The 134,654-nt window shown below is 34.5% G+C and overlaps 21 protein-coding genes across 37 annotated transcripts; 12 read left to right on the plus strand and 9 right to left on the minus strand.

Moving 5' to 3' along the window:
- Positions 1–306: 306 nt before the first annotated feature.
- Positions 307–2,685, plus strand: LOC103484398 (BTB/POZ and TAZ domain-containing protein 1-like). Its single transcript, XM_008441491.3, has 5 exons — positions 307–618; positions 806–939; positions 1,056–1,359; positions 1,450–1,766; positions 2,244–2,685. Exons 1-5 carry the CDS (start codon positions 466–468, stop codon positions 2,434–2,436), a joined length of 1,101 nt encoding a protein of 366 aa, XP_008439713.1. The 5' UTR covers positions 307–465; the 3' UTR covers positions 2,437–2,685.
- A 5,766-nt stretch (positions 2,686–8,451) lies between these two features.
- On the plus strand, positions 8,452–11,852 carry LOC103484320 (protein REVEILLE 2-like). 2 transcript variants are annotated; one of them, XM_051080448.1, is made up of 8 exons: positions 8,513–8,670; positions 8,861–8,934; positions 9,237–9,395; positions 9,519–9,650; positions 9,740–9,851; positions 9,936–9,997; positions 10,187–10,615; positions 10,723–11,852. In XM_051080448.1, exons 4-8 carry the CDS (start codon positions 9,603–9,605, stop codon positions 11,422–11,424), a joined length of 1,353 nt encoding a protein of 450 aa, XP_050936405.1. In that variant the 5' UTR covers positions 8,513–8,670; positions 8,861–8,934; positions 9,237–9,395; positions 9,519–9,602; the 3' UTR covers positions 11,425–11,852. The 2 variants fall into 2 exon arrangements, with proteins under 2 accessions (XP_008439595.1, XP_050936405.1); XM_008441373.3 differs by lacking the exon at positions 9,237–9,395 and having other exon boundaries at positions 8,452–8,670.
- A 672-nt stretch (positions 11,853–12,524) lies between these two features.
- Positions 12,525–15,411, minus strand: LOC103484245 (organelle RRM domain-containing protein 6, chloroplastic-like). 3 transcript variants are annotated; one of them, XM_008441255.3, is made up of 4 exons: positions 14,972–15,411; positions 14,800–14,868; positions 14,595–14,701; positions 12,525–12,782 (listed from the first exon to the last, which is right to left on the minus strand). In XM_008441255.3, exons 1-4 carry the CDS (start codon positions 15,240–15,242, stop codon positions 12,699–12,701), a joined length of 531 nt encoding a protein of 176 aa, XP_008439477.2. In that variant the 5' UTR covers positions 15,243–15,411; the 3' UTR covers positions 12,525–12,698. The 3 variants fall into 3 exon arrangements, with proteins under 3 accessions (XP_008439477.2, XP_016901816.2, XP_050936406.1); XM_017046327.2 differs by having other exon boundaries at positions 12,525–13,102; positions 14,972–15,368; XM_051080449.1 differs by having other exon boundaries at positions 14,979–15,344.
- A 476-nt stretch (positions 15,412–15,887) lies between these two features.
- Positions 15,888–20,204, plus strand: LOC103484141 (uncharacterized). 4 transcript variants are annotated; one of them, XR_007816132.1, is made up of 9 exons: positions 15,888–16,153; positions 16,243–16,341; positions 16,447–16,801; positions 17,181–17,315; positions 17,707–17,789; positions 18,757–18,862; positions 18,968–19,099; positions 19,298–19,377; positions 19,786–20,204. XR_007816132.1 is itself a non-coding variant. In XM_008441131.3 (7 exons), exons 1-7 carry the CDS (start codon positions 15,996–15,998, stop codon positions 19,043–19,045), a joined length of 1,014 nt encoding a protein of 337 aa, XP_008439353.1. In that variant the 5' UTR covers positions 15,889–15,995; the 3' UTR covers positions 19,046–19,401. The 4 variants fall into 4 exon arrangements, 1 of the variants encoding a protein (XP_008439353.1); XR_007816131.1 differs by having other exon boundaries at positions 19,790–20,204; XR_536687.3 differs by lacking the exon at positions 19,786–20,204 and having other exon boundaries at positions 19,298–19,401.
- Positions 19,460–22,920, minus strand: LOC103484068 (NAC domain-containing protein 54). Its single transcript, XM_008441020.3, has 3 exons — positions 22,582–22,920; positions 22,205–22,482; positions 19,460–20,083 (listed from the first exon to the last, which is right to left on the minus strand). Exons 1-3 carry the CDS (start codon positions 22,736–22,738, stop codon positions 19,772–19,774), a joined length of 747 nt encoding a protein of 248 aa, XP_008439242.1. The 5' UTR covers positions 22,739–22,920; the 3' UTR covers positions 19,460–19,771.
- Positions 22,921–23,576: 656 nt separating this feature from the next.
- LOC103483978 (putative pectate lyase 2) lies at positions 23,577–24,732 on the minus strand. Its single transcript, XM_008440898.3, has 3 exons — positions 24,113–24,732; positions 23,886–24,015; positions 23,577–23,801 (listed from the first exon to the last, which is right to left on the minus strand). Exons 1-3 carry the CDS (start codon positions 24,715–24,717, stop codon positions 23,577–23,579), a joined length of 960 nt encoding a protein of 319 aa, XP_008439120.2. The 5' UTR covers positions 24,718–24,732.
- A 5,516-nt stretch (positions 24,733–30,248) lies between these two features.
- On the plus strand, positions 30,249–37,681 carry LOC103483851 (protein argonaute 1). 2 transcript variants are annotated; one of them, XM_008440788.3, is made up of 22 exons: positions 30,249–30,523; positions 31,374–32,041; positions 32,128–32,336; positions 32,423–32,572; positions 32,654–32,787; positions 32,924–33,033; positions 33,203–33,309; positions 33,415–33,553; positions 33,669–33,785; positions 33,939–34,046; positions 34,140–34,211; positions 34,661–34,783; positions 34,896–35,061; positions 35,137–35,396; positions 35,482–35,624; positions 35,740–35,802; positions 35,896–35,959; positions 36,072–36,207; positions 36,572–36,645; positions 36,739–36,833; positions 37,026–37,057; positions 37,186–37,681. In XM_008440788.3, exons 2-22 carry the CDS (start codon positions 31,379–31,381, stop codon positions 37,398–37,400), a joined length of 3,180 nt encoding a protein of 1,059 aa, XP_008439010.1. In that variant the 5' UTR covers positions 30,249–30,523; positions 31,374–31,378; the 3' UTR covers positions 37,401–37,681. The 2 variants fall into 2 exon arrangements, with proteins under 2 accessions (XP_008439010.1, XP_008438929.1); XM_008440707.3 differs by having other exon boundaries at positions 30,250–30,523; positions 31,356–32,041.
- Positions 37,682–37,817: 136 nt separating this feature from the next.
- Positions 37,818–43,682, plus strand: LOC103483781 (sucrose synthase 6). Its single transcript, XM_008440590.3, has 15 exons — positions 37,818–39,474; positions 39,558–39,690; positions 39,763–39,917; positions 40,059–40,251; positions 40,362–40,480; positions 40,594–40,810; positions 40,900–40,995; positions 41,094–41,267; positions 41,358–41,474; positions 41,615–41,781; positions 41,876–42,100; positions 42,197–42,763; positions 42,839–42,977; positions 43,061–43,188; positions 43,382–43,682. Exons 1-15 carry the CDS (start codon positions 39,368–39,370, stop codon positions 43,539–43,541), a joined length of 2,697 nt encoding a protein of 898 aa, XP_008438812.2. The 5' UTR covers positions 37,818–39,367; the 3' UTR covers positions 43,542–43,682.
- Positions 43,683–45,858: 2,176 nt separating this feature from the next.
- On the plus strand, positions 45,859–49,654 carry LOC103483692 (uncharacterized protein At4g15970-like). Its single transcript, XM_008440467.3, has 4 exons — positions 45,859–46,413; positions 48,264–48,608; positions 48,689–49,176; positions 49,295–49,654. Exons 1-4 carry the CDS (start codon positions 46,165–46,167, stop codon positions 49,347–49,349), a joined length of 1,137 nt encoding a protein of 378 aa, XP_008438689.2. The 5' UTR covers positions 45,859–46,164; the 3' UTR covers positions 49,350–49,654.
- A 1,875-nt stretch (positions 49,655–51,529) lies between these two features.
- Positions 51,530–54,735, plus strand: LOC103483601 (uncharacterized). The gene is made up of 2 exons (XM_008440346.3): positions 51,530–52,106; positions 54,255–54,735. The coding sequence occupies exon 1, from the start codon at positions 51,746–51,748 to the stop codon at positions 52,100–52,102; it is 357 nt and encodes a 118-aa protein (XP_008438568.1). The 5' UTR covers positions 51,530–51,745; the 3' UTR covers positions 52,103–52,106; positions 54,255–54,735.
- Positions 54,736–55,499: 764 nt separating this feature from the next.
- Positions 55,500–58,227, plus strand: LOC103483414 (nascent polypeptide-associated complex subunit beta-like). 3 transcript variants are annotated; one of them, XM_051080451.1, is made up of 7 exons: positions 55,834–56,022; positions 56,100–56,148; positions 56,497–56,564; positions 57,113–57,261; positions 57,361–57,417; positions 57,810–57,848; positions 57,936–58,227. In XM_051080451.1, the coding sequence occupies exons 3-7, from the start codon at positions 56,497–56,499 to the stop codon at positions 58,100–58,102; spliced, it is 480 nt and encodes a 159-aa protein (XP_050936408.1). In that variant the 5' UTR covers positions 55,834–56,022; positions 56,100–56,148; the 3' UTR covers positions 58,103–58,227. The 3 variants fall into 3 exon arrangements, with proteins under 3 accessions (XP_008438373.2, XP_008438287.2, XP_050936408.1); XM_008440151.3 differs by lacking the exons at positions 55,834–56,022; positions 56,100–56,148 and adding an exon at positions 55,500–55,794; XM_008440065.3 differs by lacking the exon at positions 56,100–56,148 and having other exon boundaries at positions 55,802–55,919.
- A 198-nt stretch (positions 58,228–58,425) lies between these two features.
- On the minus strand, positions 58,426–59,634 carry LOC103483331 (xyloglucan endotransglucosylase/hydrolase protein 9-like). The gene is made up of 4 exons (XM_008439950.3): positions 59,484–59,634; positions 59,300–59,400; positions 59,027–59,220; positions 58,426–58,912 (listed from the first exon to the last, which is right to left on the minus strand). Exons 1-4 carry the CDS (start codon positions 59,629–59,631, stop codon positions 58,516–58,518), a joined length of 840 nt encoding a protein of 279 aa, XP_008438172.2. The 5' UTR covers positions 59,632–59,634; the 3' UTR covers positions 58,426–58,515.
- Positions 59,635–60,483: 849 nt separating this feature from the next.
- Positions 60,484–67,696, plus strand: LOC103482942 (uncharacterized). 5 transcript variants are annotated; one of them, XR_007816135.1, is made up of 8 exons: positions 60,484–61,062; positions 61,175–61,224; positions 61,474–61,561; positions 62,241–62,357; positions 62,995–63,114; positions 65,978–66,049; positions 66,328–66,399; positions 66,874–67,696. XR_007816135.1 is itself a non-coding variant. In XM_008439387.3 (5 exons), the coding sequence occupies exons 1-5, from the start codon at positions 60,595–60,597 to the stop codon at positions 63,043–63,045; spliced, it is 774 nt and encodes a 257-aa protein (XP_008437609.2). In that variant the 5' UTR covers positions 60,484–60,594; the 3' UTR covers positions 63,046–63,342. The 5 variants fall into 5 exon arrangements, 1 of the variants encoding a protein (XP_008437609.2); XR_007816133.1 differs by lacking the exon at positions 65,978–66,049; XR_007816134.1 differs by lacking the exons at positions 65,978–66,049; positions 66,328–66,399.
- Positions 66,405–70,680, minus strand: LOC103483150 (kinase-interacting family protein). Of its 2 annotated transcripts, none has more exons than XM_008439660.3 (3): positions 70,410–70,680; positions 68,825–69,063; positions 66,405–67,559 (listed from the first exon to the last, which is right to left on the minus strand). In XM_008439660.3, the coding sequence occupies exons 2-3, from the start codon at positions 68,958–68,960 to the stop codon at positions 66,619–66,621; spliced, it is 1,077 nt and encodes a 358-aa protein (XP_008437882.2). In that variant the 5' UTR covers positions 68,961–69,063; positions 70,410–70,680; the 3' UTR covers positions 66,405–66,618. The 2 variants fall into 2 exon arrangements, with proteins under 2 accessions (XP_008437882.2, XP_008438051.2); XM_008439829.3 differs by having other exon boundaries at positions 70,414–70,667.
- A 1,148-nt stretch (positions 70,681–71,828) lies between these two features.
- On the minus strand, positions 71,829–77,391 carry LOC103482861 (dehydrogenase/reductase SDR family member FEY-like). The gene is made up of 9 exons (XM_008439263.3): positions 76,847–77,391; positions 76,581–76,701; positions 75,670–75,787; positions 74,961–75,097; positions 74,259–74,360; positions 73,475–73,567; positions 72,807–72,879; positions 72,235–72,502; positions 71,829–72,145 (listed from the first exon to the last, which is right to left on the minus strand). Exons 1-8 carry the CDS (start codon positions 77,110–77,112, stop codon positions 72,237–72,239), a joined length of 1,176 nt encoding a protein of 391 aa, XP_008437485.1. The 5' UTR covers positions 77,113–77,391; the 3' UTR covers positions 71,829–72,145; positions 72,235–72,236.
- Positions 77,392–79,189: 1,798 nt separating this feature from the next.
- Positions 79,190–80,858, plus strand: LOC103482778 (uncharacterized). Its single transcript, XM_008439144.3, has 2 exons — positions 79,190–79,523; positions 80,113–80,858. The coding sequence occupies exons 1-2, from the start codon at positions 79,190–79,192 to the stop codon at positions 80,646–80,648; spliced, it is 870 nt and encodes a 289-aa protein (XP_008437366.1). The 3' UTR covers positions 80,649–80,858.
- Positions 80,859–81,754: 896 nt separating this feature from the next.
- Positions 81,755–83,576, plus strand: LOC103482701 (uclacyanin 1-like). The gene is made up of 3 exons (XM_008439017.2): positions 81,755–81,945; positions 82,103–82,297; positions 82,789–83,576. The coding sequence occupies exons 2-3, from the start codon at positions 82,117–82,119 to the stop codon at positions 83,259–83,261; spliced, it is 654 nt and encodes a 217-aa protein (XP_008437239.1). The 5' UTR covers positions 81,755–81,945; positions 82,103–82,116; the 3' UTR covers positions 83,262–83,576.
- Positions 83,577–84,749: 1,173 nt separating this feature from the next.
- On the minus strand, positions 84,750–85,427 carry LOC103503737 (uncharacterized). The gene has a single exon (XM_017043353.2). It carries the CDS (start codon positions 85,425–85,427, stop codon positions 84,750–84,752), a length of 678 nt encoding a protein of 225 aa, XP_016898842.2.
- An 8,309-nt stretch (positions 85,428–93,736) lies between these two features.
- LOC103502934 (16.9 kDa class I heat shock protein 1) lies at positions 93,737–94,874 on the minus strand. Its single transcript, XM_008467355.3, has 3 exons — positions 94,728–94,874; positions 94,334–94,465; positions 93,737–94,250 (listed from the first exon to the last, which is right to left on the minus strand). The coding sequence occupies exons 2-3, from the start codon at positions 94,434–94,436 to the stop codon at positions 93,847–93,849; spliced, it is 507 nt and encodes a 168-aa protein (XP_008465577.1). The 5' UTR covers positions 94,437–94,465; positions 94,728–94,874; the 3' UTR covers positions 93,737–93,846.
- Positions 94,875–94,963: 89 nt separating this feature from the next.
- Positions 94,964–100,509, minus strand: LOC103504538 (bifunctional D-cysteine desulfhydrase/1-aminocyclopropane-1-carboxylate deaminase, mitochondrial). Its single transcript, XM_008468919.3, has 10 exons — positions 100,004–100,509; positions 99,823–99,888; positions 98,412–98,606; positions 98,168–98,278; positions 97,205–97,296; positions 96,437–96,529; positions 96,189–96,246; positions 95,987–96,100; positions 95,637–95,734; positions 94,964–95,439 (listed from the first exon to the last, which is right to left on the minus strand). The coding sequence occupies exons 1-10, from the start codon at positions 100,340–100,342 to the stop codon at positions 95,235–95,237; spliced, it is 1,371 nt and encodes a 456-aa protein (XP_008467141.2). The 5' UTR covers positions 100,343–100,509; the 3' UTR covers positions 94,964–95,234.
- A 3,093-nt stretch (positions 100,510–103,602) lies between these two features.
- Positions 103,603–130,488, plus strand: LOC103504623 (probable cyclic nucleotide-gated ion channel 20, chloroplastic). 3 transcript variants are annotated; one of them, XM_008438816.3, is made up of 13 exons: positions 103,603–103,936; positions 105,255–105,765; positions 111,228–111,428; positions 111,759–111,857; positions 115,011–115,148; positions 115,408–115,656; positions 122,992–123,252; positions 125,557–125,702; positions 127,630–127,707; positions 128,162–128,291; positions 128,799–129,051; positions 129,201–129,363; positions 129,980–130,488. In XM_008438816.3, exons 2-13 carry the CDS (start codon positions 105,265–105,267, stop codon positions 130,083–130,085), a joined length of 2,325 nt encoding a protein of 774 aa, XP_008437038.1. In that variant the 5' UTR covers positions 103,603–103,936; positions 105,255–105,264; the 3' UTR covers positions 130,086–130,488. The 3 variants fall into 3 exon arrangements, with proteins under 3 accessions (XP_008437038.1, XP_050936409.1, XP_008436960.1); XM_008438738.3 differs by having other exon boundaries at positions 103,604–103,936; positions 105,249–105,765; XM_051080452.1 differs by lacking the exons at positions 111,228–111,428; positions 111,759–111,857 and having other exon boundaries at positions 105,249–105,765.
- The last annotated feature ends 4,166 nt before the right edge of the window (positions 130,489–134,654 follow it).

Raw genomic sequence — 134,654 nt, forward strand, 5'->3', positions numbered from 1 at the left:
AAAATAGAAGAAAAAAGAAAAGATGTGAAATTTTGGAATAATTGAGAGGTGGGAAAGGAAGGCGTAGATTGAAATTGAATTATTCTCCTAAATATTGGGGTCCAAATAATTTAGTAAATTGGGAATAAAATGGTGTATTGAACATATGTTGTAATTTGTAATCATGTCCAAACCCGGACCATTCTCCGAGTCCGATTGGGACCCCACCGGTTTTCCCTTACGTGCCTTTTTGTAGCGCGTGTTTTTTCACCTCATCTCCTATCTCATCTCTCTCCTTGCTTCTTCGTCTTCGTGTGGCACTCCTCCACTTCCTTAATTTCTCTTTCCCTCCCCCGCCTATATATATATATATATAATAAATTCAATGCTGCCAACCAAGAGCCACCTCTCTTTGATCTCTTTTTCCCACTTCTCTTCCTCACACCACCAACACTCAATTATTTTTCTCCATCTCCATCTTCCCTCATGGAAGCTCTTCATCTTCCTTCCGAAATCCACCCCCATTTCCTAGCCTCCGCAGTCAAGGATCGCAAACCAGATTTCCAGGAGCTGCCGGAGCCTGACATTCATATCGTTACCTCCGCTGGACTTCGTATACCTGCGCATTCCACCATACTGGTACTCCCATCCCCCTTCTTTTTCTCTTTTTCTTTCCTTAAATCTCGTCTTAATTGAAATTTCAACAAATCTCGCCTTTAGAATGTTGGTTAATTGCCATTAGATCTAACGGATTGAGGTTATTGCCTGTGATTTGCTTGATTTTGCATTGAATTGGGGGATCTGATTTTGTTGATTTCAATTACAGGCCTCGGTTTCATCGGTGCTGGAAAACATGATCGAGCAACCGCGAAAGCACAGGAGCTCCGAGAAAGTGATTCAAATTCTCGGCGTTCCGTGTGAGGCAGTCGTTTCGTTCGTTCAATTCCTCTACACATCTAGGTCAGTATGCAATTGGCAATTGGCAATTCGTAATTAGAATTAGTCAGTTTTTAGTTTTGGTAGGCAGTCAATCTTGGTAGGCGGCGTCAGTCTAAATTTGTCGGCGTTGCATTTAGGTGCCCTGAAGAATATCTAAAGAAATATGGAATTCATCTTTTAGCGCTATCACACGTTTACCTCGTTCCACATTTGAAGCAGCGATGCACAAAGCACTTGGCTCGAAACTTGTCCATCCATAGCGTTATCGATATACTCCAACTCGCAAGAATGTGCGATGCACCGGATCTCTCACTCAGCTGTATGAAAATGGTGTCCACCCACTTCAAGGCCGTTGAGAAAACGGAGGGCTGGAAGTTCCTGCAAAAACACGACTCTTGGCTTGAGCTTCAAATTCTGCAGTTCATGGATGAATCCGAATTGGTATTCTTTTAGCTATTCATTCCACTAGTTCTTTCCTTGTTCACATCAAGACAATACATTCAATTATTCATTGTTTGTATTTATGTGCAGAGGAAAAAGAGATGCAGAAGGCAGAGGAAAGAGCAGAGGGTTTATCTTCAACTAAGCGACGCAATGGAGTGTTTAGAGCACATCTGTAAAGAAGGGTGCACAAACGTTGGGCCGCTGGACGTGGAACCCACAAAGAAGCAGCCATGTTCTAAATACTCTACGTGTCGTGGAGTTCAACTTCTGATTAAGCACTTTGCAACGTGTGAGAATAGAGTCCACGGAGGAGCTTGCTGGCGGTGCAAACGAATGTGGCAGCTTCTTCGCTTGCATGCCTCCATCTGCCACCAATCCGATGCTTGCAAAGTCCCTCTTTGCAGGTTCATTCTCAATACCCCTCTTTTCTCATGCCATCCATCGCATAGCTAAATTCGTCCCGTTTTACATACATGAAAAAAGAAAAATCACCCGTCTTTTAACAAACTTTTGATTTGATTTGATTTGACTTTGACTTTGACTGTTTCATTGTTAAGCGTTGATTCTCATAACTAGACATGCGTAAAAGCAATCGATCAAAACAAGAAAAGAAAAAAAAAAAGAAAAAAGCATTCCAATATCCTATTAAATATTGTTGGGGATGGGCTTCTAGGAAAGTCGACGGCTGGTTTTTCAAAGAAAGGAAAAGGGAAAAGGTCTTAGGCGGGGATGCCTTTTCCAAAAGCCGAACTAATCAAAATTCCCTTTTTACTTGAGCGTGTTTGAGTCAATGATGGATTATTGTTCCGGTTGTTGGGGAGACCCAATGATGATTTTGCAAGTTTTCGTTTTTTTAATTGTTATTGGGTTTGGTTTGGCAGACAATTCAAACAAAAAATGAAGCAAGAGAATATTGAAAAAGAGGATGCGAAGTGGAAGCTGCTGGTGAAAAAGGTGTTGTCTGCTAAAACAATTTCTTCAGTTTGTCTTCCCAAAAGGAAGAGAGCAGTAAGGGACGCCATGAGCGCCGATTGCATCAAAAGCTTCCGATTACAATCCGATAGCTGTCATTAACAACTTAGAAGTTAGAAAGTAATGTTGTTTTGTTTTCTTAAAAGAAAAAAAGGAGACTAGACTAGGACGAGGAAGAATATGTTGTTTCATTTTATTTGTTTTTTTTTTTCTTTTTTAATGAGGAGCTTTGAGGTTTCCTTTCCGTTCAACTGTTTGTAATTTGTATAGGAACAGGGAGGAATATGTGCTTTTTTGTGGTTGTATGAAAATATAGATAGATAATAAAGAAAGTTTGTTTTGTTTGCTGCATTTCCAATTTTCCAAAATTGAACTAAAAGTGACTTACAATCCAAAAAAAAGCTTTCAATCTGTGCTCCTTTTATTCATGTAGTTGGCGTAGAAGTAATTTCAGAATATGGCAAAAGTATGTGTATGCAACCGTTTAAATAGCACAGCTGCTCTAAATTCTTCTAATTTTCAAATACATACACAATATGATGAATGATATAGTAATGTTATTAGTTATGCCTTCCAGTTTTGAAAGTAATAAATTCAAGAGTGAAAATGAAATCTAATGTTTTAGGAGAATTTTGAAGAAAATTAATTTTGTAAATTGATTTCAGTAAGTTCTATCTTTGATACTTAACCATTTGACATTTTCGCAGTTAAAATCTTGAGAATGATCAAAGCTTCAAAATCTTCAGAAGCTTTAATTACTTCATAACTTCAACTCTTTGTCTTCAGTTCTTCCTTCCGATCTTCTTCAAAGAGAAGGGGTAGAATCTATACTTGTTCCGTTTTCATGGGCTTTATATGATCTTAGAATAAAATTAAGCTTTGGCCCAATCCTTTGTCCAATCGATAGCCAAATGTATGGATCATGATCCAAGATTAATCATCGTTAAATTTCGTAAGCCCGTTGTTGTGATCATGTGGCTAGGAAGGAGGCATTTTATTTATTTATTTATTTTTTCTGTCTCCAAAATTTTAATTAAATTGGCTTTTTGTTTGTTAGTTATGAGGTGTAAAATTTGGTTGGCCAAACGTTATTCTATAATATATCACAAGTAATGGATGTATTGAAACCAAAGGAACATGGTGGTGAAGGACTTGGGCCAATGGGCTTAAGACATAGAGGGATCCAAAGAATACCCGGACTTGGGTCTATGCTCGACAATAACAATTGGAGATCAAACTTTCCTCCGAATAAACATCATTCCCACGTCAATGAATTTGCCAGGTTGGATGACTATACAATTTGATCTGCCAGTAAGATCAGATACTTCACTTTTGTTCTTTTTTCTTTAAATCATCAAAAATCACATGCTCAAGAAAATAGTTAGAAAGGGAGTTGTAGAATTAGGAAGAAAAGGGAACGATGTGGGAGTTGGAGAGGTATAGAGAGGCATGAACAAATTAAATGCAATGCATTGCAATGGTATGGCATTTTGTATAATAATTAAAAAAGACAAGAGAGAATGAAATGAAAAAATGATGAATATGATATGAAGGGTTGAGTAAGAAGTGGGGAAGTGTATGTTTTTGTAGAGTCTGGAATGTTAAGATATATAAAGTAATTTGGAAGAAGCGAGAAGGAAAACATATAGATCTGGAAAGGATCAAAATCATGGCTCTCGAATTTTCTTACATTAAAAAAGAGAGAGAGAGAGAGAAACAAAAGGAGACAGAAGAAGAAGAAGAAGAAGAAGCAGATCAAAGGCATGAGGATGAGGCTGAGGTTGAGCTGAGGCCATTATATGTATTTGTTTATTAAAAGAGAAAAGAAATGGCACGTGATTGGTGGTCTCATGGCACGGGGTTCCGGCGGATGTTACCAAAAGGGGAAGGTCCCATTTACAAAATTCATCACTTTTTTATTCATTTAGACTGAAAATAGAGAGAGAGAGAGAGAGAGAGAGAGAGAGAGAGAGGAATATCTTAGACAAATATCCGCCTCTCGTTTTGATACAAATCAAAGCATTTATTGGTTTAATTTGGACTTTTCCCATTCCTTTTTCTTAGTTGGACTTTCTTCAGCCTTTCACTAACACTAAGAGCTGTTTTTTTTTCTTTTTTACATTTTCTTCTTTATTTCAAAATAAATAAATTGGCCTTTTTTCATGCTTCAACTTTGAGTTTAAGTTACATCAATTTCCACCTCCTCCCCCCCCCCCCCCTCTCTCTCTTAAATTTGTGGCCTCAAATCTTTGTCTCTCTCTCCTCTTTTAGGTTTCGTTTTGCTTAATATTTTCTTTGAAGCCTAAACTACCTATAAATTATAAACACTTTGCGTAACCACGTACAATCATTTTTCCACAAACTCTTTTAAACCTTTTTTATGTTATCTTTTTCTTTTCAATGTGGAACCAAATTAATATTTTATGATCTTTTTATGTAAAATTTTGTAGCAGATTTTGAAAAACAGTATTAGATATTAAAGATTTAAATTGATATTTTAGTTGATAATAATGAAGAGAGGGATTTGAAGAATGAATTAGGGTTGCGGAGTGTGTAATGAGGATAGGGTTTAGACGGCGACTTGTGGATTAAAATTGATGATTTTTAAGAGGAAAAGAAAAAAGAAAGGAAAAGCGCAAAGTGGGTCTTGTGATGACAGCTCATCAATATTTTGTCCACGTCTTTTTCACAGACCAAACATTTGGAGAAGGACAGCTGTCTATCTCTCGGCCACATATTAATTATTCTCTCTTAAAACAATTTTAAAAAAGAAATTAGTCGGTGTTTTTTTAGTGAGCCATCAAAATGTTATCTCTTTTCAAATTTTGTCGGAGCCTTCGTTTTTAATACAGTCTCTCAATCATTATTTAATTAAAAATCCTTTCTTTTCTATTTCCAGATTTTCAAAAAGTTTCCGTCCAGATATTTCCCTTTTTTTTCTTTTTCTTTTTTTTGATTTTACAATTTCATATTTTACTTTTACTTTTTTTTTTCTACCCCAAATTATTTAACGCCAATTTGTAAATAAATAAAAGAATTAAATGTTAATTTTCTAAACATTTTGTAAGACGACGACTTTCAAACTTTGGTCCAACCATGCCATCTATTGGTTAATCAAAATTGGTAAATTTGACAATTTATAGCATTAAACAGAAATTAATAACATATCTTCTTTGTAGGTTTGTAATTAATTTAATCTTTAGATGCAGAGATGTCTATATACTATATATGTTTCTCATATATACCATATGTCAACTAGTAAACAAGTAGAACTAATTAAACAAGTATGCTGTTAAATAATGGCAATCATAAATACATCGAAAATATATTGAAAACAAATCCACTGAATATTTTGAAAACAAATACTACAAAATTATTACAATGTAATTTTATAATTTATTGAACGTTTTCTTCTTCTATACTTTATAATTAAGGAGAAAAATAAGTGTATTTCTTAGTTGGTGAGTTATAGCTTGTGTTGACAATTGGTAATAAGAATCAAATTGTAAGTATTCTTCGTTATTTCACTTTGTAACTCTTGTTTGTTTGTGTAAATAAATTTTTTGTTAGCAATTTGCAAGACTTGGTTGATTTTCTTGATAACTTGCATTGTAGCTCATGCAATAATAAAGTGGCATAAGTAATTCCTTTTGATCTAGTGGTAGTTGTAAAGTGCGGAGAATCAAACATGACTTTTGATTAAAATAGGTAAGTTAGTATAATATAATTAATTAGTACTATTTCATCGGTTGCAATAACATTTGATGAATTATAAAAAAAAGGACCTAATCCCTATAAATAAAAGAGTGTATTGAAAAATAGAAAAAGAAAAAGAGAAATGATAGAAGATAGTTGGCGGTTGAGTGTTGACCATTGGTGGTTTGTGCCTTAATCATTTTCCACATTTTAATTGAATAAAACGAAATTTTCTTTAGATAAATTTAGTTTAGTTAATGTCAATCCATAAAAAACACACATGTTAATTCATAAACCACGAATCACATTACATTCAAATCGCTTCACTAATAGAAAGTTCATCTTTTTTTAAAAAAAAATTCCTAATTATTCGAAGCTTAAAGTGAACTTAAAATAATTTGAAATCGTAGATTCTTTTTCTTTTATTAAAAAGAGTTGGATAACTAAAAGTTAAAATTTGAAAGCAGTTAGTTTGATATTGGTGAGCATATTAGAAAATGGAAGTGTACTATTTAAAATCATTTAGGAGAAGGACTATATATGTAACATGTATAGTGTCAAATAGTGATTTCCACTGAATATAAAATAAAATCTAATGATTTTTTAGAAGAAAAGAGAGATGTTGAATGGAGAAAGATATTGATGGAAGTGTTTTGTTGAGTTGTTGTAAAATCATAGGCTTCAATTTCATACATAAAGACAAAGATTGGGCACACACACATTAATCCAACTTTAATCTGTCCCATATATGTCTCTGCCTCCACAAGGACATCCCATTTCATTCATATTATTATTTCCAAATCTTTCTTTAATAATTTTAGAGAAAATTGTTTTTTCTTTTTTGAAACCATAGTAAACATTGTATTACAAATATGGTTTGCTTTATTAAGAGAAAATTATTGGTTTAAAAAAATAACAGTAATCTTTTCATTGGATTAAAAGTTTTTGTTTTTTTTTTTTTTTTTGATATAATTTGCAAAAATGATACTTTTTGGCAAAGTTTTAAATTTCACAAATGATTGGTTTTCCCCTCTTATTAATGTACTCAACTTTAAGGAATTTTTTTGCTTTAAATATAAACCAAAAATTGCATATTTTTTTCTCGACGTCGTTGATGAAATTACAATATTTTTCCTTTTTTTTGCTTGTTAAGGAAAAATAAATATTCCATGAGTGAAAAGGACTTCTTTGGGGTCCAGGGAGCCAACGGATAATTAAGAGAATACATCTTTATATATATATATATATATATATATATATATATATATATATAATGAATTATTTTTCTAATTTGTAATTTTGGTTAAATAATTTATGGTCAGATTTTGTCTTTTATCTTAAGTTTAATATTTCAACCTTACGGTATTAAACATATAAGATGGTTTCTTTTCTGTTTTGTTTTGTAAAATTTTATTTTATAAGTACTACTTCATCTTTGTTATTTTCTATACCTGTGTTTGAAAATCAAAACCAAATTTCAAGATTAACCTTTCAAATGTTTGTTTAAACAAGACCTAGTTTTTTTTTTCAAAATTAGCCCAATATTTGTTAAGTGTGATAGTGGGATGTTGAGATGGCTAAACCAACTAAGTTAAATGATAAAACTTATAGTTTGATCGATTTTTTTAAAAAGAAAAAGAAAAAGAAAAAGAGAGAAAATAAATGAAAATATCCAAAAGTAGAGTTAATGGATAATAACTAAAAGAAGAAAAGGAAAGGAAGAAAAATACAGAGATAGTGTTAGTTAAGTTGGGAGAAATAAATAGAAAAAAAAAGGGGTAAATAAAATTGGTGGAGGAAAATAAAAATAAAAAATAATTAAAGGGAAAAAGAAAAAAGGGAAGAAAGAAAGAAGAAGAAAGGGAAGGGAAATAAGGAGAGAAGAAGGTGACGAAAAGATAGGCAGTGTTTGGACGAAGAAATAGGAACACATTGAAAATGGAAAAAAAGTGAAAAAGGAAAAATGGGATTGGTCGTCCAAATAGTAATACTCTCATCCTCACCTCATCTCTCCCCCTTTTCCCTGTCAACACCACCCCCCCCTAAAATTAAAAATATCTAATTTTCACTTAATTTTATAGAACTATTAATTTATATTAATGTTTATATATCTTACTTACTTTGGGATTTTGTGATTATATCCGCCCACCCTTCTATTCGTCTTCCACAAATATATATGTGTATATATATTTTCTCAAATATCTATCTATCTATCTATCTGTAATTTTTTAAAATATGAAATTGGAAAAATAAATAAAGAAAAGGGTAATGGAAAAAGAAAAGGGTGGCGAGAGAGTGACGCGTGTAGGTGGCAAAGTGGAAGCTCAGCCACAAGATTGAGAAGGCCTTCTGGAGGTTTCCATGTGGAATTAATAAAACCCCCAAAATATATGCGTCTGACGTGTCACCCTCTCCTCTTTCTTCCTTCTTCTTCTCTTTTCTTTTTATTATGCCTTCTTTCTCTATTCCCATCTCCTCTACTGCTCTCTCCATTCTTCTTCTTCTTCTTCTTCTTCTTCTTCTTCTTCGCCTTTCCTTCCCTCTTTTACTTACTACTCCCTTTCTCAATCTCACCTTCCATTCTTCTTCTTCTTCTTCTTCTCCGCACAATCCATCCATTATTCCCAATCCACTTACCAGGTTTGTTCTTTCTACTCTTTAACTCTTTTTTCTTTTTTAATTCCTCCCTCTTCTCTGGGTTTCTTACTTCAATCTTCCCTTTCTTTTCATGTTTCCATCATGTCTTTCCTCTTTACCGACCTTCAATTTTGATAACTAATTCAGGAAGTGGTAATTATGTCCTAAAACATCATTTTTGTTTTAATTTCAGGCCCTTTTGGTGGACTTTGACTCCGAGATTGAACTTCCTCCCCGATTTTGTTGCAAGCGCTGATGGGTGTCCAGGTAAAAATCCTACACACTGCTTCTTCCCCAAGCTCCTTGTGGTTTTCCATGGACTTTTTCTCTGGCAGACTTGATTGATTTGTAGGACTAGGAGCGTCCATCTGTTTAGATTTTGAGTACCTAATTCATTTATGTTCTTTACTACCCAAATCTCACTTGATGATTTTTTTTCTTCTAATCTCTTTGCCACTTTACTGACCTAACTCCTGTTGCCCTGTCCTTTACTAAAGTAATTGACTACAAAGTGGAGCCAAAATCTTGTCCTTTTACTCATTTGGTTCTGATTTTTTTTATTGCTCCAGTCGTATTGGGTGCCACCAATAGATCCTCATGTAATTTATAAGATTCCTTCTTTGTTGGTGGATTCGACTCATAAAGTTAACCTTTTCCCCTTCTTCTGCACTTTGTGCTGCTGAGTACCCCTGCAGACGGCGCTTTTATTTTACTGCTAAGCATATTGGGTAATGCAATGCACTGTTGCAAGGGTTGAAATGGGTTGCTATTAGGCTGTTAGTTGGAATTCTAGAGTTATTAGGTCCGATTTCTTGTGCGCTCTAAAGTTTTTACTTCGATATGGAATGTAGGAAAAAAATGAAGGCACGCTGTCAAACGGCTCAATTGCAGCTAATAATTGCCTTTCCAATGATGGAGCACAATTAGATCCACTGATGCGAGTTAGCTCCCTATCCTCCTATGGCAATGAAAATGCATTGAAGGTGACAAAATTTAATTCTATTCACTTCTCCTTTTTCTTTTCTGAAAGGGTTATGCTTTGAATTGAAATGGAATTCTTATGCATGAACAGGTTAGGAAGCCCTACACTATTTCAAAACAAAGGGAAAAATGGACAGAGGAAGAGCATCAAAGATTTCTCGAAGCTCTGAAACTCTACGGTCGTGGCTGGCGTCAGATCAAAGGTAAGGCAGTTTGAAATCAATTGTATGAATCTGGTATTTGCAATACCCAAACCGTCATTTAGTGCTACCTTGATCTTCCTGCAGAACATGTAGGCACCAAAACTGCTGTTCAGATCCGAAGCCATGCTCAGAAATTCTTCTCTAAGGTCAAAAATGCCTTTTGTTTTAGTACCCAAAAATATATTTATATAATCATTACCAAACAAGATATGAAGACAATGATAGTGGATGTTTTTACCATAATAGATTGCCACCAAACCTATTACGTAATTTTCTTACATACGTTTTGAACGACCATTCTTGCCTGAAATTTTATGTTGTCTTTTGTGTTTCAGGTGGTGCGAGAGTCGAGTGGAAGCAATGAGAGCTCCATTAACCCAATTGAGATTCCTCCACCTCGACCAAAAAGGAAGCCACTGCATCCTTACCCTCGTAAAGCAGTCGATTCTCTTAAGGCAATATCAGTTGCAAGAGAATCAGAGAGGTCTCCATCCCCAAACCTATCACTTGCTGAAAAAGAGACCCACTCTCCTACCTCTGTACTGACTGCATTTAGTTCGGATGATCAAATTTCTGCGGTTTCGGAGCAACATAATAGATGCCCATCGCCAATTTCACAAGCTGTTGACATGCAGCCAACTAGATTATCTCCTGTTAGGAAGGGGGAGCTGTACCTTCCATCAAAATCAAATGTTGGGGAAGAAAAAGGAATGTTGTCGCTCGAATCAACCTCAGGGCAGTTTCCAGAAGACTTTTTAACTCTGGTAATTTGAAATGCTTTTTTAATCTTGCACTTTATTTCCTCTATGTACTTGACTGAATGTCTAGGACCTGACTTTTTTATCTGTTTATCTCGTGCCTAATCATTCAGAAATTCAAGCCAGGATCAGCAAGTAAGAAAGTGGATAACAAGTTACATTCTCCTGTTAAAAGCATAAAGCTTTTTGGAAGGACAGTAATGGTAACTAATGACAAACAACCATCCCTTCTTGATTTTGAAGTCACTGAAACCTTGACATTTGAAGGTGACAGTAAGAGGGAGTGTAAAGTGTCTGCTGAGAATTCTGTTGAGATGCTACCGTCAAAACATATGGATGTAAGTTTAGCTCTTGGAATGGATAACAACGGTGATTTGAATATGCCGCCTGGTGGAGCACCTACACTAACCTTAGGGAATCAGGACAAAAGTGTACCTTATGTTAAGGCCTTTCCTAATGCACCTCAAACTTGTTGGTCTTTGTATCAAAATGTGCCATATTTTTATCTTGCTCCTTCTGATCAAACTTCAACTGGAACATCTACTGACCATATTATGGAAGAAAGGATCCAAAATGACAATTCCCAGGAGAGTTCTTTTGCGGATTCATGTTCTGGCTCCCCCAGAAAGGATAAAAATGAAACCCAGAGCCCAGAAGTAGAATGTCAAGAGCCTTGTTTGGTAGGAAGAGGTAATGCAAATGAGAGTAAGAAGGGGTTCGTGCCTTACAAGAGATGCTTGGCTCAGAGAGATACAAGCTCTGCGCTGATCGTTTCGGAAGAGAGAGAGAGCCGGAGAGCTCGAGTTTGCTCATAACCCAACTTCTGCAAAATCGTAGTGGAATTGGTCGGCAAGGTCCATAAGAAGCAAATAACCACGATGCTCTGACATGGGTTTCTGAGTTCTCTCTCTTTTTCTTTGAGATGAAAAAATGGAGGCCTGATTTGTAGCATATCACATCTAAAGTAAACAAACAGAAGGATCGAGGTTTGATTTAACATTGGGGGGGGGGGGGGGGTATTTGAGTGACAATTATTCATTCTGTAAAGCAGAAGGATGTTGCTCCATGACTTTTAACATATTTGCAAATGTTATTTTTGGAGGTTTTTCTTTCTAATTCTTATCTTCATAATGGAAAAGTTAAATTTCTAGGCGAATAGAGCTTGTAAGAGAGATACAATTAATCTTAACCTATCTTTGAACAAACTAGTTCAATTTGAAGACCAAAATGTTTAACTATCAAATACTTAATCTTCCTGAAGGTGAAGAATGACGAGCAAAACTGCGACAAGTGAATCCTCCTTTCCAGCATTTAATCAGTGGCCATCTTGAACACTCGTCTCAATATTAGTTTGTTAACATCTGTTCTCTCATCTAGAGTAATATAACTCAAAATACAGATCCGAAGTGATGGGAAAATTCCCCCTTTATTCTCCAACACCTTGACCACAACATTTGTCATTAGAAAGTCAATATCATTAATTATCAGTTTTAATGTGCAGTACACTGATGGTTCATGAACAACCAAGTACAAAATCTGAGGAAACTTATTTGTTTAAATAGACTTCAAAATTCTATAGGTGCCTGTGATTCCGAGGGAATCGTTGACTTTAATTATATCTTTGTCCCTAAAGACAGAATTCAGCACGGACGGAACAGGAAGGGGCCCTTCTTGTTTGTTCGAACTATGTCCCACACTCTCCCTCACGGGTACATGTCCGGTATCAATCAACACGCCTAAAAGTCCTCTTACTATTTCTAAAGAACTGCGCTTCTCATGATTTAAGCATTCACATATACGTGTTACAACCTGTGAACCTTGACCATAAACTTTGCCTCAGAAGTTCATGTTTGGTTAGGTTATCCAATTTACCAATTCCTCGATATTAATATCATTTAATTTCAAGACAGAACACTGCTCTTAAATACACTTTGACTATATTATAACCATACAATCAGACCAAGCTTTCGAAAACCAATAACAATGCAGAGCGCAACCATTAGTTATATATATCCCTAAAATATGTTACAGCTCTCATAAAAATGAATCTGAACTTTAGAGTACAATGATGCCTATATACTAGCATGCATTAGCTAGAGTTTTCTTTAAGGCCTTGGCGTAGCTCCGATCTGGATTTTGCAATTTCCACAAAAATCACCCTGCCATCCAGAAACTAAACCAAAGTTTCCCCTATTAGTTCATGATGCTGCTGTACTTGAAAATTACATGCACTAAAAAAGATAAGACAACAAGATCACAAGATCATCATAGATTCCCTTTTCATTTTATTTATTAGAAATAAATAAAAATAAAAATCTCCTATAATTGGTTGATATAAGATCAGATCCTCCCAGCTATAAGCTTGATTTCAAAAGTACCCTTTTTCTCTTTTGGTAGCATCGAATTTTATCCATGGAATCTGAGAAGAGAATATCATATCAATTCATGCTTCCCGATGAGAAGAGGTGGGGAGGGTATATCCATCGAATAAACCTGGGAATAAGTTCTTTGACCGTTAACTTCGACAAACGTAGTTGTCACTATAAGTTGGAGGAAACCTCGAGGCCGAAAAGTGCCTTTATATTTAACAGTGGTACTATGCACTCTGATACACAAATTTTTAGCTATAAACGCGAATATATTGAGTATAGTGTGATTTGCGTTTGAAATTTTAATTACAAATAAATCCTTTCATATAACAAGTTCATTGAACAGGGATCGTTCTAGGACAAGTCAAGCCATAAATTAGGGTTTAACCATCTCTAATTAATTCTCTTCCAAGTCCATATTAAATTGTAATGAATTTTATTATAATCAGTTACGTGGAGCATGCCGAATATTCAAGAAACATTTGATATTTTGGTTGCAGTATTTGATAGGCCCCCTAGGTCTCCCCCCGTAGTTTACTTATAATACGAAGGGCAAAGGCGAGAATGACCACCAATGGTATTGAGTTGGAATCACTTTCAGAAAGATGAAAATTTACCCAAAAACATATTTCAAAATTTTCTTAGTATGTAGTCAAATGATAAAAATCGTTGAGAAATTTTAAAAACACTAATGTTATGCTTCAAACACTTTTGTTCTTGGCCGTAGTTGGAACTAGTTAGATCCGATGGTAAGTGATCGCAAATATGAAAGCTTTAAGGAGGAAAGGATGAGGGAGGGAATTAGTAACTGTCTGCTGGTGAGTTTCACTTGGCTCAGGAGACAGGGGAGAAGGCAATGCCTATTCAATATTTAGATCATTTACAAAGCTCAAGTGAGTTCCATCCAAGGTTTTGTATGTAGTAAAATAGAAATTGCGAGGGCAGCTTTAGTTAATCGGCTTTGTTCCTCCTAACAATGTTAATCTAACCATGACAAGTAGTCTATCTGCTGATATACACGTGCACCGATGCAATAAAACAAAGTTATGAATACCTCATGCTTATATCAACACTCAGCTATTAACCGTCTGTTGAAGTTCATTTTTTCCGTTTGAAGGTATAACAGTTATAATGTCCCGCAGCTCGGAAAGGAAGAAATGATTAAGAATAACTGGATCTGGATGGACGCTATTTTATGTCCTCTAAATACGACTTTAAATCTATCGCATCCAGCTTTTCCTTTCTAGATATCTATGCCCTAGCTAAAATTACAGAGAAATTCAAGGTTTATGGTCCCTTTGTGTAAAGCCTAAACTGTCTTCAGCTAAAGGAATTAAACCTCGCAAGTTCTGGAGTAGATTATAGTTATTTAGAGTCCTAATAGATGGATTTATCGTCTTCACCCAGAGATGCTGAGTAAATCAGATATAATTCAAGACGGCTAGTCGTATGCATTACAAAATCATAGTGAGTGAGAAATGGGCATTTTAAGTGGATTTTGGCGATTGAGAGGATAATGCATAACACAGAAGAAAGCAATATGCATCATGAAAACTATACTCATCTGGAAGAAATTAGACAGAGCATCAATTGCAAAGATAGAGCACGTAAATTACCTTGCCGTGCATTCCTTCGATAGCTTTTTGAGACTCCTCTTCTGAAGCATAACGGAGGAAGGCAAATCCTCTTGGTCTATTGGCTACTCTATCCATCACCAGATTGACTGAATTTAACAACAAATGATAATAGTTAGGGCCAGATATCGACAATTGAGTCAAAATTGAACGTTCAGAATGCACAAGAAAACTACTAGTCAACGACCTTCTACAAGTTGGCCAAAGCTTTTGAAAGCATTTCGCAAGCTCTCTTCAGTGGTCCGGAATGAAAGTCCTGCACAGATGAAGTTGGAATGATTCAAGCAATCCAAATTGTCTCCACATACACAGTTAGCCAAATTATGCCTAAATAGACAACTGAGAGAAAGAAAATCAACCACTGACGTAGAGTCTGGTTGAAGGCGAGTATCTTCTGGGAGAAGGTGAAGAAGAGACACATGCCACTGAAAAGAGCGGTGACTCTGAAATTGATTGAGTCTTCCTCGCAGAGAAGAAGGGGAGTGGCGTAGAACTGTAAGCCAATTTGGATTGAAAGCTTTGAAATCGCATATGCGTCTCGGTTGAACGGATATTGTTGTGATGAGTAGTCTGAAGCTGAAAGAAGGGTTTTGGAGCAGCTGTGACCGTGAAAGACAAGCCGGCGGTCATTTTCGTCTTCTCCGGCGTTTCACCCGAAAGCCGCTATAACAGTTTGATTTCGAGGAATTCGCAATCCGTAATAATCATAGGGGAGTCTACCTCTTTTTTCTCAGAGTCCATATCTCCACAACGGCACCGTATCACAGTAACAAATTATAAGTTTTTTCCTTTTTTTTTTTTTTTTTTTTTTTTTTTTTTTTAATTTTCACTCATAATTATGGCTAATTTTTGTACAAATCTTTGGTACTTAGCCTTCTCATTGTGAAATTTGAAATCATTTTATCTCAAATATATCCAAGAGAAAAAAAACACTAACATATAGTAAAGTATATGTTCTCACTAGAAAAGTCTAAAGTGTGAATCCTCATTCCACACATAGTTGGAAAAAATTGAAACTGATGTTTTTTAAAGGAAAAATTAAGACTAATATAAAAATTTATAGAAAGCAGGTGATCTAAATTTGGATGTTGTGGATTAAAATAGGAATCCTAAGATAGAAGGACAAATTATTTCGTTACTATAATATTCATAATAATAAAATATAATATAAGACAAAAAGAAAAGAAAAAAAAACAAGTAGTGAGTTGACATAAAATTAGTAGATAGAATGTGCAACTTTTTTTAATATATATATATATATATATTTGAAGCTCAACTTTTGTTAAAATATTTAAAAGATTTAGGGGAGGAGTTTAAGATTATCTTTAGATTTAGATTTTGGTTTGATGAAGTGAAAGTTGTGGGTTTAACTTCCCTTCCGTCATGAATTCGGTAACCAAGAAATCTACGGCGGTGCTTTATCACTATCCATGTCCCGACGGCGCTTTCGCCGCTCTGGCAGCTCATCTCTACTTCTCCACCGCTTCTAAACATCAATCATCTCCTCTATTTTTCCCCAATACTGTATACAATCCCCTCAGGTCAGCATTTTTTAATCACTTCATTTACATTTACCTTCCACCATCTTTCTTAAAACTCTAAACTTCAGCTTTGATTTCTTTTCTTTCAGACCCGACCAGCTTCCCCTCCATCAAATTGCCGACGTTTACCTTTTGGACTTTGTGGGTCCTTCTGGATTTGTTCAGGACATCTCTTCTAAAGTTAACAGGTCTTTTGTGGTTTATATTATCAATGGAATTTTAAATTTTACTATGGTTGCTTGGAAATTGTGTCTGATATCTCTTTTTTTCTTCACTTCTTTTTATATGGTTAGAGTGATTATACTGGACCACCACAAGACGGCTCTTGAAAAGCTCACTCATGATTGTTCAATTGGTCAAAACGTGATTAAAGTTATTGATATTCAGAGAAGTGGAGCTACTATTGCTTTTGACTATTTCAAGCAAAAGCTTCTACAAGATGCTGTCACCAACTTTAATGTCGATGTTGGTTCTTCTTCCCATCACAAAGTGCTGAATGAATTTGAACGCATGAGGAAACTTTATGAATATATTGAGGATGGGGATCTTTGGAAGTGGAGTCTTCCAAATAGTAAAGCTCTAAGCAGCGGTTTGAAAGATTTGAATATTGAATTTGATGCTCTCTTGAATCCTAATTTATTTAATCAGGTGATTTCTCCAGTGTCATTGGGAGTTGTGTGAGATTGTTCTTGCTTGCTGATTTCCAAACTTGTTTGTCTCCTCATCAAGTATCTTCTTTGTGCTTGGTTGTTCCATGAAAATATTCATTTACTTAAACAATGCACCATGATGTTGAATAATCTTAATGGCTTCAAGGTAACATGGATGGTTTTACAGTTTATTTGATCGCTTATACGTAGCAAGATTGATTAGAAAGACACCAAGTTGCAAGAATGCATAGCTTTTCAAACTCTTGAGCAAATTAAATTACATCCTTCTCGTTTCTCTTGTAGAATGTCACCGTTCTCTTGGATGACTACAATATATCAATAGCACTGAAGATGATTAAGGATATGTGTTTTTGCAGTTACTATCTCTGGATATGGAGACTATGATTAGTCAAGGAATAGTGAGTTTATCTCACAAACAAAAATTAATAGACGATGTTCTGAATCAATCATATAGCATTATACTCGGTGGTGGAGTTTTTGGACGTTGTCTGGTATGTCCACTAGTCTCATTTTTGTTCTCTTTTATCCATCTTTCTAACTGAACCAAATTTTGAAACTAGATGTTACTCATCGTGTTGTATAGTTGTTATGTTGGCTTGGTTTTTTTTTTTTTTTTCAAATAGCTGTTATTAATTCAAGTAACTAAATGCTTTTAAGGTCTTTGGTCAGGACTCATGAGCTTCATTTTTACCAAATTTTTCTTTTCAAAATGGTCATATCTTCTTAATCAAATGAATAATCATTGATTTACAGTCCACGCTAGTTTTTGCCCATTAAATTACTTAATAGAATGGAGCTAAAAATTGGAAAATAATGAAGATTGAGAAATAGTCCAAAACAAAGAATCTTTTATATTCTCTAATTTTGCTTGTCCCCCAATAGGCTGTTGATGCAGATTCTATTTCAGAACTAAGAAGTGAATTAGGGCACCAATTGGCTACTAAGAGTCAAAACTTAAACTTAAGGTATGATTATTATTCTACTTATATACCTTTGGGATATTTGGGGTGAAAAGAACAAGAGAGTTTTTAGAGGTTTGGTCTGAGGTTTCATGTTTCTTTTTTGGCTTTGCTTTTGAAGTTTTTTTTCTTTTAATTATTTCCTTGGTAACATCTTACTGAGTTGGAAGCATTGCTTGTAGAAGACTTGTTGTTTGTTTTTGGCGGGCTTGTTTTTTTGTTTGCCTCTTGTATTTTTTCATTCTTTTTCAATGAAAGTTGTCTATTTCATAAAAAATCTTATCAAGAAAAAAAAAAAAAAGAGAGAGAGAAAGCTGCTTCTTATTTCTATATTTTTAAATAATTTTTTTTAATCTCATAGTCCTATGGACGTTTCCTATTTTGAGACAGATATAGTATGAATAGTTCTTTGGCCAAGAAAGTCGGTAGCTCTTCTTCTCTACTTTCTTTCCTTGTATTTTGTCTAGTATGATGGTATCTGCGCTGATCCCTTGAACTTTTTGCAACGTATTTTCTCCTTTTCTTCTTTTATTAGCTAGCTCCTGCTGTGTTCTTGTTAATTTTGTTGTAAAAAGGTTTCCTATCACGCTCTAAAGTTCTTGTTCATTGGGCTGACCTTCTATGTGTACCTTATTGATTGTTTGTATGAAAGCTTAGGTACCCCCCATTCCCAATAGGGTTGTTTTGCCTTAGTGGTTGTCCAGTAATTTGCAATCGTAACTTATAGAAGTTATACAACCTATTTGTAATCATAACTAAGACTGTCTGAAATGGCTTTTCAAGTACATAAAGATATACCTTTTATCACTTAAAAATACTTTCTTAAACACTTAAAACAGTCATTTTGAACAGGCTCTAGCTTCATTTAAATGATAGAGATGTTTAAAAAATTAACCCATCAATCCATCTTTCTCTCTGTCTTGAATTCTTGACAATTTGTCTGGTTTATTTTCATTCCCTTGTATTCTTGTAGAGGCATTGGGGCTGTTGTATACCGAGTCCCTGAACTTGGGAATGACCAGATGTTGAAAATAAGTCTTAGAAGTGTGAACGAAGAAGACACAACTCCCATCTCACAGGTTCAATGTTTCCTCTTATCTTTTGAAATCGAACATTAAGCCATTAATGAGCTGATAATCGCAATGGCTTTTTGAGATCTCAACCTCTTTGCTTCCATTTCTCAGGAATTTGGAGGTGGTGGCCATAGAAATGCAAGCTCCTTCATGTTAAGCTCTACAGAATTCCAGAAATGGAAGATTTGAATACACAGAAATAAGCAAAAGGGTGATTTCACGTGCGCTAATCTTTCATTGAAGGTAATGTTATATCCTTGGGACATATCAGCATTATGGAAGGTGAAATGAATAAGTTGTTATACTCTAAATTATGGAACGTGTGCTAAAGCTTGGAATAAATCTCAAGGATTTCATGTGGGTAGGATGTGAAATAGTGTTAATGGCTGAACTTATATGTGAAACGAACAAGTTGTCATGAACTAAATTCTATTTACACAGATTGATCTCGGCAGTGTTCGAGATGGGTGGTGGAGGATCTTGTGAAACTGGATAATGGCTTCTTGTCAACTTATCAATAAGTAAGTGTGTTTATTGCTTGTGGATATCATGGATAGCTTTAGAAAGTATATATATGATGTTTTTATTGAAGTAAGCCAGAGATGAGATAATTCACCAAGAAAAGGTGAAACCAAAATATATTCCATAGAGGTCTTGTTTCTACTTGATTAAATTTGACCCTACAGAAGTCACCAACCACACCCACAATCCAAAATACATAATCTACAGATGGAAATTGACAAATATCACCACCTTCTCCTCTGCTCTTTCTTCCCAATCCCATCAACTTGTATGTATATATGTATATATATGTAGAGAGAGAGAGAGATACACGTCATTCGTATAAATTATTATAATAAAGAAAAAATATAGGAACCATTAAATCTATAAAATTATTAGGAACCAATATGAGTTTCAATTGGTGAAAGTCAGGTGAGAGAGGTCGTCGAGGCCGATGGCTGATGAATTGGAAGCACACCATGCATCTTCTGTAATGAATTGCATCCATGAATCATCCTTTTCTTCTTCTTCCACACAAGAAGATGAAGCTGCCATCAGAATATCAGGTGATAGAGTTTCGTAATCATTGACTAAAGTTTGTGATGTTGAGTTTGAGTTCTCCATAAATGACAAGCTGCTGCTGCTGCTTTGCCCACCTACTAATAGCTCTTCCACTTCTGAACATATTCCATTTTTCTTGAATACTCTACACAAGGCGTAAGAATCCTGCAACCCAATAAACAAAACAAAAAAAAAACACTTGCAATTTTCATCTCCCTTCTGATTTGTCAGCTTTCTTTTCTTCTGCTTTATATTTTAAATTTCAGCTTTTGATTTTCTTTTTTCATTCACCAACTGTAAAGACTCAATCTGAACATAGTTCAATTGATAAATTTGATATCAAGAGAAGAGATGAGTGAAAAGAGAGGAATACAAGGAGAAATTGATGGCGAAAACTTTAGAAAGAGTAACAAAAACAAAACTCGTGGACAAAGAAAGATCCATTGGGTGATTTTAGTGATGGAATAAAGTGAAAAGTGAGAGACATCTTCTTACAACTAACAAAAAAAAGCAAATGATGGGGGACATTCTTCTTTTGCCTTTCTCTCTCTAGCTTCATTTTGGTAGATAATATATATTTTTTAAAATAACATGAGAGAATACAACTTTCATAATGGAATAGATCATCTAAAATGCTGGAAAGATGGAATATATTAAAATCAAATATAACAGGTGGTGTGTGTGTGTTTGTGTTTTAAACCATAGGGGATAGCACTTTTGTCTCATTTGCTATAAGAAAACAAAAGCCAAACTCAACTTTCTTTATGACTTGAAAGATCCTGGTACAAGTAAAGAATATGTATGCCACTCATTTCTTTTTATCATGCTTCCCTCTAAATGGACTTTCTTTTTTCTTTTCTTTTTTTTCAACTCTTCTTTCTACTCTCAAATTCTACTCAACATTATTACATTACAAATTGCATAAAAGAGAAAAGAATAACTGTCAGTAACTACCTTTCCATTTCTTTTAATTCCAGAGCAACTATAATCTATTTTATTTAGAACAATACAGAAAAGAAAATTCGTTATTGTTTTATTATTATTATTGGTGGACTGTTTGATTAGCAACTAGTTCTAGTTAAACAATATAGTTTTTAAAAAGAAAAATTCTTGTAAACAATGTATTTGGTAGATATTTGTGTTCATTTTGCTGTATTCAGAAACAACTCTTTTTAAGCATTATCATCTATATTATTTATTAGATTTTAAGTATAATAATAATAATGTTAAATTAAAAGTTGATTGCATTGAACTTTTATAATTGTGTTGTGTCTGTTTATCAGCTATTGTGTTTAATAATTTTTTTATTATTTTTTATTTTTTTGAAAATCTAACTAATGATCGTTCACTTCATGTTTAATTTTTTTAAAATTTATTTTCTGCTTCAGAAAAAACAAAACAAAACAAGAAAGCTACGTCTTTAAATAAAGACTATATTTGTATTTAAAATTTTTAATTGAAATAAAAATATACTTCATTTTTCAAAACCCAAATGGGGTTAACAAAAGGAATTTAAATTTTCAAGAGGTAAGTTATTTCTTAACCTAAATAGATGTCTTAACAAAATGTGAGATTTAAGTTTAGAGGGTTAATTAGTGAAACATGCATAAAACTATGAATTTATAGAGAGAACAAATAATTTCAAAAGTTTAGACAGAGTGTAGACACAATCCTAAAAGTTCAAAAGTCTTAGATATCAAAATGATTATTTAGCCTAAATGTAAAAAAAAAAAAAAAAAAAAAAAAAAAAAAAAAAAAAAAAAAAAAAAAAAAACATTTAAAAAAATGTTTGAACAATGTAGCCAAAAATATTAGAGAGAGGAGCATGCGTGCATGGGTCAGTAAAACGACAAACAGTAGGTTTAAAGTTTAAATGAGATCAGTGCGTTTTAAAGTTTAAAATGGTGGATGAGAGGGTGAAGAGAACATATAACACAACTTTGGTTGAAGTCCTTTGATTCAAACACCGTAGAGTAGAGTTTTGGGTTTGGCTTTAGGAACTTAGAAGAATACGATGTAACCCAAACTTTATGGAGCTTTCTTATATCCCCCAACAATGCAAAAGATACAAATTGACGACCCAAAAAAAAGAAAAAAAAAACTTTGTCAAAGTTCTCTCCTCTTCCCTTCTGATGGCAGCTCATGTTCTTTTAAATCCCAATCATAAAAATTATAAAGAAGAGAATATGATCGCAAAGAAATAAAAATCAAAAGAAAAAGAAAAAAATACAAAGAATGTGGAATGATTGTGGATGGGAAAAAGAAATTAAAGGAAAAAAAGAATACCTGAATCCCAGAGCTGTCTTCACAATCCTTGTCATCGAGGCGATATTCATGCATGACCCAGTCGGTCCTAATCCCTTGAGGGGCTCGACCTCTGTAGTAAACAAGCGTCTTCTTCATCCCAATGGCTCGGTTTTGTGAACTCACTCTCCTGTCTTTTCCGGTGGATTTCCAGTACCCTGCTCTTGTGGCTCTGTTTGTTCTGAACCCATTTGGATATTTTCTGTCTCTTGGCCCAAAGAAATACCATTCTGGATCTCTACTTGGAAGAAACGACTTTTCTACAAATATAATTTCATTTCCCCAAATATCTATCAGGAATTAATTAAAATGTGTAACTAAAATGGGAAATTCATTGATTGATTGATTAACTAATTAACCTGATAATTCCCAGGGCTCGCATTTGTAGAGATCCACTTCAGGAATGATATCAAGCTCGATTTCCTGACCACTGATCTTCCTCTTGAGATAGTAATTGACGAGCTCTTCGTCGGTGGGATGGAACCTGAACCCTGGAGGCAACCCTACTGGTGCCATTTCTTGATCTTCTTTAATTTCCAATTCTTTTCCCACTTCCACATTTTCCCCGATATATATACAAAAAACTCCATCCCCTCCTTCTAATTCCTCTTCTTTAGGGATCCTTTTCTTTTTTCTTTTCTTTTCCTTTCTTTTTCTCTTTTCCAGATTCTTGGACAAACGTTTCTTACAAGCCCTTTACTTCTTAACTTCACACACCTCACTCACACACACACACACACACTCACATACACACACACATACACACTCTCTCTCTCTCTCTCTCTCTCTTTTTCTCTTTCTTTCTTCTTACAACTAATACGTATTCTCCAAGTTCTTCTCCCAGGACGCTACTAATTAAATATTTCTTGTTTATTTTCTTTCCTTTTAATTCACCATATTTAGAAATGTCGGTACTTAATTAATTCCTTCTTTGATATTCCTTTCGATCCTTAAATAAAGGCTCTTTCTTTAAGTGTGTTCATCAATTTTTCCCTTTCTCCTTCTTAATTAAGTGTGCCTTTGAATATCACTAATCATTTCTTGGTTACATTACATCTCTCATCTCTCTGTTATATCCATTATCATACACACATTATATATAATATATATTCATATCAATTAATAAATTTGGTATACATCAGAGATCGGGTGGATATTGTCCCATGCATCCTTAGTCTTTTGTTAACTTAACTGGGAAATGAAACTGCGTTGCTTTGTTATTATTATATACTAATAACAAAAAGTAGTGATAATCAAAATATTCTCTTTATTTCTAGTGGATATATCAAAATATTCGATGAGACCCATTTATTTAAAAATCAACAACTATAAGGTTATGAGTAGAGACATATAATCAGCATTTTGAATTTGATGTGCAGCGCAATGCCCCGGAGGAGCTTGTCAATGCTCTGATCCACTTAGCATCTGCCACTGGAAACCGCTGTTGGGGGTTGTAATTTGGCTTTACTCTTCCTCTCCCCACTCCAATTTCTGTAAACAATGCTCCGTTTTCAAATACGTCTCTCACTGAGTGAAACTTCCATTTTGCCTCCTCTACATTCCCAGTGCTCCATATGACCTGCCATTAACGAAAGAATAAAATCAAATACTATATATTAAATTTATTTATAAAATATAATTCAAACTCTATTATTGTCTTTACCTGTTTTGACTTTGATGCGATGAAAAGGTTGGCTTCACTCTTCACGCTTGGATTCATGCTCCCTCCAATTGCGTATTGCGTCCAACCTTGGTATAAATTATTTGCCACGTGTGCATACCCATATCGAATCCTACACATATGGTTAACCTAAAAAATATTAATATCCTAAAACGCTTAGGAATATTGTTTTTAATTAATTAATTTCATAATAATATAAATAAATTTACCTGGGCATTCTTTGGTTACAATTTGGTCCAAAATGGTTATAGACGACAGTGACTTTCATGTTCCGATCTCGAACATAACCATCATCATGACCAAGAAGAATAACCTTGTCTTGGTCCCGGAACCAATTGTTGGAAATGGTGATGTCAGTGGACCCACGGGTGACGTCAAGCAACCCATCCTCGCACCGGTACAGCGTGTTGTGGTCAATCCAAACATTCGAGGCCGTTACTAAACGGATCGCATCTCCGTCAACGTGTCCAAGTGAAATTACCTTAGAATTGGGGCCCATGACTTCTCCCGCCGCCTGAGACCTGCAGTGGTGGATGATAAGGCCGTGGATTATAATGTTGGTGGCTCTGAGCACCATCAGACAGGCGTTTCCGGTGATGTGGACGGTGGCACCTCGGCCGTCGATGGCCGTAAAGCTGCTGATTAGAAGAGGCTTCTGAAGCACAATGTGCATGTCTTTTTGGAATGTGATCCAGACTTTGTGTTTGATCATTGTGGCGCCGTATCTGAGAGTACCTGGACGTGGGTTTATAGGGTCATCGCTTGGGTCAGTGACTTGGTAATGTATGAGATTTCTTCCCATGTTGTTGGTCATTTTTCCGGCGAAACCAACTGAACAAGCGGCGAGTTGTTGTCTGTTTCTTCTCCAGTATGGGTTTGATCTCCAGCATCTATCAATGGCGTTCATGCTTAAGCCATGGGCTTCTGAAGAAGAAACTACATTAGAGATCAGAAAAATGAAGGAAATGAGAGACAGAACAGAGAGTTGTTGAGTAATGGTCATTTTTTGGCTTTGATTAAATATTGTTTTTGTTGGTCTTAACACTTTTGAGAGGGTTTGGTTTTTATATGTATGAATAATTTCTGAAGAGAGAGGGGAGGAGTTACTGAGTTTGTGTTGTTTTTTTTTTTTTTTTTTCCTTAAGCTTTTTCACATGAACTTTGGTTTTAAATGCAAGTGGGGAGTTGCATTAATTTATATGAAACTGCTTATTTTCAATATTTCCATGTTCTAATTTCTAAAACGATCAACTTCATTGATTTCCTTGTTTAATTTCTTTAACTGATCGATGTCGTCGTCTGTTCTTTTTTAAATTTGAATTTGATCTTAATGGAATGAAGGAATGAGATCTAACTCCCCATCCATAAATTCACTTTACCATGCATTAAGTTTTGTATAAACCAAATGTTAATCCAAAATTGATGGTAATAATATTAACATTTTTGTATCCTTGAATATATAGGTGCATGTTATCGTGAACTCGATCGACGGTTATGGAATAAAGAAATAGTTGATAAATTGACTCTCACTAATATTTAAATCAAGTTTCTTCGTAGATTCTTGTTCTTTCATGAAAACGAAGTTAGTTAATAGTTTTCAATAAAAACTAATGACAATAATATCCTTTTAACATTTTTCTAAACAAAAGATATTCTTAAAACCTTTGAAGTCATATTTGTTTTTGAAAACAAAATGAAAGAGTTTGGGATTATATGTTTTAGCATTTTTGTTTAAAAAAAAAAAGATTACAATAGTGTATTGAACTCAACCTCTTGTGAATAGTACTCATTACAATATTTAGGTAAACTTACCTTGACCATTAATGTATCATAAATAAAGTTATTTTTTTAAAACAAAAATTGTTTGGAAAAATAATTGAATTCATTATTTTGTCGTTATACGTAATTAAGACGTTAGAATTAAGTTATCTTTTCTAGATATTTATATTATAAACGTGAAAAAAAAAAAACGTTGTTGGTTTAATTATTCACCCGAAGTTTCTAACTTAAATAATATATACACACCCATAAGTTTACTCTAAAGTGTGGAAAATTATTATGGACGACAAAAAAGAAAAAAAAAAAACTATTTATAAAATATAATAAAAAAAAAAAACTCAAAATACCTATATAAAAATGGCTGAATTTTGGTATATTTAATTTTATAAATAAATTTTAATATTTTGCTATTTTAAAAAATAAAGTATTAATATATTTGATTTTTTTCCATAAATTGTCCTAGTCTACATTTGTATAGATAAATTTACACTTACTCAACAATACAGATTACTTAAATCCAACCATACTTCCAAAATCTACTTAAAATTAAAAGGTATTTCGAAAAAATTTCAATTTACACCGCGGATCTTTTGAATTTGTATCAATTTAATTAAATCCTGTATAATAATTATATGAATTATGTCACTCAAGGTCGCATGTTGGATATGATTTACTGCACATTTGATGATTTTTCAAAACAATTAAAGAAAAAGTCACAGAATTCAAACATGTTACACATAACTTATAACATGCATTAAAGTATGTCTCAAACATTTAAACTAAATTAGTATAATAACTACTTTCAAACTATAATGATGTAATTTGGAATTGTTGATCGAATATATATTATATTATATTTATATGGTATAAAATCTTGACAGAAACAAACAGAAAGTGATGAATAAATAAATGGAATTTAATAAATTAAAGCGGTCGCCAATAGGGCAACACCAAACCAATAGTATCTTGGGGCCCTTTGGAGGTCCATTCTGCAACCGTAGCGGGCCAACACCTTAGCAACCCACAATTATTTGACAACGCAAATGCATAGCCAATGACTCAAACATAACAAGTTTCTAAAAATCTATTTTTATTCTGCTTTTAATGTTTTAAAAATATCATTATATTAAAACTATTTATAAAATATAGCAAAATTCATTGTATTATTTATAATTCATTGTATTGTTATTATTTTTGTTATATATCGTATATAGTTTCATTTTTTTGTCATCTATGATAATTCTTCACTATAAATAACACCAAGACCTTTACTCAAAACATGCTATAGATTTTATCTTTTACTCTAAGTCATACAGAGATAGAAGCCTAGATTTTTGACACTCTTTTTCAACATATTTGTCAATGACAATATTGTAATTTAGATATATATAAACTAAGCACAAAGTCCAAGACCATTATTTTTTTAGTTTGACTATCTTTTTCTTGTCTCTTCCTAATATAATTTACATGGTGAATGCTTTTTATGGTGTGGAGAGTCAAACAAAATGATAACATATCATAATCTATCATAATCAAGATTCACTTTGTTGGTACTCAACAAACTAATTGTATTTCATTTGTAAACGGTTACATATAATTATCAGTAAGATACTTAAGTTGAAAGCTTATAACTAGGTGAACAAAATATTTGTTCACATATTGACACCCATTATTCATAAATCACATTTGAAAAGTGATTACAAAACTTATAGTTTATAGTTAATTAATGTCTATGACATAGTAAAAATTGAACACATTGTTTAATGGTATTGACACGACCTCTATCAAGTGTGTTCAGTCTCTCACATGCAGTTCATGTATTAAAAAACACATTGCATATAGATTCATTCCAAAACTATAGCATATATCTTACACGTGTTGACAGGCATATAATCGGTACAAAAGTTTGAATGACTAACAATATGTATACAAATATATATATATATATATATATATATATAACGTAATAATATGTTAGTAGGCAGGTTTTATTTTTGTTCCCACTTTGACTTTCAACCATACAATATTGTGTGGGACTATTTGTTTAGTTTGATAATTAATACAGTAGCTAATTCAATTAACAAATTGAAATAAAGAAATAATAATGAGAGTATTTAATTAAATCAATATCAACTATATTTGTGAAAGGGATTAAAAAACGACTAAAAAAGCTTGTCCAACATAAGCTGCCTTTTAATCCAAAAATTAGACAGTGATAATGATGTGATTAGAATAAAAGGCAAGAAAATATATAAAAGGAGGGGAAAATTAAATAATGGAGGAGATGTAATTTTGATTGGACATTTATTTAAATTTACAAGTTAAAAAAAAAAAAAAAAAGTAAAAAAGTGTATGGTTTTCATTGGAGGCTCACCCATCAACAACATTTTTGTAAAGCATTGCTTTGCTTTTCCTTTTTAAATACATGCTGTTGTATTAAGCTCATTCAATGGGCACTTTTATGTTTAGTAGGGTTTAACTTGATAGTATAAGCGATTTGGATATTACATATATCTATGTAGTTTTACTAACTTTTATTTTATTTTTGAAAAATTAACTTTTGAGAAGTTTTTATTGTAAAGTATTATAGTCACACTTATGAAATATTATTGTCACACTTACAAAACTCACTTAGTTATATTAAATTATTGTTTTTATTATTTTGTGTCAAACTTATGTTTGGTGGCTTCCATTCTTTACAACAACCACACTGCTATTATTCTTGGGTTGGTTACATAACTCCAAAGTTGAATTTTTACACAATTATTGGATGTGAATAATGTTATCACTTGCCACATTTACTCATACACCAAAGTCTAAGATAAGAAACAAAAATGTTATTTAAGCTACCAATTTTAATGTTTTAAAAAACATAAAGGATGGGAATCGCTTGTTACCTTAAACCTTTAAAACACTTTAATTAGTCGACACGTTGAATTCTAACATTTTTTACCTAAAGTCGTTGTTTTAGCTTGACCTTTTTTTTTCCTTATCAGAGACAGCAATGGTGTCTTGCCCTTTCATGGGATATAAGGTTGTGGTGTCATTGTTATTTTATTTGATTTACTGAAAAATTAACAAGTAATTAGTTTTTATAAAAACTTAAAAAATCATTGTCAACACAACTTCAATCTATGTTTTTTATTTACTAGCCATTTCTGTTTTTTTCTTTCAAAAAAAAAAAAAAAGGATTTAAAAAAGCTTTAAAAAAAGAAAAGAAAAAGTGGGTCTTTTATAAAGTTATATTTTTAAAATAGGCAAAAATGATAACAGAGAAATGGAAAATAAACGAAAATAAAAATAAAATAGAAATTGTTACCAAATACAAGTAATTGAATAATTTGTTATCAAATTAGCCTAATTTATTGAATAGATTTCAAACTCTTGTAATCATAAGATGCAGTTAGTTAACAAAAGATTTCCAAATAATCTTTGATTTTCTTGTTTGAAGAAAAGTGTAAACAAACTTTGTTATTTTTATAAAATAGAATCAGGCAACCAAACAATAGGAGGATATATAGTAATGTGAGTGAGGAGAAAATTAATAATTAAAAATTAAGAATCACCCAGTAATAGCAAAGATTCATGGTACAGCCGGACTCCATCATGCTTCACTTCATATATATCTCTATTTAGCTTTTCATAATTTATATATTTTTCTATTTTATGTTTTCTCTAAATGCATGTTTTATAAATATATTCCTTTTATTATAAAAAGTATTTCAAATTAGCCTATCATCAGAAAGATATATAGATTCATCAAACAGCAGTGACGTGGCTGTCTTGATTAAATAATTTTTCATTTTGGATTTAGATTACCTAAATACATGATTTGTGATAAAAAAAATGGAGATACTCGAACGAAATCAAAGAAAGAAAGAAAGGAAATAGACAAACTAATAATCATTTCGAATTAAATTAACGTTGAGAAAAGATGTAAATATATAGTTCGAGAAAAAGAAGAAAAAGAAAAGAAAAGAAAGTAGTTGCTAATAAATCAATAATTAGGGTGATTGAAAACTGTTTATAATAATAATAATAATTCAATTGACCTTTATTAATTTATGGCGGGAGAGGTGAGGGGGGCAAGCGAGAATGGGATGGAAGATACGGCGGAGCGTGAGGAAGACTGGCGCGAAGAAGGAAAGGTGGGATGCGAAGAGAGCGAGTAGAGAGAAGGGATGAGATATTGGGAAATGGATAGAAACGGGCGCAGTAGTAGTGGGCGTTGTGGTGTGAGGAGGGGGGTCGGGGCCAATCATGTGAACTTCAGCCACTACCCGTTTACACCGTTGTCCCGTACCGTTCCATTTACTGGGAAAGGGGTCCACCACCAAGCTGGCAAAATGACACATAAGCAACATAGAAGACTTGCCACGTAATTGAGTAGACCAGTCATTGTCTTGATATATGCCACGGAGGAGGGAAGGGGTTTGTCAATAATTAAAACTGTTTAGAATTAAAATTAAAATTGTTATAAATATAATTATTTTTCATTTTTAGGGGAGAGGGATGGAGTTGTCTTTTTCGAAGACCTACCCGGTGCTTTATATGTAGGGTGTGGGGAGCATTATAGGGTGTCCTTCCAAAAGAAAGTGAAAGTAACAAAGTAGTGTTTTAGAGTAGAGGAGAGGCGAAACGAGGCGCAGGCGAAAACCAAGGGCTTTCTCTCTCTCGGCTGTTGCTCTTTATTATTACCATTCTCTGCATTTCTTGCTCTGTAAAGCAGACCAAAGCGACGCCACTCACTGCTTCTCTCTTTCTTTCTTCTTTTTCCTTCTTCTTTTCGTTTTTTCCATCACACCACAGCCGGCGCTTCTCCGGCTACCTGCTCGTTTAAGGTTAATCATCTACTCATTTCCATTCTTCTAGGTTTTCGTCTTCTTCACTTGCTTCTTCTATTCCTCAATGCGATTGGTTTTTCTGTTTGATTACCTTCTTATTTCTTGCTTACTTCATCTTCAACTCTCTGTGGATCTACTCTATGTTTCCGTCTTCTTTGCTTTCTCGGTTGTTTTCAGAACTCTATATTGTCGGATCTTTCCATTTCTCTCACTTTTTTCTTTGCGTTTTTTGAACTTATTCCTCTTTCGTCGGTGTGAGATCGATAGATCCTGTTAAGTGATTTGCCGATTTTTAGTTGCTCTGGACGTCCTCTAAACATATTTTCTCGTGCTACGTTTAGGGTTTTCTAGTTTCTTGTTGGTTTTGATGTCGATACCATGGCTGAAATTATTTTTATCGTTAGGGTTTGGTTTCTGCGCTATTTCACCTTTTATTTTGCTGCTGGTTCTCTGGTGAACGCTTATGATTTTCCTGTCAGTTTCTACTGTCTTACCGATTAGAAAATACTGTTAAATTCTTTGATCTCTGTTTGATTTTTCTTTTCAAAATCCTTCGCGTAGATATTTTTTGTTTTTAGTTTTATTTCTTATTATTAAGCCACTCTGATCAAGCATTGAGGAAATACGAATTTATTCTGTGTTCTAAATTAACGGAGAATATTTTTACTCGGATTGCTGGTTTATATCGGTTTTTTATTAGTGTTTTGCAGTTCTATATGTATTTGACCATCAGGAATCCCTTTGTTTGTAGTCAACAATAAGTGCGTTCTGATAGAATGTCTGCGCTACTTTTAGTCATCATTTACCAATTCTAACTCGTCTAGTTCAGCTCTCCATTTTCTCGTAGTGATCATGGGGAGGAAGAAGAGAACCGATGCTGGCGGTGAAAGTTCTGAGTCTCAAGATGGTGGTGGTCGTGGCTCCCAAAGATCAGCTGAAAGGAGAGACACCCCACAGCAACATGGTGGTAGTGGGTACCAGGGTGGGAGAGGTTGGGGTTCTCAAGGGGGACGTGGAGGTCAAGGTGGTGGAGGGCGTGGGCGAGGAACGTCTCAACATCAGCACTATGGAGGACCTCCCGATCACCAAGGCAGGGGTAGAGGTGGGCCATATCATGGAGGACGCAATAACTATGGTGGTGGTGGTGGTAATCGCGGTGGCATGGGTGGTGGTGGCATTGGGGGAGGACCTTCTTCTGGTGGACCATCCAGGTCACTAGTTCCCGAGCTGCACCAAGCAACCCCAATGTATCAAGGAGGGATGACTCAGCCAGTCTCATCTGGGGCGAGTTCTTCCTCCCACCCATCTGACACTTCATCAATTGATCAACAATTTCAACAAATTTCCATTCAACAAGAATCCTCTCAAAGTCAAGCAATTCAACCTGCGCCACCATCTAGTAAATCCTTGAGATTCCCACTGAGACCAGGAAAGGGTAGCTCTGGTACAAGGTGTATCGTTAAGGCTAACCATTTCTTCGCTGAGTTACCCGACAAAGATCTTCATCAGTATGATGTGGGCATTTACTGCTGCTCATATTTTCTTATGCATATATTTTTTATATTTTAATTTTACACTGACAATTTTTTTGTTGCATTTAGGTTACTATTACCCCAGAAGTTACTTCGCGCGTCTACAACCGAGCTGTAATGGAACAGCTAGTTAAATTATATAGAGTCTCACACCTTGGGGATCGGCTTCCTGCTTATGATGGAAGAAAAAGTTTATATACGGCTGGTCCCCTCCCTTTCATATCCAATGAGTTTAGAATAACTCTTTTTGATGAAGAAGATGGATCTGGTGGACAAAGGTTCCCCACTCTCACCTCTTTGATTTTTTCTTGGTGTGCTATATACACTTTCCATTTTGCTTAATGAATTTTTCCTCTTGGTGCAGACGGGAAAGGGAATTTAAAGTTGTAATCAAATTGGCTGCACGTGCTGATCTGCACCATCTTGGACTCTTTTTGCAAGGCAGACAGGCCGATGCCCCTCAAGAAGCTCTTCAAGTTCTGGATATTGTATTACGAGAATTACCTACTTCAAGGCATAACTATTACCACACATCTCTGTTTTGTTTTTTAGTTTCTTGGGTTGGATTACTGAATGAGATTATTATGTCTTCTAGGTATTGTCCAGTGGCCCGATCATTTTACTCTCCAGATCTTGGCAGACGTCAGACACTGGGTGAGGGGCTGGAAAGTTGGCGTGGTTTCTATCAGAGTATCCGCCCTACACAAATGGGACTCTCCCTTAATATTGGTATTATCCCCACTTTTTGTTGGTTGCATTTTATGTTTCCAAAAGTGAAAGTCATGTTTTGTTTTTTTTTTTCAGTTTTATGTTTTTTCCCTTTCTGTTTTATTTCGGTTAAGTGACCATTCATCAATGGATGCAGATATGTCCTCTACTGCTTTCATAGAGCCTTTGCATGTCATTGATTTTGTCACTCAACTTCTCAATCGGGATGTGTCGTCCAGGCCTTTATCTGATGCTGACCGTGTGAAGGTTGGATGCTTGTCTCTGTCTAGGTTTTGATTTTTTAGTTAACTAGCTCATGGAACTCCTAGGACCATTTTCAGTTGTTCTTTAACCTAATTTGATCACGTTATGACTTTTCATGGTCATGCCAATTCTGTGGGAGGAGATTTGTTTTAATTTTTCTAAGTGATTTCAGATAAAGAAGGCTCTTCGAGGTGTCAAGGTTGAAGTGACGCATCGTGGGAATATGCGCAGAAAATACCGCATTTCTGGCCTGACATCACAAGCAACTCGTGAGCTAACGTATGTAATATTTGAACTTGGATCGAAAAGTCTTGCATGACAAAGTTTCTACTTTGTATATATTGAACATCACTTATACAGTTATACTCCTTGTATTTGTATTAGTTTCCCAGTTGATGAGAGAGGTACTATGAAGTCGGTGGTTGAGTACTTCTACGAAACATATGGATTTGTTATCCAACATACCCAGTGGCCTTGTCTTCAAGTAGGGAATCAGCAGAGACCTAATTATCTACCGATGGAAGTAATATTTCTACTTATATTTCACTTTGCTGGTTGAATTTTGTAGGATAGTTAATTTATGTCGTGTATCCCAATATGTATTGTGAGTTTTAGCATTGAAAATGGTTTTGATTCAGGTATGTAAGATTGTTGAAGGTCAGAGGTATTCGAAAAGGCTTAATGAAAGACAAATAACTGCTCTGCTCAAGGTTACATGCCAACGACCCAAAGATAGAGAGGAAGACATTATGCAGGTCGGAATGGCTCTTATCCTTGAAGCCTATAATTTATATAATTACAATTGGATTGCTATTTTCACCCCTGCCCACCGCATAAATTTTATAGTTCTAGTTATTTGGCTTTCAGATAGACCATTGTTAAACACACTAACATTCTTTTAATTTTAGACGGTACGTCATAATGCATACCATAATGATCCATATGCTAAGGAGTTTGGAATCAAGATCAGTGAGAAGCTTGCTTCTGTTGAAGCGCGTATTCTTCCGGCACCATGGGTAACACATCCTAATTCTTTTATAATTGAGCCAAGATTGCTGTATGGATTCCATTATATTACACTGTATGCGTGATCATTTGTTCTTTTGCAGCTAAAATATCATGACACCGGCAGAGAAAAAGATTGTTTGCCTCAAGTTGGACAATGGAATATGATGAATAAGGTAATGCTTGTAGTTGATTTAATGTGTTCAATTTGCATTTCTAGAGGTTTTTCTTTCCCCTTCTCGGGTTACCTTTTCTGTGATGTAGTTGAATCTTTTTTATTTTGTCTGGAACTTTTCGTTTCCTATTTCAATTCCTTGTGTTGGGATACTATAAGAGGCGAATAAAGAACATAAGTCTACGTATATTATGTGTTCTACAGTTTATGGACTAATTCTTTTTATATGTATTCTACAATGAGTGAGATGTCGCATCTGTCTGAATAAAAAATTTCCAAATTTTTTGTTTACGGTAGGGAAGCTTTTTTTTTTTTTTTTTTTTTGTTGAGAGAAATGACCCTTCCTTTTTTGCTGTAGATAAGTTGACTTATAGTGCTTGTGTTGTCTCCAGTATTACGTTGAGCTACTGTCAACTGATGGTTTTTTTTTGTTGATTATGAATATTGCAGAAAATGTTCAATGGTGGTACTGTTAACAACTGGATGTGCATTAATTTCTCTCGCTATGTGCAAGATAGTGTTACTCGTGGCTTTTGTTATGAACTTGCTCAAATGTGTTACATTTCTGGCATGGTAATGACTTGGGTTCTTTTAGATTAATTAATTTATTGCCTTCTATTATTGGTGGGATTTACATCAAGCCATTGAAGCCCTTTAAGACTAAAACTTTCTATGATGATTGTAGGCTTTCAATCCAGAACCAGTTCTTCCCCCTATTTTTGCTCGTCCAGATCATGTGGAAAAGGCCCTTAAAACTCGGTACCATGATGCAATGAGCATTCTCCAACCCCAGGGCAAGGAGCTCGATTTGCTTATTGTCGTATTACCAGATAACAACGGATCCCTTTATGGTATGTCAACTGAAATACTGTGTTTGTTATTTACATCTGTCTTTTTTGTTATACTTTTTGTTATACTTTTTGTAGGTGATTTAAAGCGTATCTGTGAAACTGATCTCGGGCTCGTTTCCCAGTGCTGTTTGACTAAACATGTTTTCAAAATGAGTAAACAGTATTTGGCCAACGTGGCCTTAAAAATAAACGTTAAGGTTGGGGGAAGGAATACGGTACTTGTTGATGCTTTATCTAGGCGCATACCCTTGGTTAGCGATCGACCTACCATTATATTTGGTGCCGATGTAACTCATCCTCACCCAGGAGAAGACTCGAGTCCATCCATTGCTGCTGTATGATTGACGGCACCTTTTTTTATTTTATATTTTCTGTCTAATCTAAGCCACTGCTAAGTTCATTGTATTATTTTGAAAATAGGTTGTTGCTTCTCAAGATTGGCCCGAAGTTACAAAATATGCTGGTTTGGTTAGTGCTCAAGCCCACAGGCAAGAACTTATTCAAGATCTTTTCAAAACATGGCAGGATCCTGTTAGGGGGACAGTAACGGGTGGAATGATCAAGTATGGCTCATACACCTAGTAGTTTTAGTGCGTGCTTTCTTCTGGTTGCATATTGAACTTGTCTTAGTAAACTTGTGTCCTTGTCTTCTGTCTTTCCTCGCTCCTGGTGATACAGGGAACTCCTCATCTCCTTCCGTCGAGCAACTGGACAGAAACCTCAACGCATTATATTTTACAGGCATTTTCTTGTCTCGTATCTATTGGCTGGCCATGAAAAAATTATTTTCATCTGTTTTTTGTTTGACATCTATCGGAAAATTTTTTCTTGTAGGGATGGGGTTAGCGAAGGACAGTTCTACCAAGTTTTGTTGCATGAGCTGGATGCCATTAGAAAGGTAAAAGGGAATGTCGAATATTCATGAGTTGAGATTCTTCAATATGTTTTGAGATCTAGGCTGGGGATTGGATTTTTCTGACAACTTTCCTTTTGAATTGATTTGGTTTTAGGCATGTGCTTCTTTGGAACCAAACTACCAACCTCCAGTGACATTTGTTGTGGTACAGAAGCGACATCACACTAGATTGTTTGCTAATAACCATTCTGATCGCCATGCGGTGGACAAGAGTGGGAACATATTACCTGGTAAAATATAGTATACAGCTAATTGGTTGTGTATAGATGAAGTCGACAAGAGTTTGTTTCCTTTCTTGACATTTAATTAACGTGGAAGTAGGAGAAGTTGGAGTTTATGGATACTGGATGTAGAGTGAATTATTTAGAGGGCATACTGTAAGGATTATGAACTCTTTTCAACTTCAAATTCTCATAATTTCAGCTACTTTTAAAGTTTTCAACTGGACAATGGGTGCATAGCCGACTGATAAATCCACTAGTAGCAGAAGAGTTGTTTATTATTGAAGAACAATTTCTGAATTCTTAGTTAATTGTTGATTCTTTACTTTTGTTATTAAAACTGGATTTTTACTCTCTGCTGATGGAATGTCAGGCACGGTTGTTGATTCTAAAATTTGTCACCCTACGGAATTCGACTTTTACCTTTGCAGTCATGCCGGAATCCAGGTAGAACAACTATATACAATGGAATATCTGAATTGTTTAAAATGTCAATGAGGATAAAGAACTATTAAATGACCTTTGATGCTTGTTGACCAGGGTACAAGTCGTCCTGCTCATTACCATGTTCTATGGGATGAGAACAAGTTCACTGCTGATGGATTGCAGACTCTAACGAATAATCTTTGTTACACGTGAGTGATTTTTCTCTCGATAAATTTGCTATATTCTAGTTCTTTTCTAAATTTCCTTTTAACATTCTGAATAATCGCAAGTTATCTGGCTCTGCCTTGTGTAGCCCTAAAATACTATGAGCCAAGTTCTTCAGTTTTATTTTACTTGTGAGATTGACTTAATTAATAATGTGATTTTTTTTGTTTCTGTAGATATGCTAGGTGTACTCGCTCCGTTTCTATTGGTAAGTTTTCAATTGACACAGATATGACTTTGTTCTGCCCTAGCTGTCTAATTGACCATTGAGAATTATTTGTATGTTTGTTCTTCTTTTCCTTGAGTTCATTGTTTGTTAATTTGGTATAACCACAGTGCCCCCAGCGTACTACGCCCATCTTGCTGCTTTCCGAGCTCGTTTCTATATGGAACCTGAAACCTCTGATAGTGGGTCAATTAGCAGTGATGCTGCTGCTGGACGTGGTGGCGTTGGTGGTGCTCGCAGTACACGGGCACCAGGGTTGAATGCTGCTGTTCGACCTTTGCCAGCTCTGAAAGAGAATGTTAAGAGGGTTATGTTCTATTGTTGATGACTTGTTTTTATTTACTACCACTAGTTTCTCTCCCAATTCTTAAGTGTGTCGTTTGTTTCTTCCCGGAGCTTTGGTTTGAAGGTCTCAAAACTCTTCCCACTCGTGTGTGATTAACTTTAACACTTGGTTTTCGCAGCTTGCTTTTGTTATTTCGTGTCTTACAACTCTCAAATTGGTGGCTCATGTCTCCCTTTGGTGCCATGCTTTGCCTTCCATTTGAGTCTTATTATGTCAAACACCAGATTTTATAACTATTTTTACTGCTTTATTTGCTTTAATCCTTGATCACACCTCAGGATTGTTGATGTTTTGGGTCCGTTGTTACGATCATGCCATTTTCTTCCATCAAAAATCAACTTAATCTACTTCATTTAGAAAGAAAATCTAAAGTTGGTTTATTTCACAAAAATGTTATTTACGGAAGTAATTAAAAATGATTCCTTAAATTGTTCTTTTTTTCTTTTTGCAAGGCAATAAATCTGACAATATAAACCCATTTTGATTCCATTTTTGTCTGCCAACTCATTAATCTTTCTATCTATAGGATTTTGCTTATGATGCTTTTAAACAGTTTAGCCTTGGAGGATAACTTGGTCAACCTCTTTTTATCTGGGTCCTACATGATTAAATGGAAATAGAAATTGAGTGCCCTTCTACCCCAATAGATCCCTTCCCAAATTATTCATTCCTACGTCCTTTTCAAGGAACTCGACAGCGACACTTTGAATAATGGGAGAATCAACAACCCCTATTAGACCTTATTGATTGTAGGGTTGGTTGACATGCTACCTTTTTATACTTCTCATCATCTTGCTTTTACAATCTAATCGTTGTGTTTATAATTTGAGCTGAGTGAGATTGATTCAGGTTGAAGCTGAAAGTGATGGAGAGAAGCAAAATCAATTCATGGCACATCATATTACTGCCAAATCAACCCCCAAGTGAATATAACTTATTTAAACTAATATCAAATTGACAAACTAAACTTCAGTTTTCAATTTTATGAAATTAAATTCGCTTCTTGTTCTCGAAGTTATCAAAATATGAATCAATTAGTTTGATATACTTCTACGGCTCCTTGATTTTTAGCTTCTTCTAATGTATCTTTGTTCTTCACATTCAAACAAACTGTGTAATCATTAAATTTCACATTTAGTGATTAATGGTCTCTCCTATATATATGTGTTGAATCACACACACATATATATAGGGGTTACAAGTGGGGTAGGGTTACAGACATTTTAACTTTCAGAAACATATAATTTAACCAATCTAGTTTAGTTGTGCTTGAATTGACAAATAAAAATAGTTTTCAATAATTTTGGAGTTCAAAAAATGCTTAATTGACACTTTTTTCTTTTCTCCCCATGAGATGTCTCCGTTGGTAAAAACATAATCATTTAAAATTAATAGTACTAATTAATTTTGACAAAATACTGGCTGTCGGTGTCCAGTAATCTATACGTGACATCCTTGTTTAAATAAATCAAACATTCCAAAGCAGAAGCTTCTCAACCATAGACTCATGGTTACTCTAAAAGCCTAAAATTTCCAATTGTATCTTAAGAATCTCAGGCTGCTGCACTTGGAACTTCGAGAAGGAAAGAATCAAAACCTCCCTCTCCAATACCTATACGAATGAAACTGGAAAGTTGCTTTGCTTGAAGTTCTTTACCTCCACCTCTTAAAAAGCCTTTATGTAAAGGAAATCTGAAATAACTTCCTACAATTACAATTCCTTTCTTCCTTTCAATATTTCAAACCCTTGAAATGTTCTTCTCTTCATCATTATCCTTGTTTCTGTTTCAGCTTTTTGTCTCTCTCACTCTTCATCAAACACAAACATTTTTCAATGTCTGATGATTAAGTTATATATATCTCAGATTACTAAACAAAACCAAGGCAATCATCAAGTTCAAAAACTGTTGCAGAAGACAATAAGAAAGGTGTAATTGTAGGAAAAAATGGCCATGGCATCAGCCAGCTTAATGAGATTAGACACACCAATTTCTGACAGTCTAAACGATGCATTGAGAAGATCCCGTAACCAAATGAAGAAATGCTTTGCCAGGTACAAAGTTTCTCTAGCAACACAAAGATAAAAAAATGATTGTAGCTTTTTGAGATATGAATATAACCCGTTTGAGTGAATAGGTTTGTTGAGAATGGGAAGAGGTTGATGAAATGCCAAGACTTGATGAAGGACGTGGAGATAACAATTGAAGACAAGCGAGAAAGGAGCCATGTTTTGGAAGGCTTTCTTGGCTACATTCTAAGCAACACTCAGGTAATATTGGAACTTTTTTCTCTCCACTGTTTTTTCTTTGAAGGAGGATGGATTTTGATGGCTTATGTGCAGGAGGCTGCTGTTGTCCCTCCGAACATCGCTCTAGCCGTGAGACCAAGTCCCGGTTTCTGGGAGTTTGTTACGGTGAATGCTACAAGTTTGGAAGTAGGAGATCTTACTGCTTCAGAGTACTTGAAATTTAAGGAAGCTATCTTTGATGAGAATTGGTGAGTCATAAAATAGTTCTGATTTCATCTTTCCAATAGTCAAAGCTTGAGACAAGGTTCTTTTATGTTCACTTGCATTGTGTAGTAATCTTTGATTTGATAAATGAAAAAGTTGTCAAAATGATTGGTTTGATGCTGCAGGGCAAATGATGAAAATGCTCTTGAGATAGATTTTGGAGCCATTGAATTCACTGCCCCTCGCTTAAGCCTTCCATCGTCGATTGGAAACGGAGTCAACTTGATCTCAAAATTCATTAGTTCAAGGTTTGGTGAGGATAAACAGAATGTTAATGCACTTGTTAATTATCTGCTGGGTCTTCAGCATCGAGGACAGGTATGAAAATATGAACATTCAATTGCAGAAAGTTGAAGGTTATAAGAAAAACTTTCGCAATTCAAATCAAGGATTGACAATGGATCTTAATTTGAATTTAAACCTTACAGAGTCTTATGATCAATAAGAAACTTAACACCGTTTCCAAGCTTCAATCAGCATTGTTTGCAGCTCAAGTATATGTATCTTCACTGCCAAAAGACACACCATATGAAGAATTTAAGCACAAGTAACCAAGAATTCTTATTTCTTTCCCTAGATCGTAGGGAATCTAGTTTTGGTTTCTCATTTTTCTAAACTTTTATCTGATTGTATTTTTTTTTTTATCTTTAATGCCTTAAGGATGAAAGGATGGGGATTTGAGAAAGGATGGGGAAGCAATTCTGAGAGGGTTAGGGAAACAATGTTACTCCTTTCTGAGGTCCTGCAAGCACCAGATCCAGCAAAATTGGAGTTACTGTTTAGCAAGCTTCCAACCACATTGAATATTGTAATCTTTTCGCCTCATGGCTATTTCGGCCAGGCAGGAGTCCTCGGCTTGCCCGACACCGGTGGTCAGGTCAGAATTTGATCAACTGTTTATTTCATCAATACAAAGATATCTTCCTGTGAACTTGTATATCACTCAGCTGCTACATAAATGACTAGATTGTGTACATTCTGGATCAAGTGAGAGCTTTAGAAGAGGAGTTGCTGCACAGAATTGAGCAGCAAGGCTTGCAAGCAAAGCCTCAGATTCTTGTGGTATGTTTTTCGTATGCACATAAGATCACAACAACATTGTCCTTGTTTTTGCCAGCTGCAGTATATCCTTTAATATGTATTATAATGGACATATTTAGGTGACAAGATTAATACCTGATGCACGAGGGACGAAGTGCAATGTTGAGTTAGAGCCTATTGAGAACACAAAGCATTCTCACATTCTCAGGGTCCCATTCTACACACAAAATGGAGTCCTTCGCCAATGGGTTTCGCGTTTTGATGTCTATCCATACTTAGAGAGATTTGCCAAGGCATTTGACCTCATAAATTTTTTCATTTTGCCGAACCAGCTCATTCATCTTCTACTAACTTTTATCCTCCAATCCACTTTGTAACTCTAGGATGCCACGGCTAAGATCCTTAAAGTCATGGATTGCAAACCGGACCTCATCATTGGGAACTACACTGATGGAAACTTGGTTGCTTCTTTGATGGCTAAGAAACTTGGAATTACACAGGTCCACTTCATTTGCTCGACTCACAAACTAGAAAATCAGGAACAAAATATAAAAGCTTGAGAAAAATCTGTCATGTTTGGTTCTTTTTTTGGTTTCTAGTTTTCTAAATTTTTTAACATATTCTTTTTTGGACCTCCCAGGGAACTATAGCACACGCTTTAGAGAAAACAAAATATGAGGATTCGGATGCTAAGTGGAAGGAACTTGATCCAAAGTATCACTTTTCATGTCAATTCACAGCTGACATGATCTCAATGAATGCAACTGATTTCATTATAACAAGTACATATCAAGAAGTTTCAGGAAGGTTAGAAAATTCTATATAGTAATGAACTCAGCTGGATTTGCATTCTAGAAATATATAAACTCTAAGTCACTAAGTAAAAAGTTTTATCCAACAGCAAAAACAGGCCAGGACAATATGAAAGCCATGAGGCCTTTACTATGCCTGGACTTTATAGGGTAGTCTCAGGTATTAATGTGTTTGACCCCAAATTCAACATTGCTGCTCCCGGGGCTGATCAATCTGTCTATTTTCCTTTCACTGAGAAATCGAAGCGACTGACTAATTTTCATCCTGAAATCGAGGAACTACTTTATAGCAGAGAAAACAATGATGAGCACATGTAATTGACACCTAGTCTCCATCTTTTTTCCATTGAACAGTATTAGAAAATCATTAGTATACTTCCCTAACTTTCGGTCTTGAAAATATGGAACAGAGGTTACCTTGCAGATAAGAAGAAGCCAATTATTTTCTCAATGGCAAGGCTTGATACGGTGAAAAACATTACTGGGTTGACTGAATGGTATGGTAAAAACAGGAAGCTGAGAAGTTTAGTAAACCTTGTGTTGGTAGCTGGATTCTTTGATCCATCAAAATCAAAGGACAGAGAAGAAATTGATGAGATAAAAAAGATGCATTCCCTGATAGAAAAATATAAACTCAAGGGGCAAATCAGATGGATAGCAGCTCAAACCGATCGGTACCGCAATGGAGAGCTATACCGTTGCATTGCTGATACAAAAGGAGCTTTTGTGCAGCCTGCACTTTATGAGGGTTTTGGCCTAACAGTCATTGAGGCGATGAACGTTGGATTGCCTACTTTTGCAACAAACCAAGGAGGCCCAGCCGAGATAATTGTCGATGGAGTATCAGGCTTCCACATCGATCCTTATAATGGAGATGAAGCAAGCAAAAAGATTGTTGCTTTCTTTGAGAAATGCAAGTCAGATGGTGGATATTGGAACAAGATGTCAGAAGCCGGTCTTCAGCGAATACATGAATGGTAAATAAAGGCACAAGACGTCATTTCTGACCAATTTGGAATGTTGGTATTCACTTATTGATTATTGTTTTTCAGCTACACTTGGAACATTTATGCAAAGAAAGCTCTGAACATGGGATCAATTTATGGATTTTGGAGACAGTTAACCAAGGATCAAAAACAAGCCAAGATGAGATACATTGAAATGATTTACTCTCTCTTGTTCAGGAATTTGGTAAGCATCTAAAGAATATCATATCTTGAACATAATTAGATTAAGCATTTCAGCTTTTTTAAGCAGTCTATATCTTATTACAGGTGAAGAACGTTTCAATCCCCACTGAAGAATCCTTGCCAGCTCCAACCGCCACAACTTCACCACAGCAGCCGACACCAGAGCTCCGATCCCGGAGGTCGGGTGGCACTCAGCTTGAGCCAAGACCAAGGCAAATTATCCACTCTTGATTAACATTGTTAATTTGCCATTAATCTTAACAACTTAAACTGACATGGTCATATAACTCAAAGCTCCGATTGAAGTTCAGATATTTGGACCAATATCATTATATAACATTAGTAGAAATTTACGGAACAAATAGAAACCATATGACTCAAAAAAGAAAAGTGTTTATTTTGCAGGAGTGAAGAAAGGGGTTCGGTGGAGGTTGGGCAGAGTGGGAATGGGCTATCACACACCTTGAAAAAGGTGTGCTTTTTGGCTGGCTCTCTCTTGGTTGCTTACTACATTCTAAAGAGAATTTCTGGAGTAAATCAAGCATATGATGATTTACCATTATAACCTTCTAATATCTCGACTTTATTTATGTAAATTAATTATAATAATCACTCGTCAACTCAAAGAACTTGCTGAGGTTGCCAACCCATGTGGACCATTCTGTATCAATTCACCCACATGAATAAATTCGTTCCTTTTTTCTTTTTCTTTTTTTTTTTTTTCAATTGAATGGTTGGAAAGAGAACCAAAAGTTTGAAAATGCTGAGGAAAAGAGAAGGTTGTGGATATATCTTCATTGCGATTATTAGACCTTTTGAATCCTTTCAAAAATAATGGCAACAAGAATATATAAGCACAAAATAAACAACACCATACCACTACCAAAGTAGACTAGATATCCAACTAAAACATTTTAGTGTTAGTGTTCCTGACAAGTCATATCAAAACTATACCTCGACTAAACCGTGATGATATACTAATAGTGATCCTTGGTTGAGCATATGATCGTCAATTCGTGGTAAGTTTTGTTGATAATTTATTCAAAGAAAAATCTATTGAAAGTGAAACTTTTGTTGTACGTTTCTCTACTTGGAAAGAGAAACTATGAATCTAAGTGAAAGACGATATCTTCATTGATGCGAGGGCTTTTAAAAAACAATTCCAAAAGTAAAGGTAAGAGGATTTTATATTTCACATTTAACAATATCGTACATTTGTTTTAACTATCGAAACCAATATGTATATATTAATGGTGTTTTGATTTCCTTTTCCTTTTCTTAAAAGAAATGAATATAACTAAAGAAATTTATTATTAAAAACTGTAGAAAAGAAGGTGGGGCTCAGTAATTGGTTACTTTCCCTATGATTTGATTTATTTCTAAATTGAGGATTGCATTATGATATTATGAATGGAATAACTTGAATATTGAAAATTAATTAAGCTCAATAAGGGTAAAGAAAAAATTAGAACAACGTGTTTTATATTTCCCTTTGTGTACAAAGTTTAAATTTCAAAGAAATCACTCTCAAAGGGACTTTTTCTTTTCCCTTCTTTTTTTTTTTTAATAAATAAAATAAATAAATAATGTCTTGACCGCACAATGTGACGACGTCTCCTACCCTTTTTGCAATTCATTATTTTTCAAAAACAAAAAATATATTGATTTTTTTAGTTGATACACTTTTATTTCAAATACTTCTTTTCCTATATATGTATATATACTTTGAGATTAGTTTTACTTTATAGTCGTTCCCAAAATAGACATCTTTTTAAATAATTACAAATCACATTAAATTTAACTCCTATACCCATGAAAAAAAGAAAAGAGTATATTGGGGGAAAATGAGGGACTTTAAGAAATAATCAATTATAGAGTTTGAAAGCCAATCAACGTTGGTAATTGGGATAAAAAAAAGAAAAGAAAAGTAAAGAGCAGCCGGCACAGAAGCCTTTTTATGCTAAACATCCGGTTGCCGGTTTAGCTTCGAAGAACTCAGCATTGAAAGGTATCCAAATCAGGCTTTCAATTCCAACTCTGCCCTCCCCATTTTTTTATCTTCACCACTTGTCTTTCTTCCCTCTCTTTTTTATATTTCCACTTCTCCTTGTAAGGAGTTTCAACTTTTTTTTTTATTCTACTTTTGAATCATTGACTTTAGTTTAATTATTGTATAAATTTTTAATATTAACTTTTTAACTACATTTATTACTATATACTTTAGCTTGAATTGATTGCTTAAGCATATTAGAGTATCAGGATTCCTTGTTTGAATGAGCACATAAAATATCCCAGTATAAAGTTCTTCTAAAAACTCATGAAAATATACTTTAATTTTTAAAACTAATTGGTTGGATTTTTATCAAATACGATATTAAATACCATCTTTAATTACTTTAATTTTCACCATAGGCTGCATTCAATTAAAAAGATTACGCATGCATCAAATTTTAGAATTAAAAAAAATATAAAATAATGGAATTAGTGAAGCGTAGGTAATGAAAAAATGAGATTAAAATAGAGTTAGAGATCAAAATGTGGAATTAATCATTGAATAAAATAGAAACAAACAAAAGAGAGTAAAGGAAAGAAGGAAGAAAGATGTAATTCATAAAAAGAGAAAAAAAAAGAAGAAGAAGAAGAAGAAGAAGAAGAAGAAGAAGAAGAAAGAAAAGAAAGAAAAGGAATAGAAGAAAAATCAAAATGGGGAGGCTGAGCCGGAGAGAGAAAGATTCGGGTTTCTAAATTCCAATCGCTTTCAGAAACAGCAAAACCAAGCAATTGGATTAGAAAAGAGACAAATTAAGGAGGGGACTTTGAGGGACCGGACAAGGAAATTATGAAATAGAGAAAGGAGCAGCCGGCAATAAATTTAATATACAGCTCTCTCTTTCTCTCTCTCGTGCGTATTAATATCTTCGCCACCACTGCTTTTCTTCTTCTCTCCTTTCTCTTTTTACCCATAACCCCCCCCCCCCCCTTATTTAGTTCAACCTTTATTTCTTGACCCTTTCTGATGTCAACATGAAAATAACAACCCATCTTTCTTCTTCTTTTATCTTATTTCTGTTTTTATCATCTAATTTCCACCTAGTCAACCATTACCTTCTACTATTATAACCATTTAAACTCTCTCTCCTTTTCCTACCTGCCTTCCTCCTCCTTCTCCTCATAGTTTCACCTTTCCAATGAAGAATAATAATTCCGCCGCCGATGGCGAACAGGCCGGCAAGTTGTCGGTTCCCTCGGTCGTTCCTACGATGACGACGACGTCGGTGGTTACGTGGAGGACGGTGAGAGTGTCGGTGGTGTTGGTGGGCGTTACGTTGGGACTCTTCGTTCTGTACAACTCAGCCATTAATCCTTTCAAATTTCTTCCTGTTTCCTACACCTACCGTGCTTTTCGATTCTCTTCTCCTCACAAAGACCCTATTTTGGTTAGTTTCCATTTCTCATAATTTCTTATTTTAAATTTCATAACTTTAACCGATTTGCTTAGTTATAATTTGTTTAATTAATTGAGATTTTTGATGGTAAACTGGGGAAGTAAATATATCGGCTGGGCGCTAGAGAATTGAGAAAGGGTTGATTTGATTGTGTTTAATCAGGAGTCAAAAGAAAAAAATAAACACAAAATAAATTGTTGCTTCCAATTGTGAGGAAACATGGTTTTTCTGGAGTCGTAGGATTGACGGGTTACTGAATCAAATGGAGCCAGCTGGGGTTTTGTTTTTGTGAATGAATTAATTATATATAATGTTTATATTTATGAGAAAGGTTGCATCTGCAGGTGTTCTTGAATGGACCATTTAATTAATTTCCTATTGTGTTTATAATATAAACGCCCACACAAAAATAGTTATATTTCTTTTTAGTGAAGAATTATTGGTGCATATCATGGAAGGTGACTAGTAAGTTGGCGATAGGCTCAATAGCCGCCCAGTTCTATTCAGCGCCACCGTGTCCCTCCCACGTGATTAATTATACTTTAAACATTAATATATACTGCGTTTTCACTTTTCTCTTTATTTCTTTTTTTTTTTCTTTTTTTCTTTTTTTTAAAGAATGAAGCTTAATTATTTACTGCTTGAGCTTTGATGTTTTTATTCGTTTCTATTTGGTATTTTCAAAATTTGTTTATGAATTTTCTTAATATTTGTTTTAAACAGTTTACTAGCCAAATAAAACAAATTATTAGTAAATGTAAATGTAGGAAATTTTGTTTTTGTAAGTAAAAACATTTTAGGTTAATTTTAGTAGACTTTAGAATTGTCGTAGAGTCTTATCAATCAAGATAACCCTTGTGTATCATTCATGCATGATTCATCAATTTGAAAAGTAAAAATATGATTAAATATTAGTTTTGGTCTTGGAGTTTATTATATATTGTTTGTATTGAAAGTTAAAGAAGAGTTGAATAAAATAAAATAATCAAATTTGTCGATTTGAACCTAAAAAAGTTGAGAAGAGTCAAAGTTGTGTTAATTAGATGTGAAACATGAGAAGACGTTTGAGTAATAAATTAAGTATTATAGTTGAGTTATAATGATTTATGTGATTTGGGTTATATAATATTTATTTAAAATATAAAATTATTTTAATTTAAAAAAAAAAAAGTAGTAAACACGAAAGAAAAATAGCAAACAAAAAAAGAGAGAGAGAGAGAGAGAGTAAAATAATAATAATGGTAGGAATTAAAAGTTATTAGGGGGATGGAATAATTTTGGTAAATGGTAAAAGTAAAAAAAAGGTGTGGGTAAAAAGTTGGATGTTAAAAAAAGGAAAGTTTAAAAAGGTGTGTGGGGGGAAGTGTGTAAATTTAAAAAATGTGGGGGAAACAGAGAAGGAGAGAGAAGTGTAGGAGGGGACAGGATTTTACAAAGGAAAGTGGGGGATTGTGTTTTGTGGTGTAATTATATGTATTTGTCCCAAACTCCAACCATACATATCTTCCCTTACATATATACATATATAAAAAAAAAAACATTTTCTTCCCCCTCTTACATTGCTCTCCTAATCATAATACATGGTGGGATGTGATGTACACGTTATATATGTAAGACGTTTATGACAAAATTCTAAGTCGACTAATTTTCAACTTTTTCCAAAAAATGAAAACATTTTTGTAATTTAACCTAATTTTAACTTTTATCGTGAATATACCCAAATTAGAAATTAGAAAAAGTTGATGGTCCATTTTGTTTGAATGAAACAGAGTAATGGGGTTTTAAAAGCAAGTTAGAACTTATAAAAGTTAGTAAAGTAATTACAACAATGAAATATATAGGAAAAAGTTGTGAAAGAAGCGGCGATGGAAGATGGAACAATAATCATAACGACGTTGAACGATGCATGGGCAGAGCCAGATTCACTCCTTGATTTGTTTCTTAAGAGCTTCCACGTTGGAAACGGAACCCAAAGATTATTGAAGCATTTAGTGATAGTCACGCTGGACCAAAAAGCGTACTCTCGTTGCGTGGCCTTACACCCTCATTGCTATCAATTGGACACTCAAGGAACCAACTTCTCGTCTGAAGCCTACTTCATGACCTCTGATTACCTAAAAATGATGTGGCGAAGAATTGAATTCCTCATATATGTTCTTGAAATGGGTCACAGCTTCGTTTTTACAGTAAGTTAATTTTACCTTTCATTCATCTCTTTAAGAGTCAAAAAATAATAATAATTTAGTGTCGACACTAATGCACGCAGGATACTGATATCATGTGGCTGCAAGATCCATTCAATCATTTCTACAAAGAGGCGGATTTTCAAATTGCTAGCGATTCGTATTTGGGGAATCCGGAGGATTTAAACAACGTTCCAAACGGAGGGTTTGTGTACGTGAGAGCGAATCCAAAAACAGTGAAATTCTACAAGTTTTGGTACCAATCGAGAACAATATATCCAGGGCAGCATGACCAAGACGTGCTGAACAAGATCAAACATAGTCCGTTAATCCCTAAAATTGGGATGAAATTAAGGTTTCTTGACACTGCTAATTTCGGTGGGTTCTGTCAAATGGGGAGGGATATGAGCAAGATGGCTACAGTGCATGCCAACTGCTGTGTTGGATTAGAGAACAAAGTTCACGATCTCAGGATTTTGCTCCAAGATTGGAATAACTTTTTTAACCGAACAATTGCGGGTAACAAATCACCTTCGTCCACTCCTTCCTGGACTGTTCCTCAAGATTGCAGGTATGTATATATATTGTTATTATAATTATATGGTTTCTTTCTTCCCAATTATATATAATTTATATAATCTGTGCGAAACCTTTACTTTTTGTTCTAATTATGTGGATATATAATTCAGAACTTCATTTCAAAGAGGGAGGCAACATAAAGACGATAAGAAAACTGGGAATTAGCATATTATGAAGTTCAGATTTGGTGTGATGATTTGAAGAGAGAAGCAAACTAATATGTGATGCAACCGTTTCTATTTTCGAAAAGTGTTGGATAGGATAATGTTAATTTTGATTCGAATGAGATGGTTGCATTCCCCTATTTGATTTATTAGTACACAATTTGTATGTACATTACAAATTGGGTGAAGAGATCTGGACCGGCAAGAACCAATTTTTATGTACATTGTTAAGAAGCCAAAAAAAGAATACCATTTTTCTTTTCCTTTTCTTTTAAAAAAATTTAAGAGGCAAATTTATTACTTTTAGTTCGTTTCACTTTTTCTTAGTTTAATTATGTCGAGTGCATATTTCATCTTCAACCTCGGTTTAGCATAATGAAGCTTCGGTCGCCTTACAAAATAAATAAGTAAACAAATATATTTACTAATAAAACAACTTGAAAAATAGAATAAATAATAATAATTTGCAAAAATAACTCCATTATTTAATTTTGTAAAAATATTAAAATCTAGAGTCCAACCCACGTGGAGTAAACGTACTGGAGCCCGAACAATTATACACCATATTGGTGCATAGACCTTATATGATATACCATTAAAATATTTGATTATGGATTATGACGTAGTATGATTAAGTCGATGGAAGAAGGCAATTCACTGCAATATTAGACTATCACGTTAACAATCTTTGAAGTAGAAATCAATATTAATTTGAAACAAAATAATTTGAAGGTTTTGAACATATACGAAGACGATCATCGGTTCTGATACCATACTAAATTATCAATGACCCATAAGCTCTTTTTAAATCATTGATGACCTAAAACCTCGTGGTAGATTATTGATTAACTTAAAAACTTAAAGGAACAAATGCATATTGTCATGTTTTTTACAAAATAATTTATTTAGTCTATTTTAAAAATATTTTTCAAGTTTTTAAGGATGTTTGTTCTCTCGTTTGGTGACATTTTTTATCGTAAAGATTTTTTAGAAAAGATATTTTTCTTACTCATCCAAGAGTATTTTCAAAATCATTGACTAAGAATCTTTTAAATTTATTATTTTTAATTGAAAAATCTTTAAAGATTACTTTTTCCTATTCCACTTTCAAGATCTTCATTCTTCTATGTACATAAATTCATTCTTGTTCGATGTCGCATTCAAGAAAAAGCCATAGAATAATCTTTTCAAAGGTATGTCTTTACCTTTCACATACAAATATTTTAATAAATACTAATCGATTACTTCAAGACTCATTCAACATATATGAAGATAAGAAATTTAAAAAATACCTTAATAATTGAATATATATATTCAATTATAAAATTCAGGGGAGACAGATAATCTTCCATAGGTTTAAATATTAAAATCAGAGGAGCTAATTATTTTAGTAAACATCAATTACTAAAAGGGGTATCAATCTGGGGGAGTGTCATCTAGATTAATCTAGTGTTATAATCGTAACTCGTTTGAATTTTAATAAAATATATTTATTTGAGCCTTAAAACCTCTATAGAACCATGTTTCATTAGTTATCTATTTAGCCTTTAACTAAAATAACAACTCGAAGGTAAAATAAATGATTTTACTTTTTCAAATATATATTTAGGGAGTGTTTGATCATGTCACTTTTTAGAGTTCATAATAGTTGCACTCTAAACCTTTAAGACTAACAATATACTCGTTACCATCCATTTTAATGCTTATATACCATTAATATCAATATACTTCATATAAATGTTGATATATTAGTGATAGATACAATGATTCACCTAATTAGATTTGCATATATCAACAATATATTTATTCTTGCGTGTTTACTACTTTTTACCTGAATAAAATTAATTGAAATATTAGGGAGTAGAAACTATACTTAGCTCGTTACATTCTCATAAATCTGTACTTTTTAAATTTAAAAGGAAAATATAAACACTGTTAATAAACCATCGTATTTTATATTTAGAGATATTTGTAGGTATAGGATACCTATTAAAATCAAAATATTAATCTACACAGTAATCTTTTAAAATCTTTATAAATATCCTAAAATCTAGATTTCTATCGATTAAAGGTTTACATTGTCTATCACCGATTGATCATACTAAGTCAAATAGAAATACAGTACATTTCATTATTATCCTACTCAATACGATTACCTTTATATTTAAAAAAACAAAAGAGGTGGATTTTGGGTTTAGGGTTATTATTTGCCAATTGGGCCAAGAAAGAACCAGAAGATACCCAAACATCAATCTCATCCTCATCTCAGCAAGCTGAAGCAACCGGAAAGTACTCCAAACGACGATCATTCAATCCCTTCCGGTGATCATCAAGCAACCTAAAGGTTTTCTGGGCACGCGAGGAACTGACCTCACAGGACACTAAGGACGTGCTACGATGTCCGATCCATATGCAGGGGCGAAAGGAGGTAGGCTCACCTTCAAGGGAGGAGTCTTAGCCTCTCGTAGCAAGGACATTGACAAGAAGAAGAAGAAGAAGAAGAAAGACAAAACTAAAACCGACGAGAACCCCACGGACGATGGCGAGATTTTAACATCGGCTGATGGTGTAGAAGGTGGAGACGGAGCAATGTATACTATTGACGCCGCTAAGCGTATGAAGTACGAGGAGCTATTTCCTGTGGAGACAAGGAAGTTCGGTTACGACCCTAACAACTCCAATACCAAGTCCAAGTCTGTGGAGGATGCTCTCGATGACCGTGTCAAAAAGAAGGCGGATCGTTATTGTAAATAATCAGGTTACTGCTTTCGCTTTTATGCTTTAGTTTGTCTCTGCGTTCGTTCTTGCAATTCAATAGATGCAGTTTGTATTTCCTGCTTGATTTTGATGGACTTCAGCTCTGATTTTCAATTAGACCCGCTATATGTCTAGGTTAAGTGTTGGTTTCTGACGAAATGTTTGTCCAATGTGCCTTATACTCGGAGAATATCCGAATTTAGTTAGGGTAGTCTCTTTTAATTTTTTTCTCTTCTACATTTGCCTCTTTTAAGAATCCTTGATTAAATATGCGTAGGAAGGAATTTGTTACATGGTTCCTTTGGTAGCCACCGAATTTTCCTCGTCTTATACTGCTGGAGAACCGGAAGTTGAATCTGAACTAGCGAATTTCTGGTCCACTCCTACAGAAAGGCCAATATAGTCTTATCTCGTCAGCTTATTTTCTTGATAGTGGTTTTGCATACTCATTTTGTATTTTTAGTTCCTAGCCGTTCATAACTTCATTTATTATCGAGGCTGCATTCTATCTGTTCCCTTTTGCAAGGAACGATGTTTGTTTCCATCAAAGCACAAAGGCAAGGCAGTTCAGGTATCTAACTATACCTCAGACTCCAGAGGGATTGGAGAATAGAAGTTTGGAAATTGGTTCTTCAACTTGTTAATTAGTAAAACAAGGTAGAATTGTGCTGTTCATTTGTGAATGCTAGCAGTAGAGTAATATAGGTTTAGGCAAGGCGGTGGAGATATAACTCCGGATTATAAAGGTCTAACTAGCATATAAGGTTATATAACACATATCCTCTACAAATGCCATAAAGTGGAGTGACCCTCAGTGGATCTTTTGCCCAACACGCTGGAAGTCCCCATATTTATCTGCATAGTCTATTATCACCTTCTAGATTCATCAGTAGTGTGTCCCAATAGCATTTGTTGGATTATTTTTAACCTAGCATCAAATGTTGGAGATCGGCAAGTCCTGGACATCTAAACCGGTCTCTCTCTTTCTCTGTCTTCTGGGGAGAACACGTTTGTGGCCAGCCTTTGCCTATGAACTATGGGGAGACATGCCTAGGCATATGTTAGTTACCTTCTTGACATGATAGGCTGATTTAGGAAAGTTAATTCATTTTAGGCAACAAGAAAAAGAAAAGGATAGAGAAAGGAGAAAGTAGCCTCTGATCATATTGCAACAGGTGGATTGGTAAGTAACCTACTCTGTCTTAATGTTCTTTCTGTGTCTGCCCCAATGGCCAATTCCTATACGAAGGATTACTTATTAGAAATGATGGAACTTTTAGCTTGTGCTGTAGAGTGTAGAGGAGGTGCCAGTGCCACATTGGTACGTAGAAATGCAATCTCGGATGGTGCCACTGGTGTTATTAAGAGTATTGGTTTTTCCCTCTATTATCAAGAAACCAAACTCTCAGTGAGAAAGATGGAAAAGAGTAGTAGAATACAAGGGTATACAAAACGAGCTCGACAAAGAAGTTAATAGCAAGAGGTAGCCTAAAGTAACTACAAAAAGAGGTTTCAATCCAACAAAATCAAACTAAGATGATAGTCACTTGTGGTGCTAGTTAAAATCAGGGTACAATAAATACTTTTCACTGAATGCCTGATTTGATCTCTACTTCCACCCACATCCTTCCTATTATAGTTTATTTCTTTGTTACTCTTAACCTCTTCTAGTTTTCTTCAAATGTGGTTCTTATCCCTTTCTGGGTGAATGGCTGCCAATTTTATCTGTGTGGATACCTGCAAATTGCACCGCAGTGATTTGTGCAATTTACACATCATGATTCTTTTTTTGAGAAATGGTTTATGCAAACTGCAAGAAAATACTGTTTTGCATAGGCCACGAAAAGGGACAATACAAAGATTGCCTGATTTGACGGTACACTAATAGAACCTTAAGCAGGTACAAACTAATCTGCATGTTTGTCGGAGCATAATTGCATTGCACTTGTTGCTTCGTTATGGTGGTGCACATTACTTTTTGCTCTACATTTAATCACTCATGATCTTGGTGCATAGATGTGAAAAAAATATCATCCTTCTTTAATGAATTGATGTTTGTTTCACGTTCTTGTGGAAGCTTTTGTTCCTGAAGTCTTCACTATCTTGTTCATATTTGCCCTAACGCTCATATCGTAGTTGCTTGTTGCAGGCATTGGCCATAGTGGAGAATTCCAGGGATTTGTTGTGAGAATGCTCAGCAGATCATCATACTCCACTAAGCAACGGGTTTAGCATCACACTTCCTAAGATTTATTGGGTTTCATGGTATTGTTATCTATACTCATGGTCCCATGGAAGAAATTTTATTATCTAGCTGATTGTAGTTACGTCCACCTGACCCCTGTCCAATGGGTAAAATTTGTACCAGCTAACATGAGAATATGGCATAATCTTTGTGCATAACCGATGGTTTATGGATAATTCTAACAACTCCGGAACCAAATAATTTAGCATGGATTGAAATATAAATCTTCTTGACTTGCAAAAAAATCATTGTAATGGTCTTATGTTGGTTATAGTTAGGGTATCGAAACGCCATACAGGAATATGGGATTAAAGTTAACTTTTGTTCATCAATTTCAGCTTATGAACTTCTAAAATATCAATTTTACCTTTGAACTTATATGTTATTACCCCTTTCGATTGTGGTATGTTAATTAATATCTGAATCTCAGTCCTTATGAAACTTTTTTATACTGTCACAAACATATGAAGTTTTATTGTAAGTTCTTAGAAATCATCTAAAAAGAGTAGTTTGTTGGACTATTTATTTTATTTTTTCTTATTAAGTTGTTTTCACGCCATTTCAGTAAAATAACTATAGTGAATAGAGAATCAAACTTCTAATCTTAAGTTAAGGTAGTAGGGTATATGCTAATTCAATAAGATAATCCGTGATGCTTGACATCTGACTTAATTGTTATAAGTTTTAAATTTTTTATTGTAATATTTAAAATACTAGTTTTTGGTTTCTAATAAAGAAATAATTGAACAATTACAAATATTTATACAAAATTAAACTAGAATATATGATCATTTTCCTTCGTGTTAGAAAAAGGGAAATATATGTGTGTATTTATACATATTAGATATTGTTTTACTATATTCCATTTTCCTCACGGGAAATGGAGGATTGAGTGGGAGATAAACATTGTCCCCAAGAGAATTGGGAATGGAAATGCAAATGACATGGCCCTCCACAAAATTGTTCGCCTAAAAATGGGCTTTCTCACTTCTCACTCCGCAAGAAAAATATCGTTTCCCTTCGAATTCGGGCAAGATCTCAAAACCACATGTTTTTCTTTCTTTATTTTTCAAGCCTACATTATTTATAAAAATATAACTTAAGCAGAGAATTATGTAAATTCAAGTCCATTTTTCGCTTCACTTAGCTAAATCATTAACAAATCTGTAATTTTGTTCATAAATTAGCTCACCAATTATGTTTTAGCCCACTAAGGCCCATTAGACATTTTTATTAGAAAAACATGAACCGTTGGATCAAGATGTGTGTTTTCTTTTCTTTTTCTTTTTATTTTTTTTGGGTTTTGGTGGATCAATTCGTAGCTTTAGCAACCTATTATTATATGGAGGGAAAGGGCGTATTAATCTGTTAGCGCCGTCCGGGAGTTTAGCTTTCTTCCCCGAGCCTCGGTCTTATCCCCTAACTCCAAAACCCTAGCCCAAAGGTAATCCACTCCTTCCCCCTCCGCTCTTCATCTTTTTCTATTCATCATCTTTAATCTGTTCTCCCTTTTGGTTCTTAGATTCTTCTTTTGTTGGATTCTTTTAATCTTTACTCATGGTTGGCCTTGTAAGTTTAGACGACGTTTTTATACATTGGTTAATCCTGCTTCTCTATCTATTCGCACGCTAGGGTTTTCCTATTGTTTTCTATTCTGCTCTACTTCTGCAAGGTTGTGTTCTTCTTCGTTCAGGTCCCTTTTTTTAACCGAAATTAAATTAATGCAAATTCGTTTGTGCTTCTAATTAGGAAGCCTTTTGGAACATCTCGACATTTTGATTGCTGCATTTCATTTCGGGTATATTTCTATGATTGAAGGATGTGGGTCTGTTCACTGCATGGTCATTACTTATGCAGCTATGCTTATCGAGTCCATTATGTTTGTGCAATCTGTTTCCGGATTCATAATTTTTTAGTAATTGATCAGTAGATGAAAAAAGATATTGTAATATTCCTTGAGTGTTGCACCAGTCTTGGTGGGTATCTGCTCCTGCTCTTTGCTTGTGGATTTTACTTTTATTATATCTGTATTATTCGAAATGTTCTGTTCTTGTTATAACTTATACCCGAAGATGTGTTCCTCCCCGCGTCTAGCGTTGTGGGTTACTTATGATGGACATGGTTTGATTCTGTTTGGTTTGTGCAGATGGATCAGGAGAGGCTTAGAAAGATTGCCAGTGCCGTCCGCACTGGTGGAAAGGGTACCATGAGACGGTAATTTTTAATATTTATTGCAACTCTGTTCTTGCCCATTCTATTATTGATCATTGTTGGAAAGGGCATGGAAATTTGTATGGCTGCTTGGAAAACGATAACCTTTGATATATCATGACTACCTTGACTTTTTGCCTCAAATTTGATGGATCATAAGAACTTTAAAAAAATTTAATTTGCGATGTGATAAGAAATTATGTGTCCTTGAATTCAGTAATTTCACGCTAATTTAAATTTATTTTTTACAAATACAAACTAAAATAGAAAATAGTAATGGGAATCTCTTTTAAGCAATAAGTTATGCCACTTGAAACTTCCAGCTCGGTGTTTTTCTCTTAGCTTGCTGGTCTTACATGACGACTTTTTGAAATTTAAAGTTTTTAAGTTTTACGCGAGGTAATGCAATAATGTCATCATCCTAGTTACCTTTCTTTTTTTCTTTCATGTCATAATCTTTCTATTATTTCTCCGATGAAGTTCACTACAGAGGATACCTTGTTATTCCATTTGAAGAATTTTTATTTTTAAACAATTGCCCTTGACAATAGAAAGAAGAAGGCAGTTCATAAGACTACCACAACTGATGACAAAAGGCTCCAGAGTACCTTAAAGAGAATTGGGGTGAATGCCATTCCTGCTATTGAGGAGGTCAACATTTTCAAGGATGATGTGGTCATCCAATTCAACAACCCAAAGGGTAACTTTTCTCAGCCAATGTATTGTACTTGATTTTTATTGGTTTACATTCTTGGATAGCTCTTAACTAATTTTGTAAAAAAAAAAAAATTCTGTCCAGTTCAAGCATCTATTGCTGCAAACACGTGGGTCGTTAGTGGTTCTCCTCAAACAAAGAGTATGTATCTTTGCACTATGTTGTAAATCTTATAACACAGATTGTCTTCTCTCCATTGCTTGAATATAAATTGACAAACTGGACAACCATCGGAGGTCTTTGGGAGTAGTTATACTTATTTGAGAAAATGTTTTCTTGTTTTGGGCTATTGGATTGTGGCTATAGGAAAATAATGTTCTTCTATTAGTTTGCATTGTGAGATCTTGTTTATTTTAAGTGGATTTTGTTAGTTTTCATTGTAACTATTTCATTGAACCTGCTATTCTTACCAACCTTCGATGGCTTACTGTTAGAAATCATCTGGTTTGTACAATAGATCTTGTTGTCTTTCATTCTAATTTTTCTGTTTCTTATTTCAAAATTCTAATAATTTGTACGTTTCACAACTACAGAATTGCAGGATATCTTGCCTGGTATCATCAATCAATTGGGTACATTAACTCTTGAGTTGTTTTATTTTTAGGAGTATTCCATTGGTTTGAACTTCAAAATAATGTTTCTTGTTCTGCTATCCTCAGGTCCAGATAACTTGGACAACTTGCGTAAATTGGCTGAACAGTTTAAACAGCAAGTACCTGGAGCGGGTGGTGATGCAAAGAATGCACAAGAGGAGGATGACGATGTTCCAGAACTTGTTGAGGGCGAGACTTTTGAAGCTCCCACAGAAGAAAATCGTTCTTCTTAGATAGATCCTTTTGAAAGAGAGGAGTGTTGTTTTTATGCCGTTTTATACTTCCTAGAGTTGCTTCAGACAAGTTTTTATGATTTCGATAATTCTTAATCTTATCATAATTTAACTTGTTCTCTTTATGTGATGAGGATCGGTACTTTATGTGTTTGTTCAATGCCCTGCTACTTTAATCTTCCCGTCGTCCTTTCAATCCCTCGGTGTACACAACAAAAGTTGTGGAGCTAGCTTCTCCGTCATGACTTATGCTGTACATCACTATTATTCTTGGTAATTCTTCTTGTCGTTAAAATTATAAACAAAAAAAAAAAAAATCGTAATTTACCAGTGCAATCCATCATTATTCTTGTTGAAGATGCAATGAAATTAGCAATTTAAAAAAAGTGAATTTTCTGGGCGTACATGAAATGTTAAACGCATTCCTTTGGTAACTCAATGAATCGGGCAGTATCTTTACAATAATCGTATACCAAATGCCTTGCACGAACCCACTTGAGTTGATGTGCTTTGTGCCTGCTTAACACTCTCAGCGATGGTTTGTCCCACCAGAATTGCCTTGTCGGTCCACACTTGGCCTCTGCATCCTCCGTCTCCGGCTCCAACTCGCAAGCTTTAATTTCAAAATCCCGAAATGTTGCCACGAATGGTGCATCGCTCCAATTGGTTTTAATTCTTCCTCCTTGTGTTGCCCAATCATCCGCATTCCATATCGAACCTCGAACTCCCATGGCTTGGCTCCTGGGGTAACCCACACCACTTTCTTCTTTGTTCTCAAACACTCTTATGGGAATTCTGTCCACCAAAAACCTATAAATGCAAAAACTATTAAGCTGAAGTGCATGATATCGTTAAGCTGAAAATAGTGATGGTAAAATAATCAAATCTGTTGTCTGTATGTGCTGATGAAAACACGAAACTTACACTATAGAGCGACGATTCCAGAAGAGGGAATAAGAATGGAAATCGGCTGTGGGGTCAAACCAAAGAGTGTGCCTCTGCTCTCTGTTTCCAGTGCCATTAGTATACACATTGGTCTGAACCAAATATAGCTCTCCCGACACATTCCCCAGAAACTCAAAATCTAGCTCATCATGGTTAGGCCCCTCTGAAGACATCTGCAATTTTACACATAAATAAGTGAAACTCATCTCACTAAATTTGTTTGGGATTTGAGTATGAATGCATGTATTTTACGTAGAAGGCTGTCACTATCCCTGCAGAATCCCCCTCCACCAGTTTGATTTGGACAGTGGCTTCCCCGAACAGATACTTCTTCTTGGACTCATATCCACAACCTGAGAGAAACCAATAATCAAAATGAAAGCCAAAGAGAGGGATGGATGGAACTGGAAGCATGGTGTTTGAATTAGTTGTATACCAGAAAGAGAGTCGAGTGTTAAGTTGGCATAGTCTCCTTCAATGAGGAGATGATCTGGTGCCCAATTTGATTGAAACAATTCATCAAACTTAGTGCAAGAGACCACTGAAGAAACGACCAATACGAGGAAGTAGCCGATAAAACCCATCGCTTTTTAGCACGGAATTTGAAAGCCATTCTCCAATCGCTATCGGATTTTAAAGAAACAGAGAATGGGATAAGGAAACAATAAAATAGAAGTGGGAGTTGGGAGCAAAGTGGGCGGGCAGCTGCAAACACGTCAGCTAGCCATTAACTCAGTTTAAAATAAGAGAAAGACTATGAATCAAACGACCTTTTCTTAATCTTCCACTTTCACCGCACCATTCCCACACCGCCCTTCTGCCGCATAGGAAGTTTTTTAATGCTACCAACACTTCAAATTTATCTGTATAAATGTTAGTGGACTCGTTTTAATGTTGATGTTATAAGATTTGTGGTATAGGACGTTTTCCCCCTGCCTCACTTAAATTTCTCTAAATTCCACCATTATCATAAATTCTAAGTTATTAGATTCACTGGCTAAACACAAAGACAGAGTGACATGATCTATGAAACACTTTTGATGTCATTCCTGTAAGGTATCTATTTTCTTCCACCATTTATTCACCAGACCCTTTCAAATCAACATATATTTGGTTAACATGTATGATTTATTATATCATCATTTTAATGAGTTTTTTCTTCTTCTTTAAAACACATAGCTTTAATTGTACCTTATATTGAACTTTCACAATTCATTAAGAAACTTTATCTATAGGTACTGAAAACAAATTTTCTAATTTTAACCTAATAACTATCGGTTTTATAAGTAAATTAAGTATTCAAAAAACCTCTTAGAAGTTAAAAGATATCATGGGTAAATCAACATGTTTGATTATCTATAATTGGAATCTTAAAAGAAAGAGAGAGAGAGAGAGGAATTAAATTGTAAGATCTCTCTTGCTGATGCCAACAATGATAAAATGAAACGTGGAGGGGCGCGCGCGCGCACTGACAGTGTCTCCACACTCTAATAAAAGCGAAAGAAAGAATAAAGGCAATACGAAAAGCAAAGGGATAGAAAGGGGGAATGAAGGGAAGTGTGTGTTTCCTCTGCGCGTCTCTCCCATTTCTTCCAAATCCAAACCACACCTCTTTCTCTTCTTCTTCAGATTCCATTTCTAAACGTAGCTCGATTCATGCTCAAACTCACCACCAAGAGATTCGCGTTTGCACCAATCGCACTTGCCGCCGTCAAGGTTCCTTTCTCGCCCTCGAAATTCTCAGCGCCCTCGCACCTCCCACCATTGTCGTCAATCCCTCCGGTTGTTTAGGCAAGTGTGGCGCTGGCCCTAATGTTGCTGTTTTGCCCGATGGATTCGTCATCGGCCATTGTGGCACACCTGCTCGGGCTGCCGACCTCATCATCCAATTATCTGGCCGAGACTCAGATTCTGTTGGTGTCTCCAAGAGTTTGGAGGCTCTTGCTCTGAGGAAGAGAGCTCAATGTGAGTTGGAGGACGGGAATTTCTCCCAGGCTGAGCTACTTCTTGCGCAGGTATTTTGTTCTGTGATATGATATCGTTGATGCGTAGTTTTTCACTCTTCGGTCTGAGAATTCTGTTCCGAACAATACATCATGTATGATGCCCTGCTTCAATTTGTTGCAGGCGATAGATTTAATACCATGTGGAGGTATCCATATAATATTCAAGGACAGGTGTTCTACTTCTAGTTCTATGTTCTATCTTATTACATATAAATCATGGCTATCTGTCCCCTCTTATACTAATTTTGGTAACTATAGTTGAACTTACGGCGGTAAACGCCGACAATTATTGTTGCTCGTCGATTTATCCTGTATCTTTCTAGCATTTCTATATTTCTGCACTTAAAAAACTGTGTAAATGTATTTGCTAAAGCAGATGCATCCGGAAACTATAGTTTCACAGAACTAGTAAATTTTCAGGTCCGTCGTAAGATTGGCACTGGGGAATCACTCTGGCGCCCTTGAAGATGCAAATGAAGCTCTAAGAGTAGCTCCTCAATATCTAGAGGTGAGAAGTATTTTAGATAATCATCATGTGCATTACATTTCATCTAAAAAATTAGACGGTAGTTTTGAGGAAACAACTAGGCCGTTTACACTTCAATGAGTCTGGATTGTGAATATAATCATTACTGAAGGGATATATTGTTTGGAACTAACAAGTGCAGAGAGTACCTCAATATTTTTTTACAAGATTTTTTACTTATTTTCCGATTTCTTTCGCTCCAAATGTTTTTAAGCAGATTTGTGTAGTACAGAACTTTAAGTGTCGACCAAAAGAAAATTCGGAGGTTAACAGGGAAATTTTGGACGTGAACAAAAATTATTATTCGGGGATCAATATTTTGTTAGGCTCCCCGAGTCTTTGTGAGGCTTGAATCTTTACATGTTAATATTAAAATTGAATGTTAAGAAACAGTAATTGCGATGGTCAGGACACTCATCGATGTTAAAGAAGAAAAAGGAAAATAAAAAGATATCTTAATTGAAAAGTCAAAAGACTGATGATGCTCAACTATAATTTAGAGGTCCTTCAAACACGCAACCAACTAGTAGAACATGCAATCCTTTTGAGACAATTACAAATTATTGTCCTTCTATTGAAAAGATGTGAGAAGAAAGGATTCTTGCCCTATAGTAGTTTATCGTATTATTCCTGGGATGCATTTCTTAATTTCAATTTGCAGGCTTACATTTGCCAAGGTGACGTATTTTTAGCTATGGACAAGTTTGACTCGGCTGAGATATCATATTCAACAGCTTTAGAAATTGATCCTTCAATTCGTCGTTCAAAGTCATTCAAGGTATTGATTCACTTATCTTTATATGAGCAGACTATGGGCAATTTCATCACTGGGACAAAAGAGACTCACTTTAACCAACTAATTTTCAGGATATTTGCTCCCCACCCAAGGATTTTATTTATTTATTTTATTAACTTTTGGTTTATAGGAAGCACCCAGAACCATACTTAGGATGGTTTACCATTGAAATGTTGGTTGGGATTGGCTGAAAGAATTTTGGAGCTATTTTCTGCTTTTGAAGACAAAATTCAATAATTTATTAATTAACTTAGAAAAAACTGTTTTCAAAACGTTGTTGACTCTAATAACCAGTTTATATCTGGGAACAACTTAAACTTTCTTCTTATAATTACCGTAAACAAAACTGTTTCTGAAAACAGTTTCCCAGACAAGACTATTCGTTTATAAAATCTTTTAAAATTCTGTTTTGATCCCAAACCGGGCAAGTTTCTGAAGTGTTTGCTATCAAATTTTCTCACTTAACTCTTTCAATCATAAGATTTATACCCTCTAGGAGTGATCCGTCCTCGTCATTTTTACAAAATGGCATAAAGAAGTCAGTTTTTGTCTAGTGCTGCTGGAATGCCTGTTTAGGAGAAGCTTAAATTTTAATATTTGCCCGCTATTTCTTCAATAGGCGCGAGTTGCTAAACTTCAGGAGAAGCTCAGTGCTGTGAGAACACAATAAACCTGAGATGTGGGTCGAGGAAGAAAAATAATTAATGAAAAACAGTTCGAGACTCAGTCATTCCTTCAGGTTGTTTCCAGGTTTCAAATTTCTGACTCAGTTTGTCTTTGAAATCTTCATTAGATTAAATGCATATGAATTTGATACTATTTTGGAGTTCAATGGAAATCTGAATAATTTGTATAATCTACATGAGAATGATTTTAATATGGGGGAAAATAGGTGGAGAAAAGCATCAGACAGTAAATGTTTGAAGAAAAAGTACTGATCATAGTTCAGAAATGTTCGGATGGATTATATAGTGTCTTTGTGCTTATAAAATTCACTCCAAAGTTTGAATGCAATAAAAATAATCTGGAGATTAATAATTTTAAGAATCTTCTGGCATTAGATAATTCCTAATCATTTTAATGTTGGAGGAAAAACATTGCAAATTTCGCAGTCTCATAAACATTAGTCTTAGAGCATGCATGGTTAAAGTGATTGCTGACATGAAGAGGAGGATGGAGATCTAGATTGGGGATTTTGACTTTTGCTTATATTTAGGTATTAATATGATTGTCGCAGGCATGAATTAGTATAGTAGCCAAACACACTAAAAAGTATGTATTTATTAATTTTTCCCCCTAATTTCTAACATGGTTAGACATGACTTGGACTCAACTCCAAAAAATATTTAACCTAAAAATTATGATTTTTTCTTCTTCTTAAAATTTCATTACATATTGATAAATCCTGAAGTAGTATTATGAATTTAGGATGATATCTTCATCCTCTAGTCTTAACTAATTAAATATTTTTATATCTTGTAATATTTCAAATATCATTGATTGCATGTTTTTACTGAAGTACATCTTGTTTTTATGTTCAGTTTACAAGCTTTAGTATTATTAATATATCAATATACACACACGAGATCGTTTGGTCCACTTAGTGGAGTTAATATGATGAGAATATTATGTTTATATTTCGAGTGGAGGATTGTAAGATGAAATTCCTCGATAAATGTAAATAGTGGAGAAAAGGGAAAATATAAAGTTACTTTATAAGTGTAAAAAGTAGAAATAACGAGGAAGATGGAGTTGCTTGATAAATATGAAAGTAGCGAGAGGAATATGAAGCTACTTAATAAGGGAGGAGAGTTCAATAGTGTCCACTACCGAAGTTGAGTTTTAACACCAACTTAAGAAGTTGGCGAGCTATGGTTTAATGGACCTCACAATTTATATAAAATATACGTCTCTAATATGTATATGTTCTACTTTTAAAGAAATTGATGTGGCATAATGTCCGTGTAGGTGTGCTTCTCGTACTGGTACAACATACTATTAAGTATTACCTCCATGAAACCACTTTGGGAAATTTATTTTTCGAGTTAGTGAATCTATTTTATTTTGGAGTACCTCTTTGGTAGATATGCTGTCCCAAAGTTTTAATTTAGCCAATATCCCTCAGTTTTGAAAAATAGGTTTCAAATGTCTCAACGACATTAATTGGGTTCTTTAATTGTGATTTCAAATTTCTCTCTTCCTTCCAACACTTTCAGAGGTAGATTGGGAGGTAGACTTGGATGAAGATGAGGAGCTTTTGGAGTGGGAAATATGCCTTAATTCATTCATCAAAATACTATCCAAGATTAACAGAATCAAAATGAATGGGAAATAGATTAGGGAATCAATGTCGGTGGCATACTTCTTGTTATGATTTTGAATCACCTTGTCATTTCTTGGAGTTTCTCACCGGTCTGGGATCAAAGTTTTTAAAACTTTGTGAGTAAATCTTAGAACTCAGACCAAATCATTTTCTTCCTCTTCATTTTGTCGCTCCAACTGGTTTGCCCTAAGTTTGTTCCTTTGGCTTTTCCTGATACTGTTTCGTTTTTTATTTCTGGTCCTTGTTTTGTTTATGAGGCGAGTTTAGGATTGTATTGAGGAATTGGACATCATCGTTTTGTTCTTGGGTGTGCTTAATGTGAGGAGATATGAGTATATGTAGTATTTTTCTTTTTCTAGGAAAGTAGATATGATGATTACATGGCAAAGAATGGAGTTGTTTTGGTAGACCGTAGAAGTGGGAGGGAATGATGGTGGAGAGGGTGAGCATGATAGATTGAAAAATCAAGTCGACCAACCAAGCCGAAGTCAGTTGATGTTGATTTGAGAAAAATCCAATTCAACAATCTTTTTTTTAAAAAAAAGTTGTAAGAATAAAACCGACCAACCGACTTTTACTCCTCAACAGTTAAGGTCAGCTTGAACATTTACTAAATCTATTATGGTGGGTCGGTGATGGTTTTGTTGGAAACTGACTCCAATGAACATTCACCCCTAATGGAGGAAAGGGAGGAAAGAGAACGGAACTTTCTTTGAAAATCTAAAATGTTATAAAACAATAGAAACATAATGATGTAAAGACTTTTTATTGAGGAGACTAAATTGGCCAAATTGAAGTGCATTTATTCGAAGAAAATTCAGTGAGTAAAAAGGTATTTTTCCCTTTTTTTTTTCTTTTCATGCACACTTTTGTACCTATCCTGAGCTCGATCCATTATAATATCTATACTTATTGTCTTTTCTACCTGAAATGCTTCTCTTGTAGTAATCTCAATGATTTACTCCACAAGTGAACAAAGAAAAAAGAAAAGAAAACCCCTCCATGATTAAGAAACTTTATACATTTTCCATTCCTTTCCTTAATAATATTCTTGTTTTCTGATGGGGTAGATTTTGAAAGTGTGATTCATTGAGGCTTTTGCCATTGAAATTTCCTCAACTCTCAGAATATGAATCATTCTGATGGGACGTTTTATAAATATTTTTCGAGGTTCAAGAGCCTATTTGGATTGAGTCTCTAAGAGTTTAGGAATGTCAAAAAGCGTTATTAGTGTCATTCCAAATAAGTTTGGTTGAGAGGTACTACCTTATCTATGTAGGGTTCAAGCGGATTGTTCCATGAGATTAGTGTTCGTAAATTAGCTTGGACATTTATAGGTATATATAAAAAGGTACTACCTTATCTACTACTCTACTCGGTAAAGTTAGCTCAATACATATTTTCTAATGTGCAACTGAAATTCAGCATTTAATGACAGGTTTTGTTGATCAAAATAATTGTAAGCTTTTATCTAAAGCACAAGAAAAATTATTATAAGCAAAAACATGAGGCGCTTAAAATTATTGGAGAGTCGTTTTGTATTGGAACTGAAAACTTTACCGAATTGTACATAATTGGTTTGGTGTTATATAGTGCATTATGAAGCGGTTGATTGAATATGTTTGGCAGGATAGCCCCCATCATAGCTGTCATAGACTCGTTCCACTAATTACATCACAACTAAAAACAGATAATAAGCAGGTGAGTTGAATTTAAAACTATTTCATACTGCTTTCTAATACATACTCTAAGGGATTAGTGTCCATCCAGTGTCACAGATGTCAATAAACATATACTTTCACCTATAGGGGATTGGCTAAAATCTTAATACTGCTACGAACCCACTACACTAAATTTCTCTTAGTTAGGTGCGGCTTTCCCAAATCAAGTAATAAAAGAAAAAAGAAAACAGGAAAATTGCTAAGTAGGATTGGTGCTGTGACCACACAAAAACATGTCCATGCTCTTCACCTTTGCCCACCACTTGTAAGTCTTCTTTCCGCTGTTACTTGTTTTTTCAATGACACCAACATTCCTCTTTGATTTTAGTTTTCCAATTTGGAAGCATGCCTCCAACGTTACCTCCTTCCCATTGCTGTCTTTGCATCTACTCTCTACCATTGCTTTATCTGTTTTCACAAGCTGATCATAGTACTCTTTATTCCTTTTCTCCAGCCCATAGATCTGGCCTTGAAGATCTTCAATTTTCTGGTTAAGTAGGTATACCCTATGATCATCTCGTAGCTTCAGCATACATCGTGCCATCTCGCCTGCCTTCTGTTTCATGAAAACAGACTCTGCTACCAACCCCTTGTTTTCCTCCATCAACGATTCCACCTTATATCCCAATCTTGCATTTTCATTCAGTAATATCAGCCTCTCAGACTCCAACACATCAAGCAAACTCTTCTGAAGCTCAATCTTTCTTGACGAATCACAGCATTGCTTTTCCAGGGTGGTTACCTCATTTGTAAGAATGTCGTACTCCACATTCTTGATGACAAGCTCAGCGATAAAAGCATCGTTGTCTACCATGCCATAGTTTTTAGTTGATGTTACAGATACTTGTTGGTAGGACAGAGAGCTCTCCGCATCAGACTCGATCTGACTGATTCCTGAATCTTCGGCTCCATCAAAAGAGTCGAGGGTTGAAGTAACAGAAGACTGTCTTTTGTGATGTTTTGCAACGGTTTGGATGTAGCGATCGGATAAGGTGGTGTATGCAGTGTATAGCTCTTGGAGAAGCGCCAGCAGTTGAGGACGTTTGTTGTAGTAAAATTCTGCACGTTCAGCAAAAGAGTCCCCAACATCGTCCTCTTCAGCATTTTTCAGAGCAAGTAAACTGATCCTCTGCTCCATATCTGTCATAGGACATTATGTTTCAAGACAACTTAAATTTAAAAGCCAAAGAAACAAGAAAAGTACATTTTGTAGGTGCATCATTTTGGCCATGATTAACAAAAGTAATAATGAACTGCACGAACTGTTGCTCTTTTAATTGATCACATATAAGTTGTTTGACAGTTTTCAAACTATAAATTACCGATGGATATCAAATAATTACATTCAAAAGAAGAAAGAGTTCAAAAATTCAAATTCCATATAATGCCAAAAATGTAGACCCAACGGATCCGTGACTACCACGGCTTATTTTGGTTCGAGAAGGGGAGAATAATCTAAGATGGGACCTATTGGACACTATGTAATTGAAATTCAATAAAATGACATAATATTCCAAAATCTGTCGATGTGACATAACATATTTCAAAAACGAACTAATGATATTAGCTAATCATTTTATGAAAAAGTACAGGGAATTTTGTTTAATTTTCTTTTAAATTGCCATTTTCTTTTTAAATATTTTATATGATGGGAACAAATATTCACGAGGATGGCAACTGAATCTCGCGACAAATTCTAACGTCTTGAATTCCTGTCAAATCGTGGGGCAGAAGATATGGTTTCCCTTCCTAGATTTAAATTCTATTAAAATATTTTGAATGGAACTTGGCATTTCAATTCAAAAATGTTATAAAGTTGGAACGATTCAAGATAATTTGAATAATTCCTAAAAGAGAACAAAATGAAAAAAGAAATGCCCATGGGTTCGCAAATTTCAAAGCTATCACGGGTTTGCATCAATCAGGCAAATAAGAAGATGCTCTTTACAGGAAAGTTGTTGAGGACTGCACATCGGTCAGGGATGAAAGAACAGAAAGGTCGCTGTTACGAATATCAAGAAAGAGTTCATACATACCCCATACTCTCTCACAAGAAAGGTGTGTAGGATGGAGGTTTCCCTTCTCATAGTTAGTTTCGGAGTTTCAAATTTTAAAATAAAGTTCGGAACAAAATATCATGGCGAAGGAAATTCAAAGTCGACACTGGACCAAACTTCAGACTCTCTCAGACTACTCTTACTTCAAACCACCTACCCTTCCAACTGCAATAAATTTTTCTACATGTACACGCAATCAATCTGTCGGTAGGTACGTTTTTTCCGTAGACTAAGCTTACTCCCTCACCCGTACCTCTCTAGTCCTCCTCGGTATTATGGAAAACAAACGGGAAAAAAACATGAAAATACAGTAAAGAAGTGTGTTTCAAGTCAACAAATTAGAATTACCTGCGAAAGAGGAAGATAATATTGATGAATGCTTGGTGCCGAGTGTTACACTGTTTCTGTTGCTGCTGAAAGTATCACAAGATGGAGACGAAGATGTTCGATTGATTGAAACCTCTTCTTCCTCCGGGGCTGCCATTGCTATCTAACCGTTAGCCTGTTAAGCTGCGCAATGCAATCTCCACTTTATTTTGAAATGCCTCTTCTCACTCAAAGTGCATCAACCACAGGAACACTAGCAGCTGACAACACGGTTTTATGTTAAACCAACCGACAAAAATATGTGCAGAACCACTACTTCAGAACGACCATACAGAAAAAGCAATACATATTTTCCACAAATCAGTCAATAATAATTAAAAATTAAGGACAAAGATGGCAACGCATGATTTAATCATCTGAAGGCACTATCATACATATTTAATTCTTGGGTACATACACTTCAAGACCACATTGCCACCACATGTGCCATCATTATCAACAACTTAAAGTATTTTTGTGAAAGACAATTGAAAACTTTCTTTTAAACTCTTCCATAGAATTTATTTTGTAATCAGAAATTAAGTATTTCGAAAAAATGGTTGGACAAATAAAGATCATTTATGTTGCGATTTTATTGAATGTCAGGAGTAATGATGGTAAGTTTCCAATTAAAAAGGCATGGCCCATAAGGTCCTTGGGGGCAGGCAAGTAGGAAAGCTCAGAATCCAATAAAATCCAATTCAATAAAAGCAGCAAGCCGTACAAAAAACCTAACCATTGCATTTAGAATAGAAAAATAATGAACAGTGTAGTATGGGCAACAAATTGAAAAATAATTTTGCTTAAAAGAGTTGGCGCAGATCTCGAAAATTTTCATCAAAATATAAACAAAGTGCAATCAAATCACAAAGCCTGTCTCAATATTCATGGTACCAGAAGCTGCGAAAACCGTATTTTACTCAAATCCCCAGGCTCATTTTATAATGCTTCAACATTTCGTTTACTTCAATATTTTCCTAAGGCACTGGATCACCACAAATAAATCTGAAAACATTTGCAGCTAAGCTGTACTTAGGGCTAAAACATGTAAAATATATTCCAAAGATATATTACCTACTGCGATTCAATTGAAGCAACGAGACAAAAGATAAGAGGAGATGAGCTTTCTTTTGATTATTTGAAAGGAAAGATGAAGGCAGAGAGAGACAGATCAGCTAGAGAGGACGTTCCGATTGTCGGAACCGCCATCCTCGTTTTCAGATGGTAATTGCAGAAGAACGAACGCTAGTGCACTCTATACTACACAACGAACGCTAGTGCACTCTATACTACACAACAAACGCTAGTGCACTCTATACTACACAGAACTAGCATAAACTTCAAATTACAATGCCTTGAAAGCAAATTTTCACAAATAAATTAAAAGGCGTATACAGCATAAGGCAGGCAACGCTGATGTTTCATCTTCTTAGCAACGAAAGAGGATGAACATCAGTGAAAAACAGTGAACAGAAAAAATAGTCTAACAGAGAAACGAATACACAAAAAGAGCAAGTAGATGATCGATTCATAAGAAAACAAGTAAAGAAGAATCAATGAAAATTACCTACAGCTTGTGAATCAGAATGAGGCAAAGGAAATCCGAGAGAGAGGAGTGGAGTTGGAGGTTGAGGGTTTTGATCGAATCAAAAGAGAAAAAGAAAAGTATGTTTAAAATTTGAAGAGATTACACATTTAACGAGGAAAAAGAAACGAACCGAAAAAAGAAAGAGAGAGATAGAGATAGAGAGAGAGAGAGTAGGGATCAGGTTTTTTCCATTTGAACGATACTTCACAGTTCACATAATAAAGTAGTTTTCTTTTCTTTTTTTCCCATACCTTCAATTTTTACATTTTCCAATAACGTATGCGTTTTAAATGTTTGAGTTTTGATTTTCAAATAAAATAAGAGCCATATCTTTTTATTCTTTTTTAAGGTATAAATTTCTTATTTTAAACCTTATGTCATAATTATTCTTATATAAATTATTAGAAACTGTCATGTAGCATAGATTTATATATATATATATATATATTAGTTTTATAGATCTAAAGTATTGTTTATATATATTGGCATCTATTTGCTACTTGTGAGTTGTTGTTGGTGTCCTTCATCCTCTACATATTTATAAATCTCGAATAACTTATTTTAAGGCATCTTGTTTGGTATAATCTTACCACATTATTCCCTTTATGGATCATAGATTTAAGGGGGAAAAAATAGTATTGTAAAGTTATTTGTTGTATTATAAGGAGGGTGCTTGAAGGTATTTTTAAATGATGTTTTCTATTCACTTTTCTATTTGCATTAACTAACTGAAGAATATAATCTTTTCTTTAATATAAGAATATAATTTTAGTTTAAATGAGCGTTTGTTGATCTACGATGCTATGCTTTTTTTATTAAAAAAAAAAAGAAAGAAAAATCATCTTAAGAGTATTTTTAAAGTGGCGTAAAAATTAGTTATCTTAATATTTGTCTTCGCTCCTTTTCTTTTTGAAACAGCATCACCTTTTAGTTCTTTTTTCAAGAAAAGAAATAATTTTTTTAGCCTTTATAATAACTATTTATCTTTTCTGAACAAAAAAATCGAATTTAGAAATACTAATTCCACCTATAAATCTTTTGGTTCCATTATCTACATTTTACAAATATTTTCAAAATTCAAAACAAGCTTAAAATAAATATGAACTAGTTTTGTTTTCAAATTTGGCTATTAATTTAAATATTTCGAAAAACCATGGTAAAGAAGAAATTGTCAGGAAAAAGAGAACAAATAGGTTTTATCTACGTATTAAATTCGCTCTTTTTTAAAAAAAAAAAATAAAAAAAAATTGAACTATGAGAAGAAGAAAAAAAAGTTTAGCACCAAAATTGTGTTGCAAATGCAGCCTATTTCAGTGTAGGGAAGAGAGGTGTGGTATTAGCACTCATGAGGTATCTAGTTTGAATCTGCTACGTGCTACCACAGTAGTACTATAGAAATTGACATAAAGGAAGGGTATTATTAATGTCATCATTACTTCAGCGACTATTATAAATTATAAAGTAGATAAAAATGCGTATTAAGGGGGCGCCGGCCAAGTACCAGTCTTCACTTGTACTTAATAACACAATGGGGCGTCCACAAAAAGGTACCAATATACATCTAATTCCTCTCTAGATCCATCTAACGACATATAGAAGTTTTTTAATAGCTAGCAATTGAACTGAATAATACAACAAAATCTTCGTTTCTGTTTGTTGTTATGTATGATTTGATGATTGCTTCGTGTCCCAAAAGTATCATCGTCTATCAAATACTAAGAACAGAAATTTTGTCATGAGGTTAAATTGGGTGAATTTAGTGCTTTTATCATTCTTTTATGAGGTTAAAGCTGAAACTAATTACCATTAGTCAGCCGAATGAGCTCCGTAGCGACAAGCAACTTGTTCCCCGTCTAACACCCTCTCTACCACATCCGAAGGCAAACCAACCATCTCCAGTGTTTTCTCCCACACTTGGTAAGATGTCTCAACGTTGTGTGCCTCTTCTGAAGGGTTTGTTGGACGACAATCTTGGGAAAGAAACGCACAAACAGGCCAGTTATCTGCTTTAAGTAGTTCACAGTACTCTGGAACTTGAGGATCAGTGGCTGCAAAGAGAGTGCTTCTAGAACCTGCAATTAGCGTATATAGTGATGCATATAGGATTTAGATGCCAAGAGGGATAGAGAGATGCGGTAAAGAAAACATAAAACATGCATCTGGCTAAACAAAGACATTTTAAATTGATTCACCTCAATCAAACACACCAGTATGCTAACGCAAAAGTATCTTAGTAGAATTTTCATTAATTAAAAAAAAAAAATTAGGTTAACCCACATGTTATGTTGAGCAGCACATACTAATACCTCAAAGAAGATCGACAATTTTCATATTTATTTGAGACAAGAAACAATGTCATCGCTTGAAACAAATTACCTTCTTGAGGACTAAAGATAAAATAAGGAATTAGGCCATAAGCAGCTTGAACGAATTTTGAAAGATCCCTTGCCTGTATCGACGGACAAAATTAAACACGGTACAAATAGTGACAATTCATATTAAGTAAATTCAGAAGATATGATTTTAGTACCTGACTGATGGTGAAACCATTCAGCACAGTTCTAAGTTAATGGAATTACAATAAGGTAAAAGGTAGAGCAAAAATATGCTGTGTTCTGGAGTGAAGTGCAAGCTAAACAAAAGAACTGAGCGTGCAGAAATTAACAGTGATGTGAGGTACAGCCCTCAGGGTGAATTGCCATGCACAGATAAAAGACATTTCAGTGAGCGAACCTTTTCTGAAAAGCTTTAGAAGCTGCTGGGAAATTTAGTAGAAACTCAATCCACTTGTTGAGATGTCATACAAATACTTTAGTATCATACGCAGTTTCATTTAGCAAATAGTTAAGTGTTATCACCTCTTATGAAAGATAATGATGGGATTGATAATATATACGATAACTTCAATACCCATCTTAATAATATACCACATTTATATGAATAGTTTCAGTTGTGTTCACCATCATTATCTTCATTTAGCAACATTCTATCTAGAGTCTTGTTTCTGCAATCAAAGGCTGAAACTTCCTCGAGAAGGAACTTACCACATTTGTATGAACAATCCCAGGTGACACACAAGCTACATTGATCCCAGATTCAACAGGCAGCTTCTTATGAAGAACACTGCTAAACATAACCTATAGTCCAGAAACCATCAGATCAAGCTATGCAACGAAGGCGCACATGAGCAGTATACACAGCTTTTACAAGCCAGTAGTTAAAGATCAAAACAGATAATCAAAAGGTGAGAATATCCATGCACAGTGAATACATCATCTAAGAAACAACAAATTGTCCACTCAACTATTAGCAAAAATAATTGAATAAATATAATGGGGATATTAGTATTGTTCATTTAATATGATAGACTAGATCAAGACTCCTTCGTTAAAGAATACAAAAGGAACGAGAATCAAGAAGGGAAGGGCATACAGGAGGAGGTAAAATGTGAAACAAAAATCATACAGATACTAGGAACATGGAAAGTCTTTATATATAAGAGATAAATTTCAAGGCTACAGAAGCATCCTTCCTTGCTGAATTAGGCATAAAGATTTTAATGAAGTCACGCTCCCAAAGAGAAGTCCTCCATGGATTGACAATTTAAAAGGGAGAGAAACAACAACTAAACAGAGTAAGACAGTTGCTTTACATGTTAATAAATGATTAAATCCAAGGAAAGAATATGGAAAATCATAATTGAATTCACAATACTAGCTAATTAAGGGAATAATGAAATACAATTATAAAAATAAGAGTTTCCAGGTAACCAAACATAGAAGGGCAGGAGTTGTGGAAAGGAAACGAGTAATTGACAAGTAACTATACCTGTGCCAGCTTACTGCTTGAGTATCCGACTAAGCTTGTGAATTTCCTTTTCGATGAAACAAGATTCATGTCTTCCGTGTCAACAAAGCCAATATAGTGCATCTACATATTAAGAGTGTAAACATGATTACAATGACGGAAACAAGCATCAATGATGAGATACAAAAGATCTATTTTGCCACCATGAATCCATGATCTCTAGTTATAACTAGCCAAGATAGAATTGATTCCAAGTTATAGATGGACCCAGAGTTGTAGGGATTGAAACGTGTCTACATTAAAAGTCCAATCCTGGACTCTCCATGCAACTGATGTGTATCACTAAGAAAAAGATATAAGACGTTAAATCATTCCAATCTATTCCAAGGCTTTATCTTTAATTTATTTTTCCAAAGGAAAAATAAAATAAAATTGTTACCATACATAGACAACATATGCACATGGTTTTGCTATTGATAGGCTACAATTTTCATTACATGATATTCTCAAATGTTGATAATTTTCTTATTCTTAGAAAGAAAAAAAGAAGCTCTAACAAACAGTTATGATAAAATGGGTAGAACAAAATTTATTAGCCAAGCACATTATGAATACATATACGTTATGAATCAGAGTACCATTTTCAATATATGCACATGTATAGATATATATGATGCAAAAACCATGCGTTCTATGCTTTTATATAGTGCCCATGAAACTTACAACGGAGTTCACATTAATTATTCGGCTTGGGGAACCTCTGATAAGGGATGGCAAGAGTAATATTGAAAGCAAAGCAGGTGCCAAATGATTCACTTGCAGGTGCTCTTCATAACCATCTTTAGAAAATTTTTGTGGCTCTAGAGACAACAAACTCGAATTAAACTAAAACATTGTCACATATTTCTTCACCAGATAATAAATATTATCATAATCAAGAAGTGTAATTTTGCCACAACTACAATAAGATGAATGAAATGAAATAAATATTCAGAATTATTTTTATTTTTTTAAAATTCAGTTAAAAGTCATTGGAAAGTATAGGATCATAAAAAGCATTCATTCTCAGAATCTCGTGGGAATAGTCGGCATGAAAAGTTTATAACAAAAAAGAGATGGACAAAAGCTGGAAACTAGTATAGGAATGGTAATTGATGAGAGAGATGAATGTTACATATCAATTAAGCAATCACAAGAAACTTCACATAAATGCAGTATATTCTAAAAATAGAGAATGATAACTGATAAGCACACAAACTATTTCAATGACAACAGTAATCTCATTGTCTCCATCAATATAGCTCCTGGTAGCATCTCAACAACTGAGAAAACTATAGTACAAAAAGTAACTGCCATGTGTAAATAACTAAGTTGATTCAGGCGTGGCAATAAGGAAACGGAAAATCAGCGAAATGAGTAAAAGATTACCAACCTCCTATGGAAAATATTCCTGCATTATTGATAAGAACATGTAAAGGTCCCATACGAGCATTATATGCTTCGGCAAATCTCACAACAGAATCCAAAGATAGAAGATCAAGTTGCATTACCTAGAAAAAACAACATAACATATCACTCATTAACCCTACATGACGATGAAATGTTTGATAATCTTATTCGATTTATTGAGTTTTTCTAATGGTGTTTGGGCCATAACAACAACTGAGAGAAATTAGCACTCAGTAGGGTTAATGTGGAAGATTTTAAGCTAAATCAATTTTCTACACAGTTGAATCACTAGACGGAATCTTTCCCTACTATTTCTAGATGATTCCATTGAACCATCTAGAAAATTCTCAGTGAAGTCATTGACGGAGTTTTTGAATTCTCTAGACTAATGCAAATAATGTTGTTCTTTCATAATTCTTCCTCCACTTATTTTGATTGTTTTGATGCAGCCATTTTAAGGCGTCATCTTGGAGTTCTCTTTCAAAGCTATTCAACGGTTACGCAGTTCAAGACATTTTACATTGTTGGGACTCTTCTATCTTTTCACATTTCGGATTCATATTGGCTTTTCATTTTACTATTATTCTTAGCAGTATCTTAAAGATTGATTTGTGGCCTTATTGTTCTCTCTTCCGTTGTGTTCTTTTCTGTCTTATGTTTCACCTGGCTTTTGTCCTCTCCTTGAATTTTGGACATTAGTCTCTTCGGGTTCTCATTTTCATTTACTTAATGAAAATTCAATTTCCTTATCAAAAAGAACCATACAGTAGCTACTATTTCTTATATTAAAAACTGTAGAATATAATTAGAAATTCAGAATTCCTTTTATGCGAAGCTACAGAGTTGAATCCGATTGCTCTTCTAAGAAAGAAAAACATTGTGGATTTTCGATACCTCAATGTTGAGAGGAAGGCCCATGCCAGACCATTCATTTTGCCACTTCTGGATCAAGTCGAGAGCAGCCTTTGGGTTCCTTACTGCCATGACAACATGTGCCCCTGATTCAGCCAATTGCCTGCTCCGTTGAAAAACAAAAAAGAAAAGGAACAAAATAATTAGCAGAAGTGGAGATGAGAAAGAAGTAAGTGGTTCCATAAATTGAAAATCGTTGTGAAGAGTGCCCTAGTCAAGCAGGGATATGAAATGAGAGAAATGAAGACCTGGCAATCTCGCGGCCAATACCGCTGGTGGATCCGGTAACAATGCAAGTAAGGTCGTTAACGGGAGGAAGAGGCATAGGATTCTGCAGATGGCTGGCCATGATTCTTTGGAATAACATCTCGTGAATGACGTACATCCAACCTCTCAACCATTCAACCCAACCCAACGCCCCCTTCTTGTTGTTGTTGTTGTTCTCCTTCTTCTTCTTCCGATGCTCCATATCCTTCTTCTTCAGTTCATCGGAAGAAGACGTGGAATCCTCCATTTACATACAGCTGCTGCTCGCAAACTTCAATGCCGAGATCGGAAATGGAAAACAAGTAACCTCTCTCTTGGGAAACTCTCCCTCTCTCTCTCTCTCTCTCTCTCTCTCTCTCTCTCTCTCTCTCTCTCTCTCTCTCTCTCTCCGAATTTTGTACTATTTTGGTTTTGGCAGATACTGGAAAGCCGGAGGTATCTCATGTGTGTGGCCACTACCCGCCCCGCCCTACTTACCCCAATGCATCTAATTCCAAAGCCTCTTTTTTCCTTTGTTTTTCCCTCAACTTCTTCTTTTCTTTTCTCTCTTTTTCGGATATTTTTCTTTTCTCCTCTTTTCCTCTAAAATTCGAATTCTTATGCTTTTTGTTGTTACGTCCCTTTCCCCATGCCTAAAACAACCATCAAATATCCATATTCATCTCAACATCCACTTATCCACGAATTAAATTGAAGTTTGGGACTTTCAATTGATGGTTTTTTTTTATCATATACATTTCCTTATTTTTAATGTTTTGCAAATTTAAACTAATTAAACAAATTGTGTAAAGAAAAGTTCATCATAACTCTTGGAAGATATTATTTTTCTAGTTAATACTTCTACGTTAACAAATTTGTTGATGTCCTAGGAGTTTTGCCTTCTTCTATCAAGTGTTATTTGATATGAAAATATGTCTTTCTGGTTTGTTTTTTCTCTCGTATTTGATGAGATGGCGAAAAGGTAGGTAGTAGTAGTAGTAGGGTTGGTTTGTTCATTGATTGTCTAAAAGAACTAACTAATAGAATAAGTTAGCATTATTTTTAGTTTAATATGGTGTTTAAAAAATCATTAAATTATTTTATTGATTTCGATTAAATACTCGATCAACTTTTCAAGTGTGGGGCTTAAAACCTTTTTAGTTGCTGTTATGTTTGCTTTTTAATGGCTTTCTAATTATGCATTAAATTATAGTTTGTATTTTGAAGAATAACTTATATTATTATAGTTAAAGTTAATGCCTTTGGTATGTAGATTATTTTAGGTCGAATTATAACGATTTATGTTTAATGTGTAACCAATTTTAGTTTGATAAGAAAACATTGAACACGTTGACAAATAAAAAAGATGACGAATATAAAATAATAAAAAGTATATCAAATAGTAGTAGCAAATTAGAAGGTTTAAATAGTATTTGGTGTAACAATATGTGGCTATTATAGCCACGGATATTTGAGAATGCTCTTTTATCTCAAAATCAAACCATTAGAGAAAAAAAACTTAAATTTCAAGATATCAAATTAAAATTAAAATTTTTATCAAACTAAGACCTTAGTTTAATTGTTTATTTGGTATGTATCCTTGCAACCAGACCACACATCTACTTGTCTTCGACCTTGAACTATTTCTCAAATAAAAGACTATTCCCGTAGATCTCATGCAAGTAGTTTTGATGGTAATTCCTAAGATGTCATTTATCATAGAATTGTTTTAAGCTAATCATGCTTAATTATGAGTTCCTACATTGATCCACCAAACTAAAAAAAAATGTACACTATATAATAACTATCAATTCCCACACTTTTATATTATCGTAAGTTTGGTAATTTTCATTTATTATTGTATGTCTTATATACTCCGCGGTTACATATTGATTTATTCTCTTGTATTAGAGATTCAATCCTCTATCATGAAAGTCATCTAAAAAAATAATTATTAATTTCAAATTTGAATAAAGAAAAAAAGAGTATAAGGATAAGTATAATTATTTAAAATAACAAAATCGTTGAAAATATTTATCCTTATTGATATAACAAAATAGTACAAATTATGATAGATGATAGTAAGTCTATTAAAATCATTCAAACATTTAACTATACTCGTGAATATCTTAGTTTATATCGTAAAATAACCCTAACCATGGATGGGTTATTAATTAAGAGAATTTTAGACACATTATCGTTTCCACAATTATTATTATTCAGCAATATATGTTTGGGATTTCTTGTTTCCCCTTAATCGCTTGCCCTAGCGACTAGCATCCCCAATTCTGTTTTATCTCTTCGCATTTCGCTACCTCTGCCTCTCAGTCCTTCATTATCTACGCATGGCTCAGGCGGCAAGTCGATCCAAATTGCGGTGGGGAGAGCTAGATGACGACGACGGCGATCTGGATTTTCTTCTACCGCCCAAGAAAATTATCGGTCCAGACGAGAACGGCGTGAAGAAAATTATTGAATATCAGTTTAACGAAGATGGTAATAAGGTCAAGATCACAACCACCACGCGTACTCGCAAGCTCGCCAATGCTCGCCTCAGTAAACACGCCGTCGAGCGCCGATCTTGGGCAAAGTTCGGCGACGCTGTGCACGAGGACGTCGGTAGCCGCCTCACTATGGTCTCCACTGAGGAGATCCTCCTGGAACGCCCTCGTGCTCCTGGTTTGTTTTCGATTAATCTACTTATTTTATTTATTGGTTGTTAGATATTGGAATTGATTGTATACGAGTTCAGTTCTGCTGCAACGTATGCTTGCTTTTAATTTTGTCTCTAAATATGCCTTTTGCTCCAATGTGGGAGAGCATCGAAATTGTCCTACAACCACGTTGAAATAAATGGGTGCTTGATTATTGAAGCGTTTGAATATATATTTGGTCTGGATATGAAAACAAGGGAAAGATAGTCACTTTTCGATGCCTGGAGGATAGTAGCCTAGAAATTGCAGAACTGTGCTTTTAGGAATTTCCGAATTTACAGTCTTCTGCTTTGAAGTTGAACTGAACAATTCAAGTAATCGATTATTGTTTTCACCAGACAATTATAAAAAAAAATGTCTTCTTTATAAAGGAGAAACGACATGATTGAAATCATTCTGAATTTGCCTTGACATTCTCATAGGCATTGTCTGCATGTACGTACCATATTAACGTCCTGCTGGCCTGCTCACATTAATCCTTTACTGGCTAAATTAGATGCCATTTGTTGCCTTATTCCAATAAAGTTTCTTCTGAGGAATGAAAATGGTTACAGGTAGCAAACCAGAAGAGCCAAAGGTTGCAGGAGACCCTCTAGCTCAACTTGGAAAAGGTGGTGCTGTTCTTATGGTGTGTCGTACTTGTGGCAAAAAGGGTGATCACTGGACCTCAAGATGCCCTTACAAAGACTTGGCACCACAAGGTGAGGGATTGGATAAAGCTACTACACCAGAGGCTGCAGCTGCTGCACCTGGTGGTGCAACTAAGGGAACGTATGTTCCTCCAGGTATGAGAGCAGGAGCAGACAGGACTGGAACTGATATGAGACGCAGGAACGATGAAAACTCTGTTCGTGTCACCAATCTCTCAGAGGACACGAGAGAGCCTGATCTGCTTGAGCTTTTCCGATCTTTCGGTGCTGTTAGCCGAGTTTATGTTGCAGTGGACCAGAAGACTGGTATGAGCAGAGGATTTGGTTTCGTGAACTTTGTGAACCGTGAGGATGCTCAAAGAGCTATCAACAAACTGAATGGATATGGTTATGATAATCTCATCCTTAGAGTTGAGTGGGCTACTCCAAGGGCTACTTAAAATGCCTTCTTTTTATACTCTTTATCTTTCAAACTCAGTGTGATTTGTTTACTATTATAGCAAGACCCCACCCCCAACATTTTGGTTACTTAATTATGTGTTCTTGAGGTTCCTTGTGTTGAAAAGAAAAATGGTAAGTTGAGGACTTCTTGTACTTGTATGTTTGAGTTTACTTTCGTTGGTTAAAATCAGAAGGAATGGTTTTTCCCATTATTTTTCCCAACAACATGATAACTGTACAGAACTGCAAAGGGGAAAATCCTTATGAAAGGAAAAAACTTGGTGCATCCAATCATTGTCCATTACGAAATACCATTGATTTATGAAATTGCCATACTTTACGGTTGACATAAAATTGGTTTTAGGGGACAATGAGTCTTGATTAATTTGGCGACATGATTTGAGTCTTGAGATGACTTATTAACCATTTTTTTTATCTGGAAGAATTTGCTGTGTTTTAGTTGGCGTGGTGGGGACTTTGCTCATTTCAATTCACTTTTGGTAATTTGGAATTTGGATCAACTTGAGAAAATGATTTGATTGGTCAACTCGTTCTTTTTATCGATTTTTCTAAATTTCCTTAACTTACAATTTGATGCAATTGATTTGACTTCTATTTTTAAGTTGGGTTAATCATCATCCATCACTTAAATAATAAGTGTACTTGTTTAACTTCCATTCTTAATCATTATTCAACAATAATTTTGCTATGTCAAAAGAAAAGATGGTAAAATCTTTCCAAAATAAATAATTTGGTCACCTTGAAATATTGAAATTATTTATATATTTATTTTAATTTGTGTTTACTAGGTCATTGAATTCCACATTGTCCAACTTTTTGTTTATTTCTCTTCTGTTTATAACTTTAGATATAAAATTAAAAGTATTTAGATTCTATTAAACATGATATTCGATTTTGTATCTAATATATTTCTTTTAAAATTATGATCTAGACAGAGATTTTTATTTTATTTTATTATTTTTCTGTTTGAAGTGTTTTTTACTTTTTAGATGTTAAACTAAATTTGGACTATTGGAAAAGGTAAATAAGTGGTAGTTAAAAAATGAAAAAAAAAAAAAAAGAAAAGAAAGAAGAGTGAAAAACAGTTGGGTTTTCCTTTTTTTCTTTTTAAATAAAAGGCGGGAAAGAGGTTTACGTAATAACACCAAATTGAATTTACTCTCTCCGCTTCTGTTCTCTCTCACTCTGTTCTCCTCCTCACCTTCTTCCACCTGCTTTCTTCCATTTTGAAGAACCACCGTCCGGTAGTTGGGCCAACACAAGAAGCAACTCCTGGTATAATTTACACTTATCGCCTCATTGATCCTCTCGATTCTTGCATTGTCATCACAATTCCTCGTGATTTCTTTAATTGTTCAATCCATCTTGATATTTTCTTCAGTTCCAATGCTTCCTTTCTAACTTTGCGTCTGTTGATCTTCTGTGTATGTAGGAATTTGAACTGAAATGGAGGCACCGAGACCGGGCTGGGCAGTGAGGATGATAATCGTTATGGTTATTACGGCAATTTTCTTTCGCTGCGTCAATGCGACCAACCATTCCGTTGGTGGATCTTCCGGTTGGGATCTCAATTCGAACATCCTGGCTTGGTCTGCGGCCACCACGTTTCAAGTCGGAGACTATCTCGGTTTGTCCATTTCTTACTCAGTGTTGATCCCTTGCTCTTTGAAACACGACTTCAATTAGGTTTTTGTGTGCTGTCATTTGATCTTTGCTAAGTTCTGTTCGATGACCATTGTGAATTGATGAATCTTGATTTCCATGCCTTTTCTTCTTGAATTTTTTGCCTTCCAAGTTCCAACGATATATTGCTTGGGTTGACATTCTTGAATTATAATTTATGACTGATCACTTGATGAATTAGTTTGATTTTGTCACTGTCCCATTTCTAAGTCTCTCTTTGATGCCACATTTGAAAATACAAATACAATCCTTCTTTAATATTGAATGTTATCCGATTTATTCGATGGTTTCTTACTGTTAGAGCAACTCCATGCAAAATTAATCCACATTTCTTATATGTTTAATTAAAATAAACAATGAAATTGATCTAAACCATTTCAAAATCACGTTTGTCATAGCTGTAATCAGTTAAAATTTCGGTTGGTGTCGTTACAGTGTTCAAGTACTTGCCAGTTCACGACGTGCTGGAAGTGAACCGAACAGACTTCTTCAATTGCCGCACCGTGAATCCAATCAGAACCCACAGTGATGGGGAGACGGTGATCCCCCTGAACCAACCTGGCAGTCGCTACTTCATCTGTGGCCGCCCTCAACACTGCCTCATGGGACTTAAGCTCCGAGTCCAAGTCCTCCAACGCATGAGCGACCCCAACAACAATTCAACTCACGGCAGCGCTAACCACGAGGAGCGACTTAGCCCACGCCACCCTCCTCGTTCTCCTCCCTCCTCACCCCCTTCTCCAACTATTGAACTCCCACCAAACCCTGACATTCCGGGGGCGCCACTGCCTTGCATTTGTTCCGGGGTGACCGAGATGATGATGAAAACTTGCCCTATGAACTGGCGTTTCCTGTTGCTCTTCATTATCCTTGCAATCCCTCCTTACTTTCATTCCTTGATTCCATAGCCTCTAAAATCCTTGTGAAAATTACACCCACATGGGTATAGATATATAGATAGTCCTATTCCCCGTTTTTTGGACTGACTGATATGTTGTAGGTTTGTGAAATGTGAATAAGATAGACGACCTTTGGTTTGTAGTGTTAGACGTGTATCTTAAAGTTTGAGGCTGAGGTGGGTGTTAATAAAAGAAACATTGCCTAATTTTAGAACCCGGAGTTATATATTAAGAAGCTAGGCATGGAGGAAGGTACGGTTTTGCATTTGCTTATTCTAATAAATGAAATACAATAATCAGCTTATTGTATTTCTATATTGATGACATTTCCGAAATTCCTCCAAGCATTGGTTGGAAGTGTGTCTCATTCAACTCTCACCTTCCAAGGAAAAAATTATGCTTAGTTTGGTTATTATTCAGTTGGACGAATTTAATTAGTCAAATATAAAAGCCTGCGCCTCCTCCTTCATTGTGGTGGTCAATAGTTGCACCGAACAAGGCATGCAATCATGCTGCCTACCATTCTCATTTCTTTACCCATCTCATTTCTTTACAAACCTAACGAATCGATTCCCCATCCAACAAGATCCCCCACCCCCACCCCTTTAATTTAATCACCTCCTACTCTTCCTCTTTTAACATATTCTAAAACCACCTTGTTAGATTATAATACTACATTATCATGCATATTTTTAGATTTGTTTTATGCTTTAAATTTTCTTATTTTAATGTCAAAGAAAATTTAATCTAGCAATAGAGTGAATAAGATTGGCATTTCAACCACGGCGAACATGGAAAAAACTAACAACCAAGCCATACTAAAAAATCTTAATTTTATTTGAATTGTATTATAAGATTAGGTAGTTTGTTTAAGTTACTATTTAATAATATTGTTTTCTACCTAATAAAAACTCTAGCGGTAGTCCTTCCTACTTTTCTCATCCTAAAATTAATACACACAACTCAAATACCATAAAACTAAAAATTGATTCCTCCAGATTCCAAATTACCAAATACTAGGGAACAACTTTATTACATTCAAATTTTAGTACTTCAATATTCAATACTCATATTCCGACACCCTCACTTTTAGTTATAACCTTAGCAAATAAAAGAAAATCTAAAAATAGATGTTGTAATTTAATACTTCAAACTATATATATATATATATATATATATATATATATATATATATATATATATATATATATATAGGGGTTTGGGAGGAACTAGTCCGATGATGCATCACTTGAAGAAAAAGTAATATAGTATTGATTTGCAGTTAAATGGAAATGGCAGAGAAACATCCATTTTACAATAGAAGAGAAGAGAAGGGAAGAGAAGAGAAGAGAAGAGAAGAAAAAATATACAGATGACATAATAGCACACACATAAAGGACATTGAAATGGAAAATTAAAGAGAAGCTTAAAACAAAATGCACCTCCAAATATTACTGGATTTGATTATTAATATTAACGACTAAATTTACGTAAATGCTAAAAGCTACGTTTCATTGCCTGCAAGAATCGCTGCTCTGATTCTTGCCGCTGTAACCGTATGCTTCGGTTTACCATTTCTATGAAAGCCTCTGCTCGGCTCTTCAGTTCTTCCGAAGTCATCGATATCTTTCTCCTAAACGATAGCGTTTGCTGGAACTTCTCCGGCTTCCGTACTTCATTCCGATCCCACGCCACTGGTTCCTCCTCTCTTACGGCGGCTCTAATTAACCGAGCCGGCAGAGGGGAGTCCCATGTCTGACTCTTCTTCAGCTGCGGCGTCTGTTTCTCTTGCCTTTCCATGATCGCCTTCCACGTGGCTTCCATCGAGTCATCGTCACCGACGTCCCCGCCATCCTTTTCCTCCTCCACTTTCTCGCTGGAATATGCACAGAACTTTTCCGATGATGGGTCACTGAATTTTTCAGTGAACAGAGTCGGGAAATCCCATTTCAACAGTTTCTCTTCTTCTTCCTCTTTGTCTTGTTCATCCTCGTCTGAGATCCCATTCCAGATTTCCCCGGAACGACCAGTAATCGAAAAGTCTCGGTCCTCATGCGTTAATTTATAGGGATTGGATGGAGAAACGTTAGTATTTTCATGAGAAATGGGAGTGAATTTAGTTTCGGATGTGTCTTTTTGGCGACGGAAGACAGAGGAGGCAAGGGCGGCGACCATGAGAAAGTTGAAAACGATGAAGACGTAGGGAGGAGATAGCCATGATCTGAAGGAGACGAATAAACGAGGAAGAGTTATGATAAAAAGACTCGCAAATTTTGGTATTATAGCCACTTTGAACAAAATTACAGTGGATATGAACCCAATTGCGAGCAATACCGATTTTGTAATCGAGATTGCCGTCTCTAATGTCAAACCATGAAACACAGGTTTTAGTGACGGATCGTCCATCGATTCGAGTAATAAGAATTGAAAAAGAGAAGAGAAAGAGAGTTGAATGCTAAACAGAAATGGAAACAGAACAGAAAGTCTCTGTTTTTCTAAAAACAAAAATAATATGCAAAAACAGCATTGAAAACCGCCATTTTTAACATTTAAAAGAAGACCCAGAAATGAAATCTGAGGGATTAATAAAAGAAAAAAGAAAAAGGAAAATGAAAAAGAGGAAGAAGAAGAAGAAGAAGAAGAAGAAGAAGAAAGTAGAAGAGCGGAGCCCTGAGGAAGAAGAATTTAAAAGGAAAGAGACATATGAAAGACGGGTGTGGGATCGAAACAGATCTAAAGGGAAAAATCAAAAGCAAACTTTAGATGTGGGTAAACAGAGCCAACTGTTTAGAGGTACTGAAAAGCTTTACAGATGGAAGAAGAAAAGGATAAAAAAAGAAAAAATTAGAAGAAGAAAATATTTGATAGAGGTATTGTAAATGTAAGAGAAGGTCCATGAATGTTTCCTCCCCATGGAAACAGAGATACAATCATAGGTTCATAGAAATAGAATACAAGTAGTGTGAGAGAGAGTAGATGGCAGGGGGCCCTTTTTATTTAGCCCACTGCTCCCCTTCCGACCAACTTTCACAAAATGATGATGCATTCCTCACCGTCAGATGTCCCAGCTCATACTGTTCATGTTCTGCTGACAAGGACTTCTAAACTCCATGTCCTCTACCTAATTTCCCCCCTCAATTATCCAAATTTAAATATGTATACATCTATTTTCCCTTTTTTTTTTCTTTTTTCTTTTTTTATCACAACCCAATTTCAACGTCTAACCGCTCTATATGTATAATTATGCTTAGGGTTTGGCTGAAAATTTTACTATTTTAGTAATACACTTTTAATATTATATTACATAAATACATGTTTTTGCAGTAGTTCTGAGATTTGATAAAAATAACATTTTTTTTTAATTTCAAAAATGATTTTTGAATGATTGAAACCATGTCTTAAATTGTTTTAAAACAGAAAAATTTAAATAGGAAGCTTAATTTGTTGATAATATGTCTATTCGACGTTAAAATAGGTTTTGTTTTTCTCAAAATCACTCAGATTAGAGATGATTTCTTATTTAAATAGGATATTTGTATATATCTATTATCATCTCTTTATCAATCAATGTTAAATTTTAAATGAAATTAGTTTAACTAGTTAATATATCTATTTTCGTTATTTTAACCTTTAATTATATTCAAATATTAGTTCAAAAAATTGATATAGTAGTACAAAATTTAAAAATCTAAACACATGTTAAACATTTTTTATTTTTTCTTTAAAAAAGTATAAGTGTGTAGACTTAATCTCATGAGTTTTTCTCTCGAGAACTTTTTAGAATTGAGATATTTAGTTTAAAAGTTTAGTCGAAATATGAAATAAAGGAATAGATTTGAATATAGTAGAAGTCAAGAATAAAATGAGAGAATTGATTAAGAACTTTACAATTTAATATAAATATATAAACAATAATTTAACAAAATGGGCCGTAGCCGCTAACGCCGTTTGCCACTAGTGGCCGTCTCCACACATTAAATTAAAATATGTAATTGTGGGTGTCCAATTTATTTATTTATTTATTTGGTCTTTTTTGGGTAAATAAAGGACTCCCAATCTTAGTCTCCTAAGATAATATATATATATTTAAGTCCAACTCTGCCTTATCTTATATGTATGCACTTTTGCTCATTAAACCCTAAACCAAAGACTAATCAACCATTCAAAATACTAATTAACACTAATCTTCAAATAACTTTCCTTTTCATCCTCAATTTTTATTTTATTTTTTTCCGATTTAGAAATCACTTGTGTAGAAGATGGTTAAGATATTTTCTATTTTTTAATAAACTATTTGCTCTTCGACAATGAGATTGATAAGATATTTCTTTATAAACAAATTATAATAATACGTGGACAAAATATAAATAACGTTTGCATTTATCCATGTCACGACATCAATATTTTAAGAAGATATAAAATTGTGAAAAGCAATGTAAAAGTTCATAAAGTTCTTTGAGTCGATTTAAATATATATTAGGTTTAAAAAAGTTTAGAAATTTTGAATATGGTGAATCGGGTAAAACGAAGAATATACGATAATTATTATTATCATCTTTTAAAAAGGAATAAGAAGAAGAGAGATGCGGTGTCGAGAGGGAAGTTGGGTGTCTTACCGGAGGAAGCAGCCATGGGTAGTTCTGTCCCTTTTATGCTTCATTTTCTTTGCCAAGTTTGTAAGTCTTATATATGGGTTTCAAATTTAGTACTAGATTTCAAAATCATATAATTTTTTCTTAAAAGTTTTGAGTTTTGTTTCATTTTCGATCTTATGTTTCGGAGTTTATACTTTTAGTTTTAATATTTCTATTAAATATTTATTCAATTTAATTTTGACGACGGAAATGGTGAAAACTTAATTAATTATAATTTTTTATTGTTCAAATTAATCAATAGAGGACAGAATCAAATAAAAACTGTTTAAAATGTAATATAATCCTTTTCCTCTTAACTTTAAACTCTCACCCTCTTTCATCCTTTGTTTCTACTTTATGTTATTTTAATCATGTCTCATTCATCACAACTTGATGTATATTATATACTATATATATGTGGCCATTGCCCATATATATATATAAAATATATGTGTTCATATAAAGTCCATGGGAATTTGGATAATCAATTACTGGTCCTTTCACATTGTTACACGTAATTTTTAGTAATGACCAAACCAAGTCACTTTTTGTTAATTTGTACAGAGTTTGAAATTAATATATTATTCTGACTTTGAAATGGATGGAGGGGATAGTGTGTCAATGGAAGCAAAGTACTTTTGGGTGACATTTGTCCTAATTAATTTGATTTTATTCAACCAAGTCCAGACTAGTTAATTAGCAACACTTTTAATTATATCCGTTTTGGAATAGTTGAGTTTGATTCTGGTGGATGCATATCAACTATGACTATTATGCTCAGTAGATATAATTAATTAAGACATCAATTTTCTACAACGAAATTGAAGCTTCTTGTAGAATATTGATATATATATTTAATTTCTTCCACTCGTCAAGAATTCAAGTTATAAAGAACTATTATATTCCAGAAAATTAGCCTGAAGATTAGAGGGACAATATAACGAGACCAAATTAAACAAAGACAAATATCAATTGTTGTAGGTTTAGGAGCAAACCAAAAATAAATTTAATGTTTTCTTTTAATTTTTTGTCAACCAGTTGAATATTGTTGACAAAGTTAAACACTAGAATAATGGGATTCATAAAACAACAACAAAAAGAAGCAATTCAGTACAATAATAATAATAATAATAAAGAAGAAAAAGTTGCATAAAGGTGTAATAATAATATATATAATTACTCTACATTAGTTAGTGTATATTAATTAAGCTTAAGAAGGGAGCATTAGAATGTTCCATTCAATAATTTGAGTTTTTTTTTAAAGAAAAATTAGGTGACACATCAAAACCAAGAAAGATTCCCCTCATGAATATATTTGTATTGTGTGTATAAATATAATGGGCAGCCCCTAACACACCCCTACAAAGGAAAATTAGAATAGAGGTTCAAATTAAATTAGATTTAGGTGATTTTTTGGTAGGATTAAATTTGTCATTTTCCATGGGATGTGAGGAGGAGTTTTCCTTCTTTTTTTTCTTCCCAACATAAACATGTCAAATGAAAATGATTATAGTTTATTGTTGGATATTTATAATATATATGTGCTTAGGGTTATTCATTGAATTATGCAATAATGCACCATAAAACTATTTAATTAGGGTTGACTACTTATTTCAATTTCTTCAAATTAATTACATCTTTTATTTTGATCACTGTTAGAATCATTACTTTATTAGGGCTTGCAATTTTTACCATTTAAAAATAATGAGCTGAGGCTTCGAAGAAAATTTGATATTAGAGCAAAATTTTGTTAAAATTATTGTAAGTTTGATAAAAAAAAATAATAATAATAATTCAATTGATTATATCTTTGTGCCCTATCTTTTTTCCTAAAAATTATAACTTAGTTGTGATTCTATAAGAGAGAGAAAAGAGAAAATTATGCACACAGTAATATGTTTATTTATTTTTTTACAAAATTACTTTAAAATAGGTTGAGTTGTTGAAGGGTGAAAATTCAGGAGAGAGTGTAGGGTTTAGGGTTTTTAGGGGTTTGATTTACAAATTTACAATACTGATATGCTGTGGGCTCTTTATCTGTGAGGAGTGTCTATTTGTGATGCTAAACATATTAAAATTTGCTTAACCATATTCTCACATACATATATAAAAGTGATCATCGTCTACTTAAATAATACACACATGACACGTCTCTTTTTCACATCCCAACCATTGCTTCACCACAATCCATCATTCTAGGCTTGATTTCAGTAACCTATTCTGATTTATTATATATCTTTAATAACTTTTTTTAGGTTAGCCCTTAATTTCTTAAACACATTTAGTTAATAAAAGAAAAAAGAGCTTAATTAAAAAATAGTATTATATATATTCTTTCTTCTTTACCAATATGTGAGTTGAGAGATTGAACTCAAAACCTCAATACCTAATTTAAGTGTGATTTGTTAAAACATACCTCTAGCTATGTTATTTGATGAGATACACATGTAAATCTAAATTAAAACATGTTATGCATCTATGAATATGATTTTTTAAAGTACAACAAATATATACAGTGTGGCACTTCAAATGATCAAATATGTGGGTCTTGTAGACTTAGTTATAGTAAATTTAATTAATTGTAAGTAATTATGTTATTTGTGTAATTTTATATTTTAAGTCATGGGTTTGCTATATAAATTCTGCTACTTTAATTAAGGACAAATCTATAATTTGATATCTATCTTTTTTAGTAGTAATAATATTTTTCACTCTCCTGTTATAGTTATAATTGTTGGATCATGTAAATCTCTGTATCTAAGTGTCGGTCAAGATCATAAGAAGAAGGTAAGGAGGATGGTCACATGTTTGGGGGAATGAGTTTTGAGGAAGGAAAGGGAAGAAGAAGAAATGCATGGGAAGTAGGGTTATGGAGAGAAAGAGGTAAGAATTGATATAATGGAAAGAAGGAATATGAGGCGTAGGTGAATGAATGAATGAATAAATTAGCTAAATGAGTGATAAAAGTGGAGGGTTCCACCAGACGGCGCCTTGACAAAATTGCTTGTCTTTTTCCAAACCAAAATATACAAATAGAAAATAATAACGAAGGCATACATGTATATGTCTTTTAAACATTTGATGCTCAATATAATTATATTCTCTTTTGAAGAAGTTTAATTTATCTTCTAGCTCTCATCCAAACTAGTCCTCGCCATTTTTGCAAAAATGAAACCAACCAAACCTTTAAGCGATGGACTTAAAAAACCCACTTTTGTATGTAATTGTCAATCAATTATATTCTTCCTCAATCTTAGGCTTTCTTTCATATGTCACACTCAACAAAGTATAACCCTCTTAACGTAACTCTGCGTAGCTCTCCCTGCATTATTATTAATATTTTCAAGATAAGTCTTTTGCTGGTTACAACCCCATAAGATAATGCTTTGAGGAAGAAAAAAATGGAAGAACACAGTGATTGCTTACTTCATTTAGTTGAATAAAATTCAGTGAGAAAAGAAAAGAAAAGAAAAGAAAAGAAAAGGTAGAGAGTGAGTGAGTTTAATTGATGGATGCCTAAAAAGGGAAAATGAGGGGAGGGGCCCAGGTGGGGTGGGGAATTGATAATGGCTGGGCGGCAGTGCTAAACAACGCTTTGGCTTTGGGGCCAAGCTAAGTTCCCATTTCATTTTGAGATTATTTCTATATCTTTTCGCAATCAAATTACTTTCTCCCACACACCCTCTTTTCTTTTCTTTCTTTATTCCTCCTTTTTCTCTTACCCCCACTCTCTCAAAACCCTTTCCCCTTAATTATATCATACCCTTTTTTATATATATACATATATATTTCATTGTTTAAATAATTAGTATATCTAATATTAGTCGGTATAGTAAATCTTTTTACTTCAGTATCCAAGATTGAAATTGAACCAAACCCTTTGCAATCGAGATAGAGTTGAATTAGGATTTAAGTTGGCCCATGTAAATCATGAACTTTTACCTATAATTTTCTAATTTGATAAAAGAATACTACGGATGTCACAAATTAAAAAGATAGGATTTAACAATAGTATAATATAATTATGAGGCAAAGAATTGTCAAATTTCCAACGTTTAGAAAGAAAGTTATGTCATCTACTATTGAATTATAACTCGTTTTAGTTTTCACACATTATTTATCGCAAAAGATGATTGAATGGGTGTATACTCTACTATAAGCTCTAGGAATAATGTATAAATAATTGCTTTTGATGAAGAAGATAAAATATAGGCAACTGATTATTGCAGAACTAAAAAATTAAAAAGATGCACAAGAAGAAGAGAGGAAATGATAGATAGTTTAAATTATTATATATTGTCAACATATAATTTATAACAAACTGATTGCATGTGCACATGGCTGTGCTTGGTTAGGTGTCTTTGCGCATATATATATATATATATATATCGCAAAATTATGCCACCATTTTCTCTCTAGAGGTCAAAAACAAATGATTTGGATCACCTAATGCACATCACAACACACATACACATATATAAAATCGATATATTCTTACACACTGTGTGTTATAATTCTTTTGTTAATCTTGTTTACTTTCAATTATAATTTCCATTCATTTATATTTCTCGTATTTTATACATTACAACAAATATATAAACGTAAAATCAATATTCTGTGTGTGTATAATAATTAGATGGTTGCGTTAATCGATCTAAGGCTATTTTCAATTAATTCCTTCCTTCCATATAGAAATTAATTGTACTAAATATTTTTTTACTCTCTCTCTCTCTTTTATGTTTTGTTTGTTTTCCTTTCTTTTCTTGAAGGCAATGAAAACCAGCTTACGTGTACTTTCAATTTTATAAAGTTGTCATTCGTTGGTGAAAGTAATAGCTAGACAGATATAAAGGATATAATGATATTTTCATGAACTAATTAATGTTTATCCTTTTTGTAGAATAAAACAAATATTCGACACTCTTACAGAAAGATATTGATTTAAGTACAATAATTGTCTTCAAATTTTGTGCATATAAGTATGTTTTACTTATATGACCAGGTCAATGGGTATAATTTTACTCTTTGGTAGTCTAATTAATTCTTTATATTATTTTTATTCACCAAATTTCTCATTCTATGTATCATACTTTATCAATTTAAAGCTATGCTGAATTATTTTACTATCTTTATTTTTCTCTCTTTTTGAATAGGTATGGAAGTTGATACCCAATTAACTACACTAGAGTGGAATTGGTATATGATGAATGTAATATTCGAAAGAAATTCTGGTTGATTATTATTATTCAGTGTATTGGTCTACAGCTCAATGAAAAACAATACTCTCTCTGTCTCATAGACAAGGGTTGTGGATAGGAATAGTGAGGGGTACAAAATTGATATCTCGAACTTAAATAAGAACCTCCAAGAAGTTGATGTTGTTAGCCATTACCATTCCAGTGTCCTTTTCAAACTATTGATTTCATTCAGGTGATTGAAGAAAAGGTAGATATTCCTTGGGACGTGGGAGATGTATTTCATCTCTTTCATATCCTTGTTTTATATATATTTGATCTTGATTATGATTGGTCATTGGCAGAAAAGACACAGATTGTGGGACTACCTAATTAAGAACATACATTGATGCAAAGTAACGTGTCTAGAATTGGATACAAATTCGAATTGGTGATACCGACGCACGGTTAAGATGTCATATCAATCTTTATACTAAATACAATGCAAGTATTAATTCCTTGTCCTTTACCTATGAACACAAACACAAACCATCAAATATAAAATCAAAGTGGATAATCTGGGAATCCCCCACCGTTTGAACTGTCAGTTTCTCAGCTATGGGGATTGATGGCTATCCCGAGGTTCAAAGAAATTGCAGAAATCAAGGAGGGTTAATTAGGATCTTAGCAAATGAATTGTTTATTCATGAATTCAATTTGAAATTTGTAAAGGTTTGATTCTATATATGTATTTCACACAAAGAAATATATATATATGCTTCATTCTTAGTTTTTAATCAAGTAGTAAACTCCAACGGCCAGAATCACCACCGCCACTGCCATAGCCGTTGCCGTTTCCTTGCTAAATTTCAACCTCGACAATGGACTTTTTAACCTGGATATGAAGTTCTTTGGCTTACCATTACCATTGGATTGTGTTAGTTTATCCTCAGAGGCATTGTCCGGGTTTGGTTTGCTGATTTCTGGCGGGCTAGCTTTCTTAGGCATTGTGATTGAAAGAACATTGCCACCAAATTTAGCACGAATTTCGTCTGGGTATATATCCTTTGGGAGTTTGATTTCTCTGTTGAAATGCATTTTCTTCCCATCTTTGGCTGTCAGGTGCTCACCGGAAAGCGTCAGGATAGAGTTGTTTTTTATCCGAACCCTCAATTCTTCTTTCTTAAATTCTGTTCACAAGTGCGGTTTTGAATTTCAAATCACTGGGAATATAATGAGAATGCAGAGAAAACCGTAAGTTGATAAATTATACCTGGGAGATGAACCTCAAGAACGTCAGAGTCTTCGAGTTTTTTCCATTTGCAGAAAGGCTCAAATTCCTCGTACAACACACCCGATGGTTCACCTTTCTCCATTATTTTTGTTAGATTCGTTCGTGGTTAATCTGATTGAATGCAGTTCCATGTTGTGACCCTCTTTCTTATAATAGAGGAAATTTGTGGAGATGGTTTTCATAATAAGAAATATTCTTTTGCAAGTGTCACAACAGAAGTTATGTGGTTTCTTCATGTGTAGGGCAATTCTCAGCGTGCACTGTTTCTTGCTCTCTATGCCTATAATCATAATCCTAACTTGGAGGGAATATAACAGTGCTAATGCTAATATGCCTTCTTTAAGCTTTAGAATTACAAATATTCTTTACTTACCTTCATTCCTTCCTTTGATCCCACAAAACCTCTAGAAGCTCCATTTCAAATCTATACATCACGATCATATCCATCCAAGTTCAATTTTGGAATTGCTGTCAAGTTACTAATTGTTGGTTGAAGCCTTGGATAGACCCGATGAATAGCTGAGGAGAAAAATTAAAGAATAACGGAAGACCCTGAAAATTATAATCTTTAAAAAGAACACAAAAGAAAAATACCAACTATAGACTTCCTTGCTTCAAGGTTTTATTTTTTATTTTTTGAACAATTTACGTACCGAACCATCGATATTCAAAATGGCAATTGGTGCCTTATTCATCGAATACTGCACGAATTGGCATTCACGATATGTCTAGCAAATAAAAAATAAAGACAAGGTATATATTATTGGATTTTCAATAATCCATAACAATATATTCGAACCCCTAATAATTAAGATGTCTGATAAGAAATCTTAAAGCACCCGTTTTTCAATAGTGGCTTCACTTTTTGACCCGAGTTGTTCTAGAACATTTTCCCAACTCCATCAATTCGTGGCACAGACTCATTAACGTCCAAACGATGCCATTTCCCCAGCGTTGAACTGATCTGATCAGCTTTGTCATATAGTCCCAACAGTCCTCCTGTGTGAATGAACAGGATCTTCCTGCCTTCCCACTTCTTTGGATTCTCAGCCATGTCTTTCATCATACCATAAGCTGCTTTCCCGCTGAAAATAACGTCATAAAGAAAGGGGAAAAAAGGAAGCCATTACATTTTACTCTATGCATACTTTCGTGTACAAACCATACAAACATATCAACGGTTTCCAAGATGAACTACAATTTTAAAAAGAAATACAAGATGGTCTTTCTTCTGTTGCGAGCATAAACTATGAACTTGACTAGTTTAATAATAACAACATACCTGTATACTGGATCAAGAACAACGCCAGTGGATTCGGCAACTTCTTTTACGAAATTAAGCTCATCGGGCGTGTTGATTGCATAGCCAAGACCCTTTGCCTAATTAGAGAATTAGAAGAAAGGAAAGTTCCTCTCAAGTTTCTTTTATGGAGATGAAAGATCTAAACCATCACAAAGAGAAAGGAAAAACCGAAGAAGACAGATGTGTTTTGTATGTCTACATAGGAGATTAGGCTCCAAAGAACATATGACACTACGGGAGATGTTTCACCTCAACATCACTACATAAATGGTGCTGCCAAACGTGAGCAAACCAACTGCCTTCATAGATAAACTAAAAGTCCTACTTACATTTTGTATTTCTACTATATCGCGTGAGTCAACACCAGCATGAAGCCCATCAAGTAAACCTTGAACAAACTCGTAAAAGTAATCAGGATCATCACAAACAGAGAACGCACGAATCTGTAGATTCAACAAACTTAAAATGTGAGGAACTAAGGTGTAAAGAGCAACAATGCGAAGATTTTAGAAAGAAAAAAAGATATGATACTTTTGTCTTCAATGTGCTCAACCATGATCCCAATGATAAACCAGCGACTGTGCCCCCACTGAAAATAAACAAAAGTAAAACATCAAACATTAAATAAAAAATTTGTTCGTATCACCTGTCACAGGAAACCTGTGAATTATTCAGCATGAAGCCCACGAACTAGTTAATAAAAAGAAACTAAACAAGGAGAATGGACCAAGTGATCCCATCGACCAGATAAGCAGAAGAGGAAGAAGAAGAAGAAGAACCTGCCACAAGCTACTACAATATCATCAAACTTAATCTTGCCATTTCCAGAATCCAGTTGCTGTTCAAGCTCCCTAATTGCTTCAATGTAGCCCCTGAACATAACCAAAACACATTTGCTATATAACTTTATAATAAAAGAGAGAAAGGGAGAGATGGAAAAGATATACAGATGATAATTATGCAATATATATTCGAATGATAATGTCTCCTTAACTGACAGTAAATCAATGAAATTAATACTCAAGCATTTACACATATTACTGTTCTCAAGGGGGGTGGGGGTGGGGGCGTACTAGCATGGCAAAATAGGTTCAAGAAGGGAGAAGAAGAAATAAATTGGAGCTGGATGCTTTTTGTTGCAACTGAGGCAAAAATATTTTTTCACATAAAACGAAGATATATTTTAATATGAACATAATTACAAGAATAAAGAACGATAAAAAATCCTCTAATGAATCAGAAATTTAAAGTTAAAAACCCAACAAGACCACAATGAAGTAAAAGAATTATCAGAAAAGCAAAAATCTCAAGGAAGAATAAACAATGGTGGTAGAATATGATCCCAATGTGAAGTAGAAGTTTGAAAGGAAGAAAGAAGAAAGAAAGAGAACCACCGACTATCTAGAATGAAGTCTAGAAGATTATTTATGCTCCTTAAGTATTCTTGTTATATTCTTTTGCAGAGAACAGCAAGCGTACTATCATCATCATATCCAACCCACACCTAATATAATGAATAAGAGGAAACAAGCACAGCCAAATCTTACCAAGTTCCAAGGGAATTTGATCCTCCAACAGGAATAACATACGGCTTTCTTCCTTCAGCAACTAATTTTGACTTCAGAAAATCTGTTAGTGCCTGAAATTGGAACCAAAGAAGAAAAGGCATCAAACAAATGTTGAAATAAACAAACTAAAAACAAAGCATCGGAAATGTATAGAAGAGTGAAGAGCGTAATATCCCAAGTAAATAAGTGGATAAAGAGTAACCACAGTCGATTAAAGCAATACACTTCTTATCAGAATAAAATACAAAACAAAAAATATATATAAATATTGATTAAGTCGAGAAAGACGTGAGGAAAAAGATTAAGAAACCCTCGTGAATCTACTATTTGGTATGTAAAAGAAATTGGCAGAATATTTTGTCTTGTAACAACCACGTACATGCTGAGACTCTAGCCAATTTGACATGAAAGAAGGACTACCTAATATCAAAGAACTAGAACGCTGAAACAAGATTCAAGTATGTTTAACACAATATTAGCAAGTGCCAAAAGAACAGTTGCAAATATAGCAATTAGATTTAAAATATTAGCATATATAGCAATTAGATTCAAAATATTAGCATATATAGCAATATTTTTAAAAAATTGTAAATATAGCAAAATTTACCAGAATCTATCGATGATAGAATTTTATAGCTGATAGATCACTTTGCAAATAAAAAAGTCTATCAGCATATTTGTAATTTTTTTAAAAGTGTTGCTATGTACTTAATTATTATCCCTGAAATTGTTACCTATTATAAGTACCAAAATAAAGGTCACAGGCTCTCAAGTTGTTAGTTTTGATCAAGAGAAAAGAGAAACTAGTTAGCTCCGTGATTCTTACAACATCTATCAGTCTAGAACTAGAGAAGCTGTCAACTGATCAATAGGAGAATGAAGTGCTTCTAAAAACCAATATATATATATATATATATGGTAACAGAGAAGAAATCAACAAACCACGCTTCCAATTTTTGCGTACTCTTCTTTTGAGATAAGCTCGACATGAGCTCCAACTAACCGCTCAACAAGAAGATTTCCAGTCAATCCGGGGTCTTCATTCACAAGGACCTGCATCAGGGACGTAACATTGGTTATCAAGTCATAACAATTAAGTAAATCCTGAGAGAGGTCATTTCAAAAAATGCAAAACAAGTGTATTTTAACTAAAATAAGTTGAAAACAGAGGGAAAATAATGATAACCTTTGAAGTGCGTAGAATTAGATAAGTGTCGAGATTGAAATACTTAGCAGCCACAGCAGTAGCACGACAGTGATTGCTTTGGATGCCTCCTATAGTTATAATACAGTCAGCACCCTGTTGCAAAGCATCTGCTATCAAGAATTCTAATTTTCTGACTTTATTTCCACTCAATTGCATTCCTGAAAGATCATCACGCTGTATTCATTTTGCCAGGAATATTTCATTAGTGTAAACAAGTAAATAAGAAGAAAAAAGTTGAACAAGAATGACTAAACTGGGTACACTTGGAAACAAAATATAAACAGAATCGTTGACATATGGATCAAATTATACTTGCAACAAAACATGAACCACAATCTGAACTATAGATTTAGAGAAATTGTGTACTACATAACATTGTTCTAAACAGGATGGGAAAGTTCACATAGATGCTATGTTCGAGTAACGGCAAGGTAAACTCTAATTCTAAAATATGAAAACCAAGTAAAAAGACCAGCCCAAATGGAGTTTGCCTAAAGCTCTTATGGTCATATGATTTGATGGGGACTCTTAAATCACCGACTCACCCCAAAAGCTTAAGTTAGTGGGTGAAGACAAATTTAATATTATATCTAACACCCCTCACTTGTGGGTTCGGAATATGAATTAATGTCCAACAAGAGTAAATGAATATTAAATGAAGAGGAAACAACAAGACAGAGCCTTGAACCCGAGACATCTAGAACCACACTACCCTAATACCATCTTAAATCACCAACTCAACCCAATAGTTTAAACCAGTGGGAGATGGCAGATTTACTATTATATCTAATAGGGACTCAAAATTGGAATTGAAGTACTTTATCGATAAGGAAATCAAAGTATAACTCTGAAGTCCTTGGGCAAAAGGTCAGTCAAGCATGAACAGATACTTTAACTGCAGATAGAAGAAATATGAAAATACCATCAAAGTGAAGGTGGCATAGTGGAGTGAGAAAAGCTTATGTGCTCCCCACATCAGTTGATATGTTATTTATTTTATGGTCCTATGTTGTTCTAATGTTACTCATGCGCCTGAAAGTTTCAGATACAAAATTCTTTTCAAACGAAAAACAGTCGATCTGATCATAGAACTCTCCGTCAGCTTTCGGACACGGAAAGCAGAGTTCCGTAAATCAGCAGAAAGACAAACGGCAAAATTATGTTCTGAAGAAGTATGAAACGGGACAAAATTCTTGAATGTGCCGTGCATAATTTAATAGTCTATCAAATTAAAGAGAGTTCAAAACTTATTGATAGAGAAACAGTAAACAGTACACTTACAAACACTCTAACAGAGAAATGATGGATGTAACGCATCCATTACCACATTGGCGGGAAAAGAATCAAACGAGTTTCTGTAAGAAAAAATAGTTGAGTCAGAATGTAGTACCTTGAGCCAGACCTCAGTGTTGTTGGGCAGATTAGGAAGGTTCCACTTGTGAATGGGAGTGGGAAGCTGATGCCAAAATTGTAATCAGTAACTAACTACAACGATGTTCTTAAGGAAGCGATTATTGCAATAGACCAAGGAAGAGGCAAGCCGGAAAAGAAATTAGGAACGGGAAACTTACACGGGCAAGAGAAGAAAGGTGAGTGGGGATTGGATTAAGGTGTGAGGCCCAAGACGGAGGGACGTAAGGTCTGACAGAGAGGAAGTTGAGGCTGTTGGGGAGCTCGTCGTGTTGCTTGCTTTCAGTCTTGATCTCCATCGCCTGAGATTGTGAAATACTGCAACGAATGCAATCTAAACTCGGAGTTGATGGATGAGGAAAGGAGAATCGCTTGTTGACGTTGTCGAACCTTCTTGGATGAATTAGAGAAGTTGAGAAGAGTGCAGAGGATGACGATGACGCGGAGTTGGATGATGCTGCGGAGAGTAGACACAGCTGGAACTTGCCACTGCTCAACATTTCGTGAGTCCGCCAGTGAAAATATCCGCCCCTTTCGATTCCATTACCGGCCTCGCATCCGCATCCGCTTATTTTATTTCCAATTTCTAATTTATTTAGTCTATGGGTATATTCCGCGTTGGGTTGTAGGAAACAAAATACGTATACAAGGCGGGTTTAGAAGTGTTCTTTCGAGGAAAAAACTACGATCCTAACATTATATTTTAAATGTATTAATTTTCTTTTATTTTTCCATTATCATCCAAATATATAATTTTAAATATATTTGTATCAAATCATTTCTTCCATTGCAGTTTTTTTAATTCAGACATAGGATTAAAGTTGTGAACTACTACGACCAACTTAACACGAAATTTTATGAAATTAATATTTTTTCAGTAATCAGATTCACAACTCCATAAGTTAAATACACCTAAAATCATAGTGTCCAATAAATATATCTCAAATATGTAATTTGATGTTTTTACTTTAGTTACATATAAACTCCCTAAAATTACATGTGTCTGTGTTTTGTTTTTTAAATTGTTCTTTGTAGCGAACCATGTAAATACTTGTATTGACTTTTTCTTATTTGATGTCTTTTGTTTTATTTATTTATCACCTTACTGCATATTATTGGCCTTAGTATATTTGTAGATACTTTTTAGTTACACACAAAATGTGAAAATTTAACACTGTATTTTGAAAACAAACATAGAAAATTTGTCACAAAGGCAATTACAATAAAACATTTGGCGAGATGCCCTGACATTAATATATTTATAAAATACAACCCAACAGTTTTATATTGTTTATTGTCTTACCTTTCTCGTTCTGCAATGTTTTCTCATATTTTTTTATTACAATTGGTTAACGTTTTTTATTAACCAACTACCAAACACTCCCAAAAAAACATTTGATTTTCAAATGTCAATTAGTAAGGTTGTAGGATAGCATTTGATTTTTTTGTTTTCTATTTAAAAAATCAAATTTATAAGCATTTGATTCATATACACTTATTCCGTCTATTGTTTTTAACATTTGTTGTCTATATTTTAGGATATAGATAATTGAAGTTAAATTTTGAAAATTTAAAAACAATTTTAAAAGATCTGTTGTTGTTTTTAGAAACTAGGCATCGTAATTATTTTTTAAAAAACAGGAGTAGGAAATTAGGGGAAAACAAATACGATTTTTAAAAACTAAATAATCATCGAGTTAAGTTTGAATTATTCGTTTAAAAAACATATAAATTAAGGATATGTTTTGATTGACTTTTTAGGTGTTTAAATTAATGTTCCTAAGTGGATTTTTTTACGTAAGTTAATCCAAACGAGCCATAAATAGAAATGTAGCATTAAACTTATAACTAGTTTCTCCTCATAACTAGTTTTTCATTCTTTTAAATTTCCAAACCTAAAATGCCGGAAAATGTCAAGAACCATAAAATTTACAATATTTGAAAGTGAACTTAATGGTGAAACAAGTCCTAAAAAAAATAAAACAACAAATCATGGTAAATTTAATTTCATAGTATTTCAACGCTTGGGTTTGAAAACTTATAATAGAAAAAATACAACAAGTAAACCTTAGTAGATTTATAACAAAAATATATTCAAAGATGGCACTCGTTGTAATACAAAAAAGAAACCTGATTTTTCCATTTTCGTATACCTCTATCGTAGAGATGAATTAGATTATAAACATTTGAACACATGGTGGAATCTAATATTACTTGAGAGTTGAGAACTGGGAGCATTGGTAGGTTGGATGATGAATTATATAAATATAATGAAAAAAAAAACAAAGAAAAAACGAGGAGCTTGATCCACCAGAGGTGTGTGTGTTGTTGGGCAGACTTGGAAACTGATTAAATGCCAACCGTCAACGCAGTGTCTCAATTTTGTATAATTGGAGGCTCATCTCCATGCCCTTTTAAACAATCTCATTTCCACAAATGACCCTATATCATCCAAACTCAAAATAACATGTCTACTTTAAAAACTTGTCAATATAATATAAACGATAAGTTGGTTATTTTCTTAAAATATTAGAAGAAGCGGACAAAATAGAATTCTCGGAGTGGACCAAGTCCATGCAGGCGGGCGCAGGGTAGGCAGTAAACTGTTTAAGAAATGACAAACTTTCTAAATTTTAATTTATAAAACTTGTACAATCATACTATTTATATAGACAACAAAGAACATGTAGAGTCTGCATTGTGCCCTAATTTTGCATCTGTATATCTCATCTAATCCTTTTTGTCACTGCCCTTATTTCTCTATTTTTTTTTTTTTTAATTCTTTCTTCTGTTCACACTGTTTTTTCTTCTTTCTTAGTAATACACTATTAGAGCGTTACTACCTTTATTTGTTTGTCTCTCATGACAACTATGTTGGTTGTAGTAGTAAAAAAACCAAAAGAAAAACAAACATACGATTGGTTGTTAGAGTTTCTTCGATGTTTTGTTTAAAAAACACTTTTGAATTTTTAAATGTTAAAAAATAGCCTTAAATATAAAATAACTTCAAAATCATTCTACATGTATAAACACGAACACAGTCCGTCTAAAAAAAGTGATAAAATATAGATTAATTGACAACGTGTGTGATTAAAGGTAGACTAGACAATTGATAATAACATTTTTAACTAATGTATACTTTTCAAAGTTTATGGAGTTTGGACAAAGAAACATTACCAAACTTTGTTCATATCTCAACCACATGGAGTGTTTTTAAACTTCTAATTTAATAGTAGTTTTGATTTTTTTTTTAGTTTGTTTTCGGTTACTATTGATATAAGGGTGTTTGTTTAAAATATTTTTTAAAAGTATACAAATAGAAATGTTAAGATATCATGTACTATTTAGCCAAACTTTTAAATTGCTATAAAAATTGATTTGATATTGGATATATATAATTGAGCTATTTTAATATAATCAAATGAACTAAAATATCTATAAATTATAGCAAAATATTATAATTTATTTATGGTACAAGTCTTTGGATGATTTGTTACCTATAGAATATGGTATTTAGTATATCTATAATTATTTTTTTAGAATTATTGTTATTTAAAATATTTTATACACAAATTTGTGTAAAACTTTACGGGCATTCCTTTTTGATGGTATTATGTGTGTTATTATACAAACAAAAATACTCCAATGGCGGGGGCTATCCAATAAAAACCGCCAAATGACAATTTTCCTTTTTTTTTTTTTTTTTCCTTTATACATAATATACACCTTTTCTTTATTTAAAAAAAGAAACGAGAGAATATACAAATGAGCAATGGGGGGCGCGCGAGTATGACGAAGAGGCGTCAATTACACAGACTGTGGAAGAGTGAGGAAGGATCCTTTGTTGGGTGCAGACAATAAAATAAGAAGACGACATGTTCAAAGTCTTCGCAGTCGCTGCTTTGCCTTGGTCACCACTTTTACTATTACAACCTCCTCTCCCCTTCCTCTTCCTTTTCACAATGAAGTTGCAGTTGCCGACTTCTCCAACTCTTCACACTTTCACTCTCTCCTTCTCTCTGCTTTCTCCATGGAATTCGCTTTGGCATCCACTACTAAGTAGCCTTCTCCATCTCCATCTCTCTCACTCTCAGGTTTGCCTTTTCACTCCTCTTCTCCTTACAATTTCTTTCTCTCTTTTCTTTCTTTTTACTGTTCATGTCTTATCCGGATGCCTTTTCACCACGTAAAGGTCGAATTCCTTGGTTCTTTCGATCGTCCTGTCTGGTACACACGTGAATTCCTTCACCGCACCGTATCTTATATTTCCAGCTTTCCATAATTCCTCCTTCACACTGTCTTATATATCCATTACCGTTCATTTCCGTACTATGCGTTGGATTTACTTTTTATAATCTACATTCCAACTTCAGTTATTAATTTACTAATCATAAAATTCAGTAAACCTTTATACAAGGAAACGGATATTCAGTTGAAATCCCCGCGGAAAATTGAGGTTCTAAGTCAAGAACTAAAACATATTGATCTACCCGAATATCATAGTCGTTGAGCTGGTGATGATATTTGTTCATAGTTTTTGAAGTAAAACGTGATCGTTGCGTTAGTGATGGTAAAATCCCATAGTTTATGAATCGGAGGAAGTAACATGTGAAATGAAGAACATGTTTTAGTAAATTTTCATTGTCTTCTATGTGATGTTTGATAGTATTTTCTAAGAACGTGTATCCTATCTTTAAATGGAAATTGTTCCTTTTTTTTTTTTTTTTTAAAATATTGAATAGAGCACTTCTAGCTTTATTTAAACGAATTGCTTGAAAAGAAACAAGGTAAACTTTGATGATGTTCGTGATAGAGTTAAAAGTAGTCTAAAACAGTAAAAGATCTTTAGATTTTGGTATTTCTTTTACCTAGTAGCATTCTAGGGGGGTAAACATTTAAGAATTTGTTTTTATTTATATATAACCTTCTATTTATTTCTGTTGTACTTGTTGCTGTTTTTTCCCAGTAAATGAGAATCCGATGACAGTTTTATGTTGACCTACATATGCAAGACATGCATATTTCTGAATTATTTCTTTTGGGGGTATTGACATTCTATTCATCATCTATAATCTGAGCTCCACATGGAACAATGATGCTTTTGTTTCCTTGTGTGTTATCTATTTAATTAGTTGCTTCAAATTGGTTACAGTCGTTGCTCTGATTATATGGTGTGTTATTGCTCAATTTTTGTCCCAATATCACTAGTTTTACAAGCAGAGGATGCCAACTTGAGTTCCACGCTGTTGAGATTTCATTAATTTCAGACTGACAACTCATGTTTGTCACATCATGGGGAAAAACTTCATGTCTCTTGTGCACTTTTCATTATCGTCTCACATTTTCCTTGTAATGATGTTTACCTTCAGAATTTTTGTCTCGTATTTAACTTGTTAAATTTTCTAGGTCTAGATTCTTAGGCATGGCTGCTTTTGAAAAAGACGATATACCAATGCTATCAAACACTGATCCACCAATATTTGACGAACAAATGGATTCTTATTTTCCTTCATATGCATCCTTGGGCCGGAGTTCATCACTATCAATTCCAGCAAATTCTTCTGGGATGTATAGTAGCGAAGCAAATCTTGTTGGTCATACTGGTCCCCTACGAATCGAAAGAAGTTCATTCGCGGTGAGTGGTTCAAAAAATACTGACAGTAAGCCCAAAAAACTTTCGCAGTCAAAGCCAGGAGTGACTGAAAGCAAGACAGCAGAGCCGCTGGCAGAAAAATTTCCTTCGTTCAAGATTGTAGATGATCCTGATTGGTCCATTCATAACTATGCCGGTAGGAACGAACACTTAATAAAGTCTGGCCAGCTGGGATTGTGTAATGATCCTTTCTGTATAACTTGCCCAACATATAATTCCAAAGTATCACAACAGAAAAGCTCAAGAATATCAGGCATATTTGACGCCAAGGTATTTTCTCTCCCGACCAATGGGCTACTTTTACACGTCATGCTTATAGGATTTACTTGGTACAATTTTTAGTTTTGACCTTTTCTTATTAATGTCTCATTTAATTCATACTTTCTGTGCCGCGCACACAGATAGATATTCTCAACGTTTCTTTCAAAGACAATTGGACTGCTAATGGCATCTAGCCGTTATCATCACATATGCTTTCACACTCAACCATTATAATGATATAATATATCTTCATGGAGATAAATAACACTTCTTCAGGTGTATTCATTTATCTGCATGATAATGAAAATCTTCACACATGTTTAATGAGTCAAACGCTGGCTAGCTTTTTTGTTAAATGTAAAGGGGTTGGTTTTTGTACTTCTTTTGGAAGTTGTATTGCATATGCATCTTCTATACAAAGTTACACTATGATTTTGCTGTTTTCCCTTCTCTTTAATCAATCTTTGTGTCTCTGGATCCAGCCCTAAACTTGTGCATCAATAAGTTCCATAAGGGACCTGGTGTAGGAGAAGTAAAAACTAGCACGATGTTCTTCTCAAACCCTCCTTGTAACATTACAATGGGTAAATGAAGTGATACTCCTTTACAAGGCACACCCATTGTCCATTGGAGGTTTATGTAAAACCTAAGATGGGGGTTTCAAATTTATTTTGATTGTATCGAACCTTACATTTTGGGGCATTCTCAGCTTCGAAATCATATCAGCCACCTGCTAATTAAGGGTTTTTGGCCCATTTAGCAAGAACCTTTAGAAAGACTTCTGATGTGAAGATACTTGAATGTTCAGACTCCAACTTAACTTGTTGGATTGGGCCTTATCCGGACTTATTTTAGGTCTTCTGGGCAACAATTTAGCAGTTGGGCACCTTTTTATAATTGAGCCTTTCAAGTTATTCGAGATTTTTTCATTGACAATGAAGAGCAAACATAAAATGGAAAGAGTTGTGTTGATAGCAGTGTGGTATTACGCCAAAGCTTCACCTATTTCACGGCTTCACGTACATGATGAAACAACATAGATAGATTTTGAGACGCCTATTAACTACTTTGCATTACTTCTTACATAAAGGACAGTGGTATGTGTTTCCGCAAAGAGTTAGATGAAAATGCATAATCTGTCGGTCACAATGGTCCTTGGTAAACCATGTACATGTATGATTTTCTTTTTTCTCCTCTCTCTCTCTCTCTCTCTATATATATATATATATATATATATATATATATATAAATGAAGGGAAAAAAAACTCTGCCTACTTCCTTGCCAGTGAATGGATGCTCAAGTGGTCAGAAATGACAATAGTTGGCTTTACCATGACCAGGTTAGTATCACCTCCTTGAAAGTTGAAACTTAGGGAAATCATCTGCGAAGTCTATAGGGATATATTTTACATCATATGCTCTCAAGTGCAGTATGATATGGGTAGTGGATAGAGTAAACTAGCAGGGGATGTAGTCAATCATTTGCTTTGTTTGCACATGGCATGGTGTCTGATGAACTCCTTAGTTCACATATTTTTAAGTGCCAACAAAGCGCACCCTTTAAGCCGAATCATGATAGGTTTTCATAACTCTCAAGTGACCTCAAATAGAACTACAGTAGAGTTTTTGCAACTAAAATGGAATATGATAGGTATTAGGTGGAATGTAACAATGCACACATTATTGATTATAGTTTGAGCAGTCTCTCTTTCTCTCTGTTGCTTGTAGCTAGTTGCAAGGCTACCTTGACACTTGATGGGTGGCATTCTTCTCAATCTTTCTAGTCATTCTTGTACATCCATATCAGCTATTATTTTTGGAGAACATATCAACTTTGTGGTTGTATTCAAGATAAAACATCTGCCTCCATATTCTCTCTCCCTGTCTTGTACAGCGAGTTGAACCTATATGCTAACAAGTTAGCAGCCTATTATTTGTTATCTATCCTTCTTAAGAAACTTTCTCATCAAGTATAAGTGCATATATGCACAGACTTGCGCATAAGTAGGCAAGGTCATATGATGCACAGAGTAGTCCAGAAGGGGAGTTTTAAATATTTGAAGTATTAAAAAAATATTAAATTTAGGGTTTAAATCTTATTTTGGTTCTTGAAATTTGAATTTTGTTCTATTTTGGTCTTTAAACTTTCAAAAACGTCTATTTTAGTTTCTCAACTTTTAAAAAGTGCTTACTTTAGTCCCTGGTGCTAATATTCCGTTATCTTTTTAACAGAATGGTGATGTGGCTTGTATTAAACAGAAGGAATTTTTAACACCTATATATATAAAGGAAATCTGCCAAAGTTTGTTGCAAAAATCAGAATTGAAAAATAATAAAGTTTCAAAATAAATAATAGAGCTGGTTGAATAAAAAGCAAAAAGCTCAAAAGAATATCATATATAGCACAATGATAAAATAATTGCATATATAGCACAAGCATTGGTAAAGACTAGAAAACCAATGTCCAACTCACCGTTTCACCCACTTCTTCTCGATTTTCTCAAATGAAAAGATATAGTGATAGCCACTAATAGCTTCTATCAGTTGCCATCACCGATAGTTGCCATCATCGTTAGTTGCCATGAGTTACCATCATCGATATTTTTCAATTTGAGAAATGTGCTATCAGTTGCTATAATTTTCTAGTATAATTTTTGGGCTTCTTGATAATAGCCAGAAAATGAGCTTCATAGTTGAAGAATCTAATTTTTTTTTTTATTGTCAATAGAGGAAGTGAAGGGCTACACAAACTTCCTAATTTTCTTCCAACATATTTAAAGGCAATTGAATTATAAATAGATTATAAAAAATCCTTAAGTAACATATAATACCCTCGGCAAAAGGTGTTTTGGCAACCGGTTATTAATCGAATTCACAAGAAACTAGATAGCTGGAAAATATATAACATCTCTAGAGGTGGAAGACATACCTTGTGTAACTCTGTTCTGGTTAGTTTTCCCACATGTTACCTATCTTTATTTTCAATACCTGAAAGTGTGGCTGCCTCTTTGGAGAGAATCATGTGAAACTTCTTTTGGGAAGGCCATGCTGGTAGTAAAATCAACCACCTTGTTAATTGGAACAAGGTTTCATCACCTCTAAAAGATAGGGGTCTTGGCCTAGGAGGAATTAAAATCCATAACACTGCTTGCTCGCTAAATGGGGTTGGAAATTCTCAAAAAAAGAGTCAGCTCTTTGGAGGCAAATAATTAGAAACATCCACGTTAAGAAGGATTTTGATTGGTTTACCAAAGGAAAGTCCGGTAACAGCCTAAGGAGTCCTTGGGTTAACATTGCTAGAGTTTGGAGGTTGGTAGACTCATTAGCCTCCTTTAATTTTGGTAACGGTCGTAGGATCGGTTTTTGGACAGATCCTTGGGTTGCAAACGCCCCTATCAAGGAGCAATTTTCTAGGCTCTTTAGAATTGCTCTTTTGCCCACCGGTTTAGTAGCAGCACATTGGGACCGTGATACTTTCATCTTGGTCATCGGCCTCTAGAAGATGTTTGGAAGATGATGAAATTACAGAATTTCAATACTACTATCCCTCCTCTTAACTAAAAAAGTGGTTAATTCTGACGATTATAGATCATGGTCCGTTGATCCCCATGGCTGGTTTACCATTAAGTCTCTTTCGGCTGACCTAAAAACTGCAGCAAAATCAACCACCTTGTTTATCAAAAAAATCCTTTCTAATATGGGTTAATTTGATAAAAGCGTTGCCAACAGAGATTTGGTTTGAGCGCAACCAATGTATTTTCCATGATAAGAAAAGAGATTGGGTTGATATAGTAGAAACTTCTAAAAGAAATGCAGCTGCTTGATGTTCTTCAAATGCTGAATTTAAAGACTATTCAATTCAGGACATCTGCCTCACCTGGACTGCATTTATTCGAAGAAAATCAGAATTGTTATGTTCCAGATTGATAGATCAGATTTTGTGTTTTTTGCGTTTTTTTTAGTGTTGCTGGATTTATTTTGTATTCTTGCTCTTTTCAGCTTCACATCTGTCAATTGTTAGGAAGTGTTTATTGCTACTTTCGGTCTTAGCATGACCTGAATATCTTTCATTTTTCGGATATGATGAGGGTGCTATGGGGTGTCAACCTAGTTAAGATGTCTGGGCGTACCCATTGATCTTCTCTACCTCTCTCTCCCTTTTCTAGGCTTCTCTATTATTCTCAATGTATAACTCTCTTGTATTTTAAGTATTATTATAAATAAAGAAACTTGTCTCCTTTTCAAAAAAATAAAAATTTCCTCCCCGATGGATAAACATTTTTTTACAGCAATTTGGAAATCAGGCAGCCCACAGAGAATTAACATTTTGATTTGGATTACGGTCTTTGGGTCCCTCGACAGAGAAATTTTGCAAAAGCAATCCCCCAATAAATGCCTCTCTCCTTTGATCTGTCCTCTATGTTTAAAGGCTAGCGAGAATCTTCCTCATATTTTTTTGAATTGCCCCATCTCTTCCCTTTGCTAGGTAAGGATTTTCTCCTTGTTCAATTTTGATTGGGTATTTGATCGTTCACTAAGCACTAGTGTGATTCAAGTACTGTCGGGTCCAAAGTTACCCAAAAAGCCCTGTATAATGTGGGAAAATTTGTCAAAAGCTTTACTTAGAGAATTATGGTTTGATCATAATCAACATATCTTCCTTGATAGAGCAAGACCAAGGGCAGAAATTATGCGTGTAGTAGATACTAATGCTGCAGCTTGGTGTTCCTTAAAAATGGAGTTCGTTAATTATTCCATCCAAGACATTTGCCTCAACTGGGAGGCTTTTCTTACTATACCTCCATGATAGATGCTGCATCAGATCCATTATTTGTGGATTACACAGTCTGAAGCTCTTTTCTGCATTTTGAAGCTTTGAAGGATTGCCCCTGTTTAGCCTTTAATTTTGAGATTGTATTTTTGGGCCTTCCCTACTGTTTCTTTATGTTCTTTCTGGTCCTGTATCGTCTTATGGACCCTAGTAATAAGCTGGACTTTTCAATATAACATATAACAGCGCAAGTAAAGCAATAAAAGATGGGCAGGAGATTGTCAAATACTCACCGTAAACTCTAAAAATGCAAGCCACCTCATCATTCTAATAAAAGTTAACATAATCTTAACATGAGGGATTAAAATAAGTCTTTTTTTTTTAATGTTCAGGGAGTAAATAGACATTTTTGAAAATTTAGGAACCAAAACAGAATCAGATTCAAAGTAGATTTAAACCTAAATTTACTGTAAACCATCATTATCATTATACAATTTGGAATTCATTTGTGATTTAACATTAAGCTATTCTATATATATCATCTACTACGATTTTTCTTTCTTTCTTTCTTCTTCTTCTTTTTATTTCTTTTTTATTTTTTCCCTTCATTTTGTGTATAAGTTCAGATCATTCCGGCAACATGCATTGTAACTTGAAGTGAATACAGCACTTCTTAGATGAACTCATTCTTTTTGTTCAGTTTCATAGTGATCTCTATGGAGGAGGAAAAGGATGGGCGGGGAAGTTTCAGTCCTTCTGGTGCTTCTTGCTTTCATATATTCCTGGTGTTATGAATCCTCATGCAAAAGTTGTTCAGCAATGGAACAAGTTTTTTGTCATTTCTTGCTTGTTGGCAATCTTTTTGGACCCGTTGTTTTTCTTCTTGCTGTCTGTCCAAGAGGTATGGTTTTCTTCTTCTTCATCTTTCTCCAATCATTGAAATCTAAAACTATCTTTGCTTAGATTAAATCCAAGCTATATCTTACTAAAGTCATCCATTTGAATCAAGTGATTCAACAAAGTCCACGAGTGAGTTAAAAATCCCTCCCTCACATCTGTTTGTCATTTTGAAAAAAAATTAATATTTACTTTCTTTGCTTGACGTTAATAAATCCCGTCAGTTATTCATTGCTTAAGGAGTCCATGGACATTTACTTAATAAAAAATCTTGTTGATTCAACTGTCGCATCTACCATTTTGTCATAATAGTTTGTTTGCGTAACTTGTACAGAAGAATAAGTGCATCGTTATTGACTGGCCTTTGACCACAACCTTGGTGGTCTTCCGGAGCATGACTGATTTTATCTATTTCCTACACATGCTTCTTCAGGTATCTGTTCATTTTTCTACCATCCAAAACCAAAATTTAACTAGTTCAAGATTTTACGGTGGATTCCATGTGATAAAGTCCTATGTTTGTTGATTACCTAGTTAGAAGCAATACGTAGTACTATACTTTCAAATATTTCCTGGGCAGAGATCAAACTGAAATCAAACTCAAACATATGTAGATAGTAATTTAACCTTGAAAAGTTAACAATTATATATGAATGGTTAATTCAGAAAACATTAAACATTAAAGAAAAACATGAAAAAGAGAAGGAAAAATTGCACTCTGTTCTTGATGTTTGACTTAGGTCACATTTGGGTCCTTGAGTTTTCAAACCCAACATTTTTGCAATTGACTACTTAAACTATGCTCAAGTTGACAAGAAGCCATGTCATTTGGGTATATTATTGAATGATTTAAATTTTATTTTGGTCCTTAACGTTTTAAGTTTATTTTACTTTAGTCTTTGAACTTTCAAATTTGTTCTTTTTTAGTTTTCAAACTTCTAAAATGTCCAATTTAATTGAACTTTTAGAAAATAACTACTTTTGTTCTTACACCATGTGGGAGATTGAAAGTCAAAAGCCCTTATATTGCAGTTGCCTTATTGATCATAGCAGCGAGATTCGAAAAGTTAGTTCTCCAGTTGGCATTCATTAGTCCGCTTGGGTAGGAGCACCTCGTTAATCGTGGGTCCATCCCTTGAACTAAGCCACTTCTAACCTCTTCTCTCCCCCTGGAAATGCTATCTAATGATATAAACGGCTTTACCGCAAGGCAACCGATTATGAGGATTCAGGACATAATACAAGAGAGAGGTGGAGTCCTCTGGTTGCAAGACGACTTGGAATTTGATGAGCTGCTCTACAATCGAAGCCTCATCCGTGGTAGGGCTGTTCGATTGGAGGGTTCTATCAATTGAGAGAAGAAGTGAGACAACAAAACAAAGAATTGAAACAAGCGTATAAGAAGAATTCTTGGAATTCCTTGGGGATTTTTGATTGGTGTTGAACTAATGACAGTGCAAAGTCATATTTCTTTGGTTAATAAGATCCAAAAGGTTTATTGATCCCAGGGGGATCTCGCAGAAAGGGCTTTTTAGTAGTCTTGATCATCTTCTTTTTGTTCCAATGCCTACTTTCCTGAAAGTAGGAAACAACAAATATCAGTAGTTCTTGCGTTGTCTACCTTTCTTCTTCTTCTCTGATGACTCAATTGGTCATTATTTCTGATAGAATTTCTATGTACGACCTCCTATTCTCTTGAAATTAGAAATGAGAAAGCAATAATCCTCTCTCACAAGCCGCCCAGAAGACATAATTTCTATGTATGACCTCCTATTCTCCCGAAACCAGAAAGGAGAAATTCAAGTCCTAGATATTTATTCAAATAATTGAGGGGCCTTTAAATTATTTTTCTAATGATATTTCAACTTTCGAGCATATATGTCTTATATCTTTTTCGGTCATTTCCGGTCATTTCAATTGTGAGCGTGAAAAGTAGACTTATGCATTGGCACCCATACTCATATTTCACATCCCGATCTATCGTTGCTTTTCTTGTTGCAGGGGAGGAGAAAGGCTAGATCATAGGGGGAGAGGTGCGAGCTTACTCTTGAGGATACCTTTCTTCCTTAGCGGATTGAACTTTTGGACGAGTGTTCATCCCTTATCTTAAAGGCTGTTATTTGACTTAGATGTCCCTGAAACAAAGTGGAAGCAGTACAATAAGGTCACGTCCAAAGACTCATAAACCACCCTCCTATCATTCAACAGGCTGCTTTAGCTTTAGCATGAAGAGGGATGACGTCTTGAGATCAGTTAGTTCTTTCGTGGAAGAAGGTTGCTTGACCTATGGTTGTTGAGCCTTTCTCCTCATTGTCAACCAACACCAGATGGTGGATGGATCTACTTCCTTGTCTATAATTCCTTCCTAAAGAAACGGAACCGGAATTAGCCTATACTGCTGCGGTGGCTTACCTCCCTATGCGCTTTGGAAGTTGAGCCGCTTATGGCGACCCTGACTCAACAACTCTTCCACCAAGTCCAGACTCTTTCGATGTTCCAGCTGACCGACGTGCATGTGTCTCTTCTTGGTGGGAAGTTTGTCCTTGTACACGAGCCCTTTGATTCTTCAAGTTGACTTTTCATGAACTAGTTAAGATTAGAGAAGAAGAAGAGGAGCTTTAGAAACTACTTATATCTTCTAACTATTTGAAGAAAGGAGAGAAGAGAAGAGAAGAGGAAAGACAAGAAGAGAAGAAGAGCTTTAGGTTTAATCTGTCATTGTAACAACTCTTCAAATCTCGAAACTTTGATAAGTTCTGATTCTTGCGGACGGAAGTAGAAGTTTAGGATAAGGGGGGGGGGGGGGGGGGACCGAGTTGAAGCGCTTGCCCCTCTCCTATAAAGGATCCTGGCTTGCTCGCGGAGCTCTTGCTCTTTTCACTCTTCTTTGTCTGATTTTCATTGCGAAAAGAACCCATCAAACAACACAAGTGCAATTCTGTACCATAGAGTAGTGTATGTTACAAACCAAATAAGTTAGAAATGAAAATTGGTCAAATTGGATTTAAGGCAGAATGTAAGATAAAAGGTATCAAAATGATTATTTTCCCCTTCTTTTTTGTAAGTTTAGGAACTAAAATAGACATTTTGAAAATGAGATACTAAAATAAAATAACCCTGAAAGTTTATAGACCGAAACTGAACACACTTGAAAGTTTAAGGGATTAAAATATTATTTAAACCTTATCGATCAATTTACTGTGTAAAAAAAAAAATGTTAAAAGATTGTGTCTCTTATTCTTTTTCTTCTTAGGATGGTATATATTTTGTTTTCCCCCAATTTTCATTTTAAAAAAAAGGTAATAACATGTCAACCTTATCTAAAGTTCTACTAAGAAATCTCCTATAGAGATTAAACATCATAGAGTCATCTAAAGTAGAATAGGTTCATGACAAGGTGAGTAATTCATCTGATTCAGCAAAAAAAACAAAAGAGGATGAAAATGAAACCCTGGATAAAGAAACTATCAGGTTCAATTAGACACAAGATAAATTAGAAATTCAAACTAGGTTAACAATCTCTTACTATCTTTTGTATTCTAGATCAATGCCTAACTAGAAATTTGATGTCTTTAATCACATGCAGTTTAGGTTGGCCTATGTAGCACCAGAATCCAGAGTTGTTGGTGCTGGCGAATTGGTTGACCATCCGAAGAAAATTGCCATGAATTACCTTAAAGGAAATTTTTTTATAGATTTGCTTGTTGTTTTGCCGCTGCCTCAGGTATGCCCCCTATCCCCTGGCTCACGCAGACAAATACATGCTGAACTAATCCAAATGTTATATTGTTAATTCAAAATTTGAGTTCACCAAATATTGTGCATTACCACGATAACCAACTTTCTCCTGAAATCTCAAGTTCTTGTAGAATATCCTGGTTTCATTAATTCTAAAATTTCAGAGATGTCCTTGACATATATCCAATATGGTTGTGACTTGTGAATGATTTAGTTAAAATTTACTCTCTCTCTCTCTCTCTCAGATCATAATTTTTTTAGTCCTGCCAAAGTCTTTGGGGTCATCTGGAGCAAACTACGCCAAAAATCTATTACGCACTGCAGTTACTGTTCAATATATTCCCAGACTGTATAGGTTTCTACCTCTTCTCGCTGGCCAGTCTCCAAGTGGCTTTGTATTTGAGACAGCATGGGCAAATTTTGTCATCAATCTTTTGACCTTTATGTTGGCTGGTCATATTGTTGGGTCTTTCTGGTATCTTCTGGGGCTTCAGGTGGACTTTCTATCACTTTTGATATGCTTCATTTCACTTCTTTGAAATTTTAATGGTGGACTGTATCTCGTCCCTACATTCATTGAATGGTTGGGATACAATTGGTGGCAATTTTTTACTGTGAATTCTTGAAGCAAAATTTTCAATTTTCTTTCCATAGTTGTGATGGGAGTACTTATAGGGGTTTGTTTCTTTTGTTTTTGTTTTGTTTTGTTTTTTTTTTTTTATAAATACTTAGAAACAAATGCTTTTAACAAGAGCCAACGACCACCAACTTTGGTTGATTATAAGCTCATGTTATCCAAGACATCAAAGTATTCTAAGCTCTCTGGTAAAGAATTACGAGGAAGTTCGTTTGGTAAGGAAACAAGGGAAGAAAGTTGAATCACTTAGCAACATGGGATGTTGTCATTAAATCTCATAAGGATGGAGGCCTTGGTTTGGGTAAGCTGAAGCATAAGAATCTGCATTATTGTCTTAATGGAGCTCGTGCTTTTTATTGGAACAAAATTGACTGTGGTATCAAGTGATTAGAAGCATCCATGGAAGCAATACCTTTGATTGGCATACAAGTGGAAAATATACTTTGGGCCTAGAAGTCCTTGAATTAGCATTTCTAGACAATGGTGCAAAATAGATGCATTGGCACTCTTCAATTTAGGTGATGGCAGAAGAATCCTTTTCTGGCTGCATCCTTGGATTAAAAGAACTTCCTTGGAATGTAAATTTCCAAGATTGTTTAGGGTTGCACTCAAACCAAATGGCTCAGATTCAGATCATTGGGACTCTTGCACCAGAGCTTTCTCCATTATTTTCGGAGGACTGCTTAATGATGAAGAAATCTTAGACTTCCAGTCCTTATTAAGTCAGCTCTCTACCTCACAGCCTGCCACCCATCCGTATAGAAGATTTTGGTCTCATGAAACAAATGGCTCCTTTGTAAAATCTTTGGTTAATCACCTCTCTACATCTTCGCCTATGGATATCTCTTTGCAAAAAAGTATCTGGAAGTCAAACATCTCCTTATGGATTATGTTGTTCGGTAACCTAAACTATGCATCAGTCCTTCAAAGAAAATGTTGGAACTCCGAAACAATTTGGTAAATTCTATCTTTATTGATTCACTTTCTGATCAATCTATAGGATTGTAGGAATATCAATCCTAGGTTACAAGGTAAATTCTGTTCTTCTCTCTACCAGAAGAATTCAGAACAAGTTTGTCTAATTTCTCAAAACATGACTGATCCCTCCAGCCAAAAGACAGTTGTCTTTTATACAATGTTCCCGCCCAAAAGGACAACTGTCACTAAACTAATTTCCCGCCACTGACCTATTTAAATCCCACGTGCTTTTTATTTACAAAATCTATTTCTTCCTTCTACTATACACTTGCTTAATAAGAGGTCTAACATTACTTCCCCCTTTTAAATTCACCTTGTCCTCAAGGTGGAAAGTTGGGTACTTAATCTGCATCTCATCATAAGATTCCCAGGAAGCTTCATGCTTAGGTAACCCTCTCCAACACACCAAGACTTCCCACTGTCCAGCCACTGTCTTACGATATTCAATAGCTTCTTCCGGATCAGATTTTCACACATAATTCTCATCAACAAACTGAATAGTCGGTTGAGAATCCTCATGTTGTCCCACCATTTTCCTCAACTGTGACACATGAAATACAATATGAATTTTAGAACTTTATGGTAGTTGTAGACGATAAGCTACTGGCCCAATCCTTTCTACAATTTTATATGGTCCAAAGAAACGAGGAGCAAGTTTTTCATTTCGCCTACTACGCACTGTCAGCTGGCGATAGGGACGAATACGTAAGAACACATATTCTCCCACAGAAAATTCTACAGCTCTCCTTTTACGATCTGCATACAGCTTCATTTGTTCCTGTGCCAACCGTAAATGCTCACGCAAAGAAATCAGAACAATATCTCTTTCTTGCAACATTTCTTCAACAGTAGAATTCTTAGACAGTGAACTTCCATAAGACAAAATTGTAGGAGGCTGTCTACCATAAACTACCTGAAATGGAGTCATTCCAATAGAGCGTTGAAAGGTAGTATTGTACCAGTATTCCGTCCAAGGCAGCCATTTAGACCATTCTTTAGGTTTTTCATTACAAAAGCACCTCAAATAAGTTTCCACTCCTCTGTTGACAACCTCAGTTTGGCCATCCGATTGAGGGTGATAGGCGGTGCTCTTATTCAGTTTAGTGCCTGATAAACGAAACATTTCAGACCAGAATTGGCTAAGAAAAATCTTGTCTCTATCTGATACAATGGATAGCGGAAATCCGTGCAATCTTACTACCTCCTTCACGAATAACTCAGCCACCGATTTAGCAGTATACGGATGTTTCAGGGGCAGAAAATGTCCATATTTACTCAATCTGTCTACCACAACCAAAATCACTTCAAATCCACTTGATTTTGGAAGGCCCTCCACAAAATCCATTGAAATATCACTCCATATAGCTTGAGGAATTTCCAATGGAACTAACAAACCAGCTGGTGACAGAGCCAAAGACTTACTCCTTTGACATATTAAACACTCTTCACAGTGTTTTTTAATATCAGCCTTCATTCCCTCCCAATACAATTCAGCTGCTACTCTTTTATAAGTTCTCAAAAAACCAGAATGACCCCCAACTGCAGAATTATGGAAAGTATCTAGAATTACTGGCATTAAGGAAGATTGCTTTAAAATTACCAGTCGATTCTTATACATCAGCAAGCCTCTTTGCATTGAGTAATTATTCTCAGTCAATTCCTCCCTCTGCTCAATCTGCTTTATAATCTTCTCATATTTTGGATCTTGAAACACCTCCTTTTTGATTACATCTAAGTCAACAGTAATTGGAACAGTCAGTCCAAACAGTTGCACCTCATCAGGTTTTCTGGATAAAGCATCTGCTGCTCCATTATCAACTCCCGGTTTGTAAACTACTTCAAATGAATAGCCTAAAAGTTTAGCTATCCATTTTTGATACTGTGGCTGTATAATTCTCTGATCAAGTAAAAATCTAAGTGCTTTCTGATCTGTTTTCACCTTGAATTTCCCTATCAACAAATAGGGTCGCCATCTTTGAACCACCAATACAACAACCATGAGTTCCCTTTCATACACTGGTTGGGCTCGGTCCCTCAATGCTAACGTATGACTGTAAAATGCTATCGGTCTTCTGTTTTGGACTAGAACAGCTCCAACCCCATACCCTGAAGCATCAGCTTCTATTTCAAATTGCTTAGAAAAATCGGGTAAAGCTAATACCGGCAGAGTTATCATTGTAGATTTCAGCCGTTCGAAAGCTAAAGTTGCTTCCTCATTCCAATGAAATCCTCCATTCTTTAACAGCTGAGTTAATGGGGCAGCAATAGTCCCATAATTGCGAACAAAACGTCGATAATATCCTGTTAGGCCCAAAAACCCTCTGATCTCCTTTACATTTGTAGGTTGTGGCCAATTGGATATAGACCTAATCTTCTCTGGATCCACTGTCACTCCTTCCCCTGAAATCACATGACCCAAATATTCAATTTTTCTCTGTGCAAAGTGACACTTCTTCTGGTTAGCATATAATTCATGCGGCCTTAGAACTGACAACACTTTCTTCATGTGCAATACATGTTCTTCCTCACTTCTACTATAAACCAATATTTCATCAAAGAAAACCAAAACGAACTTCCTGAGGAACGGCTTGAATATATTATTCATCAATGCTTGAAAAGTGGCCGGTGCATTAGTCAACCCGAAGGGCATTACTAAAAATTCATAATGGCCTTCGTGTGTTCGAAAAGCCGTTTTCTCAACATCCTCATCGGCCATCCTGATTTGATGATATCCGAACTTCAAATCAATCTTGGAAAACAAGGTTGCTCCATAAAGTTCATCAAATAATTCTTCTACCACCGGAATTGGAAACTTATCCGGGATTGTGGCATTATTGACTGCTCTATAATCCACACAAAATCGCCAGCTTCCATCTTTGTTCTTGACCAGTAATACAGGACTAGAGTATGGGCTAGTGCTCGACCTTATAACTCCTGAATTCAACATTTCTTTTACTAGTTTCTCCATCTCTTCTTTTTGATGAAAACCATATCGATACGGCCGCACATTAATTGGATTGGTTCCCTCCTTCATATGAATATGATGTTCTATCTCTCTTCGAGGTGGTAATTTCTCCGGCCACTAAAAAACATCTGGAAACTGTTTGATTACTAAACTGATGGGTCCATCGCTCATAGCTTCTGCATTTAACAAACAGTATTCATCACCTTCTAAAGCCTTCACTTGCAATGATCTACATTCTATCAAGAATCCAGTGTCTTTATCTTCCCAGTTTTTCATCATGTTTTTGAGACTAATCCTTGCCTTCGTTAGACTAGGATCTCCTTTGATCTTTACTTCCTTCCCATCAGCCATGAAAGTCAATGACAGATTTTTCCAATCTACTGTAGTTACTCCAAAGGAATATAACCATTGCATTCCCAAAATAACATCAATTCCACCAAGTTCTAATGGAAGGAAATCCTCTACTATTTTCCAACTACTCAGCTGCACTTCCAATTTTTCACAAATTCCCTTACCCTGTACAGCAGCCCCAGATCATAAGATCACTCCGTAGTGTGACGTTTCTTTGATGGGTAAGGTTAGTTTCTTCACTAATTTTTCTGACACAAAATTGTGTGTCGCACCACAATCGATCAAAATTATCACTTCCTCGCCAAATAATTTGCCTCTCACTTTCATAGTCCCCGGATCATTTAATCCTACTACTGAATTGATTGATAATTCAACCACAGTAGTAATATCTTCATTGACCTCTATGCAGCCCAATTCTTTTCTTTCTTTTTCTTCTTCAACAATTTCATATTCATCTCTTTCTGCCGTCACAACAAACATTCTCAACTCTCGTTGTTCTCTCAGTCTACATTTATGATCTGCAGAATATTTCTCATTACAACGGAAACATAATCCCTTCTCTTTTCTGGCCTGGAACTCAGCATCAGGTAGTCTTTTATATGTCCCTTCCCTTCGGTTTTCATTTGGAGCAGAACTTCTCAGTGTAATAGTACGTATGGGAAAAACAGTATTATTCTTATTTTCCCCTGCTACACCTCCAGAAGTTGTTTTACCAACAACACTAGTATGCCCTGCTATCTTACCCCATAAATATCCACTCATTTTAGCTTCAGTTCTTGCTATCTCTCTGTTTTCGACCATCTGGGCTACTTCCATCATCTCTGTTAAGCTTTTCGGACGACAAAAAAATACTTCAGACCTCACCCATGGTAATAAACCATTCATAAACGTGTCTTGAATTACACGTTCTGGTAAATCATTCACCGGTGCTACCATTTTATCAAACAAATTTATATACTCCTCCACGGTACTTTCTTGTTTAACTTTCAAAAACTGCCCAGAAATTGTTCCATCCTTATTAGATCGAAAACGAACTAGCAATCTCTCTTTCATATTCGACCAACTGGTGAACCTATCTCTCTCTTCTTGTGATCTAAACCAGTTTAATGTCGGTCCATCGAAACTAACCGTAGATACTAACATTTTTTCAGAATCAGTTAGCTTATGGATTTGGAAATACCTCTCTGCTCGAAATAGCCAAGAGTCAGGATCCTCCCCCGTAAAAATCGGCATCTCGATCTTCTTGAATTTATTTCGATCTGGAAGACCGTCATCGCCGTCGCCCCTTCGATCATTTCTATCGGCTCCGAAATTTCGGTCCGAATCATTCGCTTTACTGGAGGATGCGTCGCCTTCCTTTCCTTTCATCTTTTCGAACTCCTTTGCGGCTGATTCTGTTTCCTGTCGGCTCATTGTTGATCTCTCCCTCGAATTTGTCTCAACAATCGTAAACAGTAATTGCTGCTGTTTTTTCGACTGAAGTCGCATTAATTCCATACTCTTCGCAATTTCGTTCAAACTCACCTCGATCGCCGGCACCTTGCTCAGTTCCTTCTTCATTCCGGCAATTTCTTGATCAATACATTCCAATCGCTCTTCAATCCGAGTCTGTACCATTCTATCTCTGTATTTTGAATCTTTGGCTCTGATACCAAAATGTTGGAACTCCCAAACAATTTGGTAAATTCTATCTTTATTGATTCACTTTCTGATCAATCTATAGGATTGTAGGAATATCAATCCTAGGTTACAAGGTAAATTCTGTTCTTCTCTCTACCAGAAGAATTCAGAACAAGTTTGTCTAATTTCTCAAAACATGACTGATCCCTCCAGCCAAAAGACAGTTGTCTTTTATACAATGTTCCCGCCCAAAAGGACAACTGTCGCTAAACTAATTTCCCGCCACTGACCTATTTAAATCCCACGTGCTTTTTATTTACAAAATCTATTTCTTCCTTCTACTGTACACTTGCTTAATAAGAGGTCTAACAGAAAACTCCCTACTCATGCTCTGTCTCTGTCACCACATATTTGCCCTCTTTGCCTCAACAATTAGGAGGATATTAAACACCTTTTATTCGACTGTGTTTGAAATTTTGCTGGTTTTGGCTCCTCCAAATCTTTAATATATGTTGGGTCTTCGATAAAGATTTTAAGAAGAATGTGGTCCAAATCATTGCTGATCCAGCCTTGTAGAAGAAGACAACTTCCTTGGTGTGGATTAGTGCAGTGAAAGCACTGTTATTTGAATTTTGGTTTGAAAGAAATCAGAGGGTTTTCCATGACAAGCCTTCGACATGGATGGACTGTTTTGAATCTGCTCGCTTTAATGCGACATCATGGTGCTCCTTATCCAAAGCTTTTCAAGATTACTCTCTGCAGGAGATTTTAATGAACTCGCCAGCCTTCTTATCCCCTCCACTTTGATGTCTTGAACAACATGATCTTTGAATAGCCTTTTGCTTCTACGTAAATGAGGACTGCTTTTCTAATTTATTTCTATGAATTTGTTTTGGGCCGACTACTTTATTTTGACTAGTATCAGCCTAGAGGAAGATTAATTTCATTTTTTTTTTCGCTTTTTTGGATGTGATGAGAGCACTAAGGAGGTATCAACCTAATTGAGATGTTCGGGTGTGCCTGCTGATCTACCCTCTCTCTCTTTGCTCATTGTATTACCCTCTTATACTATGCGCTTTTGTCTCTCTTTATTTAAACATTAATAATATTGAGATTTGTTTCCCAAAAAAAATTAAATAAATAACCAGACACTTGTATTAGGATGCCTATAAAAGTAGAGGAACAACATGAACAAGAGAAGATCGTAATCTTTGAAAATTCTTGAAAATCTAATGATTATTCCTTTATTTTCTGAATCATTCTATGTTGTTGTCCCAGAGGGTGACTCGATGTTTTCGAGATGCCTGCAATAAAACTGGAAATAGAAGCTGCTTGGAATATATAGATTGTGGGCATGGGGATGAATCTAGGAGTCAGTTTCTGGATCCACATCGGGATTCATGGAAACATAATGAGAATGCTACGGCATGTTTCAGCAATGAAGGTTTCGGTTATGGAATCTACCTTCAGGCTGTAAACCTTACCACAGAAAAGAGTATATTGACGAGATATACTTACTCATTATTTTGGGGATTCCAGGTATTTGTCACCATTTTTTGGACTTGGAATTTTAACATTGATTAGATTATTTTGACTTCTGTTTAATTCAGCAATGATCATATTCTCTTTGAATCTGACCTTATGAAATCATTCAGCATCTTGAAATTGTAAGTCGCAGTGTCCAATCTTATTGAACAGTGGAGGGTGTCCCTTCGGGGACATCCAATTGAACGGTGGAGGGTTATATATTATAGCCTGGCTTGATACATATTCCATAGCTTCGTGCTTATTGTTTCTTAATTATATGTCTTTAGATTATCATAACAAGTTTAAAGAATTCCTTTGAAAAAGGGGATGCACAACCCATTTTTTGTTTGACTTTATGTTATTTGAATGTGGCATGATAATGCACATGTTACGCCCGTTGATGAGAGTTTAGGTGAATGGGCTCGCTCCCCCCCCCCCCCCCCCCCCCCCAAAAAAAAAAAAAAAGTCATATCAGCATAATTAGCACTGCCAATTTAATTAAATCATTGTATTGTATGCTTTTCATTACTAGTCATTGAAATATGAAATTGCAAGTTTAGTTCATGAACTTTCAAGATTGTGTCTATTAGAGAAAATGAGTCTCGCAATCATTTGTTTACCAAACTGCACGATTGTGGTTGTCTGAGAAGCACGGATACAAATACTGGACACGAATACCACATGAGATGGACATGGTACACACCATATTTTAAAATACCTGGACACATTTATTAAAACATATATCATTTTTGCACCAAAAGAATATTCAACGTAATTGGATTAATGCTTTTATATGCTTCAAAAACATAGTTTGATGTTTTTCACACCAAAAAGTTATTATTATTGTATATGTGTCAAACAAATGTTATATGCATGTTTAACACATTTATTGCACAAGTGTTCGATATGTGTTTGTCAAGTGTCAGAGTGTCCAAGTGTTTGATATGTGTCGATACATGTCGGACACAACACAGTAGCTAGACTAAAGTGCCTATGCTTCTTAGGTGGCTGTCATATGGGTTGAAATTCTTGATGCTTTCCATTCTATTGGAGTTGGACAAAACTTCTACTTATGGAACATCCCTCCAAAGCATTTAAAGAACTCGTTTGGGCTAACATCATCGTTGCTTTATTGTTGAAGATATGGGATATAAGAAATGGCAATCTTCCAAGACAGCCAAATCTTCCAAAAAAGACCTAGACTTCACTATTTTTAACGTTTTTTTTTGGTGTGAAGATTTACCATTAAGCCCCACATTTCCAATTACCTTATTACAAATTAGAAATATCTTTTGTATTCCCTTTAATGACTCTTTTGTATACCTTTGAATATTTTCAGCCAATGAAATCGTTTCTTATAAAAAAAAATGTGTGTCAATAGATCCTTGTCGTATTCCATATTTTTTAAAATTCAAGGATCCATGACCATAGCACTAAGAGGTCATGGGTTCAATCCATGGTGGCCACCTACCTAGAAATTAATTTTCTACAAGCTACCTTGACACCTCAATGATATAGGATCAGATGGGTTGTCCTGTGAGATTAGTCAAGGTGTGCATAAGCTGGCCTAGACACTCATAGATATAAAAAAGGAAAAAGATCCATTACCATAGAATTGGATTTTGGCACTTTTTGGTTCTAAATTTCTTTACCACAAATTTTAACGAGGACAGGGAATGAGTTGGGGGTTTTGAGAGCATTTATCACCCTGCGTCACCATGTTGGAAATTTTATTTTGGTGCTTTTTGGATCAGCCTTGCAGTACCGTCCTTTAGGTAGGCTTTGACTGGAGTTCAGTTTGGATTTGATACAAGCCTATTTGTTAATTAGACTTCACAGTTCTAATAAATTTCTTATCTTTTAGTTTTATTGTTTATTTTTTCTATTATTTCATATTTGTAATTTCTATGAAAAAGAGTATTACATCATAAATTTCACAGTATGCCTCTGGAGAGAAACGATCTACCTCAGTTATTTATAGTCAATGCTACTCCCCGTGACAGGCAATCTAGCAATATTTCCTTTCTCGGTTATCAATAGTCAAATATACTCTAACGAGTGATCTAGTGATATTCATTTCTCCCCAACTCTATATCATCTTTGTAACGGCCCAGAATCCTTGGACAATACCATTATTAACTATTCTGACTCTAACTATTGCTCCCTGTTTTCACCGTGATTTTACCCTGCTCAGCTGTCTAAGATAAGCTATAATTAAGATTATCTGCTATTGACACGGGGACTATTTTAAATTGGAATCTTAAAAATGAATAAAAGTACGATCCTTGACATTTGTGGTTTCAATTGTGCATGCAGCAAATCAGTACTCTGGCTGGGAACCAAGTTCCAAGCTATTATGTCTATGAAGTCCTTTTCACTATGGGTATTATTGGGCTTGGTCTATTGCTGTTTGCTCTTCTCATTGGGAATATGCAGAACTTTCTCCAGGCTCTTGGAAGAAGGTAAGGATTGACTGTAAGAATGTTTTTCTGGATGTTTAGAATTATCAAACAAGGATGTAAGAGTTCAAAGTTGGGTAGGATGAAAATAGTGTAATAAGTAGCCTAAACCCAAGAAGGTTTGTTACCTTGCTGGGCTAAGTCGACAGCAATTACCGGGTTTCATATGACTATCATGTCAATCTCATTTACCCTAAAAAAATTAATTAATTATAAGATTATTGTCTCTATTGAATAGTAGAAAAAAATCCCATGTTGGATTTTTTTAATCATGAAAAACTTAAACACCAAAATATCAAAAAAGACTCTAGGAATCCCCATGGACGTTCAAGGCGGCTCACAAATGGCCTCTAATTATTATTACTTATTGGAGAAAAATTACAAATTTTCCTCAATCTAGCCACAAAGAAGTCATTTAAAGCCAAATTCATGAATCCGAGAAAGCCCCTGCATTTATACTCAAACGCCCTAAGTTCCTCTCAAGCCATACATTACATGAAAATCCTTGGGTTGTTAGTTGTTCTGCCTCTGTTGGCGGTATGCCTTCTTGTATTTTATTTTACATACACTGTAGCAGAAATTCCCTTTGCTTCCGTATGTAACTTATTCTACCAAGATAACTAATTCCTTAAAAGCATGCGAACACGCACATATATTCATATTATATATGCTAAATAGAACCTAATCCCCATGGAGCTTAAACAAACAAATGAGGCCAATAGTAATTTATGCCCTAGCAAAACGTGAGGTATAATTGACGACAAAACCTTAACCTATCTCCATAATGTTATGATATTATCTACTTTGGACATAAACCATCATGTATTTATTTTTAGAACCGCCCTAAAAAGTCCCATATTATCGGGAGAAAATTATCCGCAACTAACAATCCTCCCTTGAACTAAGTATTACTTTGAGTCTTCCCTCGGATAATTCTGTTCACTTCTGACTATGAAAGTTTACTCTAAATCTTGAGGCATATATAGTTTATACCAACTTCACTTTCTTTTTATCCCGATTCTAGAGGGACATCCGGTTCATCTTGGGTCAACATCCAAATAGAGCATAAGCACATATCACATTTGGTTTTAACTTTTATCAAGGTAGGGAAAACGACAACTGTACCCGGACAGAGCACAATTCAAGATTCACTAATTTTCTTTGGTTAGGAATCTGATGATTTTCTCCAACACAACCAGGTCTAGACCATGGCTCCACCAATATCAACTGATGAAGACAACGGAATCTCCACCTTTCTCCACAATACTTTGTTTGCGCTGCTAACGACTTTTATGATATACACAATATGAGGGGAAAGATGTGAATATCTCCTTTGAATCCTGTTGTCTGTATTCAAACTCATGATAGACAAAGACCAAGGAGGAAGTTAACACTTTTAGGACAATTCCTTCCCAGTACTATCTTGAGAATGGCAGAGCTCAAAATTTGCCAGAAATTTGAAGAGACGGTTTCAGGAGAAAGCCCTTGTCTTTCAAACTTTCAAACTCTTATTTTCCCTTTGGATAAGATCCACCTCACCATATTACTGTCAATCGGCAATCCAGTTGTCACGAGTCCCTCAAGTCTCTTCTGAAATAAAGATCTAAATATAGGAGTGGTTAGTAAGAAACATTAATTGTTTATTAATCAAATTATTTTTATATTATTGTAGAATATACATATGTTGAAACAGAGATCAAATTTAATAGTCAAATTCTTGTGAACGAAACAAAAAATGGATTTAAAAATAAGAAACCTTTAGCATTATTTTTGTTTAGATTATCTGTGTTTACTGCACACATGCAAACTCGGACTTTTTTCTCTCTTTTTTTCCCTCACCAAATCTAAATTTCTTGCCTCTGCCTCAGGTATTAAGAGCTTTACACATATTAGCTATTGACTGAACCGAGCCTTTTTTAATTCTCTCCAGGAGGTTAGAAATGTCACTACGACGTCGTGATGTTGAGCAATGGATGGAGCATCGTCGCTTACCAGAGAATTTAAGAAGGTGGAGTCACTTAATCATTTTAATAATTGAGTATGGTTTATAAGCCCTGAATTAATAAATTTCTCATTCGTATTTAAATTATATAGTTTCCTATCTGGTCTTGTGGTTAAATAAGTTTCTAGGACAATTTTCCCACGTTTGAAATCTCAATTTTTTTTTTCAATCTACATGACAAGTGTATTCTCTTATACTGCCAAGTGTATTCTCGTCTACTGACTGAAAAAAATAAAGTTAGTGCCTCTATCTTAATGTTGCAACACAGCCTCCATTTTTTTTTTCTTGAGTACTGTGGTCTCTTAAACATCCATCAAATATTCCAATGCCATGTGCACAAAAACCCCCTTGTGCTTGTGTTTGTCTGTGTAGTAGAGATTGACGCTTCATAACTTATGAGTTATGAGTTATGATATCGCACATCCTAGCATTGTTTCAAACTGACCCTTGTTACTTATAGGCAAGTACGACAGGCTGAAAGATACAACTGGGCTTCTACAAGAGGAGTAAATGAAGAGAGAATTTTTGAAAATTTGCCTGAGGACCTACAAAAAAACATAAGACGGCATCTTTTTAAATTTGTCAACAAGGTGGGTAATTTTATTTTTATTGATGACAAAAATATTATTTATCAATATAATGCTTAAAGAAATGTTTCTTATAAAAAAAACGATAATAAATAAATAAATGTCAAAATCATTTTAAAGCTCAACTTACAACAGGTTTGAACTCAGAACTTTTGAACTTGTAAACCCAAAAGTTGGAATTAATAGCAAATGATTTATTTAATTGCTGATATATTCTCAACAAAAGAGATCGATTATTAATTGGGAGAAGGCAACATCACCCAAACGAAAAGAGTAGCAAGTTAGAAGAAATAACCTCATTTAGTATACTTATCTAGTGAAAGAAAGAACATCCAACGACTCAACATTCTTTGATTTCATAAGAATGCAAGTGCTTGGTATCAGAATACGAGTTTGTGCAACTTTCTTGTCGCACAGTAATGATACTTTTCTTAAATCATGTAGAATGCAAAAGGCCTACAGAGTCATTTCATCTTATATGACAACATTTTGTTGAAAATTTTGACTCAGGTTCGCATTTTTGCACTGATGGACTATGAACCTATTTTAGACGCAATACGTGAGAGACTGCGACAAAAGACATACATAGAAGGAAGTGAAGTTTTTTCTGCTGGAGATACCATTGAGAAGATGGTTTTCATCGTACGGGGGAAAATGGAGAGCCGTGTAGATGGAAACGGGATTGTGGTTCCCTTATCTGAAGGAGATGTCTGCGGTGAGGAACTTCTAACATGGTGTCTTGAGCATTCCTCCATAAACAAAGGTATTTGTACTCGATGCTTGTTTCAAGTTTTTGCATTGCTGGGTCTGGTCTCATAGTCATAGTTTTCAACTTTCAATTGCTTCATTACGAGAGGTCTCAAATGAGAGGCGATAGGCACAATTTTACTGAAATATATGATTTAATTACAGATATGAAGCGGCAGCAAGTTCCAGCGCCTAGATTGGTAAGCAACCGGACAGTAAGATGCTTAAGTAATGTTGAAGCATTTTCTCTCCGGGCTGCAGACCTTGAAGAAGTGACTAGTATGTTTTCTAGATTCTTGCGAAACCCACGTGTTCAAGGAGCCATAAGGTAATCTCTATAAATGTCAAGGTTTTTGAGTTTCTGCTTTTAGTAACTGAGTTTTATTTGGATGACTTTAAATGTTCCCTCGGTTTTTTGTTTTATTTCTATTTCTTCACGAAAACAAAAATGAAAAAGAAAAAAGGTTCCCGTCCAATAATCTTGCCTCACACAATTATCCCTGTTTATTTGTTCAATTGACAGTTTGTGTGTGCCTCACTCATTAAGTCTAACCTTTACAAATAGTCCCAAATATGATTATTAGCCATAGGCTCTGCATTATTTTCTATTAATTAATCTTCCGATTCAAATGTTCATAGCCTCAAAGTCGAAACCTTAATGTGGATAGTGTTTATATATGTGTTTGGATTCACTTAAATTAAGTGATTAGATAAGTGTTTCTTTTTCTAAGGTAAGAAAAACGTATTTTTGAACACTTAGAAAAGTCAATCCAAACAAGTTCTAATAAAACGTATTTTAAAACACTTAGAAAGTCAATCCAAACAAACCTTAAACTTTTATGTGCTTTGCTCCAAATGCGAAAAATGAAAAAATTGAATCCAAAAGGCAGTGTATGTTTAATTGAATCTGAAAGTACTGTACAAACTAACATGAAATTTGGCAGGTACGAATCACCGTACTGGAGGTACCTAGCTGCAATGCGTATTCAAGTAGCTTGGAGATACAGGAAAAGGCGTCTATCTCGAGTTCAAACCTCTCAATCTAACTAATTCCTTAAGGGAGACCCCTTTTGTGGAAAGATAAGTATTGCGTTATACATCGGTCAGCTTGAGTTCCAATCAACTCTTTGAATGTGATAATTTTATTCGTCCTTTTCTTTTAATCTATTAATCCTAATTTAACTAAAAAGTCTATCATATGGTAAAGTTAATAGGAGCTCCTGCACATTGGTGCTAAGACAGTAGTTGTAACTTTAGTCCAGTGTCATGCCAAAAGTATATTTTATTCTTTAGTTTATTGAAACTTTTGTGGCAAGCGAAAGTGTTAGATTAGGTACTTTTGCCTCAATTAGTTGACTAAGAAGTAATTTGTAAAACCAAACAAGTGAGTGATTTATATCTGAATTTTTTTTACGAAAAATGTTTATAATTAATGGGATGGTTTCTTTTTTCACCCTCTTGAACTTTTGTAGCTTTCAAATGTTCTTTTTCAAGGATGCGTAATCTGAGTATTGCTTTGCAATAGCATACCAATGAGACAGACTCCTTGTTCCTTAATGAATGACAAATATAAAAGCCAAAAAAGTTATCATATGACCCATCCACAGAGTTTTAACCTATAGTTTATTCGTCTTGAAGAAAGCTTAATCTAGGTAATTATCCAAGCATGTGTAGCTAGATCATAAGTGCTAAATCTCAAATTTTTCCTTCTCAAAAAAATAAAAAAGTTTGAACTTTCTCTTGACGAGAGTAACAATTTTAAACATCCTTTTAAATACTTTACTTTCAATATTAGTTTTAAGTGTCAAATAAAAATATTTCCAATATTTCCAAACCCATCTATTGTGCGGATTTTCAGTATTATTTACCAATGAAGATATCATAAAGAAAATAATGATGAAAACAGCAGTTTTTTAATCTCTAAACCAATAACTTTTAAAAGAGTTATTAATAAATGTTCATGGTTAACCTTACAAAGGAAGAAAAAAAACCTATTAGTTTTCTCAAATATATTCACATTCTTTTCCTTATGTTAAATTAAAGTCAAGATTATCACGGGATCCAAAGTAGAATAAAAACTAATTTAAGATTCATCTAAATTACAATGACTATATATGTCAACATTTAGATCCAAAACATCAAGATGAGATTTGTTCCAAAGTATAGATTAAAATGGTATTTAACCAAAACCATAACTATTTTTACTATTGCGCATGTGAGCTAATGCAAGACAAAGATACATATTCATGTTACATTTAAATTTGAGTTTTTTTTTTTGTAAAATTTTAGTTTTGCATACTTTTTAAAAATATGTATTTATCTTGTGATATTTCTTTTAAGTGCATAAAAAGTAGAGTAGATTTGATTTATGAAAGAAAAAGTTAGGTTGATGGTCATTATATAGGGGAGAAGGGGGTGATTATTGTGGTAGAATATTTGGTACTGAAACTAGTTAGTAATGGAGGTTTTGGAGCTAAAATTAATACACTATTCAAGCATTAATTGATGATAAATTCTGACATCATAAGCCCATAGTAAATCTTCTGAAGCCTCTCCTGAATGAGCAGTACTCATGTTTAATTTTGTATCACTTTCTTACAAATAAATGACATGACACAACCACAACCACAACCACAGTTCATCAATATCATCAATCTCCATATATTCAATTCTTTTTCCCCCTTTTAGTGGCAGCTAATAATCCCCATGCTATTTAATATTACCCTTTTTTTTTTCAGTTCGCCACCAGATGTGAAAATTGGAAGAGCATCCAATTTCATGAGTATCCCTCGATTAATGTTAATTAAGTTTTACTTACTAATTTAGTTACTAATATCAGATTAGGGGGAGAAACTTTCTTACACACAAAGAGATGTTCATTGAAGAATATGAAGCGTAGCAACCCAAGTGATAGACAGACAATTAATTAAATCTTTCTATTGACATGCATCAGTACTGCCGAGTACTAGTTGGTTCCTTCACAAGCAACTTTCAAGCTTTTCATACATCCAAACACCTCTCATTGGCTACTCTCAATTGACAACTTAAACATATAATATGAATTTGGAATTTGTCACAAACTTCAACCTTCGATAATGTCTGAATAATAATTTTTCTCCCCATACACATACAACTCTCACATACATTATTGACTCTATGATAACACACCAATATAATAGACATTATCTAAACAATTTCTAACTATTCCCCCACCAAAAAGAAAACTTTTTTTATTATTTTAATATATTTGCAAAATCATCCATAAAATTAATAATAATAATAATAATAATAATAATAATAGTAATAGTAATAACATAAAAATAATAATAATAAAAAAAAAGAAAGCATGCATGAAGCTATATACATATATGTAAGATTTAAATGTAGAAGGATGAAAATAGAAACTTAGGAAAAAAGAGTAGGTAGTAGGAAATGACACACATATAAGTCATCGCCATTTAAACCAAATATTTTTCTTTCAACTTTAAATTCCATATAGCTCCCCTCCCCCATTAATCCAAATATTTTATTTCACTAATGTCGTGTGTGTGTCACGCAATATGAATATTCTACTTTGGTTTCTTTTACTTTTAATTTAAATCCATATATATAATATATGATTTTTGTTTTTTATTAAATTAGTTTCATAATTATCCATTAATTGTAGTTGCAATGTCCAATTATATTGATACTATTATATCTACACCATTTTTAAAGAAATATATATATGGCTGATGAACAAAAATAAATTGCTTAGGTATCTCAATTTGGAAGTCATTAAGTTCTTTAGGTGAGGCACTTCCTTTATCTCCAATCCCTATTACCCTCATTCTAAGGAAATTCAACAAAATGCATCATTTATATATTTGATTAAATTATTCAAAATAAAAATTTCTAACAATTTTGTAATTAACTCCTAAAATATAAATATTTTTTCTTTTTGATAATCAATATTAGTTAATACGACGAATAAGTACATAGTTCAACTAACATAAGCTAAAGTTCAAATCCAATACTCGTATATTATTGAATTCAAGAAAAAAAAATGACAGTAATTAATAATAAGTCTATACCATTGCATATTAAAGGAAACTACATTTAAATGTTCATTAAAGATGTGGAATGATATTTAAAAAAAGAGTACGTTACTTGTTCTTTTTTAGACGAAAACGGAAGGTATATTATACTACCCATTAGTACCTCCCGGAAAAAAATGGTATATATACATTCTTATTCAAATTAAATGTTCAATCTGCCCACCTAAAAGAAAATATTGGAAGTACTTTGAAATTATTGGTTAACTAAATATAATTTAAATAATAATAAATAAATAAAAAAAGTTCAATTTTATATTCGAAAAAATTGCCTTTAAAAATATCGAAGTTGATAGCATATATATATTTTTATTTTATATATGTTTGTTCAAATAATTAGTATTTTGATTTTTATCACGAAATTAGGTGTAAACTACATGATATATCTTCATTTTTTAAACTTGCATTTCAGTATTTATTATTATGTATACAAAAGTTGCCGTACTAATCTACATCTACCTTTCATTAATTATTTGATACCTAACTATTTTTACGTTGACATGTAATGTAATCAATATATTTTATAAATTAAAATAGATTTTTAAAGTATATTTTAATCCGATCAATTATATATTGTGCTCATTCTATGATTAAAGTTTTTAAAATGATCCTTTAAAATAATATAAAAGATGGATTAAAAACGACCAATGAATTGATGTATTTTATGGAGAGATAAAAAGATCAAAACGTTGTAAGAAAGATCACCAAGTAAGTAAGTAAGTAGATGAGGAGCAATAGGATGATAGACGATTATTTGATTCACAATGAAGATATAAAAAAAAATATATGAATGAATATATTTAATACTTTGGCTATTACTTTCTGGAAGCCTCAGCCTCAGCCTCAGCCTCAGCCTCAGCCTCATCATAATTATTGGTAAAAAGAAAAGTGAAATAATGTATAGATTGGCATGTGTGTCCAGCTGAATTATAAATTTATAATTAGAAGTAGAGGAGGAGGAGGGAGGAGGAGGAGAAGGAAGAGGAGGAGGAGGAGGAGGAGGAGGAGGAAGGGGACCAAAAAGAAAAAGGCTTTATATACTCTCTATCTCAAACACTCTTATTTAATGTGGGACCAAATTCCTCTCTCTTTCTTTCAATAAAAGCGCGGTGGAAGCCATCACCTTAATGCTAACCGGATTCAATAGCTTAATGACTTTTAACCTTTCTAATTAAATTTTGACTTCTTTTTAAGCTTTACTTTTATTGGTAAAAATTCTCACTTACCTAAATTCTTTTCATTTCAAACATAACTTAAGTACTTCAACCAATTTATATTTCATTTTTCCCTAAATCACCCTAACTCATCAACTAATATATACAGATTCTTTTTTTTTTTTTAATACAAAGTATATGCATAAAATGATTGAGTAATAAAAAATTGAAGATTAAATTATATTTATTGTACTATATATTATATTTATTTTTTACTTTGCCCTATCTAATTCAATATATTATATTAATTAAGTATGAAGGCAACCATGAGCCATGAAGGGGAACAGTGTATAACAAAAAATGATACACAG

This window comes from Cucumis melo, chromosome 12 (genome assembly GCF_025177605.1).
Source record: "Cucumis melo cultivar AY chromosome 12, USDA_Cmelo_AY_1.0, whole genome shotgun sequence".
Taxonomy (NCBI): Eukaryota; Viridiplantae; Streptophyta; class Magnoliopsida; order Cucurbitales; family Cucurbitaceae; genus Cucumis; species Cucumis melo.

Coding starts and splice junctions, on each gene's coding strand:
- LOC103484398 (XM_008441491.3), top strand. CDS start 466: ATGGAAGCTCTTCATCTTCCTTCCGAAATCCACCCCCATTTCCTAGCC. Junction 940..1,055: donor CAATTCCTCTACACATCTAG/GTCAGTATGCAA, acceptor CGTTGCATTTAG/GTGCCCTGAAGAATATCTAA. Junction 1,767..2,243: donor TGCAAAGTCCCTCTTTGCAG/GTTCATTCTCAA, acceptor TTGGTTTGGCAG/ACAATTCAAACAAAAAATGA.
- LOC103484320 (XM_008441373.3), top strand. Junction 9,852..9,935: donor TGGCTGGCGTCAGATCAAAG/GTAAGGCAGTTT, acceptor ATCTTCCTGCAG/AACATGTAGGCACCAAAACT. Junction 9,998..10,186: donor CTCAGAAATTCTTCTCTAAG/GTCAAAAATGCC, acceptor TTTGTGTTTCAG/GTGGTGCGAGAGTCGAGTGG.
- LOC103484245 (XM_008441255.3), bottom strand. CDS start 15,242: ATGACCGCCGGCTTGTCTTTCACGGTCACAGCTGCTCCAAAACCCTTC. Junction 14,702..14,799: donor CTTTGGCCAACTTGTAGAAG/GTCGTTGACTAG, acceptor TGTTAAATTCAG/TCAATCTGGTGATGGATAGA. Junction 12,783..14,594: donor TCGAAGGAATGCACGGCAAG/GTAATTTACGTG, acceptor ACTTTGGTTTAG/TTTCTGGATGGCAGGGTGAT.
- LOC103484141 (XM_008441131.3), top strand. CDS start 15,996: ATGAATTCGGTAACCAAGAAATCTACGGCGGTGCTTTATCACTATCCA. Junction 17,316..17,706: donor GAGTTTTTGGACGTTGTCTG/GTATGTCCACTA, acceptor GTCCCCCAATAG/GCTGTTGATGCAGATTCTAT. Junction 17,790..18,756: donor AGTCAAAACTTAAACTTAAG/GTATGATTATTA, acceptor GTATTCTTGTAG/AGGCATTGGGGCTGTTGTAT.
- LOC103484068 (XM_008441020.3), bottom strand. CDS start 22,738: ATGGCACCAGTAGGGTTGCCTCCAGGGTTCAGGTTCCATCCCACCGAC. Junction 22,483..22,581: donor CGAGCCCTGGGAATTATCAG/GTTAATTAGTTA, acceptor TTATATTTGTAG/AAAAGTCGTTTCTTCCAAGT. Junction 20,084..22,204: donor AAGACAGCTCTGGGATTCAG/GTATTCTTTTTT, acceptor ATTGGGTTGCAG/GATTCTTACGCCTTGTGTAG.
- LOC103483978 (XM_008440898.3), bottom strand. CDS start 24,717: ATGACCAACAACATGGGAAGAAATCTCATACATTACCAAGTCACTGAC. Junction 24,016..24,112: donor TGTAACCAAAGAATGCCCAG/GTAAATTTATTT, acceptor CCATATGTGTAG/GATTCGATATGGGTATGCAC. Junction 23,802..23,885: donor TCGCATCAAAGTCAAAACAG/GTAAAGACAATA, acceptor CGTTAATGGCAG/GTCATATGGAGCACTGGGAA.
- LOC103483851 (XM_008440788.3), top strand. CDS start 31,379: ATGGGGAGGAAGAAGAGAACCGATGCTGGCGGTGAAAGTTCTGAGTCT. Junction 35,625..35,739: donor GTAACGGGTGGAATGATCAA/GTATGGCTCATA, acceptor CTGGTGATACAG/GGAACTCCTCATCTCCTTCC. Junction 37,058..37,185: donor TACTCGCTCCGTTTCTATTG/GTAAGTTTTCAA, acceptor GTATAACCACAG/TGCCCCCAGCGTACTACGCC.
- LOC103483781 (XM_008440590.3), top strand. CDS start 39,368: ATGGCCATGGCATCAGCCAGCTTAATGAGATTAGACACACCAATTTCT. Junction 39,918..40,058: donor GCTATCTTTGATGAGAATTG/GTGAGTCATAAA, acceptor TTGATGCTGCAG/GGCAAATGATGAAAATGCTC. Junction 41,782..41,875: donor TATCAAGAAGTTTCAGGAAG/GTTAGAAAATTC, acceptor TTTATCCAACAG/CAAAAACAGGCCAGGACAAT.
- LOC103483692 (XM_008440467.3), top strand. CDS start 46,165: ATGAAGAATAATAATTCCGCCGCCGATGGCGAACAGGCCGGCAAGTTG. Junction 46,414..48,263: donor CTCACAAAGACCCTATTTTG/GTTAGTTTCCAT, acceptor TGAAATATATAG/GAAAAAGTTGTGAAAGAAGC. Junction 48,609..48,688: donor GTCACAGCTTCGTTTTTACA/GTAAGTTAATTT, acceptor TAATGCACGCAG/GATACTGATATCATGTGGCT.
- LOC103483601 (XM_008440346.3), top strand. CDS start 51,746: ATGTCCGATCCATATGCAGGGGCGAAAGGAGGTAGGCTCACCTTCAAG.
- LOC103483414 (XM_008440065.3), top strand. Junction 56,565..57,112: donor GGAAAGGGTACCATGAGACG/GTAATTTTTAAT, acceptor CCTTGACAATAG/AAAGAAGAAGGCAGTTCATA. Junction 57,262..57,360: donor CCAATTCAACAACCCAAAGG/GTAACTTTTCTC, acceptor AATTCTGTCCAG/TTCAAGCATCTATTGCTGCA.
- LOC103483331 (XM_008439950.3), bottom strand. CDS start 59,631: ATGGGTTTTATCGGCTACTTCCTCGTATTGGTCGTTTCTTCAGTGGTC. Junction 59,401..59,483: donor AACACTCGACTCTCTTTCTG/GTATACAACTAA, acceptor GGTTTCTCTCAG/GTTGTGGATATGAGTCCAAG. Junction 58,913..59,026: donor TGGAATCGTCGCTCTATAGT/GTAAGTTTCGTG, acceptor TTGCATTTATAG/GTTTTTGGTGGACAGAATTC.
- LOC103482942 (XM_008439387.3), top strand. CDS start 60,595: ATGAAGGGAAGTGTGTGTTTCCTCTGCGCGTCTCTCCCATTTCTTCCA. Junction 61,225..61,473: donor CATATAATATTCAAGGACAG/GTGTTCTACTTC, acceptor GTAAATTTTCAG/GTCCGTCGTAAGATTGGCAC. Junction 61,562..62,240: donor TAGCTCCTCAATATCTAGAG/GTGAGAAGTATT, acceptor TTCAATTTGCAG/GCTTACATTTGCCAAGGTGA.
- LOC103483150 (XM_008439660.3), bottom strand. CDS start 68,960: ATGGCAGCCCCGGAGGAAGAAGAGGTTTCAATCAATCGAACATCTTCG. Junction 67,560..68,824: donor ATTATCTTCCTCTTTCGCAG/GTAATTCTAATT, acceptor GTCCTATGACAG/ATATGGAGCAGAGGATCAGT.
- LOC103482861 (XM_008439263.3), bottom strand. CDS start 77,112: ATGGAGGATTCCACGTCTTCTTCCGATGAACTGAAGAAGAAGGATATG. Junction 73,568..74,258: donor CAAGCAGTAAGCTGGCACAG/GTATAGTTACTT, acceptor TCTGGACTATAG/GTTATGTTTAGCAGTGTTCT. Junction 72,503..72,806: donor TATCTTTAGTCCTCAAGAAG/GTAATTTGTTTC, acceptor CGCTAATTGCAG/GTTCTAGAAGCACTCTCTTT.
- LOC103482778 (XM_008439144.3), top strand. CDS start 79,190: ATGGCTCAGGCGGCAAGTCGATCCAAATTGCGGTGGGGAGAGCTAGAT. Junction 79,524..80,112: donor GGAACGCCCTCGTGCTCCTG/GTTTGTTTTCGA, acceptor AAATGGTTACAG/GTAGCAAACCAGAAGAGCCA.
- LOC103482701 (XM_008439017.2), top strand. CDS start 82,117: ATGGAGGCACCGAGACCGGGCTGGGCAGTGAGGATGATAATCGTTATG. Junction 82,298..82,788: donor TCAAGTCGGAGACTATCTCG/GTTTGTCCATTT, acceptor GTGTCGTTACAG/TGTTCAAGTACTTGCCAGTT.
- LOC103503737 (XM_017043353.2), bottom strand. CDS start 85,427: ATGGTCGCCGCCCTTGCCTCCTCTGTCTTCCGTCGCCAAAAAGACACA.
- LOC103502934 (XM_008467355.3), bottom strand. CDS start 94,436: ATGGAGAAAGGTGAACCATCGGGTGTGTTGTACGAGGAATTTGAGCCT. Junction 94,251..94,333: donor TCTTGAGGTTCATCTCCCAG/GTATAATTTATC, acceptor ACTTGTGAACAG/AATTTAAGAAAGAAGAATTG.
- LOC103504538 (XM_008468919.3), bottom strand. CDS start 100,342: ATGTTGAGCAGTGGCAAGTTCCAGCTGTGTCTACTCTCCGCAGCATCA. Junction 98,607..99,822: donor ACACTGAGGTCTGGCTCAAG/GTACTACATTCT, acceptor AAATGAATACAG/CGTGATGATCTTTCAGGAAT. Junction 96,247..96,436: donor ATTGTAGTAGCTTGTGGCAG/GTTCTTCTTCTT, acceptor GTTTATTTTCAG/TGGGGGCACAGTCGCTGGTT.
- LOC103504623 (XM_008438816.3), top strand. CDS start 105,265: ATGGCTGCTTTTGAAAAAGACGATATACCAATGCTATCAAACACTGAT. Junction 105,766..111,227: donor CAGGCATATTTGACGCCAAG/GTATTTTCTCTC, acceptor CTTTTTGTTCAG/TTTCATAGTGATCTCTATGG. Junction 128,292..128,798: donor TTTTTAAATTTGTCAACAAG/GTGGGTAATTTT, acceptor ATTTTGACTCAG/GTTCGCATTTTTGCACTGAT.